Source organism: Monodelphis domestica, chromosome 6 (assembly GCF_027887165.1).
Source record: "Monodelphis domestica isolate mMonDom1 chromosome 6, mMonDom1.pri, whole genome shotgun sequence".
NCBI classification, from domain to species: Eukaryota; Metazoa; Chordata; class Mammalia; order Didelphimorphia; family Didelphidae; genus Monodelphis; species Monodelphis domestica.
In genome coordinates this window covers 138,353,482-138,497,660 of record NC_077232.1, presented here as the reverse complement: position 1 = coordinate 138,497,660, position 144,179 = coordinate 138,353,482, and the positions used below count along the sequence as shown (strand labels likewise).

The following is a 144,179-nucleotide window of genomic DNA, read 5'->3' as shown; positions in this document are numbered from 1 at the left end:
CCATTTCCAAGTGGCTTTTATCTTCATTTTTTACCCATTTTTAGTTGGAAGCCAACTTAGAGCACAACAGTTTTAAGTTCATTCAGCCCATTTCTCTGATTCCCACCCTTCAATAGGATAATGATCTATAAACAAAGGCTTAAACATTCTCAGACAGTTCATTATTTAAACCAATACCCTTGGAAACAATCTCCTGGATCTTTTTTCCTTCTAAATATTCTTTAACTGTATATGTGTGTATGTCTAAATATATCTATCTGCCTCTTAAAATAGGGCATATTTACAGAAGTCACTTCTTCTGGATTTCAATGGCTTAACATTTAATTGGGGGCTGGGGATGAATGGAAACAAGAAGACATTACAAAACAACGCAAATTTAAACACATGGCAGTCTAGGACAGCTTTCTGGAGGAAAAAGGGGCTTAGCTCAAGGACTACCTCCTTCTGAAGGTCTTTTCTGGTCCCAGGATCATTCCCCATCCCCAACCCCTCTACTTTCATCTCTAAGGTTGCCTCCATTGGCTTGGTATTTATCTGGTAAATATTGATTTACCCATATAGTCTCCTCCATTAGAATGTAATTTCCCTCAGGGAAAATATTGCATTTGCCTTGTTTGTTTGTCTTTTTAATTCCAAACCAAGTACCTGGCACACAGTATATTTAATGAAATGAAATTTAATTTAAAAAAAAGCAAATTAATTTGTTGGCTGAATTGTGAAGAAAGTGAATTCATTGGATTAGGAAAGAAGTGAGAGAATATCCCAAAATAAGGAAGAGGATTGAAATGAGAATAGGCCACGTCAAGTCAAGTCTATAACTATTATGAGGGGCATACCAAACATTATACTAACACTGGGGATACAAATACAAACAAAAATAAAGGCAGTTTTTGCCCTCAGAGAGTTTACTTTTTTTTTTTTAACTTTAGCTTCTGTCTCAGAAAAGGTATCCAGTCTAAGACAGAAGAGTGGGAAAGACTAGGCAATTGGGACTAAGTGACTTGCCCAGGGTCACACAGCTAAGAAGTCTTAGAGGTCAAATTTGAAGCCAGGGCGTTGACATCTCTAGGTCTGGCTCTCTAGCCACTGAACCACCAAGCTGCCTCTGATTTGCAGATTTTCTCAATGAGTTTCCAGTTCCAAATATTCTGCCATCTTCCTAGTTATTATTTCTTGCCCCTCTGCACTTAGTTGACTTACTCATTCTTTACAAAGTTGATCTTTGTTGGTTTGTGAATTGTTTGTCAAGATATGACATTTCATACAAGTACTCCTTTCATCCTTTTTCACTCTCTTTATCATCCATTTATTTCTGAACTATCCCCATCCTCAGAAACCAATAGACTAAAATAAGATACCATCGTGGCCCACACAAAAGCTATGTGTGTGTTGGGGGAGAGTGGGGAGGGAGGTTTTACACTGGATACACAGACATCATGAGATTGCCTTTTCATTTTAAATTTTGATTGCTTCTGCCTCCATGAATCTGGAGCTCTGGAAAGAGGAAAGTGGTTTAGAAATCATGTCATGTGGGCACCTGTTAAAGAAACTAGGAAACTTTACCTTGGAAAATCAGTCACCATGTATTTATTTAATCAATAGATGTAGAAAAAGTCTGATAAAATACAATACTCATTTATATTAAAAAAAAACACTGGAAATCATAGGTATAAATTGAATTTTTCTTAAAATTATACTAATCTACCTAAAACCATCAGCAAGTATTATTTGTAATGGGAATAACCTAGAAGGCTTCCCAATAAGACCAGGAATGAAAATCAAGGATGTCTATTATCTCCAATATTATTTTAAATAGTACTAGAAATGTTAGCAACCTTCCCCCCCCATGATCATTTAACATAATCACCTTGTACCCCTAAATTTTTTTTAATTACAGGTGTATACAATATTTCACTTTCTAAGAAGAAAACTACAATAGTTAGAGATAAGAGGGAAATAGAAAAGAGAGAAAGCAAAACCAATGTTTTTCTAGGCATGTTGACAAAAGGCCAATTAGGTGGCAGTCCCCTTTGGAATAAAAGTATACATTTACAATAAATATCCAACCCCCTTTGGTTCAATCAATTGCACCCAAAAGTTCATTTTGGATCTTCTTGATGCAGTGTATCTTTCTGCAGGTATCTTTCTCCAAACAGTTCATTCTCTGGATTGAAGGAATTAGAAAGCTTCTTTTCCTGAAAATTTTCTCAAACAAAATTTGAAATCTTGGATTTTTATGAAAATACAATACAATTCTCCCTGAAGAGGGTGTTCACCAACAACATGAGATCAACTCATGATACATGGTTGAGTTATGGGGGTATATAAGTCAATTATTAAAAGAAAAACCAAAAACATAAAGAGAAAAATAAGTAGAAGAAAAAATTAAACTTTGGGAGAAATAAAAAATTGCAAAATCAGAATCAAAATATCAAAAACTATATATATAAAATTTCTAAATAAAACAAGGATAAATTCATAACAGGCCCTTGTATTAGGGTCTAATTAAAGTAAATTTCTGTCCCACAAATCTGTAGGAAAAAAAAATAGTAATATTGTATATACCAATTATAAACCAGGGCTACAGGAAGTTGCCATACTATAAGAGAGAAAAAAGGACTAGATTTTTGTGTAAAAGGAAAGTGTCATGCCCTGGTCTGATTTTTCATCATTTCTCAGGGATAAGGGAGCCAGAACAGACAATTGTTAGGTACTTTTGATAGAAAGTATTTCATAAGGAGTGTGGTTCAAAGAGTCCTGCATCTTAACATATGTCAAGCACCACATCCTCGAGTTTCACACTAGGTTCAAGTCCTTTTGTATTGGCATAGAAGTTCATCAATCCCACCTGGATTGGTTTCCTTTTTGACCAGTGGCACTATTCAGGTTAAATTCGTGCTTCTATGGCACTATGTAGATGAAGTGTGTGCTCCTTTTTTGATCCCATTTCCTAGAATCAGACACAATCATTAATCACAGACCCATAATATTTATCAATAAATGGCAGGTTTCCATAGTCCAAAGCTTTGGGGTATGCATTTATATGCTAGATAAATGGACATCTAGCTTATTCTATTGCAAAAATCAAAAATGGTTAAAAGAAAATATTCTCAATACTGGTGACATGTACTTCAAATGCAAAAAAAAAAAATGGGAGAAAATTAAATACCGAATGGCACATGTAGGAAGAAAAACAAAAATGTTAAAAATGTGTATATTTCATAATCGCAGAGGTACTGTATTAAAAAAATCTGTTTCTTCTTCTTTGCTACTATGTGGAGGGGAGACAATACTGAAAAGAGTTAATATTAACAAAAAGAATAGAGTCTAAGGGGCACCACTGTAAACCTTAAAATTTCCCAGACCCTACTTTATAAGATTGGATTAAGATCATTCCCCATTTGGGCAGTGAACTCTACTTAAAGCAGGAATGTGAGAATTCTACTTTACCTACTTGGGCCTGCCCTAGGGGAAGATAAAGTTGTAAACTCTTTTCTGAACAATGAAAAGTACTTAAACCCATACTTTTCTTAAGCTAAGTACCTATAAAGGTCAAGCAACTTGTGAATTTACAAGGAACAAAGAACTGGAAAACTTACTTAGAGCTTTCCTGGTGTGAATTACTCAAAAATCCACACCATCTTCGGTGTGGACTAAGAATGGGCGGTCCTTTAGAAACATCTACAGTGATTGGTAGATGTAAGGACTTAGGGGAGGTGACAGAGGAAAATTTTGCCCTTAAAAATAAGAGCTCAGAGAAGAGCAAAAGATCTCGATTTCTGACTCTCATTCTGAAGGAGAGCTCCTTGAGGAGTTCCTCTGAGGGACTCTGTCCCTCTGTGGTAGGAGCTCTGGAGGCTCTTGAGAGAGGCCCTTTGAAACAATCTCTGGCTGGAAGACTCTTTGAGGAAGGATGCTGGCCTGGTGTTACTAGAATCCTTGTTTAGTCAGTTCTTGTGGTGAGTGTTAAAAACTGACTGATTTCTCTTTTTAAGACTCAGGTCTAGGCCATATTGGCTTGAGACCCTTCATACTTATTCCTTTCTTACTCTCTCTCTCTTTCTTTGATTACTCATTGTATTGTTAATTAAAATCTCTATAAAACTCAATTGACTTGGGTATTTGAATAATTGGGAATATTTCCCTGGCAACCACCTTATGTTTGATTTTAAACCCAAGACACTGTAGTGAAACATATTTCTGCAGTCAAATTTACTCACCCTCTCTTATATCTATCACAATTTATATCTTCCACTATTTTAATCACTACAGTTTAAGACCTCAACCATTTTAAATCTCACACCACCTTCTGTCCCACGTGGAGGGGCAGTAGCACCCTGAGTATTTTGTGGGCAAGCTCCACTTAAGTTATACAGTTGAGGGGTTAGTTGGTTTGAGTTATTATTTTCCCAATTTCTATTCCTAGAATTATTATTCCTAAAACTGTGGTTCCTATAATCATTATTAGAAATATTATTTCTATAGTTGTTATTCAACTGCATATTATTTTTGATGGCTCTGAATAAATTTCTACAATCTATCATTTTGTGGCCCTTCTCACAGAAGTGGTAGGTTAGATAGATAGTTAGATTATCTGAGAGGGGCACATGCCATTGGGTGAGTATCATGCCCTTTTTCCTGTTTATCAATCCTATCTTTTTCATTTCTTTCTGGATTATTTCCATTAAATCATTAGTCTCTTCCTGTTTTTCTTTGTTGCCTTTTGAAACATATGCAGCAGTGTTTTTTTTTCAGTTCATCAAGATCCATTTAAGACCACCTTGGGCAATGTGTTTTGAAATAATTTCTGATCACTTTGCAAGAGTTATTAACAAAGTGTCTCCTAATTTGTCTAATATCCTTTTATTTAGAGATCAAAGTCTGAGTACTGACCCCAAACTCAATGAGCCCATCCAAGAATTTGGAGGATGTCTCATCATCTGATTATTTACATTTCAAATTTTGTCCATGTATCTGTATTTTCAGAGCAATCTCTCATTGCTGTTAGACTAACCTCCCTACAATGATATAATTGTAAATTGTCTTCAGAGTTGTCATAATCCCATTCAGGATTTTGAGATGGCCAGTGTGCTGCATTGTGCCCTCTGACTTTATTGATATATGAAATGATTTTATTTTTCTCACTTTCTATTAGGAAAGCCTGGAGTAAAATTTCAACATCTTTATAAGACGGATTATATTGAAAAAAAATATCATTCATCTTTTTTCGTTACCACAGAGGGATCTTCTTCATAACTGGGAACATTGTGTGTCAGTTCATTTATGTCTTGGAGAGTAAAAGGTATATGGTGTCTTAGGGTTACTACACCCCTGTTGTGTCCTATTTCAGATACTTCCCTTAAGGGGAAAAGGACTATATTTGAATTGAGTAATGGTGAGTCAGATTAGGGAGGAACAGTTTTGTTAGGAGGATGAGATTTTCTAGGGGCTGGAATTCGTTGTGGGGTGGGAGAAGGGAGAGGAGAGGATGAGTAATCAGGAGAAGGATCAGGGGAAGTAAGGTCAGCCAAGAGTAACAGAGCACAAGAGAGCACAAGGAGCTGAGATATAGGAGTCTTCCATCTGTATTTTGAGGGAAATAGGATTCTTCTCTCTTAGTGGTTCAGGAACAGGCTTGTAAAAATCAGACGTGTTTTGGATGGGGTCAGTATTTGCCAGTGGATCATATAAGAAGTATTTAAATTTGTCCAATTGAATTTACATGTCTGCCTGGATTTCAGCTTTAGTTTTTCATATGGTAGTATTTCTTGTCATAACATTTAGGAATAGAAAAATAAAATTACCTAAGAACATAAGGAATAGGAGATATTCTAAGACCTTTAAGTTTCCCAGTTGGGCAAAAGCTAGAAAGATTTAATGCAGAGTAGCATCTATTTTAAAAATTTTACCATATATATTTTTTATTTTATTTGTTAAATTGCTTATAATTCTGGGTTTTGTCAGTAGATGGTGTTACTGGCTAGGGGTTAAAGTCAGAGTGTGAAAATTAAAGGTAAGGGTGTGGTTCCTTTAAGAATGTCACAACTTGATTTGATTAACTCCTTGGTTGGAGGGTGAGAGAGGAAACCTTTTGTTGGAGTATAAGAGGGGCAACAAGAAGCAGCTGACTTTCCCCTCAGTGTAAAATGCTAGAACCACATGTTTCTCCCACATGCTTCCAGGTAGCAGCTTCCAGGCCACTTTTTTGTATGGTCTGGGGCAAAAAGGTTTTTAGAAATTTTTTTTTGTCTTATTTGGGCTGTGAAAGTCTCTTAGGGTAAAAAGGACCAGTTGTTGTTGTTGTTTCTTTAACACTACTCTTCCTGACTGATTGCCCCAGGTTTTACTTCTCATTTAAGTTTAATTCTAGAGACAGTGGGGTTTAGAAAAAAAGAAAGTAGATTTTCAGGAGTAAAAAAGGCTAAATTTTTGTTGATTTTTAGCTTAATAATCATTCTCTCTAATAAAAAATCAACTGCAGTTTTATTTTTAGTTTTGTTCTCTCAGAGATGTGAGGCTGAGAGATGAAATTCTGTTTGGGCAGAACAGGATTACTTTCTCTCTCTTGAGGGAGTGAAAGCTTTTCCCCAGATTTTTTCCTTCATGGCTAATTAAAAAAGAGCCTATCTACTGCTGGTAAGTTAAACTGGCAAAGTATCTGAAAGATAGAATCCTCCCCAAGGTAAAAACCTGAGAGTCTGCTAATTGGGTTGTTTTCTAGGGGGGAAGGAAGGTTGGGAACAGTTTCCACAGGTGGGGCCTCAGGGTCTAGCTGCTAAGCTTAAAAATGACTGTGTTCTATATATTTTTAAGAGGAGAAAGAAAAAAAATTGAACTTATCTTTAGCAGCTGTGAAACGTAGACTCAAAATAAGCTATTTAAAGCTGACTTAGGGATAATCACAAAAGTAAAGGAAAAGTCAAAAAAAGTAGAAAGATTGAGGGTTTTTTGTCACAACCAATGTGGTCAGCCAATAAATGTAAAGGGGAAAAAGGGGTTAGTTATAAAAAGGTTGGGCTGGATTATTTAAGAATAGGGTTGCCGGGAATTTAATTACTTCCAAAGAGATTTATTTACAATTTATTTACAAAATACAGAAAGAATATCTTATCCTATCCTCTCTCCGATTTTCGGAGAGAGGATAGGATAGGATAGGATAGGATAGGATAGGATAAGATATCTAGCCTAAGCACTAAGTATTTTGCTCTGACCCCTATCTCAAAAACAGGGAGGGGAATTTACCAGAGAGGACTTGGCCCTTGTAGCCAAGGACCTAGGAATGCAGGGAGCCTCTATCAAGAGGATAGGTCTCTCCTGAGGCTAGTCTCTTCAGAAAATCCAGGAAAGGAGTCAGCCTTTTTCATTCACCACATGTCAGTCCAAAGGGGAGATATTCAAAGACAGTCTCACCATGTACAGGGTATCAGATCCAGTCAGCAGATTCTTTACCAGTCTCCAACTCAAACTCAGAACTCCAGAAGAATGTGAGCAGTCAGAAGTCCCAAGCATGAAGAACTCAAGAACTCTCTGAAGAAGCAGTCTCTCTGAAGATCTCAGACAAATCCCAGATGAATCTCCCACGAATCTCAGAAGATTCTCCCCCAGAGGAAGTTGTAACTCCCTTTTAAAGACAATTTCATTTGCATCACTTCCTGTGCCTTCTTCCACTTTTTACATGGGCAAATCAGAATCTAAAGCCTTGCTTAGGATTGCCCAGGGGCAGTAAGTCAATTCTGATTCATCACCCACTATTGCACGTGTGGGTCACAGACCTCCCCACTGAACTGTAAGTTAGGTGTTTACACTTTTGGTGATTAAATAGAAAAATGGGCATGGGAGTTGATTTAATCTTTACAATCAAGGGAGAGTTAATTAATTTTCATTTTCACAATTAGGGGAGAGTTAAATTTAATCTTTACAGTATTTATTTATCCAGATCTTATACTAGGCACTTGGAATACAAGTATAAAAAATTAAATTCTCCCTACATTCTAATAGGGGAGATAATAACTACATATAGAAATATATAGATCAACATAAACATGACTATATAAAAATATATTCAAAGTATTTAAAAGCAAGGTAATTTGGGAGGTGTTAGATTTAAAATAGTGAAGCCCATAAACTGTAGTGAGTTAAAATGGTGGAAGATATAAATTGTGATAGATATAAGAGAGGGTGAGTAAATTTGACCGCAGAAATATGTTTCACTACAGTGTCTTGGTTTTTAAATCAAATATAAGGTGGTCGCCAGGAAAATATTCCCAATTATTCAAATACCCAAGTCAACTGGGTTTTATAGAGATTTTAATTAATACAAATGTGGAATTAAAGAAAAGAGAGAAAGAGAGAAAAAGGAAATAAGTATGAAGGGCCTTAAGCCAAAATGGCCTAGACCTGAGTCTTAAGAGAGAGAGATCAGTCAGTCAGTCTTTTAGACAGACACAAGGTCTGTCTAAGCAAGGATTCTAGTGACACCAGGCCAGCATCATCTCAACTGCTTTCACCAGCTCCCTCCTCCATCTGAATGTTTCAGAATCAGTCCTTCCTCAATCTGAATGTTTCAGAATGAGTCCTCCTCAATCTGAATGTTTCAGAATGACTTCCAGCTCTTCTATGAGCTGTTATTTTTAAGGGCAAAATCTCCTATATCACCTCCCCTAAGTTCTTCCATCTACCAATCACTGTAGATGTTTTCCAAAAGACAGCCCATTTTGAATTCACAGCTGAGTAGATTAATCTCTTTAGTAAGTCAGAAAAAAAATGCTGCTGTGTCGACTAATTTCATTAAGAGAAAACCTCTGAGTAAGTTTTCACCTTTTAGGTCTAAGTAGTTTACAAGTTGCCCCACCTTTATAGGCACTTAGCATCCCATTGTATCAATTCCAAAAATAGGCATGGCTCAAAGAACTCCTTTCCTTTATAAGTATGGTTTTCAAGTACTTTCATTGTTTAGCAAGGAGTTTTCTGCCCTAAAGCATTCTTAAGTATGGGTGGAATAGAGGTCCTCCCATAGCAAGGAGTTTTCTCCCCTAAAGCAGTCCCAAGTAGGGATGGGGTAGAGATCCTCCCATAGCAAGGAGTTTTCACATTCAAGTAGAGTTCTCACTATCTGGTAGGGAATTATTTCAAGTAGGAAATTGGAGGATTCCTCAATGTGGAGTAAAATTTTTAACATTCATAAGTCTGTGAAATTTTAAGGTTTACAGAGGTATGGCATTAAAACTTGAGGGGAAGGAGGGGATCAGGAAAACCTTCATGGTTTTTCAAGATGGGGCTTGAGTTGCATCTTAAAAAAAGAGGGACACATGAGGAAGAGATAAAGAGGAAGACATTCCAGACATGTGGGTTGGTTATGCAAGGGCAGGAAGACAGGTGTAGTATTATTTTAAGGAATAGAGAAGCCAATTTTACTGGACCACAGGGTGTGAAATATGTAATAATGTTCAATGGGACCTGAAAGATAGATTATGGTTAGATCATATATGGCAGTGATGCCACACTTAAATAGAAACAGAGAACACTAAACTATAAAAATTAAAATTAATATATAATAATTTCAAAAATTATATTTTATAAGATTTATTAATAATCACTAGAAGTAACAAAATAAAAAGGTAACAAAATAAAACCACATGCCCATGGCTAATCTACCTGTTCAAACAGCCCACTCTACCAATGTCCCAACCCAGGAAGGAAAGAGAGCTAGCCACGAAAGACCACCCTATTTATCTCCTATCTATGTCAGCATGTAACAACAGGAAGTCAGTGGACTCCTGGGAAATGTAGTTCAAAGGCACAAGATTTCCAATTATACAAAAGCATAAATGAGGATCCCTATGGGCTGCATATTGAATTAAAAAGTCACATACTATTATTTTCTATGTTTTATTGTATTTTATTAATTTAATATTTATTATTGGTATTAATATAATAATTGATGTTCATATAATGTAGATAATATTTAATATTATGTTATTAAATACCCCTTCCCTTGGGATGGTTCAGGCTACACCCAGGAGTTTTGTAGGCAATAGGCACATATTTTGACAACTCTGCCATAGGGCTATACAAGATAAATGAGAAATAATACAGGGTATCCCAAATGTCTTTGTAAAGTTTTAAATTTATAGTTAAGCCTGCACCAAGACTTTGTACTTTAATCTTAAGGCAATTGGAAGCCATTGGAGTTGACTGAGTAGATGTGTCACTTGGTCAGACTTGTGCTTAAGGAAAATTATATTTTAGCAGAAATGTGTAGGATTGACTGGGATAAGGAGAGATGAGGACAGGAGACCAGTTAAAGACTTACAATAATCTAAGCAAGAGATGATAAGGGTCTGAATGAAGGTGGCTGCTGTGTGATGTGAAGAAGAGAGTTCAGATTTGAGAAATGGAAAAATTGGGATAAGTGGAGAGAGAGAGTAAGAAAGAAAGTACTCCTGAAGTCATAAACCTGGGACATAGGATGGATGGTGGATCTTTCAAGAGAAATAAGAACTGCAATGAGAGAAGGGTTTGAGAGAAAAGATAATGAGTTCAATTTCAGATACACTGAGATTAAGATGTCTCTGGGACATCCAAACTGAGATGTCTAAGAGGCAACCGATGCTGGGACGTGAAGTTCAAGGAAAGACTAAAGGGCTAGATTTGTGTGTGTGTGTATTCACCCACGTACTATATACATGTCTGTGCTATAGCAAGAGTTTGGGTGACAGCCTAGAATTCTCCAAGAGCTGGCTGTGTAAAAGTTCTAAGCTGCTGAAGGAGGAGGTTTCCAACAGTTAGTCTGGAGCTGGAGATGAAGACTAAATCTGTCAATCTGAGACTCCCCTGGACAAGCCATCTATCCAGCAGCCTGCCATATGAGGATCAACTAGAAGAGGTTGAGAGGAAATCTCCAGTCATCCTGGTGGACAGATTGACTGAGGAAGAGAATCTCTACCTTGCCTGGATCATCTAAGGACACCATAACTTGGATTCCTGCTCCCTGACCCACCAAAGGACTCCAAGTGAGAATCTGGGCTCTCTGTTAGGACTTATCTTTAGTAATCCTTAGTAATCTTTAGTTTAGTTTAGTTTAGAAAAGGATTAAGCTTAGAAATTAATTATTGTGGGTTGAATATCTTGGGGCAAATAATCAGATGCAATAATTTCCCCTCATTCCTTTCCCATCACTCCCTTCTCTATTAATAAACTCAATTATTTAAATGTGATTTTCTCCCTTGGTATAAACCCCTCCCCCTTTTCCTAAATATCCCTATAACAAGACATAGACATATCCATGGAAATATGTTGTTTGTTCAATCCTTCATTTTTCCAAAAGGACCAATGATGTCCTGGGTGATATCTTGACTTTTGTATGAATTGGATTTAAGTAAGGCAGATGGAAATATATGTGGATGATGAGGCAGCAAGAAGACTGAGGGAAAACCAGGTCAAGAAAAGCCATAAAGGAGAATGTATCCAGGAAGAGAAGGGGATCGATGGTGTCATACACATCAGCTAGGTCAAGAAGGATGAGGACTGAGACAAAACCATTAGATTTGGTATTTATGGGGTCATCAAAAACCTAAAAAAAAAAACTTACTTTCTGTCCTAGACTAGATACTGATACTAAGTATTGATTCCAAAGCAGAAGAGTGGTAAGGGCTGGACAATTGGGGTTAAGTGACTTGCCCAGGGTCACACAGCTAGAATGGGTTTGAGGTCACAGTTGATTTCAGGACCTTGCACTTCCAGGCCTTGCTCTCTGTCAATTGAATCACCTAGCTGCCCCATTCATCAGTAACTTTGAAGAGGACAGTTTCAGGGGAATGAAGAGATTTGAAGCAAAATTATAAAAGAAAAAGTAAAACTTGGGAGGGGTCAAGAGATGGTAAAGAACACAGGATAACCAGCCTCTGATCTGAAATGTTGTCATGTGCAATTAGTCAATTAACCAACGTTTATTAAGAAACTGTTAGGTGTCAGACATTGTACTAGTTCCTTTCTTTCTATCCTTCTTCCCTTCCTTCCTTCCTTCCTTCCTTCCTTCCTTCCTTCCTTCCTTCCTTCCTTCCTTCCTTCCTTCCTTCCTTCCTTCCTTCCTTCCTCCCTTCCTTCCTTCCTTCCTCCCTTCCTTCCTATGAGGAGATCTAGACATATTTGAAAGGAGCACAGTAGTCAATGAATAAAAAGAAATGCTGAAAAATAAGGGATGGGGAAGACTGAATCAGTCAATTAATTCTATGGTGCCCAAAGCTTTTTTTCCCCCTTAAACTTCCTTCAAAAACTACCAAAAAAAATATTGTGAACTTCTAGGATATTTTAATATACTAAACAAATTTATTTTAGATTTCTTCATTATATGCTTATAATAACTATAATGATAACTTTCCCTCCAAAGCTCCCAATTATAATTAATATTATAATAATTTTAAATATGCAAATTTATTCTACCAATGAATAAAAACTAAACAAAATTATAAAGCTAATTATAAAATAATACTAGTGTTTTATGTGGAATATCCTATAAGAACTAAAAGAAATAATCCAGCAAAACAACAAAGGTTTATTATTTTCTGAAAGATTTCATATTAAATGTCTTTATTTTATAAATTTTGTCAGATATAAATAAAAATGTGAATAGAGTAAGTTACAGGAAGATGCTTAATATAATACAATAAGCATATAGAAACTTAATTTCAATGTTTTACTTTTTTATTTCAACGAAACGGGTAATATATGGCTCAGACTCAGATAAACAAAGCCTGCATTTGTTTCTTCAAATTTATTTCTGTATTTTGATTAAAAATAAGAACAAAACAAAAATGTTCCCTCACAAAAATACATGATGGAAAATGGGTAGGAGAGTTTTACAAGCTCTCTTCCTAAGAGATGAAAATCCATTTTCTTCTTTTTAGCCACCTAACCAACTGACAAAACTGAACAGCTCAGGAGGCAGCTGGGTGGCTCAGTGGATTGAGAGCCAGGCCCAGAGATGGGAGGTCCTGGGTTCAAATCTGATCTCAGACAGTTCCTAGCTGTGTGACCCTGGGCAAGTCACTTGCCCCCCATTGCCTACTCCTTACCATTCTTCTACCTTAGAACCAATATACAGTGTTGAGTCCAAGATGGAGGTAAGGGTTATTTAAAAATGAATATCTAAGAAATGATCTAAAATATGTATTTCTCTACTGACTAATGATCAGCATCATATTGAATAGTAACTGTACTTAAAGTGCAATCACAGATACTGCTTTATTTTTTTACAATGCTTATATATAAAATAACTTTTATAAGGCAAGAATCTCTTGAGAAGAATGAATTTCTTTTCTTCCACTGGCATGGCCGCAAAATAGTCTCATAGAAACTCTACTCACTTGTGTATCCAGCTACTTCATCGGAAAATCCCCCAGAAAGAATAGTAACATAAGTGGAGGAATAATTTAAACTGGAAGACAGCCTTAATATTGCAATGAAAGCCAATATGTGGCTTGTTTCTGTAGAATATGCGTGATGGTCCATGATGGTTTCAATTCAAATAGCCTGACATTCGCAGTACGAGAATGCAAACATCTTTGGACATCTTTTGCACACGATCACCCAGCTGGTAAGGAATGGGCACAAGATAATGATGGAGCTACTCTGGTACAGTGTACACAGTATTCATCTGACCATCTTCTAGGAATCCATTTGCCCTCGAATGTCAAACTCTTGTGTCCATTTGGAAAAAAAAAATTGATAAGAAGATAAGAAACCTGAAGAATAGACTGCCCCTAGAAGGGGTCCATGTGTGGTTATCACCACACAAACTAGTGTTTGCACAAATCTTTGCTGAAACAATACCCAATGCTTCAAACAGGTATATGCCTGTAGTTGCCGAATGAAAAATATAACTGCTTAGGTCTCATTAAAAAATGTTTAGCACAATAAAATACTTGGGAATCTATCTGACAATACAAACACAGGAACCTTATGAACACATCTACAAAAAACTTTCCACACAATTAAAACTAGATCTAAACAATTGGAAAAACATCAACTGTTCATAGGTAGGACGAGCTAACATAATAAAAATGACCATCCTACCCAAACTTATTTACTTATTTAGTGCCATACCCATTGAACTACCAAAAAGCTTTTTTACTGAATTAGAAAAACCATAACAAAGTTCATTTGGAAGAACAAAAGATCAAGGATGTCCAGGGAAATCATGAAAAAAAAATGGGAAGGAAGGTGACCTAGCAGTACCAGATCTTAAACTATACTATAAAGCAATGGTCATCAAAACAATATGGTACTGGCTAAGAGACAGAAAGGAGGATCAGTAGAATAGACTTGGGGTAAGTGACCTCAGCAAGAAAGTCTATGATAAGCCCAAAGATCCCAGCTTTTGGGACCAAAATCCACTATTTGATAAAAACTGCTGGGAAAATTGGAAGACAGTATGGGAGAGATTAGGTTTAGATCAACATCTCATACCCTACACCAAGATAAACTCAGAATGGGTGAATGACTTGAATATAAAGACGGAAACTATAAATAGGTGAACACAGAATAGTATACATGTCAGATCTTTGGGAAAGGAAAGATTTTAAAACCAAGCAAGAGCTAGAAAAAAATCATAAAATGTAAAATCAATAATTTTGATTACATCAAATTAAAAAGTTTTCATACAAACAAAACCAATTCATCCAAAATTAGAAGGGAAGTAGCAAATTGGGAAACAATCTTCATAGTAAAAACCTCTGACAAAGGCCTTTTTACTCAAATTTATAAAGAGCTAAATCAATTGTACAAAAAATCAAGACATTCTCCAATTGATAAATGGGCAAGGGACATGAATAGGCAATTTTCAGTTAAAGAAATCAAAACTATTAATAAGCACATGAAAAAGTGTTCTACATCTTTTATAATCAGAGAGATGCAAATTAAAACAACTCTGAGGTACCACCTCACACCTAGCAGATGGGCTAACATGACAGCAACGGAAAGTAATGAATGCTGGAGGGGATGTGATATGGCAAAGTTGGGACATTAATGCATTGCTGGTGGAATTGTGAATTGATCCAACCATTCTGGAGGGCAATTTGGAACTATGCCCAAAGGGTGCTAAAAGACTATCTGCCCTTTGACCTAGTTGGGTTTATACCCCAAAGAGATCATAAGGAAAAATACATGTACAAGAATATTCATAGCTGTGCTCTTTGTGGTAGCAAAAAATTGGAAAATGAGGGGATGCCCTTCAATTGGGGAATGGCTGAACAAATTGTGGTATCTGTTGGTGATGGAATACTATTGTGCTCAAAGGAATAATAAAGTGGAGGAATTCCATGGGGACTGGAACAACCTCCAGGATGTGATACGGAGTGAAAGAAGGAGAACCAGGAAAACATTGTACACAGAGACTGATATACTGTGGTGCAATTGAATGTAATGGACTTCATTGGTGGCAATGCAGTGGTCCTGAACAACCCAGAGGGATCTATGAGAAAGAACACTATCCACATTCTGTAAACCTTAAAATTCCTTAGACTTATAAATGTTGGAAATTTCACCATTGGGAAATTTCATACTTGGAAAATTTCTTACTGATAGTCTATTGGAATGTGAACCCCATTGGCATGGGAGGTTCCTCCTCCTCCCTTCTTAAGATTACTTTGGGACAGAAACATTTTGCTGAACAATGGAAAGGACTTTGACCTATGCTTAAGCATAGAACAGGAATTTCTTTGAGTCATAATTGATTTTAGAATTGATACAATGGAGATACTTGGAATCAATCTCCACCCTACTCAGTCCTAACAGGATTGAGGAAGGGCTGCAGCATAGATCAAAATTTAATTATTCCAATCTCTACCCTACTTAGGTTAACAGGATTTAGGAAGGATCAAAGATTTAATTATTTGAAAATATGACCTTCAACAGACATGTGCAGAGACCTCTGGGCGGTCCTGGGTTAAGCTAGAGCCTCCATTGGCACAGGGAAATTGATGGACAGTGATTGGTAGATGTGAGAACTGAGGGGAGGGAACTTGGATGGTTTCCTTAAAGATAGAGAGGTCTGAAGACTCAGAGAGGTGGTTGAGGAGTTTGTCTGAGTGGTTGGAGTGTGCTCTGAGAAGCTTGCTCTGAAGGAAGCTGAAGGTGGGGGCCTCTGAGACTGTTTCTCCATTTTGGTCACTTGAGTAATAGGGACTGATCTCTTTTCTTTGCCCCAGCTATCTAAGGGCTTGGGCCTTTTGGCCCAGCCTAAACAGAAGGGGTATTTAAGCCCTATTCCCTTCTCTCCCCTTTCTCTCTCCCTCTCTCTCTCTATCTCTAATTCCTTTCTTCCTCCTGTTTGTAATTAAACTCCATAAAAGCTTGACTGCTGACTTGAGTTTTCATTTAGGAATTACATAGCTGAATTCCTTGGTGACCTTAAATTAATATATATCAGTCTTTTAAAGTGATTTCCTTGTCACAATTCAGAGGGAAAACTGTGGGAGTAAAAACACAGAAGAAAAACATCTTTGATCACATGAGTTAATGGGGCTATGATTGGGGGTGTAGACTCTATATGATAAACCTAGTTCAAATAACAAAAACATGGAAATGGGTTCTGATCAAGGACACAAGTAATAGCCAGTGGTATTGAGCATGGACTATGGGAAGGATGAGGGTAGGGGAGGGAGAGATAGAATATAATTCTTGTAACCAAGGAATAATGTTCTAAATTGACAAAATAAAATAAAAAATTTTTTAAATGTTTAGCACACAAGAATGACAGACTTCCCCCCCCCCAAAATAAATGTTTAGCACAAATCCCTTGGACCATTGCTGTAGTCCCCCAAGGCATTTGAGAACTATTAAATGTGAACCAAAGGATTAATCCAACAAAATACACTTATTGAACTCTTACTATGAGGCAAACACTGAGCGAAGGACTGGGGAGACAAGGATGGAATGAAATAGCCTTCCCCTCAAATAGCTTCTATCACAGGGAGATGTTTATTTATAGGTCTATACAAAATATCTAGATGACAAGATTTTTTTTTGTTATATTATTGTTTATTATTATAATTTATTAAATACCTGCTACATTCCTCAGTTTCCTTATCTGAAAAGTAAGAAGATATATGACAAGATTTTACAAATGGAACTGGACTGCTTTTGTATGGCCTCAGAAGGCAGAATTAGGACTAACAAAAAGTATAGGAGAGGATGATGGATGTCAGCACAATATAAAACTATAACGTAGAATGGGTTGCCTCAGGAAAAGAGGCCAGATACCACCTTGGCAGCAGAAGGAACTGTCAATGACTTGTAGAACACAGGCTTGCCTAGGCCCTGGGTTGCTTTAACTTAGTGGGTTCTACTTTTTTTTTTTGTCATGAATCTCTAACAGCAAAAAAAATTTGAACAAGCACAAATACCGATATATTGACTTTTTACGCATTTTATAGTGTGCTTCTCTACTAAAGTTTATGGAGTACAGGTATAAAATGGACAGATTTCTATACTGTAGGAAAACCACTTTGGTAGCTGCATGGAAGTTAGTTTGATGACAGAGGAGACTCAATTCAGAGAGAAAAATGAGAAAGCTTTTGCACTGGTCCATGGTCTCAGAGTCTAATGTAGAATGGCTGCTGTGTGAGTACAAAGAAGGGAACAATGACAGAGAGACACAGAGGTAGGAATAACAAGATTTAGTCATGGCCTAAGACTGTGGGATGAGGAAGAGTGAAGAGTAGAAGATGACCCTGAGATGATGAGACTGGCTGCCTAGCAGGTGAATGGAGTTCTTGGAAATGGAGGGTGTATGAGTGGGGAAATTGAGAAGGAACCAAAGTTCCAGCTACTTGGGGAATAAATAGAAAGTAACACTTCCTTCCTTCCTCCCTTTCCCCCAAATTGAACTGTTAACAAATGGAGTCAGTTCTGACTGGACTAAAAGGGTAAGATTTCCCCTCAGCCTTCTTCTTGAAATGATGTTGTTTGAAGTTCCCCTCCTAACACATTGAGTCTGATTGAAGTTTCTATTAAAATCAAGATGTCTATTTAGGTATAAAGGATTGAAGAGTAATGAGGACAGAGGGAAAAGGAAATCCCTTGCTATTTCCTATACAGATCTGGGGGGGTTGAACCAGAGTCTTCTTCAGGATAAGCTCTAAGAGGTTCCCCTAAGGGAAAAAAGTCATTATCCTAAAAGTGTCACCAGTTAAAAGAAGATTTCTGTGGCTCAGGCAAAAGAATGGAGAAATGTGTATCTCCACAGCAAAGGATAGTTCCTCTCCTCTCAGCTCATGGAGCAAAAGAATCCTTTCCAGCTTTCCAACTGTTGTCTTTTTAGCTTGGCTGAAAAGTTTCATCCCATCCCCTGATGTCAGCTGGGGTTCCATTTCCTCTTCTCCTGAGACAGTCCTTCAAAATTCAGTCTTTCTATTGCTTCTAATCTTTCCCTCCTATACAAGGGGGAAGGTCCCTGGGGGATCTGGACAGCTGCTGCCCTGAGCCCCTGGAGGAACAGCTGGCCAGGAGTCTAAGAAAGGGCAAAGTCTGGAGTTTGGAAGTCAAGGAGGGAGAGGTCTGACCTCAAGGGATGTTCCATCAACTGATTAGAAGATGGGAAGATGGATACCCAGCTGTTCTCTCAGCAATTACAAGTCACAGGTTACATTTCCAGCACAATCACTCCTATCTACTGTACTGTACCAGACTGTCCCAGCTATGGGTGTGTGTGTGTGTGTGTGTGTGTGTGTGTGTGAGAGAGAGAGAGAGAGAGAGAGAGAGAGAGAGAGAGAGAGAGAGAGAGAGAGAGAGAGAGAGAGAGAGAGAGAGAGAGAGAGAGAGAGAGAGAGAGAGAGAGAGTCTTTGTAGAGACCACTTATTGGGCTCAGGTGGTTGGGAAGCAAAGCAGAAAGAGAGGTAGACAGAGACAGTCAGAGACAGACAAAGAGAGATAGAGACAGACAGGCCGAGAAAAATAGGGAGAGAGGGAGAAAGACACAGAGAGAGACAGAGACAGACTGAAAGAGAAACAGAGACAGAGAATAGAGAAATGGGTGCTTTTATTATCATGGAATTAAAGATTTCTTAACCAACAGTTGATTGAGGCTGGTGATCTTATCAGAACCAAGGAATTTCTCCCCAGAGAGACACTCAAGAGATAAAGTGTATTGTCCAAGAGGCCCAGAGCAGCTAAATGAATTGCTCCTAATCACAGAGCACTTATGTGGCAAATGCAGATCTAGTCCATGGGTCTCCAGTTTATCTGAGTTCAAGACTCTTTCTACTATATGATAATCTATCTCTTGATCTTCAATATTATCAGAATATGTTCTTTAGGCTTGATTCAAAACTTCTTCTTCTTCAGGGGGCATCTGGGTGGCTCAGTGGAGGTCCTGAGTTCAAATTTGACCCCAGATACTTTCTTGCTGTGCAACCCTGGGCATGTCACTTACCCCTCATTGCCTAGCCCTAACCACTTTTCTGCCTTGGAACCAATACCCATTCTTAATTCTAAAATGGAAAGTGAGGGTTTAAAAAAAAAACATATCTTCTTCAATTGAACTAGACTTCTCTGGTATTCAGAAAGGGTCCTAGAGGTGCTAATAAGCCACTGGCTTTGTCTTTTCATGATAGTTCTTACAGGGCATTCATCTTCTTGTCATTTAGAATGTAGAGAAAGGACCCAGTCACAAAGACAAAAATCTCTCCCCAAAATGTCCGAGTGTTCCTGTAATCATGGAAATCTGCCGAAGCAGAAAGAGCAGAGACTCATTTGTTCTCCAGGGCAGTCTTCACAGGTCAAAGCTATGTTGTTCAGTTAACTCTGAGCTTATTGTGCTGATCAGCATAAGAAAGATTTTTATAGGCAGAAAGAGCCTAACAAAAAACAATCTGCCTTTGTACAGATTGGTCTGTACAGTGTTTGGTCTCGTTTTTACTCACTGTTGTTGTAGAACTTTGAGTCAGGGTGTGCTAATGATTCTTGAAAACTGAGATGAGGGTCACCCCGAGGTTCACTGGAGAGGTGTGTAGTGGGTGTGGGCACACTGGGACACAGCAGACCAAGAATTAAAAGACAAGTGGCCTCAAGGATGTTATCTGAAGAAATGTATAAATGAAAAAGAACTGAGTGCTGATAATAATATCCTCATGGGACAGCTAGGTAGCAAGTGCTGGCCCTAGAAAGATACATCTTCCTGAGTTTAACTATGGCCTCAGGCACTTACTGTGTGACCCTGGGTAAGTCATTTAATCCTGTTTGCCTGAGTTTCTTCATCTCTAAAAAATGAGCTGGTGGGGGCAGCTGGGTAGCTCAGTGGATTGAAAGTCCTGGGTTGAAATATGGCCTCAGACACTTTCCAGCTGTGAGCCCCTGGGCAAGTCACTTAATCCCCATTGCCTAGCCCTTACCACTCTTCTGCCTTGGAATCAATACCCAGTCTTGATTCCAAGATGGAAGGTAAGGATTTATAAAAGAAAAAAATGAGCTGGCGAAGGAAATGGCAAAACACTCTAGTATCTCTGCTAAGAAAACTCAAAATAGTGTCACAGAGTCAAAAAGAACTGAAAAATGACTAAACAAAATTATCTTTGTGATGTCAAGAGAAAGACAGGAAAGCAATAGCATATTGGGTGAACTCCTTGGTCGAGAACTTATGGGAAAGCAGGGACAGGAGCAGCATAGGATGAGCAAGCTGTGGAGAAAAGAGAAAAGACTCACCACGAGGAACTCACAGATCCATGTGAGAGTTAAGGATTTCAGGTTCTCAAATCACTTGCTGACAGCAAACCTATAATTTAAGCAGAATGAGTACTTTGATCACTAACATACCCCATGGTCCACTTATTCCCTCTTGCTTTAAGCTACTAAACCAGGAGCTTTTGACCTGGGGTCTATTTTTTTTAATATTTTAATTTATATTTCAATATGATTGGTTTCCTTTGTAACCCTATGTATTTTATTTTAAAACATGGTTTTGAAAAGAGGCTGCCAAAGAGGTCCACAGAACAAAAAAGGTTAAGAACCCTTGCCTTAAATCTTTTCCTATCCTCACACTCAGAAGATGACCTCCCATTTCACTGAAGTCAAGATTGCCTGGAATGTGCTTCCTTGCTCTTGTCTCAACACAGAAACTAACCCTTTCATCTTCAAATTTTATTCAGCAGATTCAATCTCTGTTTCTCTGTCTCTCTGTCTCTCTAGCTCTCTCGCTCTCGCTCCCTCTCTTTTTCTCCTTTCTCAGTCTCTCTCTCCTCTTTCTCTCCCTTCTCTTCTCTGTCTCTGTCTGTCTCTCCCTCCCTTTCTCTCTTTCTCTCTTCTCTCTCTGTCTCTTTTTTCTCTCTCTCCTATGTTTCTCTCTCTCTCTCTCTCTCTCTCTCTCTCTCTCTCTCTCTCTCTCTCTCTCTCTCTCTCTCTCTCTCTCTCTCTCTCTCTCTCTCTCTCTCTCTCTCTCTCTCTCTCTCCTCCCCCCTCTCTTTCTATCTCACCTTCCTGTCCCTCCCCCAACCAAATAGTAGAGTAACCTGGAGTTTGGAAGACCTGAGATCAAATCTAACCTTAGACACTTAGTAGCTGTATGATCCTAAGCATAATCTATACAAAGTCTCTGCCAACAATAGTAATAGCAAAGAAAGTAACAAAGTTATTTAACATGAACTATAACTCCATGACCAAATGAAATACATTATATCCAAATTCTATCTCCAAGATATAGCTATAAGACAGCAAACAATAAATCCCCTTGTGAAAATTCAAATATCAAAAGATAAGAAAACTTCAAATTCATATTCTTAACATAAATCTAAGAACTTATACTATAACATTATACATACACCCACTCATGAAGATGATCACATGCAAAACTTACTTCCACACATGAAGAACAACTAATACATACTGACAAGCATTCATGAAGAATTCATATCTTACTTCCATGTACAATAAAAAATTTCACTCTTACATACATGCACATGTAAAATCTTACATGCATGCATGTTCCTGATTGTTCTGGTATGTTCCTGAATGTTAAAGAACACAGGACTTCAATGAAGAGTAGATAACAGACAAAATGTGGCCTGCAGGACAGACAAAAAAACCATGACACATAGTTTGTACAATCAACATCAAAAGACATGGAAGGACTTTGAAATTTTGGACTTGTGATCATGAGGTTATGTAAGAATGCAATATACATGTTAACATCACATATATACATACACATGCTACACATAAATACAATGTAGGAATAAATCTCATAGCCTGGGTAAGTATATAACATGCTTGATTGCAAAACACAAAATCCACATTGATATATAAATTTCTGTGAAAAATTCAAAGAAATTTCTCATCTGCATGAGTTTACACAGAAATCAGAACAAAGTATTATGTTTGTACATGTGTAAATCTGTATAGATATAACATGTACATATGTGGATACTAATGTACTAACTATATTAGAATAATGTATTGATTTTCTAATGACTAACAATAGGGATAGCTTAGAATATTTGTTCAAAGTCTTAGGGAAGTAGCGACAGACATAAAACTAAAGTATAGAAGCTAGATTACATTATGATTTTAGATTAGCAATTGTTAGTAATAGGAAATTTTACTTATTTGAATTCATAAACATTAGGAGATAAGACATATTCAAAATACTGTTGAAATCATTTAAAATGTTACATGATTTGTTATTATATTCAAAACTATTTTCAAGTAAATTCCCTGTTACCTAAACCATTTTCCTATACCCAAACTTAGCATATAATTAGGTAGACAGAATAGCTAAGGTAGATTAGGATTTGTTGTTTGGGGAGGGTAGAGGAATATTTGACATAGTACAGGCTTAAGAATTAGATAGTTAGAAATGTAGCTATATATAAAGGTAAGTACTATTAATACAAAATGCTGGTTGCATCTTTTTTCCCCAAAGACAAAAAGGGGGGATTGTGGAAGAGAGAAATTGGGAAAGCCTGCAACAAGACAGGAATAGCTGGGACTGATGACCTGTCACTCAAACAAGAGCATTCTGGTTTGGAATGTGACCAGGAGAAGCAGTTGGAGAAAGGAGCAGACCAGCTGAAGTCTAGACCTTTTTGGCTTGGAAAGACAGAAGAGAGCTGAGGTCTCTTGGTTTTTGGAGTCTGAAGCCTGAAGGTTGTCTTTTGGTTTGGAAGACAGAAGAAAGAAGGACAAAGTCCAGCTCTTTCTGACTTGCTCTGTTGTGATAGTGACTGAACTTCCAGACCTATCAGCCATTTTCCAAATTGACTATATTCCACCATCCTTCAACCCAAGACTTATTTTAGTATTAGGGAAATCCCATACCCTCTCTCCTTCCAATTTGATCTTTCCTTTCTTCCCCAATAAGCCTCTTACTTAATTTAGAGAAGAGAAAGAGTATTTTATTTGAGACATCATAATGTCAACCTGAATTGATTTAAAAGACTAATAGAAGATCAACAGGAAAGGGAAGGGACGAAGGAAGGCTGAAGGGAGGAAGAAGGGAGGGAGGGAGAGAAGAAGGGAGGAAGGGAGGAAGGAAGAAGATTTACAAGCCTGATCTGTAGTTATCATTTACCATTCAAAATAGGCTCTTATTACAAGACCTAGTTTTGAATTCTGGTTCAGTCACTTTCTTTACCAGCTCAGTAACATGAGGTGGGTCATTGAATCCTATATGCCTCACCTTCCTCAAGTGTAAAATGGAGATAATAAGTGTAGCTCTCTCACAGGGTGGTTGTGAGGCTCAAATACAATCATATTTGTAAAGTGCTTAGCACAGTGCCTGGCACATTGTAGGTACTTAATAAATGCTTGTTTCTTTCATGGCAGAATCCGCTTGGAGGATTTCTCCCTCATCTCATAAAGGAAACCCTTAATCCCCCTTCATTTATGTTATTAATTCTCATTCAAGACTTCTTTGTCTGCCCTGGAGTGGTGAGTGAGGAGTAGAGGGTGGAGGGGAATCTCCCCTTATCTGAGCTAGCAACAAGACACCTTGATTTAAAACTCAATCATATATTTTCATAATTTCATCATGCATGTAGAGTGTCAGAGGCCACTCAGAGTCAGAAAGCACTGAGTTCAAATCCTGCCTTAAATTAATAACTTGGGGAACCTGAATAAGTCACTTGACATTTCCCCCACAGTTTTTTTTTTTTCATGTGCAAAATGAGGAGATTGGACTCTGACCAATCCCTTCCAACTGAAATTCTCTGACACTAAGACCCAGGCCTGAATTCTGGCTCAGCCATTCATGGACTCGGTAACCTTGGGCAAGTCATGGAACATTTCTGAACATCAGTTTTCTCATCTGTAAAATGAAGGGGTTGGACTTGATGGCTTCTAGTTGTACCTTCTAGTTCTAAATGTGGGATCACCCAGAATTCCTGAGGGCAGGGATCAGAGCTACCAAGACCAGCGATAAGCAAACAGGGACTCGGTGAGTGCTGTGGTAAGGCCAGCAGTGGCAGAGGCAGAGGAGCTAATCTGCTTCACAGATGGATCTCCTACCCAGAGACTGCTGTTCATTAATATCAGAATAAAGACAGGAGGCTTTGGCGCGAGCAAAAAAGAAGTCTGAGGATTTCTAAGCAACGTGACTCCTACAAAAGCGGTCCGCTAATGAACTTGTTGTTTTTATTCACGAGCTAAAGGCAGCTTCTGTGATAAAAGCAGTGCTGCGAGCCCGATTTCTATTCACTCTCAAGATGAAACTTGCATAATGAGCCACCCATGCTGAATGAAACCGAAACAAACAGGACAGACTGAGAAGCCCAGGAAAGAAAGAAAATGTGCTGCTGTCGAGATTTTCCCCACCTCTAGTGCAGTCGGAATAGGCTGTAATCTGGAGAGGGTTTGTTCATTCACTGGTAACGAGGACAGCTGCAGCCCTTTCATGGGCACGGGTTTGAGGATAAAGACTCTGGAGAACATTTCTTTGGCAATTGCAGATACTCAAGGCAATTCTAAAGCAAGAGTCAGAGTTCCTTCAGAACTTCCATTTTACATGGCTAGGACTTCGGGATGCCAAAGTCCTCAGATGGTATCTATCTGCAAGGGAGCACAGTTAGACAGACGGAATAAAATAAAGAACTTCCCCAAAGTTAATGTTCAAAGAACAGGAGGTTTGGTGCAAAAATGAGTTAACAAAAGAAAGAAAGAAGATGCCTGCTTAATTGTAACAACAATGGATGTCCACTTCCAGCTTTCGATTGTTATTCAAGTTAAATGTGTACTCCAGGCTTATGAAAGAGGTGGAAGGTTCCTGATGTCTAAGGAAAGCGTGCAATAATAATTTAGACACCCAGCAGAGGAAAATCGGAGAATCAAATCCGTGAATAAATGTTTGAGGAAGGATGTGGACTTTGGATTTAGTTAGTTTGTTTCTGGAAAGATATCCCTGCTACCCTGGGAACAATAACATTTCCTCAGAGAATTAGGAGAACTAAGAGAAGTCTCTGGAGACTTCTCTCAAGGACCCCCAAATGCTGGCATCCACTATTGACCTCCTACAATCAAAATTTCCAAATTATATTTGAATATAATTCAAGTCTTATATGTGCAACACCATTAGGATTGTGGGAAATCTGCTTGGTAGAAGACTTCTTTCTGTACCAATGGAAAGAAGCGCAGAATCAGGAGCGGGATTTGTAATGGTAACAAGAACAAAACATAAGATGGTAAAGACAAACAACTCAGAAAAACTCAAGAACTCTGAATTCTAGAGGAGCAATGGTGGGGCATGCTACCCTCTTTCTGAGTGAGAGGTGATACACTTGAAAGACATATTTTTGGACATCCATGGTAAAAGGATTTGTTTTACTTGAGTATACATATTTGTTATAAGTCCCCACCCCACCCCCATGGGGAGGGTAGAGAGGAGAGAAAATAAATTTTTTGAGAAATTTTTGATTTTTTTTTAAAGAGAAAACATTCCCAGCCTTAGTTCACATCAACAAAACTCCCATATTGAGGAAACTGGATTTATTCAATGATGTTTTGCCATTCCATTCTAGTAGGACTTATTCCTTTCCTTACCCATTGTAGTTTCCCAAGATATCGCTTTCAAGAGCTACTTTAAAGTTCATTACAACACCATTTTGTCATTTTGTTTGAGTTGGTTTGGCTTAACTTTTTATTATAAGGAGTCTACTATGTGGTAGGAAGGGTATATCAGGAAATGACTAAAATTTTAGAAGGCATCAACAACTTTTTAATTTACATTTTTTATCTCTATCCTTTGGATAAATTTCTTGTATTTCCCCCCCTTTTAACACTCTCCCCAATACACCTGCATGCTATACCTTAGCTATCTTTCTTTACGTGATATCAGTTTTTCTTTGATATTATCCCCTTTTCTTTTTTTTTTCTTTCTTTTTCTCCCATTACTTTCCTGGAGTATTTCATTTGCTAATGATTTGTTTCTGTGTTTCATTACCCTTATTCAGGAGATAACTCAGTTGTGTATGTAAATGGTATGTTGTTTTTTTTTTTAACTTTTGGTTATTTGGATTATGTATTTCTTTTTTTTCAGTGGTTCATTTAAAACCTCTTGATCCCTTGACATAATTTCAAGTAATCAAAACTTCTATATTAAAAATAACTTACATTGGACCAATTAAAATATTTTTCCAGCTTTTGATGCTCCTAAGTATAGTCTCTTTACTTTGCTATATTATCAACAAGTTAGTTCACATAAATAAAATGAAATATCAAGGTTAAAAAATCCAAAAATCAGTGATGTAATTCTTAGTAAGTTAAATGTTCAAAATCATACTGAAGTATAGATTTCATCCTATCTATAGAATAATGAAATATATAGAATACCTTTTAAAAGATTTTTTATTTCTAGTTATATTTTTAGTACTTTTTAAGAACTTTATTCTCCTTATATAGGAGTCATTTTATGATTTATGACTATCCTTTCTTTTGTTTGTTTTGAGCTATAAATTTCCTGATAGTCAATGCACTTTTTAGTTTCCATTAAACATCCCCTTCCCAATCTCAGACTACTATTTTTTTGTACACATTCCTCCTTCCTGGTTTTTATATCTTTGGTCTCAGCACTTGGGCATAAAGAGGAAAAAAAGGCAACTGCTTATGGTTCATGTTTTCTTACTTTCTCTCTTGATCAAAATGTGTGTGTGTGTGTGTGTGCATGTGTGTGTATTTCCAAAGCACTGTGAGATGAATTCCAAGCATAGGGAACATCCTGGGAAAAGAGATGGAGGCAGGAGATGGAATGTCATGGTCAGATAACAATAAGGAGTGTCTAGTGTGGTCATAAGATAGAGCATGTGAAGGGCAATGATGTGAAAGTCTTGAAAAGAAATACTGGATCCAGGTTATAAGGGGCCTTAAAAGTTACATGGGGAAATCTGCATTTCATCCTAGAGGCAAGAGGGAGCCACCAATGATTCTTGAGCAAGAGAATGATAAAGTCAGACCTAGGTTTTAGAAAGATTATTTTAGCAGTTGTGTAGATGACAGATTATAAAGAAGACAGACTGAAAACAAGGAAACCAATTAGGAGACTCAATAGTCAGGGTGAGAAGGGAAAAGATACAAAGGTAGAGTTCAATAAATTAGCCTTTCTTATCAACTGATTAATTGAGTGGGAGTAGAAGAGGAGAAAATGGTGGAGAGTGAAGAATCTAGGGTAAATCTGCAATTGTGGATAACATGACTAGAAAGGTGGTAGAGCTTTCAAGAAAGAGAAAGAAGAGGGAGCAGTTGGGTAGTTCAGTGGATTGAGTCAGGCCTAAAGAAGTGAGGTCCTGGGTTCAAATTTTTTCCTATTTCCTAGCTGTGTGACCCCAGGGCAAGTCCCATTGCCTAGTCCTTACCACTCTTCTGCCTTGGAACCAATATTGTATTGATTCTAAGGCAGAAGGTAAGGGATTAAAAATTAAAATTAAAAAAAAAATTAAAAGCAGCAATACAGGGGCAGCTTGGTGGCTCAATGAATTGAGAGCCAAGCCCAGAGATGGGAGATCCTAGGTTCAACTCTGCTCTCAGACACTTCCTAGTTCTATGATCCTGGGTAAGTCACTTAACCCCCATTGCCTAGCCATTACCACTCTTCTGCCTTGGAACCAATACATAGGATTGATTCTAAGGCAGAAGGTAAGGGCTTAAAAAAAGAGAGACAGAGTAGTTTATGTTGGATTAAATCTGTAAGTCTCTCCCTTAAGAAGATAGTGGATAGCAGAATGGATTAAAAACTGGAATCTGATTATATGTTGTTCACAAGAAACACACTTGAAATAGAACACACAGAATTCAAAAAAGAGGCTGGAGCATAATCTATTATTATGCCTCAGCTGAGGTAAAAAAGGCTGGGGTAGCAATCATGATCTCAGGCAAGGTAAAAGCAAAAAATAGACCTATCTCAATAAATGAAATAATGAAGGAAATGACATTTTGCTTAAAGGTACCACAAAAGACAATAAAGTAATATCAAAACCTAGGTAGGAGAAAGTATCCAGGAGGACAGAATAGCCAACAGGTCCTGGGTTACAGGGAAGTCAAGACATGAATTTAGAAAGTAAGAGACTATTGGGAGCACCACTCAAGCAAAGTTCAGGCCAGACTGCAAGGGGTTGGAAAGTGAGTGGGAAATGAAAAAATTAGGGTTTTTTTTTGGGGGGGGGGTTGTTGTTTTTAGGAATTTACCATGAAAAGGGATGAGACAGTAAATAATAGCGTAAGGGAATAACAGATTTGGGGGAAAGAAGAGGGAGATCTGTTTTTGAATAGATTAAGGACGGAGTCCAGAAGTGGGAGGAAGGGAGGAGGGAGGGAGCAGGGAACAAGGAAAGGCACAAGCTCCTGAAGGTAACTATGGGGGAGAAGATTAAGGGAATAAATAGAGGGAGTGCCCTGGCCACGAAGTACCAGCCCTTCATGGAAGACAAAGAAGAAATGTGTAGAGGGGTTTGGGGACAGAGAATATTCCCATCACAATAGCTGGTTTCTTTTACCTGGGGAAAATAACCAAATAAGCCCTCTGCTTGGAGCTGGGGGGACTAGGTGTAGGCTGCCTCAGGTGAGGTTTGAAATAGTCACAGCTGGGAGTAGAAGACAAAATGAATCAGGGAAGAATAACCATATTGTCTGTAGCAGCAGGAAATCCATTGGGTAGATCACAAGGCTCATGCAAAGGCAAGGTGTCATTGTGATGGTTGTTCAGTCATTTCAGTTGTGTTTGACTCTTCATGGCATCATTTGGAGTTTTCTCTGCAAAGATGCTCAAGTGATTTACCATTTTCTTCTCCAATTCTTTTTTCTTTTCATTGTAAGTTATTTATTTAGTCAATTTAGAACATTATTCCTTGGTTACAAGAATCATATTCTTTCCCTCCCTTCCCTCCCCCCACCCTTCCTGTAGCTGACATGCAATTCCATTGGGTATTACATGTGTCCTTGATCATAACCTATTTCCATGTTGTTGGTGTTTGCACTAGGATGATCATTTAGAGTCTATATCTCCAATCATATCGCCCTCCACCCATGTAATCAAGCAGTTGTTTTCTTTGGTGTTTCTACTCCTACAGTTCTTCCTCTGGATGTAGATAGTGTTCTTTCTCATAAGTCCTTCAGAATTGTCCTGAATCATTGCATTGCCACTAATGGAGAAGTCCATTACGTTCAATTATACCACAGTGTATCCATCTCTGTGTGCAATGTTCTCCTGGTTCTGCTCCTCTCACTCTACATAAATTCCTGGAGGTCTTTCAAGTTCCTATGGAATTCCTCCAGTTTATTATTTCTTTGAGCACAATAGTATTCCATCACCAACATATACCACAATATGTTCAGCCATTCCCCAATTGAAGGGCATCCCCTCATTTTCCAATTTTTTGCTACCACAAAGAGCAAGGCTATGAATATTCTTGTACAAATCTTTTTTCCTTATTATCTCTTTGGGGTACAAACCCAGCAGTGCTATGGCTGGATCAAAGGGCAGACAGTCTTTTATTGCCCTTTGGGCATAGTTCCAAATTGTCCTCCAGAATGGTTGGATCAATTCACAACCCTACCAGCAGGGAATTAATGTCCCTACTTTACCACATCCCCTCCAGCATTCATTACTTTCCTTGACTGTCATGTTAGCCCATCTGCTAGGTGTGAGGTGATAACTCAGAGTTGTTTTGATTTACATCTCTCTGATTATTAGAGATTTAGAACACTTTTTCATGTGCTTATTAATAGTTTTGATTTCTTTGGCTGAAAACTGCCTGTTCATGTCCCTTGACCATTTATCAATTGGAGAATGACTTGATTCTTTGTACAATTGATTTAGCACTTTATAATAAATTTGAGTAATTAGACCTTTGTCAGAGGTTTTCGTTATGAAGATTGTTTCCCAACTGTTACTTCCCTCCTAATTTTGGATGCATTGGTTTTGTTTGTACAAAAACTTTTTAATTTGATGTAATCAAAATTATTGATTTTACATTTTGTGATTTTTTTTTCCCTAGCTCTTGCTTGGTTTTAAAATCTTTCTTTTCCCAAAGATCTGATATGTATACTACTCTGTGTTTGCCTAATTTGCTTAGTTTCCTTCTTTATATTCAGGTCATTCCCCTATTCTGAGTTTATCTTGGTGTAGGGTGTGAGATGTTGATCCGAACCTAATCTTGCCCATACTGTCTTCCAACTTTCCCAGCAGTTTTCATCAAATAGTGGATTTTGGTCCCAAAAGCTGGGATCTTTGGGCTTATCATAGACTGTCTTGCTGAGGTCACTTACCTCAAGTCTGTTCCACTGATCCTCCTTTCTGTCTCTTAGCCAATACCAAATTGTTTTGATGGCCACTGCTTTATAGTATAGTTTGAGATCTGGGACTGCAAGGTCTCCTTCCTTCCCATTTTTTTTTCATGATTTCCCTGGATATCCTTGATCTTTTGTTCTTCCAAATGAACTTTGTTATGGTTTTTTCTAATTCAGTCCAATTCTTTTTACAGATTAAGAAACAGAGGCAAAGAGAGGTTAGGTGACTTGTTCAGGGTTGCCCAGCTTTAAGTATCTCAGGAAGACAACTCTTCCTAACTCCAAGCCCAGCACTCTAGGCACTGTGCCATCTAGCTGTTCCACTTGTGATGGAGAACTCTTGATTATCCAGACTTTACTAGAAGTCTGTGAAATTGCAGAGCAGCTAATTTTTTTTTTAAGCTGAGGCTTTTATCTCTTCCTCCCTCCCCATCTCCCCCACCCATCCAAAAAGCAAGAAAACCAGAATCTATTACCTAAATATATATTATGAATTATACACTCATACAAAACAAATGTCCACGAGTGACTGTCGATTTTTTTTTTACTTGCCTTGATGATCATTTCATTCTTCAGGAAGTGGCAAGGGAAACTCTTCTAGAACTAATCTAGACCAATAAAAAAGGAGCTGATCTAAGTAGAAATGATGGAACCTTGATGAGAAGTGACTTTAGTTTATGAGAGATGAGGGAGGAAAAACTGGGCATCCTCTGGTAAATTCACTTGGGTAGATTTCAAGAAGTTCACTCCAAGGGAAGATCATTCAAAAGGGGTGGTTCTAAAGCAAAGGTTCTTTACCTTTGGGGGGCCATGGATCCCTCTCAGGTTCTGGTAAAACCTATGGCCCCCTGCTCAGAATAATATTTTTGAATACAAAAAAGTACTGTAGCATTCCTGTGAGCCAGTGAAACCCAGTTTTTGACTGGCATGATCCCAGCCCCCAAGGAGAATGTACGGTGAAGTTTAATTGACCTGGAGACCTTGCATTGTTCTCATGGAAAGCTATCGACTTGGCACAGCCCAGGAAGAAAAGGGGAGAGGGAGCCATGGCAGGCACGAGGTGGTTACAAAAGGGCATTTGTGGCCATCTTTCCAGTGTCGGTGGCACCTTCCCGATGATGCCCCCAGCCCCACAACTCACTGACTCCTGCAGAGCCAAGGTGCTCCTCCCTCCCCACGGCCGCGTCCACACTATCCCTCCTCTCTCCCTACATATACAGCAGCTTCTCGTAGTTTATCCCCGAACCGGCGGAGCATTCCCTTCCTATATCCGGAAGGCTTCCTCTCTGTACCCACTCTTTGCCCTTCTACTAGGAAACATCAGGATGTTCCTCGATAACACACTGATCCCTAGGGCTGTCCATCTACCAAGATCCAAGGACCATCTTCTTCCAAGCAACTTCAAATAGAGGCAGAGAAGACCGCACGTGCGGCGATCCTGCCATGGGCTTCCACGAGGAAGAACTGTGCACTTGTTTTATAGATCATCATCTCTCATCACTCCCTGTGCTGGTCTTCCCGGCTCTTCACTTCACCGCACCCTGCTGGCGATCTCTCCACCCTTCGGTTCCTTTCTAGGCAATCACTTCCCCTTGTTCTGTCTCCTCCTTTCCTAACTCAACCCCTTACTGAATAATGTCGGCTCCTAACTCTGGAATCTCTCGTTCCCTCTTTCCAGGCTGTTCCGACCTGGCCAAGCCCCAACTCTGGGTTCCTCCTGCCATCTGCCTCCTTTCCTAGTCACCACCTGCAGAGTGGAGGCTGGGGAGTCCGTCCCACGACTGTGCTAATTGTGCCCACTCTTTATTTGGTATCCAATCTCAAACGGGTCCTCCTTGCAGCAAGGGTATGCTTTTACTCACTGTGGGTTTTCAAAGGGCTTTGGACGTTACATCATTTTAGTCTCACAACAATCCGGCTGCTATTATCTCCATCTTTACAGATAAGGACAGGGAGATAGGGGCTGTGCCCAGTGAGATCACATAGCAAGTAGGTGTCTGATGTAGGACTCGAACATACGCTGTTCTTCCTGACTCCAATACTATCTCGGACTTTTTTCCCTGATTCTCAATTCCACTCCCCTGGCACAGTGACTATTGCAGACATTCTCAAGCTTCTCCCCATGCACTTGGCAGAGGGCCTCACCTCACCTTCCGGAAAGAACCAAGGACATACACTATATAAGCGCCCTCTTGTCCTTATTTTACAACTCCTTGAGTGGAACCATCACTTTTTTTAAAAAAATAATTTAAAAAAAAGAGGTGGCCTCTTTTCAAATAGGCTAATCCCTCTAGTCTTTTCTGGGACACTGGCCCACTATCATTCCCTCCATGTTGCCCCTCCCCCCATTTCCCTTTTCTGCTTATAAAAAGCCTCCAAGACTATCCTGCAAGAAATCCTTCACTAGATTCTAGGATGTCCCTAAGCTGTTCTCTATGGCGCCTCCCTTTCTCTGTCAAACTCCTGGGGAAAGAAGAGCCATCTACTTCCTCTGCTCACTTTTTTCTAAAACTGCTAAGCCTTGGTTTCCATTATTCATCACTTAAATGAAACTTACTTGAACATAACCAGATATTTACCAAATCGAATGTTTTTTCTCATTCTTCATCTTTCTGAGAGTCCACTCTTTCCCCTCTGGGATATGCTTTCTTGGTTCTACACCTCGCTGAATGCCTTCTCCATCTTCCTTTGCCAGAGCATTATCCATGGCACGCCCACTCTGGATGCCTGTCAGGGTTGTCCGCTGCCCTTTCACTTGGAAACTCTTCAGTGGCTCCTAGGTGTTCACTTATCTTTGTCCAAAAGACTCCCAAATTCTATATAATGGGCCCTAATTTGTCTCCTGAGTTCTAATACCATCATGATGAACTGCTTATTAACTTCAGGACAGAATCCTTCTTTTGGATTTCCCAGTTACAGTCCAGGGTGCCCTCCCATTCTTCCAGTCTCCCAGATTCACCACCTTGGTGTCACTCTGAATTTCTCTGACCCTGCATGTCCATTTACTAAATATCATCAGTCTATCTCTTTAACATCTTTCAAACTGATCCTCTTCTATCCCCTTCAGGCCATCACCTCTCACATAGATGAATACTACGCGTGCAACATTTCTCCCCATTCCCACCCATGGTCAAGGCAGCTAACAAAGTGATTTTCCTAAGGAACACAATACTCCTACTCAACAAATGTGAGTGGCTTAATTACTAACTCTAGGATTAAATATAAACTTCTCTGCAGGGCATTCAAGTCTTCACAACCTTGCTCCTTCCTACCTTTCCAATGTTTTTATACCTTTCCCCCCACCCCCCCACTCCACCTCACCTCCCACCCCCGCCTTCACAGTTTTCCAGTCATGCTAGCCTACAATGTATACATACAAGTGAAGCAATGTACAGAGCACTGGGCTAGAGTTAGGAAAGGCTGGAGTTAAAATTTGATCTCAGACACTAGCTGTATAATCTTGGAAATCACTTAACCACTACCTGTTTCCTCAACTATAAAACAAGGATAATAACATCTGCATCTCAAGGTTGTTGTGAAGACCAAGTAAGATCTGTAAAGTGCTTGGCACAGTGCCTGACACACAGCAGGTACTTATTAAAATGCTTGTTTCCTTCCCCAAACCCATATTCCCCTTCTTGCCATTCCTCATAATAGGGCTTTAGTTCCTGCCTGTGTCAGAAATATTCCCTCTCCTAGAATCCCTGGTTTTCTTCAAAAAATCATATAAAGCATCCCCGCTCTGTGGAAGGCCTTTTCCTGAATTCTCCTTACCCCACCTACTAGTTGTCTTCCCCCTGTAAAGTTGCCTTGCATTTAAATTGATAAGAAACATGTATATGTGTGTACACATCCTTGTCTCCCACCAGAAGAATGTAAGCTCTTTGAGGGCAAGGACTGTTTTCCTTATGTCTTTGTATCCCCAGTATCAAGCACATAGAGTAATAAATGTTTGCCGACTAAATGAGCAGCATGGACCCTAAAAATGAACACTTGAAATAAATGCAAAGGTATTAAGTATAACAGACAGTTGGATTTTAAGTTAAATAGAGTTAGGTGATCACTTCCAACTTTAAATCTGTGAGATCGTATGATAGAAAGACTAATCAAAGAAATGGCAAGATTATTACATGACATATCTTCAAAGAAAAAAACTGACAACACAAAGTTGAAGTAGGTGTAAATGGAAGTTCCCAAAAGGATGAGATGATATATCCAATTTTAATAGTTCATATTTATATTTTAAATAGACCTTCAAAAGGCAACAGTCTAGAGGAGAACGAGGGAGAGGGGGAAGCGGAAGGAACTTATGAAACTGTATATATGTGTGCCAGGGGTTGTATTGAATGTTTTAAAAACTTTCCCTTCATATGAAAAAATGCTCTAAATCACTATTGATTAGAGAAATGCAAATTAAAGCAACTCTGAGATATCATCCTACACCTATCAGATTAGCTAATATGACCTAAAAAGAAAATGACAAATGTTGGAGGGGATGTAGGAAAACTGAGACACTAATGTATTCTTGGTAGAGTTGTGAATTGATTCAAACATTCTGGAGAATGATCTGTAACTAGGTCCAAAGGGCTATAAAGCTATGCACTACTAAGTCTGTATCCCAAGGAAATAAAAAAGGAAAAAGACTTATATGTACAAAAATATTACCTCTTTTTTTTTGGTGGCATAGAATTGGGAAATTAAGGGAATATCCATCAATTAGGGAATGGCCAAACAAGTGGTGGTATAGATTGTGATGGAATGCTATTGCCCTGTAAGAGATAAGGAGCAATATACTCTCAGAAAAAAATTTGGAAAGACTTAGAATTGATGCAAAGTGAAATGAACAGAACCAGGAGAACACTGTACAGAGTAACAGCAATACTGTACATTGATCAACTATAAATAACTTAGGTATTCTTAGCAATTCAATGATTCAAGACAATTCCAAAAGACTTATTATGAAAAATGCTATCCACCTCCAGAGAAAGAACTGATGGGAGTCTCAATACAAATTGAAGCATCCATTTTTTTCCCTCCAACTTTTCTTCTTCTATTTTTTGTGGGGAGGGTGGTTCTGTGTTTCTTTTACAACATGACTAACATGGAAGCATGTTTTGTATCATTACACATGAATAAACTATATCAAATTGCTTGCCTTCTAAGGGAAGAAAGGGAGGGAAAAAGAGAAAGAATTTTGAACTTTAAATTTTTTTAAATGTCAAAAAAATTTTTACATATAGTTGGGGAAAAATGAAGTATTAAAAAATTTTTAATTATTTCCTTTGATTCTCAAAACAATTTTGGGAGGTAGGTACCCCACTTTACAATTGAAAAAACTGAGGCAAGCAGGGGTTATGTGGCACTTACAACGAGTGTGTGGGACCATATTTGAATTCAGGTCTTGCTGATCTGCTTCAGCACTATATATAATATCTATATAATATCTATCTATCTATCTGTCTCTGTCTGTCTATCTATCTATGTGTCTATCTATCTATCTATCTATCTATCTAATGTATTTCAGAATTAGAAGGTTGTCCAAAGCAACTTTCTCATTTTGCAATGATGGATCAATATTTACACAGGTTAAATATAACTTGTAGTTAGGATTTAAATCCATGTCTACAGAAACCAAACCGAACACTCTTTCTACTATGAAATTTTAGTAAATCATTATCAGGATGATATACTGAGCTATTAAAGAAAACACAGAAAAATCACACCATTTCTGAAACCAAACACAAATTCTTTTTATTTGTGGGAATACCATTTTACATCAACTCCATTAAAACCTAAAACCAACCTGCTGAAGTCCTGTTAGGTGGCATGACAGTATTTCAAGTTAAGCGGTGAATCACAAGACTTGTACACCTCATGTATGTAATGCAAATACTGAAGACATAAAAGCATTCACAGTTACAGGTTAGCTGTTTGTCTGTATAACAAGCAGTAACCTCCAGTAGAAATTATTTTGTGACAAAAATCAACCCACATTTTGGTCTCACTTACAGACAACCAACAGTTCAGTTGGAGGATGAATTCTATACATTTATCATACAACATATGAAAGGATAAGGCTTACAGAGGTATTTTAGCAGTTGTAAGAAATAAAATTAGGGGGACAAGCTAATTTTTAAAGCTTTCTGTATAAACTTCAAAAGTACAGTTAAAATAGAAATGAGGTCAAAAAAATGTTAAGTTGAACAAAAGTGTAAAGATTTTCTACTCAGGGTTACAAAAAACCCCCCAATATTTAACTTTTAGCTCATGCTTCAAAAAGACACATATTTCAGCAGGTGTTTTTTAAAGAATCAAATAATGAAACCTCTGACCAACCACTGTAGTAATATAAATCTAAACTTTACATTCCACTCCACTGTGAGCACTTGTAGTGTTCAAATATTATTAGGAAGAAAGGGTAGAGAACCTTGTTGGAAATGGAAAAACTTGGGAAGAAAAATATACTAATCTTTTTGGCCCAAGCCACTAAATAACCATTTGATGATGTTTATGATACAATATCAACCTAGTCTAGAGATAAGTAGACAGAGACTAAAAAAAAAAAAAGTCTAAGCATCCCATCCCTCTAATCCCTCTCTCTACTGCTAAAACCACTACATTAAAACAGAAAAGGGGTGGGGGGAGATAAGGAATCAATCAAATAATCCCATAGACATATTTTTTAAAAAAGTTTAAAATCTGCAAAATGAAAACCATTCAAGATTTTCCAAGCATGTAGATTTTGGTAGCCCCACCTTGAGATTCATATTTTTAATATCAGACATTATCAATGGCTTTCTCAGGTTCCATCCTCCATTGCTAAAAAGTTTAATTATTCATGTAATGCAATGTTTCCTTTGCAACAATCTTTATATTCTGAGAGAACCTGTGCCATTTAGTATAATTCTTTTGAAAATTCTTAGTGATATCAAAAAATAAAAATAAAAATAAAACAAGCGTAGTCTTTGTGTTTGCTGTTACTTTTTAAAAAGAAAACCACAACTAATCAAATTTATGACACATTACTCCTAAAATGTGGTTTATTTGTAAATGGGATTAAAACAAATCAAAACAGTACTCTATATACTATCTTCCCTCTGGATATCACCACTGAAATATGTACATTTACACTAAAATCCTTTCAAAATATTGAATTTAATAGTGGTTGTTTGCCACAAACATTTTCTAATTCACTCAGTTATTATCTTGTGCAAATTGGCACTCAAAAAATGTCCAAATGTGAGCATAGCATTCAAGTATGTGTAGTAATTCTAGAGCTTTTGACACTACATGTTTTTCTCACAGCAGACCAAACATTTCTATTTGGTAGGGAAAGGTAGTACACTTTTATTTTTACCATGATGTGATTTTGTATATGCACGCACACCCATTGTATATACATATGTAATTTCTATCTTTGGTGGTTGAATTAGAACAGGGGGGAAAATTCAAATAAAACCTGAAATCCTGGATACTGTTAGAGAAACTATGACACGGTAGTGTGGAGGAGCATGCCTGTGTGTTTTTTCTCATTTCATAGAACTCAAAAATTTTTCATTTACTCTAAGGTTGGGAGTAGGGGGAGAAGAAGAACCTCTCACAAATTTTGACCAAGTTCAAATGGCTTCCAATTACTTGCATGGTCTTAGATTCTGCTCATACTACATAATAATAGCTACATTCATTTCATTTGTTCAAATGCACCAATAGCTTCTTACTTGTCAAACAACCATAACATTTTCTGTTTTCAAAAAACCTTAGGGACTGCATTATTTATTTAATAGCACCAAATATACTGAAGAAAGAAGTGTTGGTGTTGACAATACATTTCCTAAGGAAGGGAAAGGCAAAGAAAACAAGACATAAAATGCAAACCTTAATATACCATTCCATTCTTTAGTTTTCCTCATTTGGGCTAAATCTTTCCTGTACAAATTACTTAGTCATCCAAAAAAAAAAAGTGGTCCCAATGTAAAAGATATTGTCTATTTAACTCAATGCTGGTGGTTTCATATTCATTGCCTGCAATGAACATTTTGCCAGGAAAAACCCAGCAGGAAAGAAAAGGAAAAACAAATCCCTGCTATTCAATGTAGTTCTTTAATTACATAAGAAACCGAAAATTAGACACTATGAAAGCTTAACTAAAAATTCAAACCGTGACCCCCAGTTGGCTGGAGTTGATAAATTGTGATTGCCAACAAATCATTAGTATTTGAGTGAGGAGAACATAAATTTTAGTTTTAGTAGCTTAGGAAACAATAGATGCCTGAACATTCTTCATAAGCCAAAAGAAAAGAGAGGGCTGAGGAGGAAGGATAGGTGCATGCCAAAGGCAATTTAAAGGAATTTAAATCTCATTTTTGTAAAAGTACATTTTTAATTTGCTGATTTTTACCACTATCTAAAATACTACAGGGTTTTTTTAAACATAAAAAAAAATGTTTAGTTTGTTTAAAAAAAACCAACACATATCAAATAGAAATTATCTGTGGCATGTTACAACTCTGTATCCAAATAATTAACCATTTAAAAGGCCAATACTTTTAACTAAAACTAAGTACATTTGGCATGTGCTGCTGAAGGAATAAATGGCACTCATTCCCCTATCAAAAAACTGACCTCTTAAACAGAAATGTTATACTGGCAATGGCTGCTCATGGCAAAAATGTCCAAAGATTTCTTTAGTCTTGTTTTCGGAAATGCTACATTTGAGACCAAATAAAGAAATAAAAGATTCATTTGAAAAAAGTGACGAAAATGTGCCACAAAATTATTTTTACAATACATTTCTGCAGAAATAATCTCTAGGTGAAGCTTTTTTTATACACATATACAAAATTTAAACAGCAATATACACATAATCACAGTGAAGACATTGGCAAATTCACCAATCTGTAGTGTAAATACAAAATGCAAAGCAGCCTTCAAAGAGGACAATGCCACACAGCAAGCGTCATAGGCTTGTTAAATAGCAAACACCACAACTTCCCTGCAGAAGGGACACTGTGCGAGAAAAGCAGCATGCGCTTTGATACAAACAGCAATTTATGGCTAATGGTTGACAGAACTGTGCTAACAGGGACTCTTGAGCTGCTGTGCATAGTTAAATTCCTATGTCATCTGTTTCTCTTTATACCACTCCACAAATTCATCCAACAAAACTGGCCCTGTAGAGAGAGAGAAAGTGAGTATATTTTACATAAATTCTTTCAAGAGGATGGTGGGAAAAAAGTAAATACACCCCACTGATACTCACATGCTCCATCTTCATCATAGTTGCTAAGGTCAAGATTAATTGTTCTGCTAAACTCTAGCACATTGCACCACTGATCTTTGTTTATGACTTTATATTTTGATTGCTGTTAAAAAGATAAAAATGTAAGTGAAATGTGGAATAATTAGAAATTGTTTCATACTCTTATATTATAGAACTTTATGATACAAATACATTAAAACAAAGGATTCAAATTGCGTAGACCAAGTAAACAGAATTATGTAGTAGAACAAAAGTAGTATTTAAGTACCTGATCAATATCTTCTTGACAAAAATACTACAGAAATTCCAAAGGGGAAAACAAATGGCAGATTTATGTAAGAGTCATGATGATATGAGGGTCAGAAAAATTCATATCCTTCAACCTTGAGATGTTAGAGATTCACACAGTAAAGTTTTTATCTTCTAAATTGGATTTTCACCAAGATTTCTACTTTTAATTCTAGCTGTATCAAGTCAAAAGGGATTTACTGCAATGCAGGTTTATTGTATTCTCACTACTATTAGGTTCAACAGGGAATACAAGGATAGAAGATAAAGTCCTTGACCTTAAAAGAAAAGTAGAAATAGGTACACACAAATCAAAATAAAACAACTAAACATAACCTTAAAGAGTAAATAATATATAAGTGGTGATTTTAAGCACAATGTTTTAGTATCCTCTGTGTGTCATCTAACCTCCTATAGGAAAGGCTCATATTCTAGATTTTTCTTACACACAGTATCACAATGCTTAAATCATCTATTAAAACAAGACACATGAGGCCAATAATTGGAAATCATGGAATCACATAAGCCACAAAAATGTATAAATAAAAGACAAAAATTATAACTGGATTCTTCTTTACAATAGAAAAATTTTACAACAGTAAGGATGATTATTGCCACTGTGCTATTTTAAGAGAAAAACAAAACAATATAAGCTAATATATACTTTTTCTACCCATCACCCTCCCTACCAGAAATAACAACAAAAAATAAGTTCAAAGCAGGAAATCAATGTCCACTCATTCCTTTCAAGGTAACTTTGAAAGGGTAATTACCAATAAAGAAAACTACTGTGCACAGTTTATACTTGTCCAAGAGCCTCTTCAACATCTAATTCTAACACTGCCCCCAATGGCAATTGCTTTCAATGATTCTCATAGTGGTAATACTTTCCTTTCATAGGAGAATCAACTGCAAGTTAATATTCTTTAGAACAGCCAATCCAGCATAATAAAAGTTCCTTTTTTGCCACTAGATAGTATTAATTTTTTTAAACCTCAATCCTCCATCTTAGAATTGATGCTAAGTATTTGTTCCAAGGCAGAAGATTCGTTAAGGGCCAGGTATTTGGCATTAGTGACTTGCCCAGGGTTGCACAGCTAGAAAGTGTTTCAGGTCAAATTTGAATTCAGGATCTCCAGCCTCCAGGCTTAGCTCTCTATTCGCTGAGTTATTTAGCTGCCCCACTAGCTAGTATTTTATAAGAAAATGGAAGTCTGAAAGCTTTACCTGGGTCTCAAAGTCAAGAACTAAGTAATATTTTATCATTAAGTTACATAAATAAGCAATATACTAAGCTGATGACTTTAGTCATCATTTGGAAATTAACCTAATTTTTTATAGTTATAATCAACAAACTAAATTGGTGATTTTTAGTAATAAGTTTGGAAGTTAATCTTCCAGTTTTTATAAGCATAATCAATACTTCAAAGAATCTTTGATTTCATTAATATGGATCCTCCTTCCAAAAATACTGAGAATAGCCTGCCCTGTCTTTCTTCTCATCTCCTGATACTAGTTTCTGACTTCCTATGAAGTTTTCACAAGCAATTTGCCCAACATGTATACAATCTTCTTTTGGGGCTCTGGACATCACATGGATACAAATTTAGTAACAAGGGCTATCTGTGAAACCTTACTTTGGATACATGACCAAGAAATGCATCTCTCTGATGTTATTTATGTCACTTGTGACAATAATCAATGCATCTCTCCTATTGCCCTCTGGGATTTTCAATTTGTAGTTAGCTACATATTGTATCTCTAGGACTATAGCTGTTAAAAAGATGGGTTTTTACTTCAAGTAGTACCTTGGAGATACTAAAAATGCAATTCAAGTTTTCTTACTCTTTCTTAATTCTGGATCTAACTAAATCTTCATCATTGGCAAATGGGTACATATGCAAAACACAGTCAATAAGCATTTATTGAGCACGTAGTATGTTTCAGGAACTGTGATAAGTGGAAGAAAGAAAGGAAAGAGTGAAGGAATCTAATGGGGAAAGATAACAAACAAAAAAAATCTGAAAAAGGAGTAGGAGAAGAGAGCTAACTAGGACAGGGCATGACAGTAAAGTCCAGAAGAGTGCACTGGGTGGGAAATGAAGACATGGCAGGTGTGGGCACTTTCCTTAAATAGAGCTCTCTTATTGCACCTACTCTAATTAGAGAGAGAGGCATCAGGGCCACCATGGAACTCTTTTTTTTCCATTTGAACTCCAAACTGGATACTCTCCACAATGGCAGAAAAACCTTTTGTAAGCATAAGTTACCCTATTTTATGCCTTCGTTAATATAACCAGAGAATCACTAAACATTCTCCTGGGTTTATCAAGGAATATTTTACCATCATAATATCAACATGGCAGACAACTTGGCAGGATCCGGTTTTTTGGTCATTATTTGACAAGTATATTTGACAAGTATAAATTATTTGTATTGCTGTGCTTTATGGTCTACAAAGTATTTTGTATGCATTATTTCATTTGTATTTAAGTCAAAACATGAAATTATTTTAAGACCTAAATTTTTCACATTTCTAGAGAATTCTATAGCATCTTTTGTTCAAAAAAGGGGAGTTAGTAACAATCATTTTCAAAGAAATTAATAACAGCATTTTTTCTAGCCCCCTACAAAATATTGATAATTGTGTTTTGAAGTGTTCATGAAAATATAAAATGTGTATTTTTTAAAAAATCAAACTGGAAATAGCAGCTTACTGTTTCATCTGTGATCTTTTTTGTTACTGGTTATATTAAATATTATTGTTGGATTTCTCCTTTAAAATATGCAGAAAATTATCTGTGTTTATGGAAAAGAAAAGCTTTCCCAAAGGACTTCTCATACTAATGTTTTTTTTTTCCTTTATGAATAAGTACAAAGGAAATGGAACCAAGGGAAGGAGAAAGGAAAATGTCATAGTTGATACAAAATAAAAACTGGTTCCTAGTAAGAAACTACTAGGATCTCATTTTGGCTACTATGTCAACAAAAGATTAATCAATTATTATATTACATTATTATATTATGTCAAAAGATTATAGTCAGTGGTTCAGAAATTCTAACCAAATAATATTTTCATATTAAAGGAGATTTTTTTAAAGACAAGATTTTTTCAAATTAAAAATGTTTACTCAATAGAGAAACTGGTCAAATATCACAGGTCTCATGTATATGTGTATGTGTGTGTGTATGTGTGTGTGTGTGTGTGTGTGTGTAATATATACATGTATATTTAACTGACAATAATAGCCTTTTTTGTCTTATTTTGTCTATAATGTTGTAGGCAGTGGTGTAACACTCAAACAAAAATTGATCATTACTGGCCTCATAATGACTTAGAAAACCACAAAGTAACATTATCTATGATGTACTATATATTTTTATTTTTAATCTAGCACTCTAGTTTTGTGGGCAGCAACCAATTGAGTTTGACACCTCTGCTGTAGGCAACTGTTTGTGAGGAAACCAACTCTACCAACAAGTAAACTAATTCAATCTCGGGGAATTTCTGGGGACACTGAGAATGACTTTCCTCAGGATTATACAGTTAATATATAACAAGTGCTTTTTACTTGTGCTCAAAACAATATTTAAATAAAGGGAGAATTTTTTAAATGAAAAGAGGCCAGGGAAATTTTATTTATACCTAAGAATATTTCAGTATATTTATAACATATTATTGTTATAAAACTTAAAAATTTAAAGTATAAATGAAATGAGGCCCAAATTACTGATACCAATATATCATAAAGACAATGTTCTTCCAAAGACAAAATTTAACTTTAAAATATAATAATACAATTATGTAAAATTTAACAACTAAAATACATGGTTTTTTAAAAAGTAAATAAACATTTCACTAAATAGCATCATTTTGTACCTCTAGGAATTGGTGGAATACTGGGAAAAGGGGCCAGGTTTTCCCTAACAACAGTCCCAACATACATTTGGCAGTATTGATGTCTAGGCTTCGCTGGTCCTTTTCCTGTTTAATAGACAAAAATGTGAATGAGACAGTTGAAGAAATTTTATAAATTTCAAGCACCAAAACTTCTATTTAATCTAAAAAGAAAAGCCCCTGAAAACTTCATTTATCACAAACATCACAAAAACCCCTAGGAGATAATAAAGGTCAAAAGAGAGAGAGAATAGGAAAAGGGAATTATTATGAAAAAGTTACAATTTAACAAAGAGAATAATATATATATATATCTTTTAAATGATTGACAAAAAACCAAATCAATTAAATACACACTAGCATATACTGCTATTTCATAAAGAAATCCACAAGGTGAACAACTAATTGACACTTGCTTTATTTACAAAAATAAAAAGCCAAAATAATTTTAATATTTACAATTAGATTTAGATGTTCCAAGGACAAGCAACAAAGAATCTCTCATTTTAAGGAATAAATTTTTCAAGAAGTTAAATCCACGACAACTTCATTAGCTATTTTCCTTCTAAAGCTACTCACTAGTATACTCTACATGTTGAAACTGAACCAAACCAAATTCACCCTGACATCATAATTTTATGTTTCTGGAGATTCTCTTCAAACCAGTCAGCCTACAAACAAGAGATTTGCATATATCCACTCTCTGGAAAAGTAGAATCTACATGTATTACCACTCTGAAAAGAAAGTTTTTAGCAATATATAACATGATGACCATGGAAAATACTTCATGTTGGGTACAGAGGCTACATTTCATTGAGAAAACCCAAAGAGACAATGCACATTAACACAGATATAAAAAGACAGCTTTGTTTCTTCTCCATTATACTTCTCACAAATGAGTAATTTTTCTTTCACATTTTTTTCCCCAAAAGTCATTATTTTTAGAATCAGAACTAAAAAGTACCTTAGAAAAAAAGAACTGAAGGATCAAACCTCTGATAAAATATTTGGTCAAAGTCAGAATCCACCAAAGAATAGGTATCATCATGAAGTAGTTTTCAGATCTGCAGCCAATGTTAAGAAAACATTGAGCTACCTGCATGAATTAGAAACTTCTGGACTTTGGTCTAGTTAAAAAGGCAGTGCTTACTCGCAATAAGAAATATAGGATGCTTAATCTAAAACAATAAACAATAAATTTTCTCAAATTTTAATGTATTCTATCTTAACATGTAATCCAAACGCATCTTGATAAGATGTGATTATTTCAAGTAACAATTCAAATGTTCTTCCAAGTGCAAAAAAAAAATCCCTAATATTACATTTAGTAGTAATGAATTTAACAATTCAGAAATGTGTGTACCTCAATCAACAAATAACAAATGAAAAAGATGAAAGCACAATAGCTTGCTACTAAGGAGAATCCACAACAACTTTATTCCTAGGATCACTCACTGTTATTTTTCTCACAGTGAATGGTATTTGTATACAAACAGATCAGGCAAGATGCTTACATAACCTCATCTCTATTAGTGGAAACTCTGCTTAACTACCACAACAGTAGGGATTAACCTAAACCTAAAAGTTTCTATAGAAGCAGGTAGTCTGAGTCAATGTTTGACTGCCCACTGGATATCTGAGTCATCTTATTTAAGATTGTACTGTTCACACAACTGAGGAGAAAGAAAAGTGTATTAATGCCTCACCCTAACCAAAACTGGTTAGTTTGCCATATTTGGCAAAGTTTTTAAGTTCTGCCTTGTACTCTTCCAGGCAAGTGGAATGTTATATTATTCTACCTGAAAACAAACATGTTACAGAACACCAAAAACTACGCCACAACAAGAACGTCAGCTATCCAGAAAGAACTGCACATGAGCCAGAGAATAGGCAGTCAATACTATGGCATTGAGCAAAAGCACCACTCCAGAAGAATGTTTCATAGAGAATGAGAGTTTTGCAATTGTAAACTTATCTCCACTTTCAACCCTAGCATTAAATCAAGCTACTCCTAAAACAGGTGTCATTTTCCATTGCCTTCAGTCTATGTGTCCCCACAATGATGGATACAATACTAAGGTGACAAAAGAAAGATTAAACAAGGACCTTGACAGACTATTTGCAACAATACCACCATCTGACAAACTGATGATCATGAGAGATTTCAATGCATGTATTTGGCAGTCATGCCAAAACATGGAGAAAAGTCATCGGACTCACAGGATTGGAAAGCTGAACAGCAATCACTTACTCCTGATCTGCAAGCGTGCCAGACATCAGCTCGTAATCACTAACACCATCTTCTGCCTAGCAAACAAGAGAAAGACATTATGGATGCACTCAAGATCTAAACAGTGGCATCTCACTGATTATTATAATTATTTGTTAGTGGGACCTGGAGATTAATATTTCAAAAGCTAAATATACAATTGATCACCACCTGATACACCAGAAATCTGAAAGCAATATTTCCAAATAAATCTCAAAACAGAATCCAAACCATCTAATAAACAGCAGCTTAACATAAGAATATAGGCACTTTCAAAGAGCTTTGTGACAACATCATAGTAGCATTGTCAAAAAATAAATGGATTTCCAGTTGCAAGGACTGCTATAAACAGCAAATTTCCTCAAGTTAGTCTCTATCACCTGAGCTGGTTCAAAGAGAACATTCCTGATAGTCAGAAATGCCACTTGAAGCAAATTAAATAAGACTGGTAATGCCACATAATACTCTGTTTATATCTGTTTATATCAAGGTATGAGGCACAAATAAAGTTTGCACAATTAGCATTAGCAATCCAGATTATGGGATGTTGATTTCACAACCTAGAAGCTTCAGAGTTCCCCAATGGCATTTAACTGTTAAGAAGAGGAAAAGTTCCCACTCCTCATAAAAAAAAAATATCCACATACTTCCATAAACCAAATGAATCTAAATTATGTGTAAAATAAATCAGGATCTGACTTAATAAACAGTTTAATTTCATTGAAAAAATAGTATTACAACTACATGGAGCCTACACACCAGAAAGAGAATAGTTCTTAGGGATATTTTGTTGCCTATTTAAAATACATAAAAATAAAAATATTATCAACTATGGCCATGCCTCAAATAAAAACAAGATGAAAAAACAAAGGATCTGACTGTATTCTCTGAGAAGTTAGAAATAAAATACTGCAAATACAACAATATATATTTTAAACTAAAAACAATCACAATAAAGTTTCATCCCTACTTATTAATATACAGATAGCATATTTACTAGCTGAACTTGTATGTAGTAGTTGTTTTAAAAGCAAGATTATTTCTTGCTTAATATTGAGGCCTTATGAATCTAATTCCTCCTGCTAATAAGAATTATGGCATACAATTTTTTCTCTTACTCATAGGCACTGACAATGAACCGAGACTTCTTAGTTAAAACAACCAAATAACTATACCTGATGAACACTTGATCTCAAGCTAATGTATTTGCTAAACATCTGCCTTTTTAATAACCAAGAATACAGATAAATATAAGCTAAGTAACTATACTTTTGTTTTAGGGGAAGATGTAGTTTTCACTTCCCCAAAGCTTTATGTATGTGTATAACAACAATCCATTATATTAGAAGAAAGAGGAGAAATGAATGCTATAAAGGAGGGGAGAGACAGAAGGACTGTCACAGAAGGAAAGGTGAATAACCTTAGCCTCAAATTTTGGACATCATAAACTGAATTATGAACCAAAATATAAGCAAACTTATCCTATTTGATTAGTAACAGAAATAAAAATACCACAAAGAACCATGGCATCACTGAAGAACAATCGAGGTTATTTAAAAAGGTACACAATATGAAAGTTACAGAACATAAAGTTCTCTTTAACTTAGTTTGTTGGAGTAAAATAAGTTTAAAATGGAACAACAAATCATCTAAATTAGGGTTTTTATACAAAATTAAGACCAGAAGCTACAAATAAAATACAACAAATGAACACCTAAAACTTGTCTTTTGGTGGCAATTATTTTTTAAAAAGCATTTTAAAAATTTAAATATAATTCCTTTAGGAAAAAAATCAGGTTATGCCACATTATAAATAAAAGCCAAAAAGCTTGCAGATAGGACCAAATTCTTGCAACACAACACTTTCTTTAAACCTCAAGAATGTTCAGTCTGGGGCAGCTGGGTGGCTTGGTGGATTGAGAGTCAGGCCCAGGGATGGGAGGTCTTGGGTTCAGATCCGGCCTCAGACACTTCCTAGCTGTGTGACCCTGGGCAAGTCATTTAACCTCCATTGCCTTGCCCTTACCACTCTTCTGCCTTGGAGCCAATACACAGTATTGATTTCAAGGCAGAAGGTGAGGATTATTTAAAAAAAAATTTTTTTTTAATGTTCAGTCTGAACTTTTTGCATACTAGATATTGTTTCCAGGAAAAGGCATTAATGTAAAAAACAACTGTAAATATTTAATCAATTCAATGATTTAATAACTTGTTCTCTGGCTATAACCTGGGGGAGATGCTAACAAAGGAGCTGTCCATATGCCCAATCCCTCCATTTCAGGATGAGCCAATTTACGCTCACAAAATATTAAGCAATCTGTCGGCCACACATTATCCAACTGGTTAACTGCAGAGCAAGGACTAGAACCCAGAGAGTCCATCTCCAACTCAATATCCATCCTACTTCACCATCTTTAAAGATTGCTACCATTCATTCTTGCATTTACTCAGAGCATGTTATCCCACCTCATTAGAGAAGTAAAATTAAAAAAGATTTCCCTACACAATATCCCTAATATGAACCCCTCCCCCCCCAACTCTTTCTGAATGGCAATTGGAAACAAAAAACAAAACAGAAAAGAATGATTAAATTCAAATTTTAAAAAGCTACTTAAAATGGGTGATAGAATAGAAACATTTACACTTATTCCTCTACCTCTTTCCCCAACTCTCTAATCTCTTTCCCCCTACTTCCTCCCCTGGTTAAGTTTTCAAAATTTTTAGTCTTCCAATGCAATTTCAATCTGGCAGAATGATATCAGCAGGAAGTTAGGGATGCAGTATTTAGTTACTTGGTCTTTCTTCCTCTGGTTCAAAAGGAATTAAGCCCCAAGCATGAAATCTGAAAGGAACTTCCAAAAGTAAACAGTTTTGTTTGATTAGCAAATAACTTCTGTTTTCATTACAGACAAAAACACAATAATCTCTTTGGTGCTAACTGGTACTTTCAAAAATCTGAGTTTCTGCTAAAGGAAGGAAACAAACACTAAAAGTTCTTCTATAACCCAAACAACTAACTTCACTGTTAAATGTGGAGTGAATTCATGTTGTATAATAAATGGGAATGAGAATCTCAAAGATGAAATTACTAAAATTAACAGGATATAAGAGACCAGAAATCAAATGTCTGTATCATAGTCCTTCCATTTACCTTCACCTAACTGTTCCCCAATCCTTGTCCAACTAAAGAGGGGAAAAAAGGAAAAATATTGCCCAAGTATATAGGTAATTTAATAGAGGCAACTAGCTCTCTTTTTCTTAAATTAGAATACAATTTAAGTGGAACAGTACAGAATAGGTGAGGTGATGCTCAATGGTAACTACTTGTATGAGAGACTCAGCTTCCTCATTTCTAAAAGGAGGGTATGAACACCCTTTTGGCACTAACTAAATCTATGCTCCTTTCAGACTAGGCAGCGCCCTAGAATTTACCAAATCTGATAACACAAAGATACATCCAAAATATTCTGTCCCCAAAGAGTTTACAAACACTGACAAACAATAACAGTGCAGAATAACACATGGTAAAAATCAAGTGCCATAGGTTAAGAAGGGGGAAACTTGTGATACGATGACCAGAAAAAGGCTTCCCAGAGAACCAAGCTGGATCCTGAAAGGGAGAAGGGGGGAGCATTCCAGAGGAGGCCATGGCAGGGTGCAAGGAGGGGAGATAGGAAAGATTGGACATGTTCAGAAAATAAAAATAGAGAACATACAAGGAGCAATGGGATTTAAGTCTGGAAAAGTAGACTAAAGACAAACTTGTAGAGGGTGGTCTTGAATGTTAGACTAAAGGTTTTGAATTTGACTCAGGAAATAATGGAATTTTAAAGCAATTAAAGACTTGGAAGGGGGAATGGCATGATAAAACAATGCGGGAGAAAGTTATTTTCAAGTGACAGCAATAAGGTGTAGAGGAAGGATAGAATGGATGCCAAAAAAAAAAAAACCACACACACACACACACACCTTGAAAGAAAACCATAACATGGGGCTGAATTACTATAGTGGCAGGGAGACTGGGAATGGAAATAATGGAAAGAATTCACAGTTCGTAACTATATAAGGGAAAGCAAAGAAAAGAGGAAAAAAATGCTTTAATCCTGGGTTACCAGGAGAATATTTCACACACAGACACCTACACCCATAGTAAATCAGAAGGCTTAGGTTGCAGATGAAGAGAAAGACAATGCCCTATTAAACAAACAAAACATTTTCATACATTTTATAGGATGTCTATCAATAAAAGAAATGGAGAATATGGGAAGAAAATAAGTCTATGAGAGAGAATATTTAATCCTACTAGGCTATCTAGCCTCTGATTTAAGTGTGAAAAAACTCCTGTAAGAAACTCACTCTATTAATACAAATCAGCAAACATTTTGTAACACTTTGTAAGAGAGTTACCAGGAGTCAATGTGAGATTAAAGTGACTTGCTCCAGGTCCCAGAGCCAGTATATGCCAGAGACAGACTTTGAACCAAGTCTGACTCCCATAACAAGGCCAAAGAACCACATCCAGAATAGAATTTCCCTTTATTGGTTTCCTTCACCTTTTGAGTGATTAAATTTTCATTAATACAAATTAGGAAAGTATTAAAGTTTATGCTCTTGTCAAAGAAAGAGCTCTTGAAGCTGTCCATACAGTTGAAGTACCCCAAAATTTTCAGTCGTAATCAAAATGAAATAGGCTGCCTCAGAAGGTAAAGAGCTAGTCTTGAAATCTTAAAGCAAAAGCTGAATGACACCCTTTTGTGGGATATAGGTTTGGAATGGATTAGATTTCCTCTGAGTGCTCATCCAACTTTGAAATTCTATGAAAAGCTAACAATATAGTTAATAATATTACAATTCTAATTTGTTATTTGTCTTCTCCAAACCATGATTTTACTGATTTTATTTAGTACAAAATCAAAACTTCATGGGAATCACATACCACAAACTTCAAATATTTTATTATAATAGATATAACAAAATAACCTGCAAATGGTGAAGATCTAAAATACTGCAAAAAAAAGGATTAATAAGTTAGCGAGAGAAAAAAGGGTAACTAATATTATTTGCTCCATGTTTTTAGCTTTAAATTTGCTGTATGGGTATATTTTACATGACAGCACATGTATAATCTAAAACAAATTACTTGCCTTCTCAAGGAGGGGGAGGGAAGGGGAGAATTTGGAACTAAAATTTTTTTTTAAATGAAATGTTACATTTTTGTTTACACATATTTGCAACAAAAAATAAACATAAAAAAGATCAGTGTGGAGGAGCACGTCTATCACTTCAGAAAGATCCTGGTCATATGGATTAAGTGACTGTCTTCAAATATTTCATTAATATTTTTAATATCCATAAACATTTAATATATACTTAATCTCATTTGTAGTTCCAGAATTGACTATCTTACACCAATTGAGTAGAAAACTGACATCCAACCAGGAGGAACTTTCTCATGTGGCTAAGTCTGACAATAAATATAGGATAAACAGGATTTTTTATTTTAAAGAAATATTTCAATACTTCAAAGATTCATGATTCTTTAAGTAAGAACTTGCTCTAATGCAAAATTCAACTCCATTAAAGTAATAAATATTGGAGGGATGTGGCAAAATTGGGACACTAATAAATTGCTGGTGGAGTTGTGAATTGGTCCAACCATTCTGAGGGCAATTTGGAACTATGCCCAAAGGGCTTTAAAAGAATCCATGCCCTTTGATCCAGCCATACCATTACTGGGTTTGTACCCCAGAGAGATAATAAAGAAAAAGACTTGTACAAAAATATTCATAGCCGTGCCCTTTGTGTTGGCAAAAAACTGGAAAATGAGGGGATGCCCTTCAATTGGGGAATGGCTGAACAAATTTTGGTATATGCTAGTGATGGAATACTATTGTGCTGAAAGGAATGATGAACTGGAGTATTTGTATGTGAACTGGATCAATCTCCAAGATTGATGCAGAGTGAAAGGAGCAAAACCAGGAGAGAACATTGTACACAGAGACTGATATATTTTGGCACAATCACATGTAATAGATTTCTCTACTAACAGCAATGCAATGATCCAGGACAATCCAGAGGAACTTATGAGAAAGAACGCTATCCACATCCAGAGAAAGAACTGTGGGAGCAGAAATGCAGAAGAAAAACATATGATCGATCACATAGTTCAATGGGGATATGACTAGGGTTTTGATGTTAAAAGATCACTCTGCTGCAAATATGAATAACATGAAAATAAGTTTTGAACAATGATACATGTATAACCCAGTGGAATTGCTTGTCAGCACTGGGAGGGAGGAGGGAAGGGGAGTGGGGATCATGAATCAAGTAACTGTGGAAAAATATTCTAGATAAAAAATTAAATTAAATTAAATTAAAAATAGAACTGAAAAAAAAATTCAACTCCATTTATGCCTTAATAAAGTTTCAAGTTCTCCTACTTGTTCTCCTATAACTCCCCCAAACCCCCCCCCACCAGACAGACACACACACACACACACACACACACACACACACACACACATCACATGGTAGCCAATATTACAGTATTAAGTTTCTGCATATTTTAGCTAGACTGGCCCTCGGAAAATAAATTACATGTAAGTTGCCATCTTTGGGTAATACCAACTGAGATTCAAATTAATTTGATATTCCAATCATTTCCACAAAATATGATCTAGTCTTAATATAAAAAGTCAAAACTACATGTGTAAAACCCAGTGGAATTGCACATTGGCTACAGGAGGGGGGTGGGTGTCAGGAGGGGAGAGAAAGTACATGAATCATGTAACCATGGAAAAATATTCTAAGTTAATTAATTAAATGAAATAAAAAAAATAAAAAATAAAAGTCTAAACTACACTAGAAAAGATTAAACTGGATGATTAACTAAATGTGTAATTTTTCTGTTGTTTTACATCACACAAAAGACTTTTCATTAGTTACTAGCCAGTACTGAAGGAGACACAAACAAATCTAGTGAAGCTAAATCGAGTGAAGCCTCTAGCAATCTCAATGAGCACAATTAGATAATAATTATATTTCCATTTTTAAGTTTATTTTAGTCAACCCAAATGAATTGCTAGGTTTACATTATAGATATTTTGCTATTAAAAGGGTTAGTTCTAAAAGAATGTATATATTTAGAGAAATATGAAGGAACATCCAAGAAGCAATTTAAACTTAGTTTCTTTGCTGTGGCATATAAAAACGAACCCTAGGAAACAATAAAAATAAAAAGCAAAAACATATGGCTTGGATATCAAAATACTTACCCGTGCAAAGTCAAATGCATATCGGTAAATAAGTTTGAAATTTGCAGGCTCATTTAATAATGATCTCAAGTAATCCAAAGAATTTCTTAATTTCTCTGTTGAATCACATCTAAAGAAAACAGAAAACGAAAGGAGCTACATATAAAATCCAGGTTTATGATTTACCAGACAAAAAATTTTGTGGTAACATCTACTATAAGCAAAGGGAAATTAAAACAGAAAAGACAACGCTAATAGATAACCTGTTTCGAACAATAAATGAAACAGTTGTTTTCAGAACAATAAGGCACAATATTTTACAAATCAAATAAAAAATCTTTATTTTGTTGTAGTCTACTTGCTAATATTTTATTTAAAATATTTGTATCAATGTTCATTAGAGGTATTGTTCTATTAATTCATTTCTCTGCTTTGTCTGTTTCTGGTTTAGGTATAAGATCGTATTTGTATCATAGAAAGAGCCTGGAATGATGACTTATTTTCCTTTTATTGCAATGAGAATTAAATGTCGAATGAATGTTTTAAACTTATAAATCCATCCTGCTCCTGGAGTTTGCTTGCTTCTTCCTTGGGAGGTCATTTATATTTTGTTCAATTTCTTTTTCTGATATGGGGTTACTTTAACAATTATTTCTTCTTTTGTTATTTTATTTTAATAAGTATTTTTTCTAAGTTTTGTGGCACAAAAAGATTTCTGATTACCTCCTTTGTTTATTCTTTAATTGTTGTGAATTCTCCTTGAGAGCATGTTGTTTCCATTTTTGCCTATGGCCAATGCCTAGCCCAGTTTCACTTACACAGAATATGCTTAATGAACTGAATTACTAACAGTGGGAGGATGTTAAATGCTTGACAAATTTCAAAATTATCTAAGTATAGTAAAAAACAAAACATTATTAATCCCATTTTAAAGTAGAAAGAATGTGTATATGTATATATGCACAGATGTATTATGTACATGTGCCAAAAACTTACTATTAAAGAGAAACAGAAATCATTCTAAATATTTAGGAATGGAATAATTAGCATACTACTGAATCAGCAATACCAAATATTATTCAAAAGTAATTTTTAGTGAATTATAAGCTCAGTATAAATATAAAGTTTGATAGGGCAGTCAAAAAAGCTAATATACTCACATAAGCTAAATGAAAAAAGTTAGTTTCTAGAACCTCCCAGGGAAGGGAAAATCAGTCATACCACCTATAGACAATTAGGTTTAACTCTCGGGACCATATTTTTGGAAGGATATAAAACAAACTGGAATACATTTCAGAAAGCCAAATAGTCTAGTAAAGGGACTAAAGACTGACAATAAAAGGAATCATCAGATCTAGAGGGAGAAACAATCTTAACTTTTTTCATGTCTTCAAGAATGACTAATAAACAAACAAAGGATAAGATTTGTTCTGCTTAGTCTCAATGAACAATATTAGGAGAAAGATATGAAAGTTGCAGAGGCAGATTTGGGTCTGTGTAAGGAAAAACTTCCAAAATTACAATTGGCTGCCTTCAGAGGTTGCAGGTTCCCTCTACTGCTGTGGATTTTCATATGCATACCATATGGTCACTTGTTATAGAAGGGATTCATGTTCAGATATCATTTGTACTAAAAGGGTCATCACTGAGATCCCTTATAACTCAGTGGTTTTGTACCTTAATCATTCATTACACAACAACATCTGAAATATTACTTTAAATTTAACACTTAGTAAACTCTCCAAAACAGAAATATGATTTATATTATATACAAGTGTATATGCATATGTATACTGAATTTAAATAGCTATTAATTGTTCCTTAAAATTATAATAAAGACTTACTGCAGAGATGTCATTCCTTTTAACCACTCTTGTAATGTAAAATAGCCCATATTCTGGGCATCCAATTTCCATGCTAGTACAAGCATGACGACCTGTTTAAAAAAAACAACAAAAAACAACAAAACACAAGATTGAAAGGAATGACTACTTGGAAATTTAGTTTCTAAAATACTTTGCCAAATAATTCCATTTACTGGACCACTGAAAAATGATCTGAACAGCTTTTAACAAATAAACCACAGACTTCTGGCTAAGATGGCTACCTGAATGGAAGCAGGACTTGCCCAGCTCTACACATATACTCAAAAAAAAAAAAGCCCTAAAATTGACTAAATAACTTCTAAATAACTATCAAGTCTAAATAACAATAAGAAATCTAATGAGAAACTATAGTAGCTCTATCTACTTCTGTACTACACACAAACTCAAGTCTATAGTCCCAAGGCATATAAAAGGAGGCCACTAGTAAAGCCAAGATATCTAGGCAAAGAAGCACACAGCTTCCTAGTAAAGATCCAGAGACATGTGTAGCCTAAAAAGCTCTTTCCAGAAGAAGTAAGAAAACTAATGGTGAAAAAAAGGAAAAAAGGGAAGGGAAGGGAACATTCTACAAGACCTACAAAAATATATAGAATAAATAAAGCAAGAGATTTAAGAAATAAGATTTGCTGAGAAAAGAAATAAGAGAATAACTTAGAAGAGAAAAGAGGTAAACATTACCCAAGTAACTAATTTCCTGAAAACTAAAACAGAATAAACAGAAATCAATGGCACCATGAGACAGCAAGAAATATTAGAACTAAATCAGATGATTGAAAAATAGAAGTTATTTAATATAAAAAATAACTGACCTAAAAAACAGACCAAGGAGAGATAAATTAAGCACCACAGATCTCCCTGAAAATCATGATTTTTTTAAAACATGAAGAATATTTTTTCAAGACACCATAAAACTTCCCAGTGAAGACGGAAAGAAGAACATTCTAAAAGAAAAACCAGTAGAAAAGCCTGGCCATTATCACAGCTCAAATTCAGAGTCCCCATGTCAAACAAAAAAATATAGCAGGCATCAAGAAAGAAATGTTCACAGGAACAGCTGGGTGGCTCAGTGGATTGAAGAGTCAGAACTAATGATGGGAGGTGCTGGGTTCAAATCTGGACGTATATACTTCCTAGCTGTGTGACCTTGGGCAAGTCACTTAACCTCCACTGCCTATCCCTTACCACTCTTCTGCTTTGGAACCAATACCCAGTATTGATTCTAAGACAGAAGGAAAGGATTTTTTAAAAAAAGAAAAGAAAGAAGTATTCAAATACTAAGGAACACAGATCACACAAAATCTGGAAAGATCTCCTATAAAGGAGAATATATTTTGGAATAAAGCAAATCAAAAGGCAAAATGCAATGAACTTACAACGAAGAATAATTTGGCCTACAAAGTTGAGCATAAACTTACAAGGAAACAAAATGGACTTTTAATGATAGAGGGCTTTCAAGCATTTCTGCTGAAAAGACCTGTACTCTGTACAGACTCTATACGAACTTTGACATGCCAACACAAATCAAAGATAACTTAGAAAGGTAAAATTTGAATAACTGGAAGGCCCTATATGATGTTGTAATGTTAATAATTTAACAGAAAAAAGTGTTTTTTTCAGAATGTTAATGTCTTCAACGAATAAATGAAGGGTTTACATAAATAAACCCAAGGTCTTGGCATTATATTGCTTCTGTTTTAAGGAAAGCAAAGGGAACATAAAAGAAATATGCTAATTTCCCAAGGAAGGAAAAGAATAATATCTAGACATGAAGGAAGGGGCAAAATAAGTAGATATCATATGAGTTTCATTCTTATCTCAACTAGATAAAGGAGTATTGAAAACACACACATACAAATATATCCAACTCAACAAAGTAAACTAAGGAGGAGGATAGTATCAAGGAGGAAATGGTTATATGCAGAATAAACATCATGATTCTAAAAAGGAGATTAAAGGAAAAAAAAACTTGGAATCTAAGAGAGTATCCTTCATTTGGAAACTAGCTGAATAATTTTTGGCATATTAATCTAGAAATTAATTGGATTAATTAATCTATTTGGTATAATAATAAATTTTGATATATTATTATATATCATTACAAGAGAGGATTGCAAAAAATCTTGTATGAACTGCTTTGGTGTGAAGGGTAAGAGAACCAGAACAATTTCTATAAGGACAACAAAACTTTACAGAAAAATAATTCTGATTTAAGAACAATGATCAATTCACAATTAACTATGACTTCAGAGGACTGTAATGAGACATGTTATCCACCTCCAAAGAGGTGATGGTTTAAAGGTGCAGAGGAAGCTATATATATTTTTGGACATGGTCACTGTGTGGATTCATTTTAATTGACTATGTCTACTCAATTATACATTTGTTTTTTTCTTTCAATTTCTTAATGGGAAGTAATGGTAGGAATTAGCAATAATGATGCTTAAAAAAGGAACTACTAAAAAAATTTTTTCTGAGCACAGAAAAGAAGAAAATTCAGAAAGACAGACAAGAGTAGAGTTTTGAAAGTAATGTATGGAATTTAACAATATACATTTTTTAAAAATTGTATAAAATGGAGAATTGTGGTTTAACCTGAATAAATGGAAATCTTTTTGTTTGTTGAAAATAGAAAATACAATGTTAAAATTCTTTAAAAACATAAGTTATAGTCCAACTATAGTTATTTCAGAACAAACCTGTTCTTACCAACCACAGAAGCATTATCAACCACATTAAACATAAGCATTTAAAAGTTGTGTCTTGGGCACCTATAAAAGAATACAGATAATTCTCAATTTTTGAGCAAGTTATATTCCAAAGTTCATTTGTAAATTGGCTGTCTAGAACTCACAGCACATTTTTCCTTGAAGACTATGTTAAAAATAATTTTTAAATTTCAAGAAAACAAACCAAAAAAAAAAAAGCTTAATTGTCCTATAACAAATAGTAACTCTGAAGTGGTAGGGAGTTAAGTATGAAGTTAGGCAGTAGAGAGAAATGTAGGTAACTGGATAATATCTAAAATAGCACTAGGTAATGATTCTCAGAGCATAAGTGTGCAGAAAAAAAGGGGTATGGAAATATATGGCCTGTGCAGCTGTGGTGGTTAAGTGAATGGCCCAACTCAGGATTGTGAGATCCCTGAAAGGAAGATAAGACAATGTTGAATCAGACCAAAATGATGGTGGAAGAGGAAAAATTCTATTGGCAGGGAGATGAGATAGAAGTTAGATATAGAAAGAGAACTAAATAGATAAACTATTTTTTAACTGATTCATTTTGAGTCAGAAATAAGATTGTATTTGTAAATATATGTAAGCAAACTCACATTTTCTCAAACCTGACCAAGATGTGCTAAGTTTAGCTTTATTTTTAACATCCTCTGAAATTTCTTTTAAAACAAAAGGCATATATACAAGCCAGAGAAGATATCATGAAATAAGAAGAAAATGGCTATTATTTTACAAAACACAGAAAGCAATGTGGCTCTAAAAACTTTCTTGATGACTAAAAAAACACATAAAGGCAGAAAATAGGCGGAAGTTAACAAAAAAAGTGTTTAAAGATTAAAAGAAAGGAGTCCAAATATAACATATTTTAAGACCTCAAGAAGAATGTCACGGCCTACTGGCATTATTTGACATACTTGTTCCCTTTACTGCTCTGTTGAATTCAGCAAATTTTGGCTTTATTTAAAAGGAAAAACTCTGTAATAACAAAAGCTAACCCAAAAGTGAACAAGCTTCCTTAAGAAGGTAATAGGTTCCCTCCCAGTGGAAGCATTCTAATAAAGGATGAGTGACCACCTGTGGGAGTGAGTATGTGTGAATAGAATTCTTGTTCAGAAAGGCATTAGAATAGTTGTCAGTTGAGGTCCTTTCAAAATAAAATACTGAAAGACTGATTAAGAGATTAAGAGGTGCACCTACTGGATCTTCTCCTTTTTAGTTCCTCTGAGTTGGAATAAGGTTCTTGATAATTCCTCAATGCCCCTAGAAGTTACCATATTCAGGCATTGTTTCAGTTGTTTTATTTATCTGTATCCTGTTCTGTAGTCCTATCTTATTTGTTAAAATTAATTATTATCTGAATTCACCAAGTTTTACACAATAAGATAATTATCTTCAAATTCTGGTTATAAAATGCTCAATGTCCCCTTATACTTCCCCTTCCACCCCGGCCTCAAAAAGTTCCTTAGAGGGGGCAGCTGGGTAGCTCAGTGGATTGAGAGTCAGGCTTAGATATGGGAGGTCCTAGGTTCAAATCTGGCCTCAGACACTTCTCACCTGTGTGACCCTGGGCAAGTCACTTAACCCCCATTGCCTATCCCTTACCACTCTTCTGCTTTGGAACCAATACACAGTATTGGTTTAAAAACACAGTAAAGGTTTTTTTTTTTTTAAAAAAAGTTCCTTAGATCTCTCTGACCCTCCAAGTTATCAGTCTGTATCTCTCTCTCCCCTCACCTGCCCTACCAAATTAGAAAGAGTAAATTATATGTTGCCTTCACTTCACTAACCATAACCCTCTGTAATTTGGATACCATTCCCAGTATTCTACTAAAACTACAACCCCACCCCACCCCCGATTGCTAATGATATCTTAAAATACCCGTTTCTGAGTTCTCATTCTCAATGAATTTTCCCCTCTTTCTTGATACTCTCTCCTCCCTTGGATTTTACATCATTCCTCTTTTCTGAATTCCTTGGCTTTTTAGACCACTTCCTTCAAGAATTGATCTTCCTACTCCTACCAAGAGAAGATAACTTAAATGTCCCAGCCATTAGTCCTCTTCTTTCTCTACTCTCTCTCCCCAACAGTCTCATTTACTACCAACAGCTTCATAGTATAAGGGATTGGGTGTTGGACTTGGAGTCACAAAGATTTAGGTTCAAGTCCTACCTTCCATTTTTATAGCTACATAAGCATGCACAAATCACTAAACCAGAGAGCATCACAGTTCTCATCTGTAAAATAGATAAAATATACCCATAATATATTTCTCATGGGAGCTGGTAAAAGGATCAAATTGAAATATATATATATAACTTTGCAATTTAAACCTACTCATTTCTATAATGACTCAAAACCCTCCAACATCTTTTCCCAGGTGCTGATAAACATGCCAGTCTTTCAAATCTTGACCTCCTGGGTGAGCCACTTTATCTATACTATTCTATCTATACTATTCTACTAGAGTATCTATGCTATTTTATCTATACTATTTATCTATACTATTCTACTCTCAAATCCCTCACTCCTTTGTCTTATTACTATTCATGCTTTGACAAACCCTAACCCAAACCCTAGTACCTACTTTCTCTGCTCCTACTCCTAAATAGTGTGCCTTCCCTGCTTCTGAACAGAACTGGGAGAAATCTCACCCCCTATGCTGTCTGGCTGTCTGGGTTTACTATGAATGTAGGCTATTTTATTTCAATTGAGCCATTACAACAAAACAATCTTACTTCCTTCTAGCTGATTTTCTCTCCCATTTCCCATAGTAGCCATCTCTTCTCTCCTCTAATCTCTTATACCTATACTCAGTGGTGGATCTTAACTCATGTGTTACCAAGAAAACCAAGATCATTCACCATGAGCTCTCTTCTCCACTTCACTTCATCTCTCAAACCCTTGATATCAAAATTACAAATGCAAATTAAGACAACTCTGAGGTACCATCTCACACCTCATAGATTGGCTAATATGATGGAAAAGGGAAATGATAAATTTTGGAAGGGATGTGGCAAAATCGGACACCAATGCATTACTGATAAGAGTTGTGAACTGAATTGATCCAACCATTCTGGAGAGCAATTTGGATCTAAGCCCAAAGGGCTATAAAACTATGTGTGCCTTTTGATCCAACAATACTATTACTAGGTCTGTATCCCAAAGAGATTTTTTAAAAGGAGACTCTGGTGTCTTATCTGTACAAAAATATTTACAGCAGCTCTTTTTGTGGTGGCAAAGAATTATAAATTGAGGGAATGTTTATCAGTTGGGGAACTGCTAAACAAATTGTGGTATATGATTAAAATGGAATATTACTGTGCTAAAAGAAATGAGACCAGGATGATTTCAGAAAAACTTGGATTTACATGAACTGACACAGAGTGAAGTGAGGAGAACATAGTACGTAGTAACAGCAATATTTTTATGAGGATCAACTGTGAATGACCTAGCTAATTATCAACAATACAATGATCCAAGACAATTAAAAGGACCCATGATAAAAAATTCTATCTACCACCAGAGAAAGAACTGATAGAGTCTGAATGCAGATAAAAACATATCTTTTTTTAAGGGATGTTATCTTCCATAACATGACAAATATGTAAATATGTATTGCAGAACAGTACATGTAGAACCTATATCAAATTGCTTAGCATCTTAGGGAAGAGGGAGGAAAAGGAGAAAGAAAATTTGGAACTCAAAATGTGAGAAAAATGAATGTAAAAAAAAACTGTTTCTACATGTAATTCGGTAAAAAAATAAAATATTGCTGGAAAAACTCCATACACACACAATGCTAGAAAAACCCCCATATACACACAAATAGCTAATAATATAATTAGAAAGAATAATCACAAAACAACCAAAGGCAAATGTTACAAAATTCTAATGAAGAATAACTCTAAAGAGGGGATATTCCTCTGCAAACCTTTGCAGAAGTGGTAGTAATTTTATAAGCAAATATTTTCAGGTTTTTCAATGTATCACAAGGTAGCAGTGCTTGATTCAAGACTCAGAAGTGACCACATCCCTAGCAATACTTGTCCTAGCCCAGGAAATTGGGTAATGTGAGTGGCAGATAGGAAATAACCCTTGTTCTCTAGAGTTGATACCTAAGATAAGGAAAAAGAAAGAAAAGTACTTCGTTGCCCTAGATGGATTTGACCACCTGACCCACATGAATTACACCCTCATGTACTGAAAGAATTGGTAGATATGATTAATGAGTTGATGCCAATGACATCTGAAAGATCATGGCAAGCTGAAAAGACACCAGAAGGCTGTAGAAGGGTAAATATTGTTCTGGCTTTCGAAAGAGAAATGAGAAGAAAGTCTGCAAATCAAGGACCAATGTGCTTGACTAGTGATCATTAAAGAAATGTTTGATGAATGTCTAGATATGAAAGCACTGACTACAAAGAGCAAATACAGCTTCAATCAAGATGAGTTTATATCAAACTACTTTTATTTCCCCTTTTGATAGGATTTCTAAGCCAGCAGATGAGAGAAATGCTATGATATAGTTTACCTAGATTTTAGCAAATCCAAAGTTATCTCTTCTTATTCTTACAGAGAACTTAGGGAGACAATAATGTAATTACATAGATTTAGACTGGTTGGATGGTTGAACTAGAAGTAGTTGTTAACACCTCAACGTCAACATGGCAAAGTTCTTTAGGGAGTGGTACCCCAGAGATCTATGTTTGTATCTGTATATTTTTGTCAGTGATAGAGAAAAGCATAAACGGTATGCTCATCAAATTTGCCGATGACACAAAGCTGAGAGGAATAGCCAATATGCTGAAAGGCAGCCAAGATCCTTGACAAGCTAATATATTGGGCTGAATCCTTAAAAAAAAAAATGAAATTCACAAGGGATAAATGTCAGGTCTTGCGCTTAATATTAAAAAAAAAAAACTTCAAAAGTGTGAGATGAAGGAAGCTGTTCTGAAAAACATCTGGAGGTGGTGGTGGAATGCAAGTATAATATGAGTCAGCAGTGTGGTATGGTATCCAAAAAGGCTAATGTGATCTTGGGCTACAAAAAGAGGAGTTTAGATTTTAGAATTAGGGAAATGACAGTTCAAAATGGTGACTGGCCTTGAGTTCCTGGTCCTATAGAATCAGCTGACAGAACTGAGAATGATTTTCTTAGAAAAAATAAGACTCAGGGGCATGATGAATAAATGTCAAGTATTTGAAGGGCTGCCACATGGAAAGAGTATTAGATTTGTTTTATTTAGCCCCAAAGAGCAGAACCATAACAATGGAAACAAGTTACAAAAATGTCAATTTAGGCTTAATTATTACATTAAGAGCTGTCCAAAAGTGAAATGGGAAAGTTGGGAAAGGAACTGGTAGACAAAGTGAGCTACTGGTAGACAAAGTGAGCTACTACTTCTCAGATATGTTGTTCTTCACGAATGGATTAGATTGAATAGGTGCTGAGGTCTCTTCCAGCACTCAACAATTCTGAAACTATGACAGAATATACTATATACTGTATACATAGCGTTGTACACAATGCACACTAAAAGTGCTGCCAAAGAAGGCCAAATGTTTTTGCTTAATTCTTTCTCTTTTCCATAAGGGAGGGTTTGATAGGGAAAAGGATAATGGCTATACTGTAAAACCAGAAGTCACCAATAAAATGTTGTTGAAAGAATGGAATATAATTAAATAAAAATCTGGAATTGAAGAGCTTAATAAGACATAGTAACCTTCTGATTTCAAGCACAACATGGGAGCAACAATACAGTTACCTTCACTTAAACTAAATATACATCCGTATGTGTGTGTGTGTGTGTGTGTGTGTGTGTGTGTGTGTGTAAAACTATACCTGATTTTCTAAGTACTAGAATTTATAAAGCTTGAGGAAATCTCGCTGTCATTTTTTCTAAGACACTCCATTCCCTTCATTTTACAGATGAGAAATTAATACTAAAAAGAAGCAATCTAGTATTCAGAGAAGCACCATGATATAAAGAAAAGAAAATCATAGTGTCATAAGACCTGCCTTTAAATCCTAGCCTTCTGACCTTGAATAAGTAATTTTATCTCTGAATTTATAAAATGAGGGAATTAGATAATCTACATGATTTTTAATATAATTTCCAGCTCTGAATCCTCTGACTCCTTGGGGCCCAAGGTAACAAAACTACTAAGCTAAAGAACCAGAATTTAAAGCCAAATCTTTTTGACCCTAACTCTATGTACAGTTTCCCTTAAAGCTTTCCCTCCTTCAGACTGCCTATGAATATTTCCCATATCTTCATGCATTTCTATCTGATTTTGTATTAAAGTATCACTCTACATGTCTTTTCTACCACACTACATTTTAAGCTTCTTGAGGGCAGAAAATGTCTGACTTTTTAACCAGTATTTGCACTGTATTTTATCTTAATACAGGCAACTAATAAATGACTGAGTTCTTGGGCTTTGTTTTGTTTAATAGTATTTTCATATGAACCAAAGGTAAAAATTTAGATTAAGAAAAAAGTATTCCAAATTTTCCTCTAAAACAGCAGCAATGAATATAAAATTATCTCCTACTGAGACACCTAAGTCTTTACAGTCTTCTCAAGTTTAAAGAAAAGAGAAATATAGACTTTTGCATTAAATTCACATGGAGGTATGGGTAGTATAGTGATGTTCTTGAAGCTATCCTGTTCAAATATTTGAAGATGGTTATTGATATTTTACTATGCCAAGGAAAATGCCAGCAACTAAATGGGAGTGAGGTCTGGGATCTATTGCCAAATAGAGATCTGTCCAAGAGAAAAAAGTTGGGAGGACAACCTTGGGAAGATTAAGATGTTTGCCTTGCTTGCTCAGAGATTAAGGTGACAACAATATCATGGTCCAGAAGTGCACCAAACTCCCTGATGACTCCTTTGGTCAGCAAAAGTGGAACTCTTCTTGACCAAAATAGGGAAATGTTGAATGCAGTCATCAAAATGGCCTACTCTATGCCCTTCCAGATTTTCAAGAAGTCTATCAATAGCAGAGTCCAAAAGTTTGCATACAAGTTAGGTGACAGCAATCAGATTGTTCACTGTTCCAAGTTTTCATAAATATTTGAAAAAGCCTCAACTTACATTTTCTGGTTCTACTCCGATGTCTTCACAAAATTTCTCCATGCCTTCAGGACCTACAACATCATCAGTACCTGTAATAAAAAGGAATTTTTACATTAACCTACAAATTAAATCCAACTATGTGTACTTGCTAATTTATTAATAGTCCCATATTACAAAAGATGCTTAATGTATAATAAAATTTCACTTTTTAAAAAAACTATAAATTGTTTTTAGCAATAGTAATGAATCTATTTTCACAGTATAAATAGAGAAATACTCTAGAATTTATACTATCCTATCTTAAAGGTCCAAGTTTCTCTTTAAATGTTTAAAGACAATCATTACTGTTCTCCAAGTACCAAAGATATGGTACACATAAAGCTGAGGCTGCCTAAATTCTATCTATAATTAACAGTATTTAATTTTAAAGCTATTTTAAAATCTAAGGCTCTAAATTTTCCTTCTTTTTTCATTAATTCTATATACAGTAACATTTTATGGGCTCCATGGCATAACTAGCAAAGAATACATCATATGGAGAATTAAAAAGTTGGTTTTCACATTTTTTTTGGTAACCATCAAAATAATCATGTGTCTATAAAGGGTTAAAATGCAGATCTTTTAGATCTATTATCTTTTATTGATGGGCTTAATAATTGTGATTTTAGTAGTCAGGGATTTGTAAGCTCTAATCACTGAAAGAAAGGGGTTTAGTCACTAACGAGCCATGTGATTATAAAAGCAATTTTTTTTTATACTTCCTACTTATGATATTTTCTGCTAACTGACCTAAGACAGCAAAAAGAAGGTATAATATATACCAATGAAATAAGTATTGACCTAGTTGGGAATTGTGGCATCTAATCCTAGCTCCTGTGCTACCAACTGGCTCTGTCCATCTGGAGGAAGGCTTTTTTTTCCTATCTCTATAGAACTCAGTTTCTTCATCTGTATAAAATGAGATGACTTAAGGAGACCAATATTTTAAGTTCTAGCCCAGGTGAGATTGGGTGAAGGGAATATTTGGGAAGAAAAACGCCTTACAATAATCCAACTAGAAATAGACAAGTGATAAAAAAAAATATTTGAAAACAATCACAAGTAACATTCACTATAAGCAACCATTCGCATTTACATAAAATTGTATATCTAGACTAAAGCCATAAGTTACTATACACAAACTTGTTCATCACACTGATTTTGTCTACATTTAAGAAATGTAGGGTAAAAAAGTAGTATCACTAAAATTCTATTTAGTGATTTTCTTTAGAATATTCATTTGCTATGCAAAACTATGATCACACCATAATTTTTCCTTTAATTGCTGACAATATAATTATAATCTGTGTAGATCCGTAGTAAACATGTAAAGTGCTATACATTTGTAAAGTGCAATGTAAAGTCCAATACAATTAGTCATCAGTCTCCACTCACTGTCAATGTGTCAACTCCTAGCAGCTTCCCTTCTCTTCTAACACACTGCTTCTATGCTGTAGTCTGGCACAATATAATATAACAGTATTGTAATAAATACTATATTTCTGAATGAAGGCATAAGATGCTTTACTATTGAAGTACATAAGCTTTAGCAAAGCTAATTACATTATGCCACAAAATTATTCCTAAATTCTAGCTTCCTCCAAGACACAAAAGCCATCTCCAATAGACCCTAACTAGATATTACCTCTACCTCCCATTCAAATCTTATGTTGCCTTGTTTCAAACACTAAACTAATAATATTATTTGTATTATAATTATTGATGCATCTGCTTTATTTTTCCTGACTAGACTAAGGTCTTTGATGGCAAGGACTATGTCTTACCCATCAAGCTAGAGCCATGTTGGCAAATCTATGGCAGATGTGCCAGAGCATGCTAGAGGGGGCTGTTCCCCTACCCCTCTCCATGTCGCCCAAGGACATTTCTCACATGACCCACCCCCTGTGCCCAGTAGCCCAATGGGAATGCTTTCTCCCTCCCCTGTCTAGGGTAAGGGGTTTCATATGTGGTATGAGGGTTGCAGTTTGGGCACTTGGTCTCTAAAAGGCTCACCATCACTAACGTAGAGCAATGCCTGCAATGTACCCAACACAGTAGGCATTTACTAGACTATCAGATTCCAATAAGCATCTTCTATTTTAGTTGTTTAAAGGCTGTTTTCCATCAAATTTCTGGTTTTTGGCTATGTTCTGCTTAGACTAAAAGGAGTGAACACTTTAAATAAGTTAGGGAACACTAAATAAGATCAAGAGAAAACTAGAACATTAGAAATAAATCATCTAGCCCAAGTCCTTTATTTTATAGATATAGATATAAAATTATTTTCTTTCTAATTTTTTAAAACATATTTGTGAAAACATTTGTCAAACAGGTCACATAAATACATAAGCTGAACTAATTTTGCTTGTACATAATAATACTAGGTAAGAATTTTCTATCCTTTCTTTTAAAGGTATATTCATCTGGCTATCACCTGGTTCAAAAGCTGGAAGATAATAAAGGGGAGAAGGATGTTTTCCTTGTCTTTCTTTTGCAGCATAATAGCAGCATAATAACTAGGAAGTTAATATTTTCCATTTTTGCCTGTCCTAATTATATTACTTCCAAGTATAATAATAGCAAGGGTAAGATAAATATACAATATGTGCCACTGCCCCAAAAGGAAAAAAATTATCAAAGGAGAAGATTTACAGTTGAACAAATTTTACCCTTATATAATCACTTATCAATTCACTTTTCTCAAAGTTACCTAATAAAATTTCAAATTGCAAAAAAAAAAAAATTATTTCTTCCAAAGTCAACAATTTTAGTAATCAATGCAATCAGCTCATTCTAAACCAGGTAGCACCAAGTTATTGATAAAATTAAAAATCCAAAATAACAATTTCTTGATAATTTCAAAAGCTATAAATTCTAGAGGTCAATTCATGTAGATGTAAATGACTGTATTCAAATTTCAGGTCTGACTTTGGGTACAGTACTTAACTCTAGATTTCAGTTTCTTCATCTATAAAATGAAAGGGTTGGATTAGATGATTTCTAAGCTCCCTTCCAACTTTAAATCTATGATCCTAGGATACTCTGACTAGATCAAACTCTTAGACCAATAGCAACTGTCATTTATAGAATGTCATTTATAGAATTTATATATGTATCCCATCATTACTTCCATTTTACAAATGAAGAAAACTTGGGCTAAGAAGTTAAAAGACTTGCCTTATGGTCATAAGGCTAATAATAAAAAGTAAAAAGGGGAGATGGGATTTAAATTCAGGTCTTTCTAATTTCCAATTCAGTATTCTATCAGTTATGCAAGGCTTCCTCAACAAGTAAGAGAATTTATCTTGGAAAAGAAAGCCAACCATTTTTTTTAAATTTCCAAACCATTTCCACCTTTCAAACATAAATGGAAAAATGAAGATACTTCATTTAGTTCTTTCCCCTGATAAATAGCAACTAAAACATATAGTCCAAAGAGCTGGATAAGAAAGTTGTCAATTTCAAAATAACAATAGATAAAAATGGTTCAAAAAGGCTTTACATTGTTAGGCCTCAATAAGAAATCGTAAGTGTAACTGATTATTCAACAAACCAGCTACAGAAAGTCACAGTTTAAAAAAATCTCAGTTAATTTTTGGTTTAGCTATCTCCCAGATATGCTACTAAAATAACTAATTTCCCCAAATCAAAAAAGTATACGAATGAAATTTAAAGTATTTTCACAGTGCAACCACTGTGCTTAGCATTGAGAATACAATTGAAAAAGTGAGACAGAACCTGTTCTCAAGAACTGGGTAAGAAAATAGAAAAGCCAAAGTTCAGCTACAGGATGGAAGGAAACATCCCAGGGATTCTTGTGTTATGTCAGCAGGTCAGATGGCACTACTAAGAGTAACTTAATATTGAAACTTAGTTTTTACTATAAAAACACAATTTCTTACAAACAAAAAGAAAGCAGAAGAATTAAATTTTACCCTGTTACTTTCCTGATTAAATGAGTATAATAAGAGAAAAATAAAACATTTATTAGTGCCTAAGAAAAAAGCAAAGGGACAAGAGTTTGATAAATACTTTGGTTCAATATGGTATTTCATGCTAAATTTTGGGCATAGGCAACAAACTTTTGTTACAATGTGCAAATACACTGTCTAATACACTAGATAGATTTTACTATTATTGTTCAACAACTATAAAACTCAAAAACAGACATAAAAAAGGCAATTTAAAACAAATTTCTGACTAATGATCTTTCAAAATATAGTTCTTTCTTTATAAAAAATTAGTTACCATTGTACTCCTTGAGGTTAAAAGCTACAATGTTCAGTTTTTTAATAATAAAGTAAAATGATCTTTGAAATCTGCATTCAAAAATGGGAATTTTTTTACCCACTGTATTTATCCCATCAGTCCCTTATAATATTTAAATTCTTGGGCTTGGCTTATAAATAGAGCATTCATTAATTTGTTCCAAATGTGCCTTTAAAACACACAAAAATTGCACTTAGTTTTGATAAGATTTTTTAAAAGCATTTAATGTTTCTAGATTTTAATGAATCATAAAAAGATTACCTACCTGCATACTCATAGAACCACTCTAAGCATCTCTTACTTGAAAATGTTTCTTCCTCAGTCTTTATTCTAGCTGAATCGTATTTTCTATACATGCTAGAAATTTAAGAAAAACAAACAGATTCGTTATTTAAACAAAAACTTTACATCCTTGGATAGGACATATAAAAACCAGTAGCTTTACCTGAATTAACCATTTTATTCATAAGCATTTTGAAGAAGCTTTTGTGATGCTTTACCATTCATACCAACTATTATTATTAGATTACTGTATTATCTGCTAGCCCAAGAATTAAATGTTAAGACTTTTATGGTAAATATCTGTTGGTGTGGCTAAGAAACAAAATGAAAAATAATTAGGATTTGTTCTAAGACCTTAAGATACTGTACCCTGACTGTAATTTAACACAGTTTGCTACAAATATTATGTTGACTCAGATTTTTTCAAATTTTCCATTAACATATTTTGAAGTTTCCATCTTGAAGTATCCATCTTAAGAGTTAACCTAGAAATCATATATCCAGGATGGAGCCACGATGGAAAAGAAGGTATATAGACCCATATGATCTCTATGAAATTCTGCTCCAAAAAACTATGATTTAACACCTCAGAATGAATTCTTGGGCAGCATAACCCATAAAAAGACAAGGTGAAATAATATCTCAGTCCAAAATAATTTAGGTGGCCAGCATGCAGGATCTAGTACTCTAGGGTAGAGGTGGAGTACAATATGCCAGGGCAGGCTCCACTGTGGCAACAACAGTGGGTACTGGGCACAGTTGAGACAGCAGCAAAGGCTTCCAGAGCTCTCAGCCCCAGACAGTAAGAGGGGTAAATTGCTCAGAAAAATATTACAGGGCTCCCCCTTGCTGGTTCTAGGTGTAAGTCTCTTGTTGTACTCCCCATTTGCAGTTCCAGGAAGCAGTTCTGGGGCACATGCTCAGGGGGAGGAGGAGCACTAACACACACCAGCACTTGTAGCCACAGGAGAGTAGGAAATCATGGTCACAATTCCAGGGGATAAAAGAATTATATTCAGACCATAGCTCAATCCTAGACTGTATTAAATACCTCCTTATATCATATACCTTAGAAGAGCTGAAAGCAGATAGATTTCCAGAGGTAGCACTGAGGGCCGCTGCACAAAGACACTTGGAACAGTGAACCCTTCCCATCATTTATAAATCCCAACTTTATTAAAAGAAAAGAAAAAAAACTAGAAAATGAGCAAACAACAACAATAAAAAGAAACTCAATGTATGAAATTATTTTGGTGACAAAGAAGGCAAAAACACAAAATCAGAAGACAACAAAAAAATCAGAAGACAACAAAAAAGTCAATACTGCACAAAATTGGTACATCAAAAGCCTCCAAGAAAGATGAGCTGCTCTCAAGCCCAAAAAGAATTAGTGAAGGAGCTCAAAAAAGAATTTAAAAATCAAGTAAGAGCTATAGAAGAAAATTGGGAAAAGAAATGATACAGGAAAATCATGAAAAAAGAGTCAATAGTTAGGTGAAGGAATCATAATACTGAAGAAATTAATACCTTAAAAAAAAACAAGCCAAATGCATTGAAGAATAGAATTTCTTAAAAGGCAAAATTGGCCATATTGAAAAAAAGGTAAACAAATTCACTCAGGAAAAGAACTCTTTAAAAAGTAGAATTGGCTAAATGTAAAAGGAGGTACAAAAGTTCACTCAAAAAAATCATGTCTTAAAAATCAGAATTGAGCAAGTGAAAGCTACTCATTCCATGAGTCATCAAGAAACAATCAAAATCAAAAGAATGAAAATAAAAGAAAATGTGGAATATTTCATTCAAAATGTGCAATATGTGGGATAAACAACTAACCAGGAAAATAAATCTAGGAGAGATCATCTAAGAAATTATTGGATTACTAAAAAGCCCTGACCAAAAAATGAGTTAGATATCTTCCAATAAAGTCATCAAGGAAAACTTCCCTGTTATTTGAAAGCAAGAGGGTAAAACAGTAATGGTAAGAATCCACCAATCCCCTCCTCAGAGAGATCCCAAAAGGATAATTCCCAGGAATATTATAATCAAATTCCAGAATTCACAGGTCAAGAAGAAAATATTACAAGCAGACAAAAAGAAACACTTTAAATATTGTGGAACCATAGTCAGAATAAGACAAGATTTAGCAGCTTGTACATTAAAGGATTGGAGGGCCTAGAATAATGATATTCCAGAAGGCAAAAGAGCTAGGCTACAAGAATCATGTACCCAGAAAAACTGAGCATAATCTTCAGAGGGAAAATAGAGGACTTTCAAACATTTCTAATGAAAAGACCAGAGCTGAATGGAAAATCTAACTCTAAAATACAAGACTCGAGAGAAGCATAAAAAGAAAGAGAATTCAAAAAACATTCAATAAGGTTAAACCATGTCTATCCCTACATGGGAAGTTGATTTTTGTAACTCTCAAGAACTTTATCATTATTAGCAGTTAGAAGAAGTGTACATAAGACAGAGAGCAAGGAAGGGAGTTGACTGTGATGGGACGATTTAAAAAAAAATAAAATTAATGCATGAAAAAGAGGAATGCACTGGGAGGATGTGAAAAACAGAATGGGGTAAATTATCCCAAATAAAAGATGCATGAAAGTTTTTACAATGAAGAGGAAGATAGGGAGGGGGAGGAGTATGTGATCCAATTGGCTCAGTGAGAGAAGAATACACACAAACAATTGTGTATGGGAATTCATCTTAACCTACAGGATGGTAGGAGGGTAAGGGGATAAGAGAAGGGATGTGGGGCTGATAGAAAAGAGGGCAAATTTGGGGAGGGGGAGGTCAGAAACTAAAAAGGGGAAAATACGATGGAGAGTAATACATAGTAATCATAATAGTGCAAATTTTTTTTAAAAATCTCTCTAAACAAAGGCCTCATTTCTCAAATACATAGAGAAACAAATTGAATATATAAGAATACAAGACATTCCCCAATTGATAAATGGTCAAAAGATGTGAACAGAAAATTATCCCACAAAGTGATTAAAGCTCTCTATAATCATGCAAAAAATGCTCTAAATCACTATTATTTAGAGAAATGCAAATTAAAACAGCTCTGAGGTACCAGCTCCACACTTTTCAGCTTAGCTATTATGACAGAAAAGGAAAATGACAATGGAGGGGATGTGGGAAAATTGATAAACTAATGCACTATTAGGGGAGTTGTGAATTGATTCAATCATTCAGGAGAGCAATTTGGGCTCATGCCCAAAGTACTATAAAACAGTGCATACCCTTTGACCCAACAATACTATTACTAGGTTTTATATGCTAAAGAGATAAAAAAAAAAAAGAAGGGCCTATATATACAAAAAATACTTAAAGCAGCTCTTTTTGTGGGGGCAAAGAATTGGAAAGTGAAGGGATTCTCATCAATTGAGGAATGGCTGAGTAAGTAAGCCAAAGTATATAATTATAATGTAATACCATAGTGCTGTAAAAAATGACAAGCAGGAGCTTAGAAAAATATGGAAAAACTTACTGAAGTAGAGTGAAATAAGCAGAACTAGGAGAACACTGCACACAGTGACAGGAATACTGTTACAATGAAAACTGTGAACAATGAAAACTGTGAATAATTTAGCTATTTTCAGCTTAATACAATGATCCAAAACCATTCCAAAGAACTCATGATAAAAATGCCATCTGCTTCCAGAGAAAAAGAACTGATAGAGTCTGAATCCAAACAAAAGAATACTTTTTTTGTTTTCTTAATTTTTAATTTGTTTCTTGGCACAAAAGGATTAATATAGAAAAATGTTTGATGTGATTCATGTTTATCTCTATATGAGATTACTTACTATCTCAACAGAGGTAGGAGGGAGGGAGAGAATTCAAGACTCAGTAGTCTCTGAAAAAATGTTGAAAATGTTTTTACATGTAACTGGGGGGAAATAAAATTAAAATGTATAAATGAGAAAAAGAGTTAAGCTGGATGCAGAGTACTGATTAAAATAATAAAAATTAGCATTTATTTATATATAGCATTTTATGGTTTGCAAAGCAATTTTACATATAACATCTCATTTGAAGTAGTAAATAACCCTAGTTAAGTAAGACAATATAATTATTATTTTACAGATTATTATGATTTTATAGATAAGGAAACTGAGGCTTAGAGAGCATAAGTGACTTGTCTCACATAGAAAGATTTGAACTCAGAACTTCTTGATTCCACATCCAGCAACTCTATGCAATTGTGCTACCTATATGCCACATTAAGCAAGTGAATTAGAGGCATCTCTGAGCTTCCAAAAAAGTAGAGGCTAGGAAAAAAGAAGTCTTAGACAAGAGATTATGGCACTAACCAAACCTTTTAGAGACCTTTCAATAGTTGGCGAAGTAGCATTAATGAATTATCTACTGTATTCCAGGCACTGTACTAAGCACTAGGGTGACAAAAAAGTAAAAAACAGATAGTCCATGCTCTACAGGAGCTCACGGTCTAGCAACATGCAAACAACTAAGGACAAATAAGACATATCAAGGATAAATTGGGGGTAGCCTTAGAGGGAATGCACTAGCAGTAAGGCAGATTAGGAAAGGTTTTTTGTAGACGGCAGGAATTCAATTGAGACTTGGAAGAAGCTAGAGAAGCTCAAAGATAGAGATGAAGCAAGGGGACGGCCAGTGAGAATGCCAGGCAAGAGATGGGGGTGTCCAATGCAAACAATAGCCAAGAGGCCAGAGTCACTTGGATCAGTCTGTGGAGGGGAAAAAGGTATAAGAAGACCAAAACAAGAGGAAGACCAAGTAATGGAGGACTTTCAAAGTCAAATAGAAGATTTTATGTTTGTTTCTGGAGGGAATGGGGGTGCCAAGTGAAGCTGACTAAAGACTCAGAGAAAGGCTTGAGGCAGGGAGCCCCCACCCCAACCCCAGCAGACAACTTTAATAATGACAGGGGTCTGTACCAAGATTGTGCAGTGTCAAGAGAAGGGGATGCATAGAGCTGTATGAATGATGGGACTGACTAAATATGGGGTGCTGGGAGAATGGTGGGACCCTCAACAGTAATTAGGAGGCTAGGGAGAAGGAAGGGTTGGGGGGAATAATAAATAAGTTCAGTTAAGATTTATAAATACAACTGGAGATATGATGTTGGAGATTGGAGCTGAGAGTCATCTATATAGAAATGATCATTGAAATCAAGGAAATTGATGGCATTAACTAAAATTGTCTATGGAGAGAAGAGGGTCTGGGTCTAAGCCTTGGAAAAGCTATTAGTGGGTGTGATATGGATGTAGATCCACCAAGGGAGACAGAGCAGGTCAGAGAGGACTTCAGGAGGAAACAAAGTCAGGGTCCTTCTTTCAAGAAAGACTACAAAATCTTTGTTCCTTGTTGTGAGTAGCCACTAAAATAAAAAAGAAAAAATAACCAGAGAAGCCGACATAGAGTTGACTCTATTAACACGAAATCTGTAACTAAACATGGAAATTCCATGGAAATTCCACACCCTGATAAACAAGAGCCTAGAGGTCATTCCTTTAAGGGAGGAGAGGAAAGACAAGGGAGAAAACTTGATACATTAACATATTGTAAAGATAATAAACTTTGAAACATTTAGGAACTCTGATCAACACAATGACCAGCCAAAACTCCAAAGGCTCATGATGAAATACTTTCTCCTCCTCTAGAGAGCTAATGGACTCATTGTAAGTATATTTTCTTTTCTTCCTTTTTTCTTTTTTTTTTGGGGGGGGGGGTTGGAGAAAAGTCATGGCTTATGTGGTTATTTGTTTTGCATGACAACATATATTTGTAATGGGTTTTGTTTTTCTTGCCTTCTCATTAGGTGGGGAGGGAAAAGAGAAAGAGAGAATCAGACACTGAAAATAAAACTGAAGTAAAAAAAGGAGGTTAAGCTTCAAACACTAGCTAGGAGAACATACATTTTTTAAATTATCAAAATTCATGTGGCTAACCACTTAATTCAATAACTTTAATGAACAGAAATTATGAGAAAAGAACAAAAAATCATACATTGTAACATAAGCATAGAACTGAGTAACTGAAACTACAAAAAACTCTCTACCTCAAAAGCTTTAAAAATTTATTCCATACAAAAGTTATCCCATACTTAAAAGTTATTCAATGGGATCATTGATTTAAAGCTATAACAAAACCTAAAAAAATATATCAAGCATTTATTTTAGATGAGGAAACTGAGGGCCAAACAGTGATTTACTCACAGTAAGAGGAGGGGCAGAATTCAAAACTAGGTTTTGTTAGCCCTCTCTCAAAAGTTCTCCTTGTTTGTAAAGGGACCACTGAATCATCAATTTAGTACATCCTCCTCATTTTAGGGATCAAGAAATTAAAATCCCTTGAAGTTAAAGTGACTCTTACCTAAAGTCCAAAAGGGTAAAAGAGAAACTATTCAGGGATTTTAAAATCTTTTGGATGCAATTAAGGTCAGAATATACTTTTTTAAAATGTCAATTTCAAATAGATTTTATTCTACAGGACAAAAATTAAATTTCTACTTGTTTACAGTACCGATTAAAGTAAAATATTGTTCATTTCTCTTCCTCTGTACACATTCAAGTACTCCAAATGTCCAGATTTATATAGTAATTTAGATGTTACTTTTAAACTGACACTGACATGGACACAAATTTAAATTCTATTTTTTACAAAATTGTGTGGAATGCTTTCTTCTAATGTGGTTAGCTGACCTCTTCCAGTGGCAGGTCCAGAAAAAACACCTCCTGATGAGGCTGCTCCATCCCCTGGAAACCCATCTGGCATGCCCTTTGTGCTCTGGCACTACTTGGTAACAATAAGGTTATAGACTCTCTCAAATTCTTTCTGTCTTCTTTCTTAGCGGTCTGGTTCTTACCTGTCATTTGGTTATTTCAAAAAATTTGTCAAGGATTTTCTTTTTGTCTTCCAATTTTGCCTTAGAGTTTGTTGTCTTCTACTATAGCCTTCAATAGTGAAAGCATAAGATTCAAGAGTTCATGAAAAACATTTTTGCCTCTCACCTTCTTATCTTATGACCTTTGTCATTGGTGATGATGATCTTATTCTCTGTCTCTTATTTACGACAGAAATACTGAAGATACCATTTTCATCAATGTCAAAGGTTACTTCAATCAAAATAAACATCCATGGGTGCGGAAGGGGATAGTGCTTCCTATGAGTTTAAACTTGCCATACAAATTGTTATCCTTTGTCATTGGTTGGTCTCTCATCTTCGTAAACCTGAATAAGCACACCACGTGGTTGTCTGGGATGATAAAGGTCTGTGTCTGCCTGGTGGAGTTGACAGTATGGAATTTGACTTAAAATGTATCACTCTACCACTAGTTTCAATACTAAGAGAAAGAGAAGTACACTGTATAGCAACAAGTCCTACACATTCTCAGATTTATCTCTAGACAAAATGACAGCCTATTCAACTATACCATAGGCATTAACCTCATCAGGAGAGATATTCTTGTTGAGCTCCCTCTCGTCAAAGAAGTAATGAAGAAGTTTCTCAATTTGGGGGATCTTCCATTAAGATATCACAAATCTGTGATTTATCTAGCTTGCATCTCCTTAAGGTCTTTTCTAGAGGGTCCAATATGCCACAGAAGAGGGCAGAATTCAGATCTTCCAAACAGGCATGGGTAACATAGGTATAGAAGTTGATACTTTCATACAGAGCTAATCTCAAAATACTGGCGTGGGCACTGGAAGAGTACATTTTGCATATTCACAAGCAGTACATAAATGGCAGAAATCCTCTTGTTCTCACTGATGTCCTTCTGGCATTTTCACTTGAACTCAGCAATGAAATGGCTGACCATATGGTTGTCAAAGTCTTCCCCACCCAAGTGGGAAAGATATCCAAGTATCTCCAGATTTCAAAGATGTCATCTTCAATGGTAAGAATGGAGCCATCTTAAGTGTCACACCTCCAAAGTCAAAGATCATCACATGTTTTTTGTATCCAACCTTTTTGTAAAAGCCATACACTATATAGAAACAGCAGTTCGCTCATTGATAAATCAAAGAACATTGAAACTAGCAAAAGCTCAAGCATTTCTGGTGGCTTGATGCTATGAATCAATGAAATAAGCTGGTACTGTAACAACAATATTTGTGACAGTCTTCCCAAAGTAAGCATTAGCAATTTCTTTCACCTTGATCAAGATCCATCTTTCTGGATAGAAACTTTTGACTCCCCCCCACCCCTTTTGTGTCCCACTTGGACCATAGCCTTGTCACCTGCATAATTCACTATTATGAAAGACCAGTGCTTCATGTTTAACTATAACTGTATCATGAAATCTGTGACCAAACATTTGGCATCAAAGACTGTATTGGTGGAGTTCATTTCAACTTGACTCTTTGCAGTATGACCAATTAAATGCTCTGTGTCAGTCAGTGAAGGTGTTGTAGCTGTTTCCTTGGTCATTATGTACTATACTAACATGCCAACCATTCAAAGGCTTTATATAAAAAGACAATAAAGTTGAACAAACCAAGCAAATGACAATTCATTCAATTCAGTCAGGCTAAGGATTCTAACCCTGCTCTAACACTCATTTTGTAGTTACCAAAATTGCATGTCAGATGCCATATCTATCACTTAGCATAATACTAAATTTACTATTCTATTAGTATATTCTATTCTATTAAAAGCAGAAAGTACTTTATAATGATAAATTATTACTATATAATATTAATTATAATTATAAAATGCTACTTAAATGAGTAAACCAACAGAACAATTATGCATCACTAAAGCATTAAGCAGCTTGTCTTTACAGAATGTCAGATGACTGCCTAAAGACTATTTATTGGTAATTAAATTCTAATTTTTTCTCTACATATGTATTTAACATTACTCACTTATTAGAGACAGTCTTGAGAAACTAAATAAACTGTAATACATAATATCTCTTTACTCACACTGTGACCTTATAGATACTGGAAATGAAAACAAGTTAAAGCTATTATGTTCAATAACTATAAAGAAAACAATTCAGGAGTCAAAAAAACTAAATCTTAATTTATTTAGTTATCATATTTACCAGTGCAAATGTCATTCCTAACAGAAATGGTTCAAACAGGTTTTTTCATATTATTGAACTGATCTTAACCTATTTGCAAAACAAACTCCACTAGTGCTGTTATTCTTAGTCATTCCTCATTTCACTTCAAACATTTCTTTTCAGTAAGTCAACATAATTTTGTGAAGAATCATAATTGACTATTTCATTTTATACCAATAGTAAAGACCACTTAAAAAGTAACACTAACAGAAAAGTTTTAAAAATTAAGAGCTAGATTTTTAAGTATTCCTTTCTGTTAAATCAAAGGCCCCAAATAAAAATAATGTCTTAAGGCTAAAAATTGTCATATTTATTATTATTTATTATTTATTTATTTATTATTAATATTATTAATATTATTTATTATTAAACTTGGAAAACATAAAATAAGGACTATCAAATAAATACTGACTTCAATGTGTGTAACTTAATCAGACCAAAGCAATACCTAAGTTGCTCACTTACCACAATTTTAAATGCCTACATTCAAAACACATTAGACAAGTTGGTAGTCCATAACTTTAAACAATCACTTCATTTATCTTAAATTATGTCTTTGTAACATACCTATCATGTCTACTTTTCTTTGCAGATAAATCATCTCCAGTAGCAGGTCTTCTCTTTTTCCTTGGTGGCATCACTTTGCTAACGCAGTCTGATGAACTGCAAGATCGAAGACTTCCTGAAAAAGTAATTGGGAACATAGGCAAAAAGTATAAAAGAGGTAGTTGCATAAAATAAGACTCACTAAAGAATTTGGCTTCTCAGTCAAAAGCCATTTACCAAGCCCCTACTACATGCCAAATACAGGAGCTAAGCACCAGGATGACAAAAAAAGGTAAAAAACAGTTGGTCCCTGCTCTACAAGAGCTCACAGTCTAGGAACATGCAAACAACCAAGGACAAAGAAAACACATCAAGGATAAATTGCGGAAAGCCTCAGAGGGAAAGTACTAGCAGTAACGTAGATCAGGAAAGGCTTTTTGTAGAAAGCAGGAATTCAGCTGAAACTAGGAGGAAGATAGAAAAGCTGGAAGACGGAGATGAGGAGGGAAAGAGGTCCAGGCAAGGGGACAGCCAGTGAGAAACCCAGATGGGGGTGTCCAATGCAAGCAACAGCCAAGAGGCTAGTGTCACTTGGATCAGTCTGTGGAGGGGAACAAGGTGTAAGAAGACCAAAACAAGAGGAAGACCAAGTAATGGAGGACTTTCAAAGTCAAATGGAAGATTTTATCTTTGCTCCTGGAGGGAATGGGGGTGCCAACCAACTGACGTTGACTGAAAAAGAAGATAGCATGGCCCAATCTGTGCTTCAGGAAGATTAATCTGACAGCTGAGTGGAAGATAGATCAGAACAGAGAGAGGCTTGAGGATGGGGGTCTTTTCCGGGATGATGCAGTGTCAGAAGAGAGAAGGGAATATACACAATGTTACAAATGCAGCTAACAGGGAGTCAACACAGCCTAGAGATTGGGGGGAGATGGGGTGTCAACTTTGAAGACTAACAAGTAGGCCAGTCTGGCTAAAAAATAAAAGAGTATGTAAAAAGGAGTACCATGAAATAAATCAGGAAAGGCAGGCCATAGCCACATTATGAATGTCTAAAAATAAAAACTCCTCAGGTTGGGATTTAATCATAGATAAAAATAAGTTTATTAAAATGAAGGATATTCACATTAGTACTAAATTCAATTTTAATTCCACAAACATATTAATTGCCTACCATATATATATATATATATATATATATATATATATATATATATATATAAGGCACTGGGTTAGACCCTAGGTATTAACTTTTTGAGTAAGGTATGCTTGAATTTGTGATTTCAGGAGTATGGGGAACTCTCAATGTAAAAATTCCCGTCCCTAGTAGAAATCAGAAAACCGTCAGAAACTTTGCAATCATAGAAAGTAACCTAGAGCAATAAAAGGCTAAGTGACTTAAGTGTGTGCCACAGGCAGATCCTGGACTAAGTCTTTTGACTCCAAGGCCAACTTTCAATCATTTTCATTATGCTTTTACAGCATAGGACATATAAAACTAAAACTGGAAATGTGACAACGATCAAGTTTCAAAGCTCCCAATTCAAAGACATACTATTTTAAGTGTTCAAGAAGAGATATTTATCTCTTCAATCTAGAACTGTTTAATAACAACCACAAATGAAAGAAAATGCTAGAATGATATACTCAAAACCATAAAATGCTAAAATACATGTCAAAGAACAAGGAAAAATGGTTTTGCAGTCCAAATTAATTTATCCTATAAATTGAGGATAATTATATAGGAATTTAGAAACTTACAGCTGGGCCTTCAAGGTACAGAAAAACTAAGGAGACCAGTAGTATTTAGTTATTACAGCAATAAAAACTCCAGATACTTAGTTGATTTAGTCTCTATATTTTCAAAAAGAAAAAAATAAATATTTTACAATGTGGCATAAAAGCAGCATAATATAAAAGATAGAGAAAAAGATTCAAACAAGTCTCACCTATGAAACATTGTGGTCCTACCTATAACACTGGACAAATCACTTACCCTTTCAATGCTCTGGGCAGCTAAGATGAAAAGCCCCAATGAAAAAGCCAACCTGAATTGTGAGGGAGAGGTTCCTCACTCCAGATGTCCCTATGCCAATGAAGTCACGGGTCCAGGCCCTACCCCCTATCCCTTGGACTATAAAATTTGCCAGAGGGAAAAAACATTTTTAATCATAGAAGTAAAAAATTCTACCAATGAAGATAAAAGGATTGAAGAAAGAATTGAATAACAAAACCCAATAACTTACTATATATATATATATATAAGAACCATGCCTTTTTAAAGCAAAGATTCATAGATTTAAAATGAGAAGTTGTATTAGACTTTATGCTGTAGTTGAAATCTAAAAAAAGACATCAGGAAAAAGACATGGTTGAGACAAGCAAAAAAACAAGCATTATGTTTTAAATGCACTATAAATTAAATAGTATCAATATTAAACATGTGTTTCAAATGACTAACGATTTTCCCGAAGAATAGGTTACAGAATATGCCCCTCTAATAAGAATAGGAAAAATATTTCCATTGTGAAACACTACGTACCTGTCAGATTTGTTCATTAGCTTTGCTTAGTTGCTTTTATTAAAAGACAGGGTTCAAAAGGGAGATGAATATCAGGAAATAATTGAGATATTTTTTAGAAGGCAGCAATAAGACTAAAATTAAATATACATATGCACATCAAGTGATAGAATCTAAGTACTTACAAAAAAAATCTAGGATATAATATTTAAGCAGTAAGGCAAATGAAGGAGACTTTAACTTATCTCTTTCAGACCTATACAAATCAAATAATAAGATAAATAAGAAAGGAACTGAGGATATGAAGAGATTGTTAGGGGAAAAAAAACCTGGAATGAGAGACCCTTTGGCTAATCTTAAGGATTATGTCTATTCTCTTATCCTGCACTTAAAAAAAAAAAAATCTAACATATTAGGGCATAAAAAACAAATGCAGAAAGGTAGAAATATTGTACACAAATTTCATAAACTATAATGCAATAAAGCATTGTAATAAAGGAAATATGAACAAAAACATTGATTTAGAGACTAAATAATCTCCTGAATGAGTCTGTCAAAAAATAAATCAAAGATACAATAAAGGAAATATTGAGGCTATAAATCAAAACTTACAGGATGCAACTAAAACAATTCTTGGAAGAAACTTTATATTGCTGAACACATTAAGAAAAAAATATTAAAGGATCCCAGTGATCATAAGAGAACTGAACATACATTTTTTAAAATGCACCATAAGAGAACGGATACAGAATGAAGCACAAACAAGCAGTCTGGTTTTTAAGACTAATTAATTGTGTGTATTAGTAAAAACAGTATGAAAAGGAGATACTTTTAAATACAACTCTGTGATCTGTTATGTATCTGGAAAAGCTTGTGTGTTGGTGTGTTTGTGTATGTGAAAACCAGAAGGAAAAATAAGTCACACTCTAGGACATAGTTGGTGCAATGGAAAGTATTCAGATTCAGATGATCAGAGTTCAAATGCTAACTCAGTTACTTAACTTTTTACACCTGTGTAAAATTATTAACTCCTCTGGGCCTTAGTTTCATCATCTGTAAAATAAGATTCTTTCCAAATCTAAATCTATGATGCTAACAACCTATTTGCTCCATTGATATCTATACAATGTCAAGGACCTAGAGGAAGACATCCAACAAAATGTGGGAGGAACCCTATGAAAAATTTACAGAAAAATATGGACAAGAAGTACAGAAGGAGAAGTTATGACATTCTATACCTTTCAGAGGGGAGATTTCCAATTTAAGTATAGTCTACACAAAAGGTTTTCCTTATTAATTTGGTTATTCCTGTGTGGAAAATTTTGTACTATCTCCCCTCCTTTCCACAACTAGCATGGTGTCTGGTATATAATCTTAATAGGTGTGCTGGGTAATTCATTAACTGCTCCATTGTAGAGTACCCCCAATGAGATCAGAATTCATCCAAATGTATCTCTTGTTAAAAAAAATGTTCCTGGGATCGATATAGAAGTGCAATACCACTCTCAATAAATGAATAATAAATTATTGTCAATAAATGTCTCTTAATTCAGAATCTACAATCACCTTTATTTTTGGTTATTGACAAAATTCGAGAATTAAGATGTCTGTTTATCTCTGTAGTAAATCTTAACCAGAAATAAATCTGATTAATTTAAAAATACAAGACTATGATAAAAATCAGAATATTTTATTCTATGAAACAATACTGAGAAAATAAAGTGAACATAGTGAAAATTTCAGAGATACTACTTAATTCTTAGTTATGTGTACTCATGTAGAAGAGGACAAATTTATTTTTCTCCTCCACATAAAAAAAATTTTTTTTAAATCCTCACATCTCACCTAGTAGGCAAAGGTACAACTATCTCCAGCAATGAGTATATATGGGCATTATCTTCATTTTCAATATAATAGTAAAATACTTTACTATAAAAGATTCACTGGGAGAGGATGGTGAAAGGGAAACAAAGAGAGAGTTCTATTGGAAAATAAATGTAAAAACAAAAAGCATCAATTTTATAATATCTTAAAAAGTTAAAGATATTTGCCCGAGGAAATAACATTTTTAATTAAAAAATTCCTTCTTTAATGCTATGATATTTATGTAACCCTCACTAAACTGATGAAAACACTTCTTTTCCTCTACAGAAGAACAATATTAGTTCAGGGTCTTCTTCTGGAAGTGGTCAGAGGGTTAAAAAAAAAAAGACAAGCTTCAGGGTGCATTGACTTAACCACAAGTCAAAAGGGTAAAATGATGCTATGATTATAGACTAACTTCTTTTCCAACTTTAATCTACTGGACATTCTGACATTTTTCAACAGATAACATACACTCCAGAAACTCAATTCATGCTTCCTAAGGATCAAGCCACAGTCCTCTAAATAATCATCCGGCTTTTACTGGAAAAGCGAATACAACAGAACTTTGTCTAAGGATTCAATTGTGCTTTTTAAGTCATGTATTTTTTCAATCAGAAATCTGTATTCTTACCCCAACTCCTCTTCTCCTCAATTGAGAACAAAAACAAAAAACAATATCTCTGTTGCAAGCATGTATAGTCTAGCAAAACAAATTCCCACATTGGTCAGGTAAAAGAAAAAGAACATCTCATTCTGTGCAAGAAGCCAGCCTTTCATCTTTCTATCAGGAAGTGGGTGGTCTGTTTCAGCATTAGATATCAGTCGATTCTCATTACACTAATCAGTCCTTAATTTTTTCAGCATTTTTATCTTTACCATACTTTTGCCATCATCTAAATTGTTCTTCCAATTATATTCACTTCATTCAGATTTAGTTCATACACAAGTCTTCCCAGGTTTCTCTGAAATCAACTCCATCATTTCTTTACAGCACAATAACGTATCATATATTTATATAAAATAACTTGTTCAGGCCCTCTCCAACTGATGGGCACCCTGCCTCTGGTTCACAAAGAGAGCTATATTTTTACACATCTTTAGTTAAGGTTTATTTTGCAGAACTAATCCTTCCCTTAATATATCCTCCCCTTTAATTCTCCTTTCCTTCCCCCATTTCTCAATTGAGTGAAAAATTTTCTATGCCCAACTGTGTATTTCCTCCTTCCTTTGACCACTTCAGCTGAAGTACAAATGTCAGTTGTTCTCCCCATCTCCTCATTGGTATAGATGCATTCTGATGAGATAATTTTCTTTAATTTCCTTTCCCTTTCTCCCTAATTTCTTCCAATTCTCATCTTTCCATTCTTCTCTTAAGATCAGTAAGACATGGTATAAAACTACTCCCTGCCCTTATCTAATTAGACTTTCTCTATGATACCTGATGATAGCATTCAGAGGGGAGAACTGTATTACCTCCCCATATTTGAATGTAAACAGTTTATCCTTTTTCTCAGTCCCTTATCATTGTTCATTAATGTTTACCTTTTTATGTTTCTATTAACTTCTGAGTTTGAACTTCAAAGTTTCTATGCAGCTCTGATCTTTTCATCAGGAATGTTTTGGAAGTTCTCTGTTTCATTAACGATCCATTTTTTCCCCTGTAGCATTATACACAGTTTTGCTGGCTATCAATCCAATAAACATTTGTTAAGCACACTTATTGAGCCAGACCCTGTGCTAAACACCGGGGATACAAAGAAAGTTTAAAAGAAAATTCCTGCTCTCAAGGAGCGTACATTCTAAGGGGACAAACAGCAGGAAAACCAATCCTATTTATTAATGACAATACAGTATTTTAGGAAATACTCCTTGACACTGATTCTTGAGATGAGATGAAACAGTGTGAGGTATTTTAATGGATCCATAGCTCAAAGTGAATATCCTTCCAAGGGTACAGATCCCAAACTATCTACATCTTTCCATTCTATAAGATTCTTGATCATTTATTATCCTATTAATCTTCGCTACAAGAACTATCCAATGCCCTTTACTTCTAGGATTTTTAATATTCCAAGGATACCAGTATAGCACTTGGGCTTTGTTGGTATATTCCCTACTGCTGCCACATGCCTGGCCCATGCCCATTTCCTAACTGATAACTTTATACCACTTAAATTACTATCACTGGTAATAAGAGGCAGTTTATTTTATACCTACCATATATTCTTTGTGCCCCTCAGATTTTAATTCTTAGAGCTTGTGGAGTTGTACTAGTCATATAGCACCAATAGAAAAATACAAATCAAAGAGATTTGTATCAGGAAACAGTTTTTGTGATCACTCAAAGTACCACTGTCCCCAACAAAGAGATAACCTAGTATTATAGTGGTATCCTATAATCAGAAAAAGTTGTTTAAATCCGGCTATCTGTATGACTCTGGGCAAGTTACTTCACACCTGCCTCAGTCTCTTCAAGCATAAAATGGGGAGAATAGCACATAACTTACTATGTTGTATTGAGATTCAAATGTAGTATTTGAATAACAGCACAGTTCCTGATATTTAGTAGACACTATACTATATACTATTTAGTAGACAACTCTGCACTTCTTGTTCAATTCTGAGCCCAGTTTACTGTCTATTTCTGCAGTCTATATCTAAAATATATGTAACATTTAATAAAATTTTTGATGGGACTGCCAGTTGAACTGTATGTCATAGTCCAGACCAAAGGCGTCAAACATGCTGTCTGTCCCAAATCAGATTAAAATATAATTGACATATATATTTAAAAAATAAAAATACAATAGACCACAGATAATGTTGGAATATGCTCCAAGTCATTATTGCCCACAAGAATTCTTCAATTTGAGTTTAACAGCACTGGTCTAGACAATAGACATTCTTCATTCACTTTGTTATTCTTGTGTAGACAATATAATTCAACCAACAAGTAATTTTATTGCTGAAAAGTTGTTCTCTTTTTAGTGGTCATCTCCTTTAGGGTCCCCCTTACCACTAATACCATGGTCAAGACAATCACAATCCAATGGAATCCAGGACCTCCCTTCTGCTCCCTTTAAAACAATGTTTTTGTCCCATTGAGGAAGCTCTGTAGTATTCTGCAGCTTGATGCTATTAGCACAACTGGCATCTGCAAACAGGGGCAGCTGGAGGACACCCAGACATTTATACGTAATACCTCTTGCATTTGGACTCAGTGTCCATCATCCCTTCATGACAGCAGCAAATACTTTAGTAAGCATGTTTCTTCCTTCCAGTTTGTGGACTGCTTGATGCTTTTTTAAAATGAATTTTCTTCTTTTATCACCTTAACATCAACAAACATGAACATTTCAATATACAAAGAACAAAAAAGACGACTATATATGAAACTATGAACTTTTATTTGTAGTGTTTTAAGTATGTTAAATTTAACATGAGAGCAAGAAAACTATTGTTTTCGTGTCCCCTACTGAATATTTTTCTGTTGTCCTATATATTTTTTAAAATAGACCATTACCACTTTTTGTTCTTTTCTCCTATTGTTTTTTTACTTATTCACCTCCTGCCAACTCCACCCACCACTCACGCCCACCTCCCTCCAAGCAGAACCTAGTGAAAAATTAGTATAAGCAATCAAAATAAATTCACATATTAGCTATGCCTGAAAAGGTCTCACTCTGCAGTCTAATCTATCAATTCTCTGCCAAGGCATGGGAAGCATCGTTCATTAGTCTTCTGAAGTCATGACTGATCATAGCAGGACTCAGCTGTAAACGTCTTCCAAAGTTGTTTTCCTTTATATTACTGTAGTCAATGTATACACTGGACCTCTCTGGTCCTGTTCATTTCACTCTGCATCAGTTCATCAAGATCTTCTCCGCTTTCTCTAAATCCAATCTTATCATTCTATGTAGTACAGTAATGTCCATTCACCATAATTTGTATAAACATTCCCACTGGGCATCCATTTGTTTTAAATTTTTTAAATTTGTTTTAAATTATTTTTTTTTAATTTTTTAATTTTTAAATTTTAATTTTTTAAAAATTTTTAAAAATTTAAAAATTTTAATTTTAAATTTTAAATTATTATTATATTATTATAAATATTTTTGTATCTATAGATACCTTTCCTCTATCTTTAACATCTTTTAAGAACATAACTGTAATACTGCAAGGTTGAAGGATATCTAGAGTTTAGTGATTTGGGGAATATAGTACCAAATTGTTTTCCAGAACTATTAGATACATTTCTTTGACCCATGCATTAATATGTACACTTGTCCTTCCACAACTTCAACAATTCTCATTTTCTTTTAGTGTCATCTTTGTCAATATAATGGGTCTGAGGTGGAATCTCAGAATGCTATAATTTGTTATTTCTATTATTAGTGATTGAAAGAATTTTTCCATAAAGTTGTTGTGATAGGACCACTATTTACAAGGATACCAAATACTTCTGCCATGTGAGTTAACATTAATTTTTTCCAGAAAGGCCAATCTGATTGGTTCAGGGAACAAAGACAAAGGTGTACTTCCATTGTCCCAGCTTCCTGGTGCTGTGGTCATAATGTGGCTTCCTGGTGCCCTTTAAGCGTAAGGGTATAAAAAGGCCCACCAAAGTGGAAATGGGGCCCTAATTTAGATGTGGTGAATGTCACAATACCATGTGACCAAGCATATTTCCATAGGAAGGTGAAAGAAGATGCATCTAAACAAGCTAAGTGCTGTAATTTTCTTATTGAATATCCTTTCTATTTAAGGCTAAGTAAATCTCCCATTGTTAACTACTGAATGACCTATGAATGTTTCATTTCACTCCAATATCAAATCTAAACTAAGAAGGTACTATCCTAAGTTAGGCCCACCCACTATAATTGTTGATTAGCTTACTTTTCTTCTTCTGAAAACTGACTGTACCTTTAGAGCATTTATTTAGGGGAAGATAGTTCTTGTTCTTATATATTTGTGCTAATCCCTTAAAATCTTGGATTTAAGAAGTTTGGTATAATGATTTTTCCCCTTTATTCTAAATGAATTTTATCCATCAATGAAAAACAATCAGTGAGAAAAGTTTCCAATTTAATATAATCAAAATTGTCCCTTTTCCCTCTATCAAATTTGTTTGATCAGGAACACATCCATAGCTATCAAATATATTTTCTTCCCTTCTCTTCTATTTAATTTATGATGTGACCTTTTGCATTTAGGTCAAGTATGAACTTGAAACTTATTATGATACATGATATAAAATGCTGATCTCAACTTAATTTCTGCCAGAAAGCTTAACAGAAGTTTTTTGTGGAACAGGGAATCTTTAGCCCCTATTAATTGCATTCCTTGCACTGATCAAACAATACATTCTGTTTTTTTCTGTGGCTTATTTACCTCATCTGTATACTCCTGTTTTTTTAAACCAATTTCAAACAGTTTTTATGATTCCTGATTTGTAAAGTATTTTGAGATCTAATACTACTCAGCCTCTTTCCTTACCACTTTTTTATTGCCCTTGAGATTCTTGACTTTTTTCACCTTCAAATGAACTTTTTATCTTCACTCTACCACACTAAATATGTAACATTAATTTAGGTAGCACTGCCATTTTTATTATAACAACCCTACCACAACCAATTAATATTTATACTTATTTGAAAGGGAATGTAATAAGTATTAATTAAGCATCTACTATGTACCAGGCACTCTGCTAAGCTATTATTTACTAATATTACTCTCATTTATTTTATTTAAATGTTCCTTTATTTCTGCAGAGAACATTTTTATATTATCCAAATCTATATTGGTAAATAGGAGTCTTAAATATCCTATACATTCTAATCCTGAATATCTAATACAATAATTTTAATAGCTTTTTCTATTTCTGCTGTTTCATTGTGAATATACAAAAATTCTGATGATTTTTATGAGTATATTTCTATATCCTGTTATTTGCCTGAATTTATTAATAGTTTTCAAATAATTTTAGTTGAATATCGAGGCTTCTCTAAGTAAACCATAATATTTGCAGCAGTGAAAAAAATAATGATTTTGTAAATTCCCTTAATTCCTTTATCTCTTATTGTGATAACTATCAGTTCAAGAACTATATGAAAATAGTGGAGTTAATATATACACTTATTTCCATATTTGTCTTATTAGAAAACCTCTAGCAATTGATTACAGATTATTCTAGACCATGGTTTGTATACTCTTATTCTGAAGCACACATTCCAATTATGAAAAAAACTTTATGTTCCTTCCCCCTTATTTCTCATTTCTTTTTCTGGGTATGCCCCTTTCTCCACTTTCCTTTCTTGGACCTCTTAAAACCAAAAAGAAGAAAACTGCCCTAAAGCCCCACCCCTACATTTGTCTTCCTTTAGTCCTTCTGTGAAATTTAGATATTTCTTAAGAGATAGTTGACTTTTTTCCTGTTGTTGGAATGTAAACATTTAATCATCACTTATGTCCTTTCAAATGTTCCAATGTAATTTACCATACTAGGTTTCTCTTGTTTACTGGGCTTGTATTTCAAAGATTTTGCCAACCTCTACAAGTACTATTAACAGTGTAAATTCTAAGGGGTGTTTGAAATAACAAGAAGAAATTCTGGAATGGTTCAGTAGAAAATTTAAAAAAAAGAATAAATGAGGATGGAAATTGGTGCTGAAATTGAGGCACATGAATTCTCACAGAAAAAATCAAAAGCAACATTTATAAAAAGCAATAAGAGTAGGGACAAATTAGAATATACTATAATATAATTTAAAACTAATGACTGATATGATGGAAGAAAATCTGGCACAACAGAATGAAAAAATAAGAGCACTCTGGAAAAACACATGATTTTACAAGCCATAGCAGTTGTCACAGAAGTAATTTAAGGCTAACTGGCCTCCGAGAAATACAAGATTAAATAAGAAAGTCTGAATGCAGCAAAAGATTAGGAGAAAAGTCCCAAATTATTCAAAGGCAAATTAACATAAGGAATTTTTTTAAAACTTCCCAGATGTATACAAAAGACAAAATACTTATTGATAAAGTCCACAGAGTGCCAAATCAAAGAAACCATAACTTCAATTAAATCTCACCATTTCAATGTCATATAGCAAATATTAAAATTAAGAAAAAAGCCTGAAAAGATAAAAAATCAAGGAAAATCAATATGAATATAGCTAGGATTATTATTTATCTACAAAGAATCAAAGAAATTGGAATATAACATTCTGAAAAGCAAAAGAAATGGGCTGCAGTCAAGAACAACATTATCAGGCAAAGCTGATCAAAGCAAAAAGATGGACTTTCAGTAAAAAAATATGTAAGTCACCCCCCCCAAAAAAAGATAGGCCAGCTATTTGATATGAAAACATTTCAAATGGCCTTAATATTAAAGATCACATGATTAAAAAATTAGAAAAGAAAGAAATCATATACTTTCCACAGCTGTCATTATTGTTCATTCATCAGTCAGTCTAACTCTTCATGATCTCAAAGATGGTTAGGAGGATTATTCTTAACCAAACAAGGGATATAGGCAATTATAAAAAATAAAATGCATAACTGATTATATGAAACTGAAAAGCTTCTAGGCAAACAAAATTAACACCTAGTATAGGAAGGGAAATTTCTCTGATATGGAGCTGGTATTCAAGATATAGAAACAATTTACAAATATATATGACCAAAATTTATTCCCTAACAGTTAAGTGGTCAAAAAAAATGAACAAAGTAGTAACAGCAGAATGTTCTAAGTCACCAAGAAAAATGCATGTCAAACCAATTCTGAAATATTACCTTACACTCTGAAAACTGGCAAAGATGACACAAGATAGAAATAATCAATGCTGGAGGAGTTGTGGGAATACAGGCACACTAGTAGATCGTTGTGGTGGAGCTATGAATCAGTAGAACCATTTTGAAGAGCAATTTGGAATTATGCAAATAAAATAAACTGTCCATTCCTTTTAACCTGAGACTCCAATTCCACTACGAAGCTTACCTCCTAAGGAGGTTATTGATAAAGAAGACCATCCTCATATATATTAAAATATTTACATAACTTTTTATGATAACAAAGAATTGGGAATAAATATCCAATGGTCGAGGGGAGAGGAGGGCACATGAATGTGTTGGAATCTGACTACCATAAAAAGAAGAATATGAAGTAAAGTCATGAAGACAATGTACATGACTAAAATCATGTAAACCAAAAGAAGTACACACACACACAAATCAAAGTGAAAGCTGCAAAATTATATGAACAAGCATGGCTCTAAAGAAAAGATGAGAAGACACCAACACCACACCCATTTGCAAAGGTGAAAGTTCCATTTAATTTGGCATATTGTATCTATACATCATTTTTGCTAATTTTTTTCCTTTAAAAATATTATTTGTCATATGAAATGGATATCTCAGAGAAGGAAAAGGTTTATAGAGGGATGTAAAAAGAGAGAGATAAAATGTATTCAAAAACCAAAAACTGAAAATGAAACCACTTCAAAACAAGGGGAGAAAAAAAAAATAAGTAGCATTAACAAGCATGCTTTAGAGCATGAGTCTATTATTTAAAAAATAAATATAACAGCTGAGCCTCAAAAAGAAGAAATTATTTACATCCTCAGCATAGCACTTGGCACACAATAAGTGTCAAGTTATTCAGCTGGAGAGAAAGGAATCAAAAGATGAGAGCAAGAGGAAGGAATATTTGATGTGCTTCTGTCTGTTCCAGATTCAAAAGAAGAGCAGAAACCTGTTCTCTCTTAATTAACCTGGAACATTATGGGAATAGATGCCAAGAGCAATAGTGATCAGAGGGGATTCAGGACAAGAATCTTTTCTAGGAAAAATAATGACCAAAGAATGCCAAACAGTATAATGAGGAGGGGACCTCAGGAAACTTCCTTCTCCAAGTGTCCACAGCACATATATGAATATCTAAGATTGTCTAGTATCTAGGATAGACTACAGACATGGGCAGACATTCATGAAATAGAACAGGTCTCTGTGACACAGAAAATAGATTGAATCCTTCGTGAATGAATATTTCAAGGTGAGAGGTTCATCAGAAGGCCACTCAAAAACAAAAAAACTTAAGGAATAACAACAAAAAAAGACAGAGGTGAGATTAGCAATCTCACTAATAAATGAATGAGACCAAGAAAGCAAGCTCTTACAGATTTCCACTGATCACTGGTGGTCACAGAAGTCAGATATTCCAATGATGCAGTTGGTGATGCAGCTGTACACTAACAGGATAGGCCAGTATTCACTAGTGCAGGCAAAGGCAATAGCAGAGAAGACAGGAGATAAATCCAGTCTAATTCACTAACCACAATCCTGATAGTTGAATAGGAAAGAAGAAAGAACTCAGACCAAAACTGTTTAGATCCAAAACTCCACAAGCCTTTTAAAAATCAAATACAGCTCTATTTGTTTTCTCTGAAGCCTGAATCTCCTGCTTACTTTACCTCTTATTTGAATTCTCATTGTTTTCCCAGGTGCCAAGGGTCAATCAGATAATATTCCTAACCCATAGGTCTGTCTCTTTTTCAACCAAATGGTTCCCTTAGTACTCCTGCCACTGCCAATACCATCAAAATCCAATCCAATGTAATTCTGGCACCCACAAACACACACCTTTTTGAAGCAACAAGTTTCTGCACCACTGTCACATCTGGCTTCTGTGACCTCAGAGATAAGGAACAAGTGACCAATGGTAATATGTTTTTCAGATGAGTTTAAAATGAACATCCACTTGAACCTTTCATCTCTTTGCTCCCAAACAGAGCAACCTAAAATAAAGTCCTCCATATGTACCAATGCCTCCTGACATGAACCTCTGTCACATAGCTGTTATGAAGGAAACTCTTTGTAAACTTTAAAGCACTATAAATGTGAGCTATTAGTACTATCATCTGGGAGAAAAAAAAAAGAAGGAAGCAAGGGCCAGAATGTTGTTTTAAGAAAACTGCCACATTTCAATTAGAATATTCACCCAAAAGGTTAAATTGATAGTCCGTCTATAAAACTGGCATCTAAAATTAGAAGGCTCAGTTAATATCCTCTTGCCAGATAAAACAGAAGAACCAAAATAAATAAATCTAGTTAATAACTGTTGAGGAACAACCAGAATATGCCTAGATTTTTGTATCCCCTCTTCAGATGGGAAAAAAAAGTCTTGATTGACTTACTTTCACCATATAATTGGCATTGCAGTTGTTAGTCCTTCAAAAATGTTAATTGCAAGTTTTAGCAATGACCTTGGTACAGCAGACTGGGTACTATATCTAAGCTACATGTTTCTTTTTAAAAATTTACCTAATATTTCAGAATAGTGAATATAATGAAAAAGACATTCTTTAGTTGTTACATTTTTCATAACTAAAAATTTCCAAAAAGGCAGATTACCTCTATCAACAGACTTTTTATGATCTATTGGTTGAAGCCTCAAGGATTCCACAAACTTTACAAAAAATAAATCAACCTAGTATAGTTTTAAAAGATACTATAGAAGAATGTAGGATTAAAATGAAGTTTTAAATGCTTTTATCACTTGCCTTATAAAACATATCACAGTAAGGAAACATTATTAAGCTATGGGTCTTAGTCACTAAATGCAATATTCCAACAATAGCTGCTATTGCCATTGGTCCCAACATTCCCCTTTCTGCACTCCTAAACAGTAAGTATGAGTATTACCTCTTTATTGCTAATAAATTCAGAGAAAATTATTTTTATTCTAATATTTCAGGGACAATTTCATAGCTAAAAAGCCATCAGTAAATTCCTAACATGGTACAGAATTATTCACTGAAAAGCTTCAAAGAAAATTGATATTTTGGAGAATACTGTGATCGGTATTTTTAATGGAGAATTCTACACATTTTCAAATTAATATTGTGCAAAAAGAATCAGGAGGAATCTCTTATCTTGCCTATTCCAAATAATGACAAAATGTAAAAAGATCACTTCAATCAGTGCAACTATTTAAATTCAACCTTCAAACAATAAATGTCTTTAAAATTATTTTTTGCAAATTAAATGTTCACAAGATATTTTAATAGAAGAAATTTACCTTAAAATCACTATGAAAACATCTAATCCTAAATACATTCATAATGCTGAGTAGCACTTCCTTAATGCTACTAAACTAGGACACCAGAATAGATTTCCTATTGGGAAATTCTCTTCAGCTACTGAGACATGAACATATTAACAGGTTGCAAATAGTGTTTCCCACTACACATAATATAAAAACATGTATGCTTTTTCTCATTACTTTATTGTAATTTTCCAGAAGGAAGCTTAAATATTCAAAAGAATGGTTATTACATAGTATGATGTAGTGGATAAAGAAGCCAGTCTCAAAGTCAAGAAGACTTGGGTTCAAGTACTGCCTCTGATACATCTTGGCCATGTGACCTTGGGCAAGCCATGGAACTTCTTGGAGGGGGCCCCAGACAATTTTCAAGAGTATAATCTGCAGAAGATGTTGATCTGCATTGGCAGAGTAAGTTCCTCGCCGGGAGCTCCCTACACCAATGAAATCACAAGTCTTGACCCCAAAATTTAGTTTTTATATATACCTGTCTGGTGATCGTCTTGCCCAACGTCTTCTGTTAAATTCTGCAAGAAATAGTTTTGCTATTATCAATAAGTCACATATTAAATTTTGTAGTTCAACATTTTCAAAAAACAACTAAATATTATTGACTTTGATCATCCCCCCCAAAAAACTGTTATATAAATAATTAATTCTGTTTTTATTATATTTACTTACCAGCTTATTAAGGGTGTGATAAATCTTGTGAATATTTGCCAGTGTTGAGAGATGAGAATTCAACTGAAAGTCTTTAAAAGAAACAAAAATCAGTTTCATTTATTTCCCATGCCCAATAATAAGGCTGTGTAACTTCTGATGTCAGCCTAAATAAAAATTCTGATACTATATAAATATTAACTTATGAGACTCAACATAAAGTCATCCTGATTCCTAGAAATCAAATAATTCTCAACTTAGTGTTAATACCTAAATCCTAAAAGTTTATCTCAAAGCTAATGTAGTTTCTATATGAATCCTATTAAGTATAAAAATAAAAATATAGTTGAATGGCAAAATCATGTCAGTCATGCAACTAAAGTTAAAGAACATTAAGCTTGGGGGGGGGGGAGCTTCAAGAATTGAAAATGAAGGTCTTAGGCAGCAAAGCACACATTTTTTCTCTTTCTCTCCCCAACAACCATTAACATGTTAAGTATACATGCACCAAACAGGAAGACGGTGGAAACAGTAATAATTATGGTTTTCTTAAGTGTAATAGCTTATGGTAGTAGTGGTTGTTTATTAAACAAACATACACAGGTGGCTTTTACGCACCAAAATGCATTTCTAACCAAAAATTTTATAAAGCCTCACCAATATGCCAGCACCTTGGTAATTTATAGTGAGTCTGGAATCCTAAAACATTGTAGTTATTCCCTATATCTAAAAATATGCTCAAAAACACAGTGCTTAAAGCATACCTTAGCATAAATGGAAGGGACGACTAAAATTTTACATTCACAAAGAACTATATGAAAATAACACTCCATCTGGATTTAAATTCTGGATGTGCAACTTACTCCCTTTGTAACCCCAGACAAATGGTTTAACTTCTCTAGGTCTCACAGTCTCCAGGACATCTATAAAAAATGAGGGAGAGGAGAAGGATGAATAAGCTCCAAGTTCTCTTCCTAGAATGTTTTGGGACTATTTATAAATATTGACCACATAAATCCTCCTAATAAAGCCTATGTCCTTCTGTCCAAGAAAAGTCCTTGAAAAGGCACGTACTACTTCAATACTCTAAAACAGATGCTCGTCACATCTTTATATGTTATGGACACAAGCTCTTTGGCAGTCTAGTAAAGTCTACAGATCTTTACTCAGAATGTTTGTATATGCATAAAATATATAGCATTACAAAGGAAACCAATTATATTGAAATAATTTTCAAAAAAAAAATTAAGTTTACAGATCCTAGGTGAAGAACTTAGCTTCCAAATGATATCAATCTAATAAAAAAAAAACCATCATGTGCTTAAAAAAGAAGAGATTCCCTACCAAATTGGAGATTTTTTTATGTGGTACATGTGTTCAATGCAAATGAGTTTCAACTACAGCAGACATACTTCAGTCAAAGGAACAATATAGCTTTTATTAAATATCTGCTAAATGCCAAGCACTGTGCTGGACCTTGGGAACACAAATACAATAATTCAAACACTTTTATATGTACAGGACTAAGATCCTTCTGTAATTGTGGGTACAACTGTTAACCCAGGAATTAGATTAAAAAAGGAAAAACAAGAAAATAACTCCTTTCCCCCCCCTCCCTCTGTGTAGTACTTTATTCACAAAAATCATGAGAAATCTTTAGAGCATACATGGACAATTAAGTTGGTCAACAGGTTAGACTATACCTGCTAGAAAAATGAAAAGAAGCTTAACGGGAAAGACAATTACATATTGTCTGCTGATATTACTATCCCAACCCTGTTGTTTTTGTTATTGTTATTGTTTTTAATTGATACATTTTATTTTGATTCACGTTTCTTTTACCAAAAACCCCATGACCACCTACAATAATTGTTGACGGTATATTACTTTCCATTTTTTGTAGTTTATCAGTTGAGAAGAATAATATATGCTTTAACTTTAATAATATGGAAACAAAGTCAACGACTATACTTCACCCGAGTTTTGTTATTTTTAGTGTGGTCTTCATTTAATTCTTTTAATTAACATTTAGTTTTAATTATGTTTTCTTCACTTTGAATCAGTTCAAACAAACCTTTCCATGTCTCTCTAAATTCTTCAATTTCCTCATTCTTTCTAACAGAGCACATACAATCCATTCAGTCATTCCTATAACTGATCTCATAATGTGTTTCCAGCTTTTTTTGTTATCACTGAATTAACAGCATTTTTTATTAGTCTCTGATTAGAAACTATAGTTGGTGTACATAAATATACCAAGCATCATTGTTTTCAATAATGGTTTAGTTACACACACTCCCAAACCAAAGCCAATCTATATGAATTAGCTTCCACTTATTCCTAGTTTAAGAGTACACTTTTAAATGATACATTTGATAGTTCCTTTAAGAATGAATATATATAATATAGACTAGACTCATCATTATATTGCCAACTAGGTGCCCTAACCCCCCTCAAAAAAGGAGAAAGGGTCTAAAAAGTGACAATCCCTGTTCTCAAGGAGATTATAATTCTATTGGAAGAAACATGTAAGTATATAATATAGTGGTTCTCAACCTTTCTAATGCTGTGACCCCACAATACAGTTCCTCATGTGGCAGTGACCCCAAGTCAAAAAATTTTCTTGGTGGCTACTTCAAAACTGTAATTTTGCTACAGTTATGATTCGGAATGTAAATACCTGATATGCATTATGTATTCTCATTGCTACAAATTGAGAGGTTGAGAACCGCTGATATAATATAAAATAAATAAAAGGCAGTGAAGGAGAGAAGGCACTGGCCACTGGGGAGAAGGGCAAGGAAAGACTTTGTGTAAAAGGTGCTTGACCTGAGGTTTAAAGAAAGTGAGCAATCCTATGAGGCCTGAATGGAGCCAGAGTAAAAGTGGAGAGAAGAGATACGAAAAACAGTCAGAAGGCCAGGTTAGTGAGACCATAAAGGATGGGAATGGGGGAAGGGTGGATAGTAAATAATGAAGTTGGAAAGAAAGGGTGCGGTTAGGTTGGGACCCTAAGAGAGGAGAATCAGTGATAGTGCTAATTTTAAAAAAGAGACATAATCACAATTATACTAGGAAAAATCACTTTGGTAGCTGTGTGTAGGATAGATTAGAATGGGGAGAAACTTGAGACAAGGAGACCAATTAGTAGTAATCTGTAGCAACGGTCTAAGCAAGAAATGAGAGCCTGAACTACAGTCCTATCTATTGTGGCAGTTAAAGTAGTGTTTGCCATAAACTATGACTGCAGAAATATGGTTTCAAGATATTGTCTTGAGTTAAATCAAATATAAAGTGGTCACCAGGGAAAAATTCCCAAATATGAAATATACCCAAGTCAGCTGGGTTTTTATGGAGATTTTAATTAATACAAGTAAGGAGCTAATGAAAGAGAGAAAGAGGAAACAATGAGAAAAGGGCTAGTCCAGCCTAGGCCCAAGCCCTAAGAGAGAAATCAGTCAGTCTTTAATCAACTCACCACAAGATTTGTCCCAAGCAAGTTTCTAGTGTTCAGAGAGATCCAGCTACTCCAACTAGTCCGAGCTTCAATTCAGCTTTGGCAAACTGCATCTTTTAGAGGCCTTTTCTGACCTCCTTTTAAAGAGAATTTTTTCCTATGTCACCTCCCCTAAGTTCTCACATCTACCAATCACAGTAGGTTTTCCAAAGGACAGACCATTCTTAATTCACACCTGAGTAGACTAAACTTTTGAGTAATTCACACCTGAGTAGACTAAACTTTTGATTAAGTTCACACCTCTTTGCCCCTTACAAGTTTGCAAGTTGCCTGACCTTCATAGGTACTTAGCACCTTCCTAAAAATAGACTTAGCTTAAGGCTTTTGCTTCACTATAAGTAGGAGTTAAGTACTTTTTAATTGTTCAGTAAAGAGTTTACAACTTTATCTTCCCCTAAAGTATGCTTAAGTATGGGTGGAATAGAGTTCTCACATTCCTAACTAAGTCCCTTCATTGTTTAAAATGGGGAATGGTCTTAACCAAATCTTCTGAAGTAGGGTCTGAGAATTTTTAAAATTCACACTGTGAGCAGAGAAAAAGACAAATTCAAATGTAAAGGCAGAAATCACAAATTCTGGTAAATTACTAGATATATAGGATGAAGGAGATGGAAAGAATGGTGTTACTATTAACAGAAATAGGGAAGCTTGATAGAATGGTGATTTGGGGGAAAATATAATGAGTTGTTTTTGACAAGGTAAATTTATGGTGTGATTTGAGTTCAGAACTGGCTTTAGGGCTAGATATATAAATTGTGAGTATAATCTGCACAGAGATAATAATCAAATGCATAGAACTAATGAGGTCACCAAGAAAAAGCATACATGATAAGAAGGTTCAGAAAACAGTTTTTCACCCACCAGCTAGAGGGATCACGGAAGAAATTTCTCCAATTTCCTGTGGCAAATGGGTCCAGATAAGTCACTTGCCCAAAGTCGCACAGCAAATAATGGGCCTGGACTCTTAAAAGCTTAGAGTTAGATTTGTTGGTTGTTCAGTAGTCAGTCCTGTCCAACACTTCATGATCCCTATTTAGGTTTTTCTTGGCAAGACACTAGCTAGAGTGGCTGGCCATTTCCTTCTCAACGTACTTTACAGGTAAGGAAACTAAGGCAAATAGGGTTAAGTGACAAATCTAAGGCCAAATTTGAACTCAATTCTTCCTGATTTCAGGCCTGGCACTCTACCCACTGCACCATCTAACTGTTGGTAATACAATCAACCAATCAGCATTAATTAAGATCTTAAACACGAGGTCTTGATTGGGCAAGTTCAATTCACAAGGCATATCTATGTTGCAAGTAGGCAAAAGAACCAGGAGCCAGAATCCACAGGGGACTTTGAATAGCGGAACAGAACGTACATAACGGCCCTGAAAAAGACTGCCCCCAGATCTTGGGGGGCAGGGTCTCATTCCAATGCTTCCCACCTTAGATAACACAAGCAGAGCAGCCCAATCAGCAGCTACAAAACCATGTTTTAAAATTCAACGATCCCAAGAATCACAAACCAAAAGAAAAACAAAATTCAAGAAAATCTTTCTCTATAAGCAAAGAAATGAATAGTTAGAATAACTTATTATGTAAGTGGATTAAACTAAAATAGAAAGGTCTAAACACCAAGTATCTAAAAGGATCTAATATACCCAACAATGCCTTTGATGAAGATAGTCTAGACATGGGAAGGAAGATAAGGTACCAAGGAATTCTTTAATACGTTGCCATCCAAAACTTGAATTTTTAAATGGGAATCCATAGGAAGATGAGATCCAATACAGAAAATTTGATTCAAACAGTTAGGGTAGGAAATCCTTGTCCTAGTGAAGTAATTGCTTCATTTCTTTTCTTATCCAAGTTCTTGTACCTCACCCTGAACCACTATCTCAGGCCAAGCTGGGGGGGGAAAGGGGCTAAGGGGTCGGACTATAGTAGGGTGAACAAATTAACTTCTCCAATGTTTTCCATGATATGCTTTCCAGGAAACAGACTCAGCAATTTATTTTATGAACAAGTATTAATTTGATTCAAAGAAACTTGCAGCTTCAAGCAGTATCCTTCCAAAGTTCAAGAAATGTAAATGAAATAAAAATGCTTAAATATAAAAAAGATATCCAGAGTGGTTTAAAACTTTTGGACCACCCTACATGAATAAGTAAAGCTTTGTCCCCTCACTATGATCTCTGAGTATAGTAAGTTTATTCTCTCTCCCCTATTCTTAGTTATTCTGAGTTAACATTTCACATGGAAAAATCCCAAAGGAAAAACATTTAAAGTTTTTCTTATGAGGTCAAAGATTCTTCAATCAAAAGAATAATGCAAGGCTAGTTTCCTGGCACTTGCCAGATACTGGCATGTATTCTCTTAAGTGTAAACTGTTTGTTACTTTTTGTGTTCACTCCCAAAGACCAGATAGAAAGGTACAGTTTCTCCCTCTTTGTCCTGTAGTAATTTCATTGACAATCATCCATCCGAACCCTGATGGCTCTATAACTATAGCTAAGGCTGCCCATGATCCCCTTTATAGACAGCCCTGTATATATCTGGGAATATTTCACTCAAATGCTCTTATTCCTCTCAACCAGTTACTGAATACTAAGACACCTCTGGAATATGGCAACATCTCAAAGCCTATGGTAAGTACTCAAACCAATCATTTCTAGTCAGCTATAAAGATTATCTTTTAGGCACAAGTCATGTGCATGGGTTTGCTCTTCCATCCCCCACCTTCAATCCAACCCAGCCTTGTGTAGACAAAGTGTACCCACATAATTACTTATTTGGAAAGGCATTTTCTGACAAATGGGTAGGAGAAACTGACAGGGGTTCTCATACTCATCTTCAAATTCTTCCAACTCAGGAACTCTTAGTATGATAGCTGAAGTGAGGGGCTCTATTGTAAAGAGGAAGTATGTCCCTGGGCACAGATGTGTCCCACCACAGAAGAGGAAAATAATGGATCAAAGCAAAGATTTTAATAGATACTACACAATTTCAAGGATAGCTAGTCAATCAATTTTTGACATGACAGCAAACAAAAATTAAAGTAAAAATAAATTCATTGTGATTATACCAAATTTTAAAATTGCAATATTGTTCATTACTTATGGCAAATAGTAGGACTTGAAATGTCAGATTTTGTGAAAGTGAAGATGTTGAAGATCAAATAAATTCATGTTAATGACTATAATAGGAAAAAAATAAACTTGTATATTCTATTTATGTTTCAAATCTAAATGCTAATCTGAATAATTGATGTTGTCTAATTAAATGTTTACTTAAATATAAACTGAGTTTGGCTTCCTCTTCCAAAATAAAGAGTTCTAAAATGCAAATTCTACTTCACTTATAAATAGTCACAGATGAGGGGCAGCTGGATGTCTCAGTGGATTAAGAGCCAGGCCTAGAGATAGGAGGTCCTATATTCAAATCTGGCCTCAGACACTTCCAAGCTGTGTGACCCTGGGCAAGTCACTTGACCCCCATTGCCTACCCCTTACCATTCTTCTGCCTTAGAACCAATACACAGTATTGATTCTAAGATAGAAGGTAAGGGTTTAAAATAAATAAATAGTCACAGATGACCAGTAAGAAAGGAAAAATCTTTGGTTACCAAATAAATGGTTTGTATAAAAGATAAATAAAAGATAATTCAATAAATCAACAAATATTTTACTGAGCTCCTAATTTCCTAATCGTTCTTCCCTGCTTACTTTGCCACAAAGAAAACTGTAAATACTTGAATTTTAAAGTTACCTATACAAATGTGTATATATATGCACATATATAAATATTCCAGGAAGTAAGGAAAAGAATAAGCATATATACAGCACCTATACATGCCAGGCACTGTGATAAGCATTTTACAAATATTACCCTCATCTGATCCTCAAAACAACCCTGTCAGGTAGGTATTATGATTATCCCAATTTTATAATTGAGGAAACTGAGGAAGACATTCTCCAAAATGAATAAATACAGCTCTCAAAAGAACAAAGATATTAAGAAATATGAAAAATTATCTAAATCACCAATAAGCAATTAAATTTTATTAAAGGAATTAAAATTTTAAATTAAATTAAATAGGTTTCATCTCATACCCATCAAAAAAAAAGGAAAATGGCAATTGTTAGAAAAGCTATGAAAGGGCAGACACACTAATGCGCTGATGTTAGGAGCTGTGAAATAATCCAACAATTTGGAACTATATCCAAAGAGTCACTAAACTGTATTTAGTCTTTGACTCAGCAAAACCCCAAAGAGATCAAAGGGGCAAAATACTCCATTTAAAAAAATTTATGACAGCACTTTTTGTGATAGCAGAGTGAGAAATAGTTAAATAAATTATGGCAATATATTACTGTGCCACAAGGAATAACAAATGAGACAGATTTAGAAAAAGCTAGGAGAACTTTCATGAATTAATATAGAAGTGAAGATAGCAGAACCAAAACAATTTATACTACTACTAGGAAAAATAAATACTTTCCCCTAAAAAGTCCCAGCATAGGTCAATTTTATCAAACATTCAAAGACCACTTAATTACAATATTACACAAACTGTTTACAAAAGTAGCAAAAATAAGAGGATCTTATCATATTCCTTATGACACAAATGATTGTGAATACCTAAAGATTCAAAATTGAAAAAAAAATTACAGACCAGCATTCCTAATGAACATTGACACAAATATTTTAAATAAAATATTAGCAAAGGAACTAAAACAACACAAAAGATTATATACTACGACCAAGTTGAATTTTTACCATAAATCATGGTTGATTTATTAGGGAAACTAAAAACATAATTAACCTTACTAACAACAAAAACAAAAATCATATAACAATGTAGGCAGAAATTTTTTTTTTACAAAATACAAAACCCATTAAAAATGCTAGGAAATTCGGGAATTAGTAGATCTTTCCTTAAAAGTATAAATAGTATATATTAAAAATCAAGAGCTAACATTATGTGTAATGAGGATAAACTGGAATCTTTTCCAATAAAATCCAGTATGAAACAATGATATCCACTGTCACTACTATTTGGCATAGTACTATGCTAGAAATTATAACTATAGCAATTAGACAACAAAAAGAAATTGGAGGAATAAGCATAGGTAAAGAAGCAAACATCACTTTTTACAAAAGACAGGATTGATTTTAAAAATTCAAAAGAATAGACTAAAAATGAATTGAAACAATAACTTCAGTAAAATGTAGGAAACAAAATAGATCCACAACCACCACCATTTTCATGTAACATTAATAAAATCCAGAAGGAGAAAGAAAAATTCTATTTTTAAATAATACAGAATGCATAAATTATCTGGGAGTTTATCTTCCAAGATATACCCAAGAACTATATAAATAGAACTACAAGCAGTTATTTATAGAAGACAGATTAAAAACAATTGGGAAAATATTAATTGCTCATGGATAAGACAAGTCAACATAATAAAAATGACAATACTAGTTACTTTATTCAATGTCATTCTAATCCAACTTCCAAAAGATTACTTCATAGAACTAGAAAAAATTATAAATTCATATGGAAGAAAAAAAAGTCAAGAATCTCAAAAGAAATAAAGAAAAAAGAGGAAATTAAGGGAACCTAACAATCCTAGATTTCAAGCTATACCACAAACAGTAATTTCCAAACTAAGTTGGTCAAAAAATAAAGACATTGATCAGTGTTAACATTCTAGGTATACACCACAGAAAAGCAAAGGAATGTAGTAGCCTTGTGTTCAATAAACACAAAACCCCCAGCTAGGCAGAACTTAGTAGTTGATAAAAACGACAGGGAAAATTGGATAGTAGTAGAAAAGAAATTAGATTTAGACCAACAACCCCACCTTAAACCAACATAAACTCCAAAGGGATGCATGAACTAAACCTAAAAGGTTATATGTAAACAAATTGGAGAAATATGGAAAAAATTACCTAAAACATCCATAACCAAATAGGGATCACAGAAGATAAAATGTGTAATTTTGATTTTTGTTGTCATTTCAGTCTTATTGGACTCTTTGTTGACACCCTTTGGGGTTTTCTCAGCAGAGATATTGGAGTGGTTTGCCATTTTCTCCTCCAGTTCACTTTACAGATGAGGAAACTAAGACAAACAGAGTTAAGTGACTTACACAGGATCACATAGATAAGAAGTATCTGTGGATGAGTTATGGATGAATTTAACTCACGAAGTCAAGTCTTCCTGACTCCAGGCCTGGCACTCTAAACCACCTAGGTAATTTTGAATATATAACATTAAAGAGTTTTTTTTTGGGGGGGGGGGAATCCAATAAAGCTAAGATTAAAGGGGAAAAAAATAACTGGAAAAAAATCTTTATCCCAAATGCATCTGATTACAGTCTCATTTCCAGGATAGTATATGGAACTGATTAGGAAAAATGACAAGAGAGACAGAAACCAACAAATGCTGAAGGAGCTATGGGAAAATAGCCCCATTCATGCACAATATGGACCTGTGAATCAGAACAATCATTTTAGAGACTAATTTAGAACTATACCCAAAAATTACTGAACAGTACATGTGTGTGCCTTTTGACTTAACTATCCTAATGCCTGACACAACCCCAAAAGAGAGAAAAAAATCCTGTGTATACACAAAATTAACCTCTTTTTCTGATGGCAAAAAAAAACCCTTAGAATTAAGAGAATGATCAACTAAGGGGAATGAACAGCTGAACAAATTGAAGTATAGAACTATAACGGGAAACTATCCTACTGTTCAAAATAAGGAAATAGATCATTTCAAGGAAACACGGAAAAAGATTGTATGAGCGAATATAAAATAAGCAAAACCAAAAAACAATTTCTACTGTAACATCAATATTATAAAAACAATTTGAAGACTTGTAGACACCAACAAAGAACTAAATGAGCAGAACCAGGTGACCAATTTATATACTTATATTTTATTATATATTATCATAAAAATAGATAACTTTGAAAGCTGTAACCTTACAGTTCTGGCCAATGAAAGAGTGAAACTATGACCATTCATAATTCTAGAGGAATAACAAATCATGCTATCCACCTCCTAACAGAAAGGTGATTGATTAAATTAAGGAGTCTAAGTCTTTTAACATTGGGAATGGAAGAATTTGTTTTGCTCAACTCTGTTTTTTTATTACAAAGAATTTTTTTTCCTTTTTCAATGGGATGGGGGGAAGGCAAGCAGAAGGAAGGAGGAAAGGAAGACATTTGGCATATTTTCCCAAAAGCTGTGAGGACTTGAACACTTACTGAACTGTATGACCATGGGCAAAAATCACTTAACCCTCACTGCCTAGTCAGTCCTTATTGTTCTTCTGCGTTGGAACCAAAACACAGTATTGATTCTAAGAAGGAAGGTGGTAAGTAAGGGGAGGAGTGGGGAAAAAAGGAGAAGGGAGGAAGGAAAAGAAAGAGGATATGGAAATACTTTTATTGCGATTCTTCAATTGCTCAGGTAAAAATGATCAATCAATTAACCAACAAGCATTGATTAGGTACCTACTATATATACATGCCAGGCACTGTGCTAGACTATAGGGATAAAAATACAAATAATAAAACAATCCCTATTATCAGTAATTTCCAACAACTTGGTATGGGGGGATTAAATGAGATGAGATAGCTTCAACAATTGAGGGGGGAGGCAGAAAGTAAGGAAATATTTAAACATTTCTCTAACTTGCTCAAGGTTTTTAAAACGATCCAAAGAAATGCTGAGATATTTGGGTTAACTAATTTTGCAGATACTATTCACAACTCAGAGCCACAGATCGAGAATTGTCATTAAGAGGATGTGTGTGTAGGTACATACTATGGGCATACATATGTGTGTATACATTATGTATAATATGTGCAAACATTTTTTTCACCTGGCATAAAAATCAGAAAAAAAAATTAATCAAGTGATGTGATTCTCTAGCATTTCTGGCTTTTGTCAAGATAATATTTTAGGGTTGTGATTAAAATCTAGATTTAATTGGTCGCTGGGGAAAATCCCAAATAAAATACCCAAGTCAGTCTGGAAATTTATGGTAATTTAATTAATATAGAGGGAAAGAATTTAAGGAGGAGGGAAGAGGATATAGGATTCCTCCTGCCTGGCCTGTGCCAGGCGCACAATAAAAGCATGCCATGGGGAGTTTAAAATTCCCGCCTCTAGGTCTCTGAAGAAGATTAGAGGCTTTTAAGGGGATAAAGTTGGAAAAGTAAAGGAGGAAACTCAGCCAGAAAACTCACCACCAAACCAGACAAATAGCTTGTAGCCACGCTAAGATGCCAGAAGGCTCAGTACACACTGCTCTCATCTAACTCTCCACTGCCAATAAGGTGCCAGAGAGAGCAAAAATCCCAAATATATAGACCTTTTACCCTTGTATCTCCTCCTCTAAATTTTCACCTCTACCAATCATATCAAAGGCTTCTCCAGAACTGCACATACTTTTAGTTCTCATCTTCTTTGATTTGATTATATCTTTAGAGTTACTTAACACTTCTTTGTTAAGTTTACCTTTTGTGAGTTACTTGACCTTTTTGTGATTAATTTAACCTTTAGTTACTTAACATCTTTTTGGATTCAGATCTAAAAATAGACTCAGCTTAAAGTTCTAGCTTCACTATAAGATGAGAACTAAGTACCTTCATTGTTCAATCAGGAGATTACAACTTTATCTTCCCCTAAAGTAAGTCTAAGTAGGGTGGAGTAATTTAGAGTTCCCAAGACATTCCTGATTTTGTTAAACTAAGTATCTTCATTGTTACAAACAGGAAATAGCTAAATCCAATCTTCACACTTTGTATACATAGCCTTTACTCTAACTTTTTATATTGAATGAAAAAAAAGTATGCCAGAGTTGGTCAGAAGGAATGGAAGCTGATAACCCTTCTCTTATACAAGTCATTTAGCCTCTCTGAATCCATTTCCTTATCCAAAAATGGGGACAAGAGCTATAAAACCCATCTTATCAGGTTGTTGTGATTCAAATGTGAACAAAGTGCTTTGCTGAACATAATATCTATATAAATATCAATTATTATTGTTATTCTCCACATACCCTTTTTAAATTCAACAAATCCTATCAAGACTCATTTCTTTCTCTTCAACTTTACCAGTTCCTTTTGCTTTTCCCCCTTACAATCTTTGTTTTCCATTCCTTTTGGTCCTTTTTCTAAAACTCATGTAAAAGGTAGATTGATTACATCAGCAATTAAAGATCAAACATTTAGACCACAAACATTGGGACCACAGTAATTAGAAAGCAAGTTACCTCAATAAATGCAGGCATCATTTATTAAAATATTAAGGGTGTTTTGATAGGTGATAGAGAAAATGACAAAAAAATAAAAGCAATCCCTGCCCTCAAAGACATTACATTCTATTATAACATATATAAGGAACACTAATAATTCATTAGCAGTAGGAAAGTCTAGGAAGGCTTTCTGTAGGAAACAATACTATGTTCTAAGATTTAGGAATAAAAGAGAAGGTAATCACTTGGGATGCAGGGGAGAAATCTGTGTAAAGGCAGAAGACTGGAGAAGAGATACATAGTCACATAGTCCTGGGAAGAGCCAAGTTAGATAGTTTAAACAAAGCAACTAGATCAACATACCTCGTATTGCAGTAATTTTGCTAGTAGCAGTACAGTATATGTAATATGGTCCTAATTTTGTTGTTTTGGATTGCATAGCACATCAAGGAAAATTATGTCAGGGAAAAGTCTACTCTACAATATAAGACTGTTATTTCCTTTGCATAGTTAACTATTCATCAGTTCATGCTAAGTCTTAAACTTGCACATTAATAATAATGTTCACATGAAGGGATTAATAATAGTAACTAACATTTTTATAGCATTTTAAGGTTTGCAAAGTACATTACATGTAATCTCATTTTATCCTCACAACAACCCTGTGGGGTAGGAGCTATTATTATTATCCCCAACTAATTTTTCAAATGAACAAAACAATACACCAAATTCAACATCTTCACTAGGATGTGTTGATTTGAAATTACACTACAAACCAAAATTATACAATGAGAAGAAATGCTTCATTTGGACCTAAAGTTTGCACCTCCCAATTTTTTTAAGTGTCAACAGAAATACTAACAATCACCTACGAAGAGGTAGCTAAAGAAAACTCCATAAAATGAAATCTACTAAAGCAAGTGATTCTTTTGGGACACAAAGCTTCACCAATGTAGCTACATACTGCAGCACAACCAGCTCTTTTCATTCTGTCACATCAGTCACCTCCAGCAAAGAATTCTAGGATTCTCTTCAGTAGTCTACACAGAATGAGAGAAAAGGCCTAGCAAGAACATGACAGTTTGGATGATTAGTTTCAAGTGAATTTTTTAAAAATCAAATATCATGAAGGCTTGCTAGCAAGTAGTATTTTAAAACATTCGCTATTAGTGATAACAAGCATGGAGGGGGGGAAAGGAAGAAAAGTCCTTTCCTATCACTAAATTGCTGTTCTTGATTTGTATGGCATGGAAGGCACCAAAAAATTTTGTGAGCTAAAAATAATAATTTTGTGGAAAAAAAAACAGTTCAAAAGAAGGTACCTAGTCTCCTCAAAAAATGGTATTTGAAAAAGTGAAATTTCATTCTATTAACATTCTCTGTTACTTTTAGATAATGTAATTATCAAGCTGTACTTTTCCTAACCTCACTTTCAAAATAGGCAACAAAGTACAACAAAAGACAAGCTCTAAAAAGATATTAACATTAATTCCATCCTGGCCACTTATAAAAAGCTATCAGCATTAATTCCTGGCTAACCTCAGAATGTTCACATCTATTAATTTCCAACTTGCCAAATGTATCTTTTAAAGGAAGAGTTTTCTAATGTACTAAATCTGTCATTTATATGAAAAGATTAATTTTTAGTCCCAGAAAATAGAACTATTAGGGAAAAACCAGAAAAATGGCAATATCTAATATAAGCTAGTCCCAAAAGAGGTTTCAAAAGAAAAAAAATTATTATTATCACAAATTTAATGAGAACAATACTAAAAACAGTGGCTATTAATATGAATCACTCTGGCAATTTGGTGTAGCCTATGAACCTTTTATCAGAATGTTTTTAAATACATAAAATTACCAAAAAATTAATTATATCAAAATTCAATTTTGAAAACAATTAAAAAAATTCTTGGACTTCAAGTTAAGAACTCCCCCCCCCCCACCTCCAAAAGAAACAGATGTCATTAATATGGTCTTTAAGTTCCTAACACTGAAACCTGGTCCCTGCCCTTATAAAGCTCACAGCTAGTAAGAGAATAGGACATATGCACAAATATTTGCAATACAAAATAAAACAAATGTAAGAGAATTGTCCCAAAGGGGATACAGATAGATGGATATATGGATAGATGGATAGATGTTAGTTAGATAGATAGATAGATAGATAGATAGATAGATAGATAATGTTACATGAATTCTAAAAATGTAAAAATCATTAGTAACAGGGGAAACCAAGAAATATTTCATGGAATGTAAAAAATAGACTCGAATCCAGGACTTCAATCCCCACAAGCCTTTGCTCCATATCCCCAAAATGCTTTGTAATCTCACCTGGGCTGAGAGTGAGATGGGGTATTTAAACCTGGTTGTGAATAGGCTCAGACTCTTTTGGACTTCTTTTTTGGAGCAGACCCGTTTCTTTCATGATGTGAGGTTATCCTATCTAGGCCTCTCTGCCCTAGGCATGTGCTTTCTTATTCTGTATTTTCTTTAATCCTTAACCTTAATAAACCTCATAAAAATATAATACTCCTTGCAGAGAGAAACTAATTTCTACCTGCCTCAGTTTCCCAAAATTTTTAATCTTTACAGGAAGAAGAGGGCATGTAAGCTGTCCTTAAAGTATAAGTAAGATTCCAAATTACAGAAGACTCAAGAGGGAGAGGGACACTGAATTCTAGGCATCTAGATCATAGGATTTAGGGCTGGAAAGGGCTCTTTAGAGAAATTGAGACAAAAAGATGTTAATTAACTTGGTCAAGTAATCAAAGAGCAGACCCAAAATCTTAGGCCAGCTCCTCTGAATGGCTAGTCCAGAGCTCTTTTCCACAGCAGTAGTGAGCATGGTGTCCTGTGCATAGTCTAAAGGTAGTAAAATACAGAGAACTTCAAGGAGTCTGGCTGAAGAGGGTACACATGGCATGAAAGAGCGAAATGTGAGACAAAGCTGGAAAGGGAGGATAATACCATATTGTGGGGATGGACTAGAGTGAAGGCTAAAGTGGTAGAATTTTACTTAGTGGACAGTGGAGAACCACTACAGCATTCTGAGCACAGAAGCAATGTGAACAGAAATATGAATAAGGAAGAATGATCTAGCAGTAGAATAAGGAAGGATAGAACTAGAGCAGGGGAATACTGCCAAAAGGAAGTCTGTAACTAGGAAAATCCTCACAAGATACATGATTTACATTTAACTTGATGGAAATTGTTTTAAAGAAATGGGGAAATGCTACAGATGAAAAAAAATACAAAAATAACTGAAGATGTTCAGTCCAAAAGGAAAAAAAACTACTTCTTTTGTTCAACACATATTAACCAAGTTATCACAGCACTTTATTGGGCCCCAGACCAGATTGCTACAATGACAGACAAAGTACTAGAAGAGATTAAAAAAAACTTCATCTAGCAATAAAAAGAATAGTCAAAATACCCATAAAAAGGTTGAATCAATCAACAAGCATTTATTCTATGCTTACTATATTCCAGCCATTACGCTAGAACCTAGAGATAAAAACAATAAAACAGTCCTTACCCTCCAGGTGTTTACAATCTGGCCAATAAAGAAAACATGTATGTATATCAGTATATACAAAACAAACAAGATAATTCAAAGGGAAGGAGGAAAGCACTAGTAGCTATAGGGAAAAGAAAATATTTCCTAAAGGTGGCAGTTAAGAAAAATCTAAGAGGCAAAAGTGAAGAGGTAATATATTCCAGGCATGGGGGTCGCAAAGATAAAGAAAGAGGTAATAAAGAGTTCCATATAAAGAACAATAAGGACAGTTTGGAACACAGAATACATTACAGGAAGAAATATCTAACAAGGCTGAAAATGGGGCCAGTTTTTGGAGGGCTCTATATTTGATCCTAAAGGTAATAGGAATCCATTGAGGCATATTGAGTAAATTCCTAAAATGAGTATTTCTCTGGCAGGAGTGTGGAAGATGAGGACAGAATGGATGTAGGGACAGGCTATTGCAATCCTCCAAATGAAAAGTGATGAGGGCCTAAATTAGAGGATGAGTTGCTATGAAAGGACAAGAAATAATATAAAGGGAGAAATGGCAAGATTTGGCCACTAATTAGATATATGGGATAAGTAAAAATGGAGGTTTTTAACCTGGATAATTATAGAAGGATAGTGGTGCCCTTGACAGAAAGAGTTAAGTTAAAAAGGATGGGTTTGAAGAGGAAAGATGATGAAATCTACCTTTATGTTGAATTTGAGATGTCTGTTTAAGGGACATCTAGTTTGAAAAGTCTATTACAACCAATATGAACAGCAGCCCTACTTTTTGTGAGGTTCATAGAATTACTGATTTGAAACTGTTAAAAAATTTTAGAAGATATTAAGACCAACTCCAATATGTTACAGATAAGAAATAGAGAAGTTGGGTACAAATTTAGTCAAGTATCTCAGGCAAGACTCAAACTCAGTTTTTTTCTAATTCTAAGTCCAATGTTCTCTATCCACCAATAGCAATTTCTATTATTGCCTCCAATACTGGTAAAAATGTGACTCTTGGTGTGGGCAAACATCTTCTGTGTCCTTGGCCTTTTCTCCTAGCAAAGTAACTAATTACAAACATGATAGAAATATTGGATTGAGATGGTGCCACTTCATAATTTTATAAGGTCAACTAGTAAAAATATAGGGATTATGACCATTTGCATTCTACTGTACCAAATACAGTGTTAAGCACTTGACAAATATCTCATTTGATCCTCACAATTCTTTATGAGGTAGGTGCTATTATCTTCATTTTACAGTTGAGGAAACTGAAGCATACAGAGGTTTAAGTGCTTTGCCCAGGGTCATACAACTAGTAAATAAGTGTCTGAGGCACATAGGAACTCGGGCCTTCCTGACAGTCTTGAGTATTATCCACTATGTCACCTAGCTGCAAAAGAACATATAAGGGAATTATATATGCATTTGATAATGACAATTTTCTATTCAATATTCCAGATATAAAATAAAACTTATATTTTATTATCATTAGTGCTACAAGTAAGCATATTGGCCACATAAAGGAGAAAGACTATCAATATCTTTGGCCATTGATATGTACTAACAACTATTTCTTTGAAGAATTATTGGGGTTGTAGAGAGAAGAAAAGGATAAAAGCTGTTTGCAACCAATTCATAGGAAGCTGGAACAATCTCACACAGCCTAGCATAAAAATATTCATGCGTTTTTGTCTTTAGGAACATAAAATAAAGAGGAGAAAAAAAACAAAGCTACCAGAAAAGCTGTAAGATTGCTTATTATATACAAAAATTTAAAAACAAGTATAAGTTATATAGACAGAAGGCTAAAACTTACAGAATCTTCAATATGTTAGATTAACTCTAAAATAACCACAATCACCTCATCCCTCCCCTTTTCAGAAGGTTAAAGAAGGAAAAAGAAACACAAAGGAAGCAGGAAAGAAGCAATAATTTATTATTTCCTTTAGGAAATAAATCCAGAAGGCAAATGTTTTTATAGTGTATCTTCAATTCCATCAAACCATAAATAATACCACTATTTTTGTCTTTACCGCCCATTCCAAGAGTAAAATATGCTAGAAACTATATCACATATTTTCACTTTAAACAGGTTTTCTTCATAATTCATCTCAACCTCTGGCAAAGAGAGATCTCCTGAATCTCTTCCCCCAAATCCTAAACAAAGGCCAACTTTTAAACCAGTGTACAAATTCAAGGTTTCTTCTTTCCACATTCAACTGTTTCCTACATCTTACTCATCACACATCCTTTTGTCTTTATGTTGAAGCAAGCCCACTATAATGTTTTTCTAGCCTTTCCTACCTTCAGTTTCATAATCATATTACAACAAATGCCATTGTCAAAAGAATCTTTCACCTATGATCTACCATATGGTTTCCCACAACTCAAAACATCACTGATTCTACTTTATTTTTCTTAGTAAATTTCATTTACAGTACCTATACTTTCATCAATAACAAATATTTACCAAGCAGTAATTTATGTGCCACATTGTATAGGTATAGACAATAGCATGGTGGACTCAAATTAAGAATTATTCTGTGATAAGGAAATCTGGCTCCTAATCCCAGCTCTACTCCTAAATAACCATATGAACTTGGGTTAAGTTACTTAGCCTCTTTGGGTCTGTTTCCAAATCTGTAAAATGAATGGGGATGAACTAAAGATATATAAAGCCCCTATGCATATACTACTCCATGACTGACCACTTAGAACTTTTGTCAGTCCTTTGACTTTCATCTCTCTATTCTACCATTTGCTTCCCACACTACAATTAAATTAATTTCCTTCTCTTTTGTCATCTCCTTATTTTATTTCTTGCTAAGTTTTCAAACAAAAATGTAAAATTCTGTTAAGATATCCCTACCACTGAATTCAAAAATTACCTTAAGACTATCTTTTTGTAATCTTTCTAATTTATTAAGGCTTACTAACAATTAAAATTACTAATAATTCAACAGTGAAAGTTCTCCCTCCCCCTGGTCAAAAGGAAACATTCAGTCTACTAAATAAACTAAAGATGGAGGGAAAAAATACTTTTTAAAACAGTGTATTTTCCATCGGACCTTAAACTAGCAGAGTGTAAACAATAATTTATCTTTATGTGCTTTTATTGCCTATTTCTTCCTCAACCTGATCCTCAAATAGTCCCAAAAGTAAGAGTTATGCTCTATTTATTGCACACTACAATTTCATCAAAATATCTATAACATTTTAAAGATTTTTGCTGTTATTGGCTTAAAAAAACAAATGCGAACATACTAGACCTGGTATGGGTTCCCTAGTCAGGTAGGGTCAGTTTAAAGAAAAGGAGTCTTAAGAATCCTAAAATGCAGGTGAATCCTCAAGGGAGCATACTAGCCTTCGGCAGAAGGGGAAAATTCTGCAAGTTTTAAGAGGCGAGATGCATTCTGGGAATCGTCTCCACAGTTACCCACGTGCATCCAACCCAACCGTGTTTTGGCACAGCCAAGACTACAGGTCCCATGATGCCTGTAAAACCCACTTTCCCCTTCCAACCCTGTGGCTTCAACTAAATCCTATAAAGTATACCCCTAAAATTCCTCCGCCCTTCACTCAAGAAAAAGACGTGGCTATTCCAGCTCTCAGAGGAGGCCCTTGGGCCAGGCAGGTCACGGAAAATCACGCCCCTCTAAAAATTAGAAAATGCGTCACACCCGGGAGACCTCCGAAGACCCAGAAACCTTCCCCTACACAAAAGCAGCCTGCCCAATTGGCTGCGCCTCTCCCCTCCTCAGCAGGCTCCCTTCACCCCCACCCCTAGCCTCATCCTTTCTCTGCTCCCGCATTTCTCTGGGTCATTGACAGCCCGGACCCCTCCCCCACCAGGGGAGGGGGGAGAGGGACGTGTCTCTCCCCCATCATCAGGTCCCCACCTCTCCTCCAAGGCAGCCCCTCGACTCCCCCAAAAGCTCAGTGGGGGCTCCTCACTCTGAAACCCAAAGCCCAGGGTCAGACTGGGTCAGCTGTAGGGGTTACCGGGGCCCACGGGGCATAAGGGGGCAGAGAGAACTTGAGGAGCTGGAAGGAAAGGACAGGGACCTCTCCCACCCACTCCCCTAGACGGAGCCAGAGAGACCAAGTTCAGTCTTGTAACACGGGACTGAAAATCATCCCCCAAGCCATTTTCGATGACCTGCTCCGCATTGTTACCCCAACCCCCCAACCCCACACAGTTCTTCACTCCCACCTCCCCCTCAGCCATCCACCAAGCCCGCCCTCCACTCGTGTCCAGCTCCCCAATCTCCCCAACCCCCCTCTCCCCACAGTAGCCCACCCTCTCCCCTCCCCCATATTGTTCCTCCACCCCCACAGTCCCCCCCATTCCCTAGGCAGCTTCCCCATCCCCCATCATACCGTTCTTCCCAAGAACCCCGCCCCCTCGGGCCGTTCCCCCAACCAGTCCTGCCCCTTCCTACCGTTCCAACCCTCCCCACACCGTCCCTCAGTGCCCATCCTCACAGTCGGTTTCCCCCTCCCCCTTATATTGTTAGGTCCGAATCTTGACCCTCCGTACGCAGTAGTCCGCGTGCTATCCCCCCAAACTCCTCTAGCTATCTTGCCCTATTCCCCCCATCTTATTATCTTACCACACACACAAACTTCAACACCCGCATCCTCCAACCCCACAACCCAGATTCCTCCAGCTGTGACCCTCATACTAAGTCCCCCACGCCCTCGTGGATCTTATCTATCCCTCACTCCCCCATTCCCCCTCCAGCATAGTTTAGGCTCTCTCATAACGTAGTCCCCTACCAACCCTAACCCGTCCCTCACGAAGGTGTCCGCATTCATCCTTCCCAATCTCCTCACCCCCCCCCCATTACCCCGTCATTACTGGCATGTTCCGGCCACCCCCACCCCGTCAAGGTCTCTATCCCAACGCCCCAGCCTTCAGCCCCTAGTACCTATTACTGCCCTCCTCCTGCTCCTACACCTCCTCAGCTAGCACTCATTCCCCACAACTCACCCTCTTCAGGAGCACATCCCCTCCCGGCGTCTCCCTCTTCGCCGCACCCCGCTCCCAGTACCCCCGCTGTCATTCCCCGCCGGATCACTTCACCCCTGCACCTGCCCCCCCCAACCAACTCCCCAAAGAAAGACACCCTCCTTTCCCTCTTCTGACACCCTCCCCTCCTCCGGGATGCTAGCCTCGGAGCGCCCTCCCCTCTCCACCAGACTACCCGCAGCGTCACCGCCAGCAGCCCCCCGCGAGGGAGGCCCAGAGCCCGGGAAGCGGCGGGGCTGGGGGCACTGTCAGTGTGGGAGGGGAAAGGCTGGGGTCGGGGGAGGGCGCGGGGGTCTGTCTCCAGGACGGGGCGGCGTCGGTCCGCCTCTGCCCGGGTGGCTTTTCACCCGTTCCCGACCCGTTACTCACTGACAGCGGCAGCATCCGAGTGCATTTTCGTGCAGCTCCCCCACTGTTCACGCCGGCCCGGCCTCCGCTCTCCGCCTCCCGATGCCACCGCCGGTTCCCAGCAGCTCCAGATCCCGGCAGAGCACCCGCCGCGGCGTCGGAACCCGTCCCAGCTCTCCCACCCCACCTCCACCATTGGCTCTCCGGTCGGCCCGGCACCGCCCCTCTCTTCCATCATTGGTGAAGGGGTAGAGGGGGGGCGCTAGATGGCGATAGAGGAAGGCAAGTAGGTCCCACCCCTCGGGCCGAGGGTGATTGGCCTCCAAATCCAATCCTCGCCCCGGCCCCGCTGGAGGCTTTCTCTGCAACTACCCGGTTGGACTCTGCCGCTGTCAGTCAGCGTAGGGGTTCGGAAAGCGCGTGTAAAGGGGCAGGGCTTGAGGACGAATTGAGGCAGTCCCCTCCACGCATCCCGGGCTCGGGATTGGTGGAGAAACAGGCAGCACACAGAGAGGGGCTGGCCTCCGAGACAAAGCCCAAGAAACGGTCCCAAAAGAGCTGAGGGGGGCGGGGCAGGGCGGGGGACCTTTAGGACCGCCCCCTCCCCCACTGCCAGAAAGGGATGAGAAGACCCGAGGCAAATTCCATTCAACTCCAACCACTCACTCACTCTCTCTTTCCCTCTCCCTCCCTCCCTCCCTCTACTCTTGGCCTCAGGCTAGGCTTCCAGTCCAGACCATTGCCCAGGGGGCGCCCTGGAACCCGATCTCGGATCACTCCAGGAACCGTTCCTTCCCCAATCTTGCAGCTATCCCCGGAACAGACCCAGCAGCTTTCTGAATGGTGGGCACCGCCTTTCTTAGGGCCAGGCCGGGTCTCCTCTTCCTCACTGCAGTCCTTTAGCTCAGAAAAGCTGCGGTTTCAGTTTGCTCCCTTTAAGTTTCTTACCGCATCATGAAAGAAATCGTTCTCCCCAAGTCCCTGACACACAGTAGGCACCTAATAAATATTTGTTGGCTTGACTTGACTATTACTTCTAGGATCAAGCAGATCTTTATCTGAGATTTTAAAACCCTTTACAATCTACCTTCCCTGTCTTCCTACACACTGTCTCATGTGGGCCTAAGCTGGGTCACCAACTGGCCTACTTGTCTATTCACACACCCAAGTATCCCTCTCCCCTCATTGGTCCTTTGCACGTGGCTGCTTACACTACCACCACTACTACTGCCTCAGCTATTCCCATGCCTAGAATGTGCATCTTCCTTACCTCTGCCTCTTAGAAGCCTTATGTTTCCTCAAAGCACAAATGAAGCATCACTTTGTACACAAAGCCTTTCCGGATAGCCACCAGCAGCTAGTGCCTTCCCTCCAAAATTACCTTGTACCAATTTTGAACCTATAAGAGGATGTGACTGAGCGTGCGCTCAGTTCACTTCCGGTGACACGTGATCTAGCCTCTTGCTTAAAGGGAGGCCATGAAGTGTTTCACTTTTGGCTATCTATTCCTGGCCCTCAGCAGGGTACCTGGGGCATAGTAGAAGCTTCATAAATGCATGATTGATTTTTTTTTCTTGCCTCCTAACTCACACCAGGCAGTTAGATGACTCAGGACTGCAGGGGCTGTAGTCAGGAAGTCGAGTTCAAATAGGACCTTAGATACTAGCTGTGTGATCCTGAGAAGGTCACTTACCCTGTGTGTGCCTCAGTGTCCTCTGTAGAAAGATAATGGAAATAGCACTTACCTCCCAGACTTGAGCTGGTAAAATGAAATAATACTTGAAAAGCCCCTGGCCCATTTAAGGTTCAGTCATTTAGTCCTGTCTTGGTTCTTTGTGGACCACAAAAGTCTCCCAAAGTTTGTCCAACAGCAGGTTCATGGCTTGCATGACACAATTCATGTCATCCTTTTGCCTTCTACCTTTCCCAGCATCAGAGTCTTTCCCAATAAGCCCCATCTTCTCATTCTATGGGCAAAGCATTTCAGCTTCTGTTTCCCTATTTGTTTTTCCAATAAATAGTCAGAATTCATTTCTTTCAATTCATTGTGATACACACTGTCAAAGGCTTTAGTGTAATCAATGGAACAGAAGTAAATGTTGTGGGGTTTTTTTGTGGAACTTCCTTGCTTCCTCCATAATCCAGTGAATTTTGGCAATTTGGCCTCTAGTTCCTCTGCCTCTTTGAAAACTAGCCTGCTTTTAGGTAATTCTCCATTTACATATTGCTAAAGCCTATCTTGCAAAATCTTGAGCATATCCTTGATGGTACGTGAAATCAATGTAAATGTTCAATAGTTTGAACATTCTTAGGCATTGCCCTTCTTTAGGCATGGGACATAAGCTGATCTTTTCCAATCCAGTAGCCGTTTCTGAATTTTCCAAATTTGCTGCACATTGAGTTTAGCCCTTTAATAGCATCGTCTTTTAGGAATTTAAATAGCTCAGCTGGAATTCCTTAACCTCCCCTAGCCTTATTGTTAGCAATGCTTCCTAAGACCCACTTGACTTCACTCTCTAAGATGCCTGACTCCAGGTCAGTAACCACATCATCTGGATTACGTCACATTAAGATCTTTCTCATATCGTTCTTCTGTCACATGGCCAAGTGCTTAATTGATGCTTCTTTCCTTCCTCTTCTTCTGTTAAGGTAAACAAAGGGAGATATTGTCAGCCTATACTGGTAGAACCAAACTGCTATAGGAATGCTGAAATAGAAATAGACATGGGAGAGAATTCAATAAAGGTTTCTGTCTCTTTCCCACAAGAAACCCTTCTGGAGATTGATTATAAAATAAGTGTGCTTAACATCTTCCATTTCCATCATCCCTTCTGATAGGTAATAATTTCCCATTTTTCCTACAGTGTATCATTCTCAATACCCTTTCCTGAGAGTTTGCTTTTGAATTAATTCCTGCTAATCTAAAATGGCTTTTAAGACATTTAACTAGAGATTTGGGCATTATGTGATTTACATGTAGCTATATTTCTAAAAATTAAATCAGGTACATATTTAAAAGAAATTGATCATACTCATCAAGATGGTGTAATCTAAACAGAATTTAGAGTCAACCAACAGATTTTTGGCCAGTCCAAATCCAAAGATACTGAACTGGTTTTGCTACTTATCCTGGGAAGTGGATTGAAGTCACTTTCTAGAGAGTCCACCACAGTCCAATTTGATAGACTATGATTATAACTATGTTCATTCTTTTATTTTTTATTTATTTAGAATATTTTTTCATGGTTACATGGCTGGTGATTTTTCCTATCTCTCTTTCGTCCCCTCTCTCAGAGCTGACATGCAATTCTACCAGGTTATACGGGTATCATTGTTCAAAACCTATTTCCATAGTATATTCACCATGATCATTCAGAAGCTATACCGACTCTTTTATGAGCCAAGAACCTGCCTTATGAATTGCAGGAATCAGAAAACATACTCTAACCCTTTATCATGGTGAATTCTGAATGTTAAACTTTGAAGATGTATTTCAAGTTATCTCACCTTTTCTCTAAGCTCCCCTTTCTCAAGTATCACCTTTCATTATTCAGTACTTTCAAATCAAACTACCATATGGCTATGATTCTGACACTGTATTTGTTCTTTTCAGAGATTATTTAGAATTAAATTTGGCCAACCCAATTTATATGTAACCAATGATCCAGTGCCCCCAAAATTTGAGCTTATGCAGAATGGATAGAGCTTTGGATCTTGACCCCAACGCCATATACTCTTTAACTCATTTTACCCCAACCCTGAATATCTTCTATCTCTTAATGTAACTCAACTATATGTAGATCATATATCCACAGGTATGGATAAAAGCCCCCACCACCACCTCTATATAGGTAGTGAAGGTTATAATGAATATCAAGTACAAGATACCGGACAACCTTTATTTCACCCCATAGCCAGAATAGAGAAAACCCAAAGAACTAGTTCACCCATGAATACTCAATAGAATTTTTCTCCCTTTTGGTGAGTTGTTATGCTGTTACCCAGACTCATATCACCACCTTATGGTTTGGTCTCCCCACAGAAAGAAATTGAATTTGATATTGCTAGAAAAGGGCAACCTCCCCACACACACTCGAGACTCCCAGAAGCATCCAGCCTTATGGTACCATCTTGAGATCTTTACCTCCCTTCAGAAGAAAAATGTTATTAGAATTCTTAAAGAATCAATCCCTTTCCCAGTGAAGATACACACTCCAAATAACTCACAGTTGTTGGGAAAGGCAGAGTCGGAAGTTTTTGTTTTTATTTATTTGTTGGTTGGTTTTGCTTCCCCTGGTTGAATAAGAGGGAAAAGTTGGCAATCTTTTTTCCAAAAAGCGTCCTGGCCAAGAACTTCACCTTCCAGTGCTATCCTTTCTCTTTTGAAGACTGGGGCGCTCCCTCTCCAGGACCACATAACTGAGAATATGTGCAGCTGCTCTTTATCTCTACTTCTACCTTGCCATGGCTATAGCCAGGCTCTCAAGAGTACAGAAACTCCATTACTGCCTCAGTCAGCATAAAATTCTCTCTTTCTCCCTATAACAATGCTTAGTCATTTATATCAAAGTCGAATGGCAAGCCTATCAGACAAAAGGCTGCCCCCTCTGAAGAAGAGAGGTTGTTGGGGAGCTGTGCCAAGGCAGAAGTCCCCCTGAGGGAGTCCCCTCTCAGGCTTCTGAAATCTAAACTATGCTCAGGAAGGTGATGGGGAAAAGAAAGTTTCAAAAAGGAGGAAAAGTCTTTAACAAATATTCTCTTTTATAGGCTCAACGAAGAGAGATATCTCTGACACACAACAATCCAAGCAGTTGGTATATTCTTTTTTTTTTTTTTAACCTTAAATTCTATCTTAGAATCAATGCTATGTATTGGTTCCAAGGCAAAACCCCCTAAGAGCCGGGCAATGGCTGTTAAGTGACTTATCTAGGGTTACAAAGCTAGTAAGTGTCTGAGGTCAAATTTGAACCTAGGACCTATCTTCAAGCCTGACTCTCCAACTTTTAAGTCATCTCGATGCCCCCAGTTAATATATTCTTACATGTTGAGATAAATAGCCACAAGCAAAAACTCACTCTCCATAAACTTGTCAAATTGTTCAGGAATTTATTATAGTAGCAAAAGCATAGCAAATGAACCTTGCATTCCATCTTAGAATCAATACTGTATATTGGTTCTAAAGCAAAAGGGCAGTAACAGCTAGGCAATGGGGGTCAAGTGACTTTCCCAGGGTCACACAGCGAGGAAGTATCTGAGATGGTTATTATTTTTAAACACACTTAGGAATAATTCATTGTTACTGTATAGCAAGAAATATGGTACAAAAATCATGCTTGTCTGAGCTAAGATTGATGTGAATGATTATTGAATATGCAATGGTTCTCTCTTCTAGTCTAGAATCTGGTTAACCTCTTGACCAATGGAGAAATCAGACATAGAGGGAATATTTATGATATCTGCAAATATCTGAAAGCTAGAAGGGATAGCTAATGCTTCGAATGACAGAACTGGGATCCAAAAAAGTCTTTACGGGCTGGAACTTTTAGGATGAAAAGTAATAAGGATAAATGTGAATTCTTGCACTTGGATTAAAACAAAAAATCAACCACAAAAATAAGAATAAAGAAACTGAATGAAAAGGTGGATGGGGGTTTTCAAGCTCAAATTAACTCAATGTGGAAGAATTTGTGTTATGAATTCAATATTTGTATTGTGCATTCACATTTGTAATGTGGGTCTGTAACTGGAATTTAGTTGGTATAAGGAAATCACTCTAATACAAAACATGAACTATTTTGCAATAATAATCACAGATTTGTATTTGAGGCAGTGAAAGATACTAAATGAAGCAATAGAGTGCTAGCCTTAGAACCCAAAAGTCCTGAGTTCAAATTTTGCCTCAGAAAATTTTTATAAGTAATATAACCCTGGGCAAGGAACTTAACCTCTGTCTCAGATCCCTCAACTGTAAAATGAGGATAATGATAGCATCTGTCTCTCAAGGTGGTTGTGAGGATCAAATGAGATAGTGTTTTTAAAGCTCCTGGCACACAGAAGGTGCTTAATAAATGCTCATTTCCTTTCTGCACTCTGAATAATATTCTCTCTTAAGACCAATCCCTTCCATTTATTATCTCCAGTTTGTCCTAAATATTTCTTATTTGCATATTGTTTTATCTCTTAGACTGTGTGCTCCTCCAAGGAAGGGATTGTCTTTTGCCACATTTTAGCACAGTGCCTGGCACAGAGTAAGTGATTAATAAATGCTCATTGACTGACTGATAGTAAGTCTAATAGACAGTGCCTGATCCAGGGTCTTACCAGCTCCACGGCTGACTCTCTACCCACTGTCTCTCTGTTTACTTTCTACCATGTTGCCTCCAAGTAATCTTAGCTTTCATTCACTCAAGTCTGCTGTCCAACATGAAAGAGAGAACAATTCAACAGTACTGTGTCTAGGCAGACCACATATGTAGGGCTATTATAAGGTATTGTTTTCAGTTCTGTATACCACATGCTAGGAAAGGCTTGGTAAACTGTTGGATCTCCAGAAGAGGGTGACCAGAATGCAAATCTCATTAAGAAACAAGGGAATGTTGAATTTAAGGACAAGAAGTCATGGCAGGAGACCCCAGTGATGAAGTTCAGGATCTGATAATTGACTTGAAATAGTTGAAGGCTTGTTCTGTAGAAAAAGGATTGGGCTTATTTTACTTATCCACAGAAGGCAGAATTCAAACCAGATTTAAGAAAGCAAATTTCAATTCAACTTCAATATACAGGGAAAGCTTTCAAATAACCAGAGCTGTCCAAAAGTTGAGAGTTGCTTCAAGAGATGGTGAGCTCTGGGACATCTAGGTGGCTCAGTGGATAGAGAGCCATGCCTGGAGATGGGAGGTCCTAGGTTCCTTTCTGGCCTCAAAAACCCCTAGCTGTGTGACTCTGAGCAAGTCAGTTATATATAGTTACCTAACCCTTACCAATCTTCTTCCTTGGAACCAGTATGGAATCTAAGGGTTTTAGTGCTTGTGAGATAGCAGAGAGAGAGAGAGATAGCAAGTCATTGGACATCTAGCAGAGGTTAGATGACCACTCATCAGAAAATTAATGTTTCTCATAGAAGTTAGATGATATTTGAGGTCTCTTCCAATTCTAAATTTTTAGGATTCTAATTTAATACCTTGGACTTCCCTCTTCCCCATATCTGGGCTCCCAGAGAATTTACTACAGTTTTAAGGTACTCAGATGATCAGCACCTGCCCAAAATCAGTCATCAAGAGTCCCCAATATTGTTACTTTCACTGTCTAGCCAGAGGAAGTGCTTGTTCAATGTAAAAGACCTTAGGAATAGATAATATAGCAAGTAATGTGATCACAAAGACCCCTGTGCATATATTGGATGTACCTTCCCAGAGATGGTCACCATACAACCAATAGGCCAAGTTGCAGGAACAAGGGACATTGACCACAGAACACAAATGGTGGTCACATACAGAGGGAACAAGTAGCTAGGGAATCTCTTATGGGGTATGCACCAAGTGACATATACATACATGAAAAGTACACCCCTAGGAGCACCTGTGACCATGGAGCAATCAGGGTGAGAGTATGATGCTTCTTGCTTGTGACCTTTCAGTGATGCCATTTTGTTCTGGTGATGTCATAAAGCTACAATCTCCCCAACATGGCATATCCATTCTCCACTGACCACAGCATTTCTGCTCGTCTAGCTTCTTTCTGTTTCATCTGCTCCATTCCAGCTGTTTTGCCTCTACAGGGCCATTTTCTGCTTTTGGCTACCATTTATTGGAGTAGAATGACTAGAATACCACTCCTTGGCAAAGAGAGCTACAGCATTTAGTGCATAACTGAGGGATGTGAACCAGCAAACACTAAGAGGCAGTCAATAAAGTCAACAGAATTGCCCTGAGGCTAAGATAATTTATTTTCTTAGATTGTTAGTGCTGACTTGAGATCTTTAGACCCAAACAATTATGAAAATCCCTTTTAGTTCCTATTATCATTTTTGATAGTGAGCTGGCATTTATGGTAGGAAGGAAGGAAATTAGCTTTCATTAAACCCCTATTATGTGTCAGATACTGTGCTAAGTACTTTACAAATATTATCTTATTTGATCCTCCTAATAACTAGGGGGTAGATACTATGATTATCCCCTTTTGCAATTGAGAAAACTGAAGCCAAAAAGTGAGGCAGACACAGGTTAAGTGACTTGTCCAAGGTCACTCAGCCAGTAAGTGTCTAAAGCTGTATTTGAACTCAGATCTTCCTGACTCCTAGGATAGCTAGGTATTACAGTGGATAGAGCATCAAGTCTGAAGTCAATAACACTTTGACTCAAATCCAGCCTCAGACACTAGCTGTGACTCTGGGCAAGTCACTTAACTCTGTTTGCCTTGGTTTCCTCATCTATAAAATCAGCTGGAGAAGGAAGTAGCAAACCACTCCAGTATCTGTGCCAAGAAAACTCCAAATAGGGTCATGAAGTCAGCCATGACAGAAACAAATGAAAAACAACTTCCTACCTCCAGGTCTACTACATTCTCCATTGTACCTCAAATTCCCTCCAAAATTCCCACAGGAACTTTCTAAGGAACTGGTTTGATGTGGCTTCCCTTGCTCTCAAAATCCTCCAGGACTGGAAAGCAAATGAAGCTGAAGGAGAAAAGAAAAGGCTTGCAAGACAGACAGATAGGACTTGGGTCCCTGCTTCATATTCCTTATTATGCATAACTACTATTAAATTTTGTGTACCATTTTTGCCAGCATAAACCCTACTATTCGCCTTACAGTTTGTCCATATAAAATTGAAAAATAGATGCAAGACTAAAAATCGTTCCCACCTACAAATATCTAAGATCAATATGTCAATATGAATTAGATTTCCTAGATGTGGGTGTTCCCTCTATTCATGCAGAATTCAACATATCAACACATCCAGAGCTTCTCATCCATCATGTGATTCTGGCCATGTTCTCCATAGATTTCCATAGATTATCTACAAAGCATCCCAAAAGACTGTATTTGTAATATTAAGATGAAGATCATAAATGTTGGAGTGGATGTGGCAAAACTGGGACACTAATACACTGCTGGTGGAGTTGTGAATTGATCCAATCATTCTGGATGGTAATTTGGAACTATGCCCAAAGGGCTTTAAAAGACTGTTTACCCTTTGACCCAATCATACCACTGCTGGGTTTATACCCAAAAGAGATAATAAGGAAAAAGACTTGTACAAGAATATTCATAGCTGCGCTCTTTGTGGTGGCAAAAAATTGGAAAATGAAGGGATGCCCTTCAATTAGGGAATGGCTGAACAAATTGTGGTATATGTTGGTGATGGAATACTATTGTGCTGAAAGGAATAAAGAACTGGAGGAATTCCATGTGAACTAGAATGACCTTCAGGAATTGATGCATAGTGAAAGGAGCAGAACCAGAACATTGTACACAGAGACTGATACACTGTAGCACAATCAAATGTAACAACTTCTCTACTAGTTGCAATACAATGATCCAGGACAATTCTGAAGAATTTAAGAGAAAGAACACTATCCACATCCAGAGAAAGAATTGAGGGAGTAGAAACACAGAAGAAAAACAATTGCTTGACCACAAGGGTTGATGGGGATATAATTGGGGATGTAGACTCTAAACAATCACCTCAGTGCAAATATCAATAATATGGAAATAGGTCTTTATTAACGACATATGTAAAACCCAGTGAAATGGCATGTTGGCTATTGGAGGGGGGTGTGAGGGAAGGGAAAGAACATGAATCATGTAACCATGGAAAAATGTTCTTGATCAATTAAATAAAATTTTAAAAATAATTAAAAAATAATAATACTAAGATGTTTTCATTTCTAATACGTAAGTATCAATAGTTATAACCAATGTAAGCAAGTCTTCAACAATTTTTAAGAGTCTAAAGGAGTTCTGAGACCAGTTTGAGAAATGCTGTTTTAGAGAGTCCTAGGGAATATAGGGTATATCTTTCTCTAAGTCATTTTACATTTCATGGGTACTAGTAGAGCACAAAGAAAATCGGTATTACCTTCATTATATATAGGCCATCAATATTTCTGATTATACATTTCCTAAGTAATGACCCTTTTGTAAGGATCCATTATATTTCAAGAATGTTTAAGGTCTGGGAAATATACTTTGAGAGATTGGTTTAAACTACATGCTAGGACACTAAAACAGCCGTTCTAACATTTTTTTTTCCCCTCAGGACCCCTTTACCCTCTTAAAAATTATTGAGGAAACTCTTCTTGAGGACTTCCGGGTAAGCATGGTGGCAGTCTAGACATGGGACACTTCCTCTCCCCAGCACACATTGATATAGACTACCTCAAAAATCCTTAAAAATAATTTTCAGAAGAATGGAGGAACTGTACAGTAGGGCACAGCATTGAAGGTATGTGGGATTTGGGCATTTCAACACTATAAGAGAGTGAAAAGGCTCCCACCCAAACGTGAGCCGATCCACTCTCCCCCACCCCACCTATGGAGCCTGAACCAGTGCGTACCAGAGCCAGCAAGTGAGTGAGGAACATCTCTAGAGTGAGCAAGGGGCACCTCTAAGTCCTTGGGAACTGACTAGGATCGCTGGGGACCTACACTTGAAAGCAGCTAGACCGGAAACCCAGGCAGGCAGTGGAGCGCAGACCTTGGGTGCCCCTGGGAAGGTAGCACGGAGAAGAGCTGCAAAGGACTGTGGAGTTTTGAGAGCTTGCCTCAGGCAAAATCCTTGCTCCTTAACTCCATACACAGAGAACCTGCTCAGCTCATTCAGATTTCTGACTAAAAAGGGAAGGTAAAACATCCATAGTGATGGATAATTGCACACAGGAGCCTCAAAATCCTTCCAAAAAAAAAAAAAAGACAGTGACCCTCAAAAAATTTTACAGAGGGAAAACCCAGGCTACAGAGGAAATACAGGAAGTAATTCAAACAAAGGCAAAACTTTCTTTTTAAAAATGGAAGTTGGGGGCAGCTGGGTAGCTCAGTGGATTGAGAACCAGTCCTAGAGATGGGAGGTCCTAGGTTCAAATCTGGCCTCAGACACTTCCTAGCTGTGTGACCCTGGGCAAGTCACTTGACCCCCATTGCCTAGCCCTTACCACTCTTCTGCCTTGGAGCCAATACACAGTATTGACTCCAAGACAGAAGGTAAGGGTTTAAAAAAAAAAAGGAAGTTGTCCACAAGCTCTGGAAGAATTTAAATTGGAGCTTATCAAAAAGATGGATGCCTTCTGGCAAGAGAATTGGGAAATGGTTTAAAAAAAAACAAGAAATTATAGCTGAATACCAAAAGGTTAAAGCAGAAAACCAGGCCTTAAGGACCAGAATTGAGCAACTGAAAACCAATGATCTTGCAAAACAGCAAGAATTAATAAAGCAAAGTCAAAAGACTGACAAAATAGAAGAAAACATAAAAGATCTCACTGACAAGGTGACAGATCAAGAAAACAGAGGAAGAAGAGACAATTTGAGAATCATTGGTCTACCCAAAAAGCCAGAAATAAACAGAAATCTTGACATCACACTACAAGGAATCATTCAAGAAAACTGCCCTGATGTTCTTGAACAAGGGGGGAAAATAGACACTGAAAGAGTTCATAGAATACCCTCTACACTAAATCCCCCAAAAAACAACTCCTAGGAATGTAATTGCTAAATTCCAGAGCTTTCAAGCTAAGGAGACAATTCTACAAGAAGCCAAAAAGAGGAAATTCAGATACAAAGGAGCACCAATCACGATCACACAAGACCTGGCAGCTTCGACACTAAAGGACCACAAGACTTGGAACATGATATTCAGAAAGTCAAGAGAATTGGGTCTTCAACCAAGAATCACCTACCCATCAAAACTGACTATATACTTCCAGGGGAAAGCATGAGCATTCAACAAAATAGAAGATTTCCAAGTATTTGTAAAGAAAAGACCAGAACTAAGTGGAAAATTTGATATCCAAACAAAAAGATCAAGAGAAACATGAAAAGGTAAATAAGAAAGAGAGGGAAAAGGAGAAAAATGTTTTTATTTTATTCAAACTCTCTTCTTTAAAGGCTACAATTACATCAAATTATATATATGTTAATATGTGGGGAAAATGTTATTTGTAACTCTCAAAAATTGTACTCATTATTATAGTAATTAGAAGAATCACTCATAGGAAAAGATTGGGGCATTAAGGGCTATAAAGTGATATGCAAAAAAAGAAAAAGGGTGTTTGTGGGGGAAATAGATGATGGTACCAAGAGATACTTGAAGAAATGAAATAAATAGAATAATCTTTGTCACACAAAGATACACATGGGAAAGGGAGGGGAAGAATACTCTTATAAGAGGGAGAGGAATAGAGTGCCAATAGATAATACTCGAACTACTCTCAGTGAAATCAGTTCTGATAGGGAAGAGCATCTAGATCCATTGGGATCTTGAAGTCTATCTTATCCTACAGGGTAAGGAAGAAGGAAAAACTAAGGGGGGCAGGGGGGAGGGAGTACAAAAAGGGAGGGAAGGAGAGGGGGGAGGGAACTTAACAGACCCTAAAAAAACAAGAAGGGAACAAAAAGGGAGGGTCCAGAAAGGGAAGCATATTAAGGGAGGGGAATTGGGGGATTGATTAAAAGTAAACCACTGGTTTAAAAGGATATAGGAAAAGAAGAAAGGATAGAACTAGGAACGGATATCAAAATGCTAGGGAATTCACAAGTGATAATTATAACTTTGAATATGAATGGGAAGAACTCACCCATAAAATGTAGACAAAAAGGAGAGTGGATTAGAATCCAGAATCCTACCATATGTTGTCTACAAGAAACACACCTGATGCAGACAGATACTCACGATGTCAGAATTAAAGATTGGAGTAAGACCTATTGGGCGTCAACTGACAGAAAGAAGGCAGGAGTTGCAATCATGATATCAGACACAGCCAAAGTAAAAATAGACCTGATTAAAAGGGATAGGGAAGGTAAATATATCCTGATAAAAGGGAGTATAGATAATGAGGAAATATCACTAATCAACAAAATTTCTAATGGAGAAACTAGTAGAATTGAAGGAGGAAATAGACAGTAAAACTATATTAGTGGGAGACCTGAACCTAGCACTATCAAATTTAGATAAAACAAATCAAAAAATAAATAAGAAAGAGGTAAAAGAGGTGAATGAAATCTTAGAAAAATTAGAGTTAATAGATATATGGAGGAAAATAAATAGGGACAAAAAAGAATACACCTTCTTTTCAGCAGCACATGGTACATTCAGAAAGATTGACCATATACTAGGTCATAAAAACATGGCATACAAATGCAGAAAAGCAGAAATAATAAATGCAACATTTTCAGATCATAAGGCAATAAAAATAATGATCAGTAAGGGTACATGGAGAGCCAAATCAAAAAGTAATTGGAAATTAAATAATATGATTCTCCAAAATTGGTTAGAGAACAAATCATAGATACAAGTAATAATTTCATTGAAGAAAATGACAATGATGAGACATCCTTTCAAACTCTATGGGATGCAGCCAAAGCAGTACTGAGGGGAAAATTTATATCCCTTAGTTCATATATTAGCAAATTAGGGAGGTCAGAGGTCAATGAGTTGGACATGCAAATCAAAAAACTTGAAAGCAAACAAATCAAAAACCCCCAGAAGAAAACCAAATTAGAGATCCTAAAAATTAAGGGAGAAATTAATAAAATCTAAAGCAATAGAACTATTGAACTAATAAATAAGACTAGAAGCTGATATTTTGAAAAAAACAAACAAAATAGATAAAGTACTGGTCAATCTAATAAAAAAGAGCAAAGAAGAAAACCAAATGAACAGTATCAGGGATGGAAAGGGAGAACTCACCTTCAATGAAGAGGAAATTAAGGCAATCATTAAAAACTATTTTGCCCAATTATATGGCAAGAAATATGACAATCTAGGTGATATGGATGAATATCTACAAAAATATAAATTGCCTAGATTAACAGAAGAAGAAATGGTATTCTTAAATAATCCCATATCAGAAAAAGAAATCAAACAGGCCGTCAAAAAACTCCCTAAGTAAAAATCCCCAGGGTCAGATGGATTCACAAGTGAATCCTATCAAACATTCAAAGAACAGTTAATAACAATACTATACAAACTATTTGACATAATAAGCTAAGAGGGAGTTCTACCAAATTCCTTTTATGACACAAATATGGTAGACTCCAAAGCCAGGCAGGTCAAAAACAGAGAAAGAAAACTACAGACAAATCTCCTTAATGAACATAGATGCAAAAATCTTAAATAGGATACTAGCAAAAAGACTCCAGCAAGTCATCACGAGGGTTATTCACTATGATCAGGTGGGATTTATACCAGGAATGCAAGGATGGTTCAATATCAGGAAAAACCATCCACATAATTGACCATATCAACAAGCAAACCAACAAAAATCACATGATCATCTCAATAGATGCAGAAAAAGCCTTTGACAAAATACAACACTCATTCCTATTGAAAATACTAGAAAGTATAGGAATGGAAGGGTCTTTACTAAAAATAATAAACAGTATCTATCTAAAACCATCAGCCAACATCATCTGCAATGGGGATAGACTAGATGCATTCCCAATAAGATCAGGAGTGAAACAAGGATGCCCATTATCACCTCTATTATGTAACATTGTACTAGAAACACTAGCAGTAGTGATTAGAGAAGAAAAAGAAATAGAAAGAATTAAAATTGGCAATGAAGAGACTAAGCTATCACTCTTTGCAGATGATATGATGGTCTACTTAAAGAATCCTAGAGAATCAACTAAAAAGCTAGTGGAAATAATCAACAACTTTAGCAAAGTTGCAGGATACAAAATAAACCCACATAAGTCATCAGCATTTCTATATATCTCCAACACATCTCAGAAGTAGGAATTAGAAAGAGAAAATCCAGTCAAAATCACCTTAGACAATATAAAATACTTAGGAATCTATCTGCTGAGACAAACATAGGAACTATATGAACACAACTACAAAACACTTTCCACACAACTAAAACTAGATCTGGGCAATTGGAAAAATATTAACTGCTCATGGGTAGGATGAGTTAACATAATAAAAATGAACATCCTACCCAAACTTATCTATCTATTTAATGCCATACCCATCGAACTTCCAAAAAACGTTTTTACTGAATTAGAAAAAAACATAACAAAGTTCATTTGGAAGAACAAAAGATCAAGTGTATCCAGGGAAATCATGAAAAAAAAAATACAAAGGAAGGTGGCCTTGCAGTACCAGATCTCAAACTATATTATAAAGCAGTGGTCATCAAAACAATTTGGTACTGGCTAAGAGACAGAAAGGAGGATCAGTGGAATAGACTTGGGATAAGTGACCTCAGCAAGACAGTCTATGACAAGCCCAAGGATCCCAGCTTTTGGGACAAAAATCTACTATTTGATAAAAACTGTTGGGAAAATTGGAAGACAGTGTGAGAGAGATTGGGTTTGGATCAACACCTCACACCCTACACCAAGATAAACTCAGAATGGGTGAATGACTTGAACGTAAAGAAGGAAACAATAAGTAAATTATGTGAACACAGACTAGTATACATGTCAGACCTTTGGGAAGGGAAAGATTTTAAAACCAAGCAAGACTTAGAGAGAGTCACAAAATGTAAAATAAACAATTCTGACTACATCAAATTAAAAAGTTTTTGTAGAAACAAAACCAATGTAACCAAAATCAGAAGGGAAATAACAAACTGGGAAACAATCTTCATAGCAAAAACCTCTGACAAAGGTCTAATTACTCAAATTTATAAAGAGTTAAATCAATTGTACAAAAAATCAAGTCATTCTCCAATTGATAAATGGGCAAGGGACATGAATAAGCAATTTTCAGTTAAAGAAATCAAAACCATTAATAAGCATATGAAAAAGTGCTCTAAATCTCTTATAATCAAAGAGATGCAAATCAAAACAATTCCGAGGTATCACCTCACACCTAGCAGATTGACTAACATGACAACAAGAGAAAGTAATGAATGCTGGAAGGGATATGGCAAAATTGCAACATTAATTCATTGCTGGTGGAGTTGTGAATTGATCCAACCATTCTGGAGGGCAATTTGGAACTATGTCCAAAGGACGCTAAAAGATTGTCTGCCCTTTGACCTAGCTGGGTTTATACCCCAAAGAGATAATAAGGAAAAAGACCTGTACAAGAATATTCATAGCTGCGCTCTTTGTGGTAGCAAAAAATTTAAAAATGAGGAGATGCCCTTCAATTGGGGAATGGCTGAACAAATTGTGGCATATGTTGGTGATGGATACTATTGTGCTCAAAGGAATAATAAACTGGAGGAATTCCATGTGAACTGAAACAATCTCCAGGAAGTGATGCAGAGCGAAAGGAACAGAACCAGGAGAACATTGTAGACAGAGACTGACACACTGGGGTACAATCGAATGTAATGGACTTCTCCATTAGTGGCAATGCAATGACTCTGAACAACTTGGAGGGATCTATGACAAAAAACGCTATCCACATGTAGAGGAAAACCTGTGGGAGAAAAACACGGAAGAAAAACAACTGCTTGACTACAGGGGTCGAGGGGATATGGTTGGGAATGTAGACTCTAAATGAACATCCTAGTGCAAATACCAACAACATGAAAATGGGTTCGGATCAAGGACACATGTAATACCCAGTGGAATTGCACATCGGCTATGGGAGGAGTGGCGGGAGGGGAGGGAGGAATAGAAAATGATTTTTGTATCCAAGGAATAATATTTGAAATTGACCAAATTATAAAATATTGTTATAAAAAAATAAAGTAAATCAGTGAAAAATAAGAACATTAATATTATTGAGGACTTTTGTTTATATAGGTTATGACTTCATAATTACAGTATTAGAAATTAAAGCATGAGTCCTATTATAAAAATAGTTTTGACCTTACAGACCTCCCTGAAGGGGATCCCCAAACCACACTTTTAGAACCTCTGCTTTGAAATATCTAGGTATATAACAGATTTCAGGAGAATTTCATTACATTTTGATGGACATTTGCATAGAATGCAACATAACCATAGCATCTTATCCTACATAATTGTCAGGGTTTTCCCAGACTACAGAGGATCCAATAAGGAAGACTCCACTCAGGTTGTATTATATTTCTTGGGTACTAGAAGAACATAAAAGAAATCTATATATTCCTCACTCTCTCTATGACTATTACATTACATTAAGTGATTTATGCAAGTCTTCCAATGATCCAACAGTAATCTAGATATTGGACATCCAAAGACAATGTATGTTCTTAGTCTATGGTACTACATTGTCTCATGCTTGATATTAATAATTAAAAAGACATGAATATAATAAAAAGACATGATAGATTGATCTATGATCTAATCAATTTGAGAATTCCCTTTGATTTTGGAGATGGTGACCTACATATATTTTTTCATCCTATGCAAGTATCTCTACCATCCCTAAATTTTCCACAATGGCTCTACCCAGTATCCTAAGGTCCTTCCTCAAAGTGTCATGACATTTCATAGGCACCAATGAAGCATTCCATTTATCTTATCCTTGCTTCAACTCTCCAACTGACCTAACTACTCATTTAATAATATATTTATTTGATATTATTTGGAGCACAGTTCTTTTTTAGTAATAATCTGTAGCCTGTTCTCACCCACATTTCTCTACATTGAATTCTGAATGACCTGAATTTTTAACATCAGGGGTTTTGGTCTTCCACATTTCTCATCCACCTCAAACTGGAAACCAACAATATATATAATATTAGTATTATACATAATTATTATAATATTATAATATTATCATATCATATCATATCAAGTATCATATAAATAAATATTATTCTTTATTAATTATTACTATAAATATTATGTTATTATAAGTATATATTATTATACAACCAGTATTTTATAATTAAAATTATATATAATATTATATGTAAGTGTTACAAGTATTCTATTATAATATATTATTATAATTAGTATTGTACAGAATAAGTATTAAAAAGGAAACAACCATATTGAACAATTGACCAAAACAAGACATAATGACTGAACTTTAGATTTGAAAAAGCCCCTAGTGATCATCTAGTTTAATGCCTTCATTCTCTAGTTGAGAAAGTTATCACCCAGAAAAGGGAGGCACCATTACCTAATGTCCCAAAGACTAGACCAAGCTCTCCCTTTATCAATAGCACAATAGTTGCTTTCTCAAATACCTTGAAACTTCCTTCCCATTTGAAGGTTGTTGTACTTTTCTGGGGCAAGTAATATAGTGCACATTTTAAATGTTATGTTCTGTTTTATGAAATCTAGGTGAGTCCAAAGTGTCCCTCTACTGTACAGAATTTTATTTTGAACTCACTGAGAAAATCCCAAAATAGCAGTTATTTGGGGATGTTTTCTGAGATAGCAATGTTATACTCACACACTTGTATGGAGACACAGTCTGTTTATGTCCAAACCACCAGGGAGAAGTGTAATAATTAGGTACCTTGGGATTTGAGATAGGCACAGACAGTAGGGAACAAAAGCAATGTGCTCTATTTCATTTCATCTGCCTAGTGCTTTTCTGTGTAGCATTGGGCAGCCATCTTGTGTTAACTAGAACCTATTTTAATTTGTATTTTTCTATGTTATTTGCAGCATGATGTTTTAATCAGATATTATTATGTTTTACAATATACCTTGAACTTAGATTCAAATGTAATTTGGAAAACAGCCTAATAAGTGAAAGAACTTCAGAGAATACAAATGAATTGAAGGTCTTCTCCTCAACAAAAAAATTCAAGATTAAGTTAATTATGAAATTAATTATACATTTAATATGTTAGCCTAGCTATATGCTTCCTATTTTCAGTGGCTCTTCTTGTCATGAATACTTGAAGCAACTCCCTTAAGATTTCAGGCAAGGTTGGATCAATGCCAATGATAGTACCTCTGTGTTGATTATTTGAATAAAATGAAAAATTATCTTTTGCCCAAAATATTCCAATTTTTGCCTAACCTTGTGCCTGAAATTTCCACCACTGATTACTTTTCTGTGATAAGGGATTACAGAATCTCTTTTTTTTTAATGTATGTGATTTGAAAGAAGCAAAACATTAAAGTATTTCTACAATTAATTCCCTAGGAATATTCTAGAATGTATTATTAAAGGGTGGTCTGTGCACATTCTGAAAGTGAAACAGTAATCACACCTAACCAACATAGATCATAAGTTTAGAGGTGGAAGAGACTTTATATATTATCTAGTTTAACCTTTGCATTTGACACCTGAGGGAATTGAGATTAAGTTAAGCAACTTATCCAGGGCAACATAGGTAGCAAGTAGTAAAGCTGGGATTTGAACCCAAACTCCAAATCTAAAGCCTTAGTCACTATACTTATACTTCACTAACTCTGGCTCATCAAGAACAAGTCATAAGGAGAAATGTTCTAAATACCACTAATAAGGGAATAGTAAATGAAAATAACCTTCAAGCATCATCTCACCCTCATTAAAGTGGAAAAGAAAGAAATAGTTCATTTTATAGGGGCAATTAGTTTGCCTTTTTGTGGAATAAAAACAAAAGACAGCATTTAAAAATAAACAAAAACAAGTCATGCCTGTATAATCTTAGGAGTAAGACCCCTAAGGCTCTTATAATTGGCTTCATCTTCCCCTCCAGGCTGTAGGGGTACTCCAGAGGGGTTATGATATGCTTTTCTAATTCTATTGGCTTGAAACAACATTGTGGTGTGTTTTCTTCGATTTATTGTTGGTGGTGGTTTCAGTCATGTCTGACTCTTCCTGATTTAATTTGGGGTTTTCTTGGTGAAAATATCAGAGCCATTTCCTTTTCATGCTTATTTTACACATTAGGAATCAGACAAATAAGGTTAAGTGACTTTCCTAGGGTCACCCAGCTAGTAAGTGTCTGAACCAGATTTGATCTCAAGAAGATGAGTTTTTCCAAGTCCAGGCTCAGCATTCTATCTACTACTATACATCTAGCTGTCCCTCTTCTCCTATATCACCAGTTACAGTTGATGTCTCCCTTATAATTATCAGCACCCATTAGCAATTATAATCCTGGCTTCATGTTTAACAATTTCACAATTAATATCAGTTCACTGTAACAAGGGATGCTAACTTTGCACAGAAATATAAATCATTCCCCCCTTTACCTCAGGTCACACATCTCTATACTATCTCATTCCCTGGAGAGAAAAGACTCAAATTTAAAGTAGTTGCTAAAAAAAATTTTGTTCTACTAAGTTCACTAACAAAAACCAATGGACAAAGTTGCTCCCTTGCTTATAGGAATCAGAATCTTGAATATGGGGTCAATCACCTGCTGGACTGAAGTCCTATGACAGACCTTGACAGTGTCTTAGTCTCTTCTGGACTGGTGCCTTACCAGGTTCACTTGTCTGAAAACTCTGGTATGAGTGCCCCATCCCCAAAAGCTCATTCTTCCAACCTTTTGAAGTTCATAACATCACAGCTTAATGATTTTCATCTCCAATACTTCTTTACATAAGGCAGGAAAGAATAAACACAACAGGAAGAGAAACAATAGCAGGGCTATATGTACATGGTTCCATGCTACCCCTAGGTAAAAAGAGTAGACTGCTGGCACTAATTAAAAAGCAGGGCCATACTCTGTTGACTTCTTGCCAGCTCTAGATGAAAGAGAGACAAGGCTTCCCCAAAATCAGAAGTAGCTCATCCTTCTTGCTAGAAATTGGAGAGTGGGTCGGTCCATCAGTCACTTCAAAAAGCAGGCTCACTCTCCAGTCAGAGCATTTTGACAACAGGACAGGATTCCCATTGACCAATCTGTTAGTCCAGATCAACCTCATTCCTCTTTTGATGGGTTAATAGACTGATAGATTAGGAGAATGTCAAAGACATAATATTTCTAAGTTCTAATAAAGGATTTGATTGACAAAGTCTCTTATTTCTTCTGGACTTTGTCACTTACATCTATCATATCCCTTTCTTTTTCTCAATTACATTTTTTTATATTAAAAAAAATTTTGAGTTCCTAAATCTCTCCCACCTACTAGCCCCTCCCCTACTTGATATAGATTATACGTTTTCAAATATGCAAAACATATTTCCATATTAGCCATGTGCAAAAGAAAACATTAAAAAACAAACAAGAAAAATACAATTTAAAGTATTCTTCAATCTGTATTCAGACTCCACCAGCTCTCTCTCTCTGAAGGTTGGTAGCATTTTTCATCATGAGTCCTTCAGAATTGCCTTGGATCATTATGTATTGCTAAGAATAGCAATGTTGTGCTTCTGCTCACTTTCTTTTGCATCAGTTCAGATAAGTCTTCCCAGATTTTTCTAAAAGCATCCTGCTCAATATTTCATTTGAAACAATGGTATTCCTTGTCAATCATATGCCACAACTTGTTTAGCCATTCCCCAATTGATGGACATCCCTTCAATTTTCAATTCTTTGCCACTGCAAAAAGAGCTGCTATAAATATTTTTTAATATATAGGTCTTTTTCCTTTCCCTCTGATCTCTTAGGGACATAGATTTAATAGTGGTATTGTTGGGTAAAAGGGTATGCACAGTTTTGGGCATAGTTCCAAATTACTTTCCAAAACAGTTGGATCAGTTCACAACTCCACCAACAATGAATTACTGTCCCAATTTTTCCATATCCTTTCCAATACTTGTCATTTTCCTTTTCTGTCATGTTAGCTAATTTGATAGGTGCAAAGTAGTAGCACAGAGTTGTTTTAGTTTACATTTCTCTAATTAATAGTGATTTAAAGCATTTTTATATGACTATATGTAGCCTTGATTTCTTCCTCTAAAAACTGCCTATTTTTATCCTTTGACCTTTTATCATTTGGGGAATGATTCAAATTCTTATAATTTGACTCAGTTTTCTCTATTTTTTAAAAATGAAGCTTTTATCAGAGAAATTTGCTATAAAAGATTTTCCCAGTTGCTTGCTTTTCTTCTAATTTTGGCTGCTTTGCTTTTGTTTGTGCAACCCCCTTTTAATTTAATTAAAATGTTCAATTTTATATCCCATAAAGCTCTCTGTCTTTGGCTTGATCATAAATTTTCCCCTTATCCATATATCTGACAGGTTGCCAGTCCAACTGCCTCAACAAAATTCTTCACTTCCTCAGTTGCTATGATTTTTACTTTAACTTTGCCTTATTGATTCTTATGAGTAGTTATTCCCCATAGCTTACTACTATCTCTCTATTCTTGAAAAATGGTGTGTCAGAAACAATTGAACATAGTAGCAGTTTGTTCAAATAAAACCAAGGATGCCAACAATTCCCTCTTTGGCAAAACCTGCTTATTAAAGTTGAAAAGCAATCTGGCAGGAATTAGATTTAGACTGGCATGCTATACCAAATACTACAAAGAATACATGACCCAAATATAAAAAGATCACATCATAAAAAATAGAGTAGAGCAAAAGAAATCTTTCACAGTTATGGCTGAGGGGAAAATTAACTAGGCAACAGTGATCATAGAAAGTAGATAAATTGAATCTGATCAAGTTGAAAAGGTTTTTCACAAGTAAAATAAATGCACTCAGAATTTTAAGGGAAACAACTAGTAAAATTTCAGTCTTTCTGATGAATTTACCTTTGATTTTCAGACTGCCAAAGTTCTATCTTCTAACTCCTAGTCAAAAGTTCTTTCAACTACACCATGCTATATATAAAGTAAGGAACATAAAATATGTCAAAACCAGATAATAGAGGACTAGTGAATATGGCATTAACTGAGTGGATTTAAATGAGTCGTTTAAGATCTCTGTGTTTAATTTCTTTGATCTATCCAACAAGAATAATTAAATTGGCCCTAGAATCATAAAATCTTAAAGTTTAAAAATACATCATAACCCTGGGCAAGTCACTTGACCCCCATTGCCTAGCCCTTACCACTCTTCTGCCTTGGAGCCAATATACAGTATTGGCTCCAAGACAGAAGGTAAGGGTTTAAAAAAAAATACTTCATAGATGATAAAGTTCAATTTTCACCTATAACATAGGTCCCTTTTACTAGAATAACCCTACCAGGTGACGTCCAACTTGACGATTTCAAATGAAGAGGAAATCACTACTTCTCAAGGCAGCCTATTCCTTTGGCAGATAGCTCTATTAGTAAGTTATTTCAGAAATCACTACACAATCTATCTCCTTGTAACTTTCACCAATTGTTCCCAATTCTACTCTATGTAGCAACAATGGTTGCTTTTTCTTTTGGCTTTTCTGGTTGCCTTTTCTTAATGACACCCTTTCAAATATTTGAAAATAATTGCCAGACCTCAATGTCCTCTCTTCTCCAGAGAAGGATCTACCTGTATTAGAGATTCGCTCTGAGGATAGAATCTATCTACTTTGCATGTTTGCCCTAAGAATACAGTGAGACAAGATGTAAGTGTACTTTGAAAAAGCTAAAAATGCTATACAAAGGCAAGGTATTATTATTAGCTCTCCTAATCAGGCCTTTTTTTAGCTCCTGACTGGTGTTGAGCTCTTAGCCCACTTGGGCTGTTTTTAGGGGCATGAATTATGAAAGATAATAAAATGAGTCAAGAGAATTACTTCAAGTTCACTGCTTTCTTGCTTACCTTTGATACTCCTTTGATCCCAATTGAACAGTGAAACATAGACCATAGAAAATTCTTAATGATACTATTTATCCTGAATGCCCAATGAGTTTGCGTTGGATATAATACATTCTATGGTCTGATGTATAACTGAGAGGGCAACTTCTTCAGTTGTTAACAGAATTAGCCTTTTAACTGGAGGACTTTCATTATGTGATACAGCTTTCATCACTCCAGCTTTTTATTATTTAAGAATGTCAAGCTAATAGGTGGAATATTTTATGCCTAGAACTGTTTCACAAAGAGCTGCTCACCAAGAACTGGGAGGACATAAACAAATGTTGATTTCCTTCAGTTCTGAATTAACTCTACTAATAAATGGAAGAGAAGGGAAACTGAAACAACTGAAATTTTTAGGAGATGCCCAAGTCCGTATTGGCCATTAGTGAGTCCTCTTCCCAACCAATGCACTCTATCTCCAGAAGAAAAACTGAATATACCAACTAGACTTCTCTCAGCCTCTTCCCTACCTTTGAAATTATATCGACCTGAAGTAAACTCTGGGTTTAGCAATGGACACAAACTCTGTGGGATCTCCTGAAGTTCTCATCCCATATCCTATCATCCTTTTCAGTAAGTAGAAATCTTCCTTGTTTGATGGAATAAATGTGTTCCAGCACAGCTATCTGCAAAGGAAATTTTGGCAAAATGAATTAAGTTTTTCCCTTAACTTCATTAGAAAATCAGATATTAAAGAATAATTTTGGCAAGAAACATCTCGTGGTGAAAACCATAGTGTGCTATCTAGAAGTGAGATTATGGAATTCTGTGAATCCTTTTAATTTTTTTCCCCTTAAAACCTTTACCTTCTATCTCAGAATCAATACTGCAGATTGGTTCCTAGGCAGAAGAGCAGTAAGGGCTGGGCAATGGGGGGTTAAGTGGCTTGCTCAGGGTCACACAAGTAGAAAGTGTCTGAGGTCAAATTTGAACCCAGGACCTCCCATCTCTATGCCTGATTCAATTTACTGAGTCACCTGGCTATCCCCTGTGAGTTCTTCTTAGAACTTGATTTTACTGTCCAGCTTTTCACTGAATTCTGGAATCTTTCTTCCACTATGCTGCCTTTCTCTGTCCAATGCTCTTTCCTAGAACATAGGAAGTTCTCTAGTTCTAAGAATTTTCTTGACTTCACGTGCACAACTCTTGGAACTGAGTTCCCTTCTTTCATTACATTCTCAGTGAGCAACAGCAAACATTTCTGATGTTTAGTAAAGCTCAACTTCAATAATTTGCTTCTCCAAGTAACACATAGCACAGACTAGTCTGAAAACCTTTTATGTTTCAGCCCCTTAGGTAATATAGAATTAAGTAATGTAATAATTTATTAATTCTGTATGGGATTGTATAAAACACTTATATGGAATGAGAGTTATGGGAAATGTTAATAAATATTTCTGAACTTCAGGCAACTTAAATATGACGATTGTATAACAACATGCAAATTAGTCAATAGAATTAAGGAAGCGGTCTGACTGAATTTCTTTGGAAGTTATTTTCATGTATTCTGTTTGGTAGTATACACAGTGTCTCGTTGAAACTATTGCACTCAAGTCCCCACATTTATGCAAATTATACTCTGCTCCATGTTAAAGGATAGCATAGTACAATGCTGAATTTATAGTCAGATATCCGACTTGGATTTGAATCTTAGCTTTTTAAAATATTCATTTAAAAATATTTTTGAGCTCCAAATTCTCCCTCTTTCTCCAGTCATTCACTGATTAGACAAGCAATATAATAACCACTTTATATTTAGGGTCATGCAAAGCATATTTCCATATTAGCCATCTTGTTTTTTAAAATGGAATAAAAAAGTATGTTTCTATTTGTACTCAGAATTCATCAATACTCTCTGGGGGTAGATAGCATTTTTCATCATGAGTTCTTTCAAATTATCTTGAATCAATGGAATGATTAGAGTTGCTAAATCTTTCACAAGTGATCATTTCACTTCACTTTGTATCAGTTCATATATAGGTCTTCCCAGGTTTTCTGAAACCTTCATCATTTTTCAGAGAACAATAATATTTCATCACAATCATATTCCACAATTTGTTTAGCTATTCCCCAGTTGATAATATTTCTTCACTTTCCAATTCTTTGCCACTTCAGAAAGAGCTACTCTAAATATTTTTGCATATTCCTTTTCTTCTCCCTTTTATCTCTTTAGGGTATAGACTTAGCAGGATTGTTAGATCAAAGAGACACACCTTGAAAGCTGTGAGAATTTATTTTTCATATACTGTATTATTTTTATCTCAGGGCCCTGGATTATAAAGGTTCAAATTAGCTTCCTGTATATTGGGGAAATATCCTGAGTCAAGATCTGGTTCCTTCCAGTAGATAAGATTTTTGCAATCTCTTTGTCTTTAGGAATGTGGTCCTTTCACAGATACTAGCTAACAGGAAAGTTTTGCAACGATTCTGTTCCTGCATATATAACAAAAAAAAATCACTTGTCCATCTCTCCAGGTGGGTAGGGGCTGAGTGTTTGATGGACAACCTCCTAGTTAGCTGTTTACAAATTAAAGATATCTTGGGATGTTCAAGGGAAGAGCTGAATAATGAATTTCCAAAAGTACATATACATACCTATCTCAAGAGCTTCTGGGGTCTTTGGAGAATTTGAGAGAATCCTTTGATCATAATTAGGATTTCTTGACTGCTCACTTAATAAATTGTTTTAAAATTAAGAAACTGTCTCTGGAGAATTTTAGTCATTATATAGCCCATTAGGCATAATTCTAAATTGTTCTCTAGAATGTTCGGACAATTTCACAGCACATCAGAGTCCCTGTTTTTCCACTTCCCCTCCAGCATTTATCATTTTCCATTTCTGTCATATTAGCCCAACTGAGAGATATGAAATGGTGCCTCAGGCATGTTTTAATTTGCATTTCTCTAATCAATAGTGAATCCTAACTTTTACTTACTAATCTGTGGCTCTCTTTAGGTTGCTACTCTCAGGCTCTAGGGACAACCTTGTTATTC

At 35.9% G+C, this 144,179-nt stretch overlaps 1 protein-coding gene across 13 annotated transcripts; it reads right to left on the bottom strand.

The window, feature by feature from the left end:
- Nucleotides 1–36,482: 36,482 nt before the first annotated feature.
- Nucleotides 36,483–118,747, bottom strand: DCUN1D4 (defective in cullin neddylation 1 domain containing 4). Of its 13 annotated transcripts, XM_056802606.1 has the most exons (13): nt 99,257–101,419; nt 96,642–96,701; nt 95,800–95,870; nt 95,606–95,645; nt 87,220–87,348; nt 79,649–79,763; nt 70,000–70,091; nt 65,445–65,515; nt 55,570–55,661; nt 53,747–53,855; nt 44,185–44,289; nt 40,017–40,119; nt 36,483–39,927 (listed from the first exon to the last, which is right to left on the bottom strand). In XM_056802606.1, exons 6-13 carry the CDS (start codon nt 79,717–79,719, stop codon nt 39,872–39,874), a joined length of 699 nt encoding a protein of 232 aa, XP_056658584.1. In that variant the 5' UTR covers nt 79,720–79,763; nt 87,220–87,348; nt 95,606–95,645; nt 95,800–95,870; nt 96,642–96,701; nt 99,257–101,419; the 3' UTR covers nt 36,483–39,871. The 13 variants fall into 13 exon arrangements, with proteins under 13 accessions (XP_056658584.1, XP_007496529.2, XP_056658581.1 ...); XM_007496467.3 differs by lacking the exons at nt 87,220–87,348; nt 99,257–101,419 and adding an exon at nt 117,480–117,650; XM_056802603.1 differs by lacking the exon at nt 87,220–87,348 and having other exon boundaries at nt 99,257–101,415.
- Between the last annotated feature and the right edge of the window lie 25,432 nt (nt 118,748–144,179).

Coding starts and splice junctions, on each gene's coding strand:
- DCUN1D4 (XM_007496468.3), bottom strand. CDS start 117,696: ATGATGGAAGAGAGGGGCGGTGCCGGGCCGACCGGAGAGCCAATGGTG. Junction 70,092..79,648: donor AAGAAAAGTAGACATGATAG/GTATGTTACAAA, acceptor TTAAATTTCTAG/CATGTATAGAAAATACGATT. Junction 53,856..55,569: donor AAAGGAATGACATCTCTGCA/GTAAGTCTTTAT, acceptor TGTTTTCTTTAG/ATGTGATTCAACAGAGAAAT.